The following is a 144,179-nucleotide window of genomic DNA, read 5'->3' as shown; positions in this document are numbered from 1 at the left end:
TTGTAGTACTGTGTGTTGGTAAAACACAAATACAATCCAAGCCAGATTATAGTCATTTGTTTCCTTTTGTGTGCTGTGCTTAGTCGCTCAGTCATGTCCAACTCCTTGTGACCCCCGTGGACTGTAGCCCACCAGGTTTCTCTGTCTATGGGGATCCTCCAGGCAAGCATACTGGAGTGGGTTGCCATGCCCTCCTCAGCTTTTAAAAGAAATTAAAGTATCTTCATGGACCTCTTAAACATGACCCCGAAGTATCAGGCCTGTCATGCCTGATGGATAAGTGGGTTCAGGGGGCTCCATCATGTTTGCTCTTCAAGTGTCTCAGAGGCTGTAAGGGTTGTGGTCATTCTTTTCGGAGGCTCCCCCATCCTCTTGTGTGTCCAGCATTCCTGCTCTCTCTGCACTGAGTGCCAAGCTTCAGTGTCAAGTTTTTTAGCAAGAGGGTGCCCTCTGGCCTCTCCCTTCAAGCCCCTGGACACCACGGAGATGCAGGCCTGGAAGTTCTGATGTGGGGTGGCAGGCAGAGATCAGCCTGGGCGACCAGAAGCTCCTGTAGGCCTCAGGGCGAAGGCAGGCAGCTTTGTTTTGGCTTTCTATTGGATCATGGCTGACCAACAATGTTGCGATAGTTTCAGGCGGACAGCAAAAGGCCTCAGCCGTACACATACGTGTCTTCGTCCTCCTCTGAACTCCCCTCCCGTCCAGGCTGCCACATAACAATGAGCAGAGTTTCCTGTGCTATACAGTAGGACCTTGTTGGTTATCCACTTAAATACAGCAGCGTGTACATGTCCGTCCCAAACTCCCCTTAACTCTGGGGAGAAGACCGCTTTGGTGGCTAGATGGCCACCAGGTCCTTTCACAGCAGGCCTCAGAGTAGTTGCAACAGTGCCCTCTAGTGGTCAAAATCTCTCCACACTGTGCCTGCCTCACCTGCCATCCGAAGGGGCTCCCAGGGTCCAGGATCTGAGGGTTGTGTTGATATTGCAGGTCTTCGTGTTTGTCTAACCCCCTCCCTCAATCCACACGAGACTTGAACCCAATAATATAAGCAAATCCACAACTATCTGTAGTGTGTTCATGTACACACAAAGCCAAGGTTAAGCTCTAGATCACTGCTGTCTCTAGAATTACACTGGGAGCCACAAGGGCAAGCCCCATATACAACTTTAAATGTCCTTAGAAAAAGAAAAGGAAAAAGATGGAATTAATTTAATATTATATTTTATTTTACCTAATACGTAAAAACACCATCCTTTCAACAGATCATTGATATAAAATTACTAATGAGATATTTTAGATTCTTTTCATTAGATGTCTTTGAAATCCAACATGTAATTTATACTTGCGGTACATCTCAATCGGAACACTGAATCTTCTTGAAAAAGAACAGACACATGTATAGTATATGTAAACTGAATCACTTTGCTGTACAGCTGCAACTAACACATTAATCAACTATACTCCAAAACAAAGTATTTTATGTACTTCATAAATTTTATAGCTGAAAAAGCAGATCCAACATGACCTGCATTTTTCCAGTCGTACTTAAAAGTTTTCCAATAACTGAATCAAGTAATTTGACATTTAAATGTAAATTAATTTAAAATTTTAAAATTCAGCTCAGACTATTCACATTGCAAGGACTCAACAAATGTTTGGTGGTTCCTGAATTGGGCAGTGTAGGCTAGATCATAAAAACAGTAGCAGGAAGAAAGCATGCCCTTGTGGAAACAAAGCATATCTCCCTGTAAAAGACAATTATTTATAAACTTACCAGGGTTTCCTGAAATTAGGAGGTGGAAACTTATGTGGGGGCATTTGTAAGGACTGAAGACACCCCACCTATGTCCACAGATTTTCTGTACTCTAGGGTTGGGGTTGCTGCTACTGCTAAGTTGCTTCAGTTGTGTCCAACTCTGTGCAACCCCATAGATGGCAGCCCATCAGGGTCCACCATTCCTGGGATTCTCCAGGCAAGAAAACTGGAGCGGGTTGCCATTTCCTTCTCCAATGCATGAAAGTGAAGTCGCTCAGTCGTGTCAGACTCTTAGCGACCCCATGGACTGCAGCCTACCAGGCGCCTCCGTCCATGGGATTTTCCAGGCAAGAGTACTGGAGTGGGGTGCCATGGGGGCTGGGAGTTTGCATTTTGGGGAAACCCAAGGACCACACTTTGAGAGTCATTACACAGTATCTGGTAGATGTGCAATCACAGGGGAGCTATGTCCCTGTTCCTGCCGGTTCCAGAATATACCAGGCACGGTGCTCAACCAGGACTACCAAAGACAGGCCCATAGGCAATCCATTGGAGAGGGGGAAGAAGAGTAAGTGCTGTTATTATTTCTTCATGTCTATTTTAGCACACAGTTTGTGTAGTTTATATACATATATATCTTTTTTTTTTTTTTTTTTTGGCCACACTATATGAACTTCCCCGACCAGGGATTGAACCTGCACCTCTGCATTAGAAGCATGGAGTCTTAACCACTGGACCAGGGAAATTATACATAGTTTAGTACACATATTTTGGGCTTCCCTAGTGGCTCAGATAGTAAGAATCCGCCTGCCAATGCAGGAGACACAGGTTCGATCCCTGGGCTGGGAAGATCCCTTGGAGAAGGAAATGGCAACCCAGTCCAGTATTCTTGTCTAGAGAATCCCCTGGACAGGAGGAGCCTGACAGGCTACAGTCCATGGGGTTGCAAAGAGTGGGACTCAACTTATCCACTAAACACAGCAACAAAGCCTCTGACAAGGCAGGCCAAGGCCTCTGATCTGGTTTGGGGACCAGATAAACTAAGACTCAAGCCAGACCTGTGCTAATGGAGTCAGCGGTCCCTACCTGCATAGGTTTATAGGGCCTGGGGTCCAAAATCTTAGAGTCAAGGTTGACCCTGAACTCGACTTCTTTTTTAAATTTTTATTTATGTATGTATGTATTTACTTATCCTTCGTTGCTTTGCTCGGGCCTTCTCTAGTTGCTACAAGCGGGGGCTCCTTTCCTTGTAGTCCACAGGCTTCTCACCGTGGTGATCTCTCTCGTGCAGCACGGGCTCCAGGCACCCAGGCTCAGGAGTTGTGGTACAGGGGCTTTGCTGCTCCCTGGCATGTGGGATCTTCCTGGACCAGGGATCAACCTTGTGTCCCCTGCACTGGCAGGCACGTTCTTATCCACTGAAATTTTCACAGGCAGCAGCAATGCTCCTGCACTGCCCAGCGGTGGGAGTGCACCCCCGCAACATCTGCAGGAGCCCTCCCCGCCTCCCAGGGGATCAGGTGCAACATCAGACAGCACAGAGCATCCTGGCAACAGAGCACGCCTGCTGGCTCCAGACCCCCACCCCTAGAGCAGCCCCCTGAGAACCTCCTGCACAGACCCTTAATGGGGAGAAGGTGCACTGGGCGGCTCACAGGGGACACCTCCCGGGGTCCGAGGCCTAAAGGAAGCCATCTCCAGCAGGGCTATGCCGGGAGATTCAGGAAGCGCCCCTGCCACTGCTGGCTCAGGTGCTCAATCGTGTCCCGGAGCATCCGTGTCCAGTCGTCGCCCTTCCGCATTGGGGTGCAGCGTGCCTCCTTGTGCTCCAGGGCAAGGATCTCGGCCGGGGTGTCCAGGGTCAGCCTGGCAGCCTGCACGGCCTCTGGGAACTTGGCTGCGGAGGCGGGAGCCAGACAACAGCGGGGAGGGCTGGGGAGAGAGGGGAGGTAAAAACAGGGGGTGGAAGACAATAGATAGTGGGGCAGGTACCGGAAGAAGGTGAGGCGGGAGAAGAAGGAACAGGGGAAGGTTAGAAGTAGGGTGGAGAGAGAGAGGAAAAAAAACAGGTTTGGTCCCTTGAATTCATCTCTGCAATGACCCTGCTAGCCAACTGCTCCTCCTTTTTGGAGTTCCAGCTCCCTCTTCTGGGACCACAGTCTCAGCACACACCTTCACTCAGCACCCACTATGCTCATAAAACCCATTTGTGGGACTTCCCTGGTGGACCAGTGGTTGAGACTGTGCTTCTACTGCAGAGGGCCCGGGTTCGATCCCTAGTCAGGGAACTAAGATCTCACACGCCATGTGGGGCACTCCCCCTCCCCTCCAAAAAGCAAGTTGCTCACATTCCTGTGCCCCTTGCTTGGGGAAGAGGATGGGCCCAGAGAGGTCCCAGGGGTCCCCCCTCCCCGACACTCAGGCGCCCACCACCAGTACCTGGGTTGCTGCCTGTCCACCTGCTGGTAATGGCAGCTCACGGCCACGGCCGAGTGAGGGCACAACAAGTACTGGTTCTCCTGCCAGCAGCGGCCCATCGTCTGGATGATGGCCTCGTCCGACACTGACTGAGAGGTTACTGCCTCCGAGAGCTGAGGGGAAGTGGGCAGGAGGTGACCAAAAACCCACCACCCAGTACAACCATCTGGATACACACCAGAAACTCAAATGAAATGTTCAGATGGAATGGCTCACACTCAGCTCAGAGAAAAAGCTAGTTTCCCATGTTTCCCAGTTTTAAACAGATTCACTCAAGTCAGAGGAAGCACACGTTTGGGTTTCAGGTCAATACATTTGGTTAGAATTTGGCTCTGAATCAGCAGGAAACACAGGCTAAGGGCACTCAAGCATTCCTAGAGCTTTGCTGTTAGTGCGCCCCCTCCCTGTAGGTGTGGGAATAGCTTCCCATCAGTTTCCACCCAGATCTCCAGCTTTCCTTTAGGAAAATTGCCCACTACCTCAGAAAAAGGAAGACTCCCTTTTCAGTGCTCCCTCAGTGTAGATCGTTTATTTGATCATTCTCTGAAAATGCACTGCTTGTGCCAGAAACCATGAATATAATCAACTTCAATCAATAAAGACCATGTTGCTGCTGTTTAGTTGCTAAGTCATGTCCGACTCTTCGTGACCCCATGGACTGTAGCCCGCCAGGCTCCTCAGTCCATGGGATTTCCCAGGCAAGAATCCTGGAGTGGGTTGCCATTCCCTTCTCCAGGGGATCTACCCAACCCAGGGAGCGAACCCATGCCTCCTGCATTGGCAGGTGGATTCTTTACCACTGTGCCACCTGGGAAGCCCAATAGAAACCACAGGTTATTATAAATTGTTTAGACATCTTCCTGACCCATTATGGTTCACAGCAGACAATGAGTGTTTTATTTATATTTGTATCTCTGGCACCAAGCACAGTTCCTGGCTCACGGTCGGTAAGTAATATCAATGAATGAATGAATGTTGTTTCAGCAGATGGAGTAACTTCTACATGTACAGCCAGGGAGAGAATGAAGGACCAGGGGATATGGTGTCTGTCTTCATGTAGCATCTCATTTACATGAGGAGAAGGAATATCAAAACAAACCATTAAATAAGCTGAACTTTAGTTGTGTTATGGTCTTCATAGTCGTGTTCCCACCAAATTTACCTGTTAAAGCCCTAACCCCAATATGACGGTATTGGTAGGTGAGGCTTTTGGGAAGTAATTAGCTCATGAGGGTGGAGCCTTCATGAATGGAATTAGTATCTTTATTAGTGTCTCATATTCCGCCATATGAGGATACAAGAAGGAGGCCTACTACCACCCAGAAGGGGCCCTCACCAGAATCCAACCTTGACCTTGATGCCTGCACCTTGGCCTCGGTCCTCCAGTCCCTGGGACTCTGAGAAATACATTTGTATTGTTTATGAGTCACCGGTCTGTGGTACTTTGTTACAGCAGTCCAAACTGATTAAAACAGGCTGCATCGAAGAAGCATAGGAAGACTCCCTGGTGGTCCAGTGGTTAAGACTCCTGGATTCCAGTGCAGTGTGGGGGCAGGGTTGATCGCCAGTGGGGAACCACAGGCCACGGCCAAAAAAAAGGAGAGGAAAAAAAGCACAGATTCCAGAAGACAAAGTCCACACCAGTCTGTATGACTGACTGAGTCCACAGAACTGTATCTAGTTCTGGGAACAACTCTTTAAGATGGACATTAACCACTCAAAATTACGCCATGCAATTTATGCCATGTAGCTAAAGGAACCAGGAAGGCTTAGCAGGTAAAGGAAGATTCTCTTCAAGTATGGGAAGCAGCTCACCAGTACACAAGCTAGAAGGAACAGATTCTGGCTTGACATAAAGAACTTTGTAATGACTACAGCTGATGTGAGGTAGTGAGGTCCTTGTTGTTGGAAGTATACACAGTCTGGATGACCAGTTGGTAGGATTGTGGTAGAGAAAATTATAGTCAAATTCAATATATGAAATCCTTCTTTGATATTAAATAAGTTTCCATCACCAGGTTACATTAAAATAAAAGCAATCCCTCCCTAGAGGGCTTCCTAGTAGTTCAGACGGTAAAGCATCCATGTGCAATGCAGGAGACCCAGGTTCGATCCCTGGGTCGGCAAGATCCCCTGGAGACAGAAATGGCAATCCACTCCAGTATTCTTGCCTGGAGAATCCCATGGATAGAGGAGCCTGGAAGGCTACAGTCCATGGGGTCACAAAGAGTCAGACACAACTGAGCAACTGAGCCCTAGACTCCTATCCATTTGGAGACAAAATTTTTCCTTATTCTTTATTTTTTGAATTTAATTTTTTGGCAGTGCTGTGACTTGCAGGATCTGAGTTCCCTGACCAGGGATCAAACTCAGGTCCCCTGAAGTGCAAGCACAGAGCCCCAACCACTGGACTGCCAAGAAACTCCCTCTCCTTTATTTTATTTTTTTTTAAAGTTAATTGAACAATAGTCTCTGCACATACTGGATAGAGAAAATGGCTTCCAGTTGTTATTATTGGAAATCAACAACAATAATGGATAAAATAATGATAGTTACTATATTAAGCCCTCGGAGAAGGAAATGGCAACCCTCTCCAGTATTCTTGCCTGGAGAATTTCAAGGACAGAGGAACCTGGCGGGCTACAGTCCATGGGGTCGCAAACAGTAGGACATGACTGAGCAACTAACACACACACACACACACACACACACACACACACACACACATCTTAAGCCCTATATTCCCAGGCACTATACAAAGCGCCTGATGGACTTAAATCTTCAACAATGCCATGAGGCAGGCATTCTCATGATTCCCGTTTTACAGATGAGGAGATTGAGGCACAGAGTTTAAGAAACGAGTCCAAGGTCTCATAACTCTAAACCAATAACCTCTAAACCAACCACCTCTCCCCATTCAAAAAATAAATCCTCATAAACTGCAGAAGTGTGAGGCTCATAGCAAGTACTCAAAAAAATACCCAAGCATCTCCTTTGCTTGAAAAGATTTTCAAACCCCGGGTCTGGTCTCGTGGCTGTGCCCTTTCCTTTCTCCACGGTGTGTGAGTGGTGACTGACCTCGCTGTGCAGCTCCTTGGGTAGACGCACACTTTTTGTCCCTTCAAACTGCTCCATGAGGGCTCTTGTCACCTGGCTGTCAGAGCCAGACAGCAGCCAGAAGATCCTCTCCATGTTGTAGGGAACCTGAGCAGACAGGCAAGGTCCCAGGGGTCACGCTGACCTCAGCCCTCGTCCACCTCCACCCAACCAACACCTGGGGCAGACCTGCACACACATCCCACCTGAATGTCCATGGCTGACGCCAAGGTTGGTTTGACCACTTCGGACAGAGAGAAGTCTCCCCATTGGATGGTCCTGTGGATGATGTCATTGCTGTTCACTGCCACAACCAGGTGAATGGGCAGCCCCATCTTCTGAGCGATGCACCCAGCTTATGAGAGGAGAACAATGGTTTCTTAGACATGACACCAAAATCAGATAACAAAAGAAAAAATAGATGAACTGAACATCATCAAAATTAAGAAGCTTTTGTGCTTTTTGAAGCTTTTGTGTTTCAAATGACACTATCAATATATCACTATCAATTTATCACTATAAAAAGGCTATCCACAGAATAGGAAAAACCATTTGCAAATCGTATATCTGATAAGAGACTTGAACCGAGAATATATAAAGAACTCTTACAACTCAACAATAAAAATACAAATAATCCAATTAAAAAATAGGCAAAGGACTTGTGTAGACATTTCTCCGAAAAAGATATACAAATAGCCAATGGACACATGAAAAGATACTCAACATCACCGTTGCTGTTGTTTAGTCACTAAGTGGTATCCAACTCATTTGCAACATTTGTAACCCACCAGGCTCCTCTGTCCATGGGATTTTTAGGTGAGAATACTGGAGGGGGGTGCCATTTCCTCCTCCAGGGATCTTTCTGACCCAGGGATTGGTAGGTAGATTCTTTACCACTGAGCCACCAGCGAAGCGCATTCAACATCTTTAGTCATCAGGAAAACACAAACCAAAATCACAATGATACACCACTTCATACCTACTAGGATGGTTAGAATCAAAAAGACAGATGATAACAAGTCTTGGTCAGGATGTGGAGAAATTGGAACCCCCATATACTGTTAGTAGGAATGTAAACTATTGCAGCCACTTTGGAAACCTGTCCAGCAGTTCCTCAAAAAGTTAAGCACAGAGTTCCAGTATGACCCAGAAACCCACTCCTTGTTTGTATATTCTCAAGATAACTGAGAACAGATTCACACAAACACATATACACAAATGTTCATAGCAGCATTATTCATAACCAAAAAACCGAAGCAAACCAAATGTCCATTAACTCTTAAATGTATAAACAAAATGTGATATATCTATGCAATAAAATAGTATTCAGCCATAAAAAGGAATAAAGTACTAACATGTGCTACAATCTGAATGAGCCTTGAAAATGTTATGCTAAGTGAAAAGAAGCTAGACATAAAAGGCCACATATTGAATGATTCTATTTACATAAAATGTCCAGAATAGGAAAATCTATGGAAGTGAAATAGATTAGTGACTGCCTAAAGCTGGGATAGATGAGGGAATGACTGCTTAATGGGAACAGGGCTTCCTCTTAGGGTGATGAAAATGCTCTAAAACATTATGGTGATGGCTGCACAAATCTGTGTGCACTAAAAATTATTAAGCTGAATACTTAAAATGGGTGAATTGTATGGTATGTGAATCATAGAGCAATAAAGCTGCTACCAAAACAAAAAAGGGAGGAAAGAGTAGGAGGGGGTTACTGTGCCCTGATGTTGTTCTCCATGCCAAACCCTGCCCCCACCAGGTACTGACACACACCATTTGCAGAAGAGAAAATGGAGGTTCTGAGAAGTTGAAATGACCCACCCAAAGCCTGCTTTGGGCTTCCCTGGTGGCTCAGATGGTAAAGAATCTGCCTATAATTTAAGAGACCCAGATTCAATCCCTGGGTCGGGAAGATCCCCTGGAGAAGGGAATGGAAACCCATTCCAGTATTCTTGCCTGGAGAATCCCACGGACAGAAGAGTCTGGCGGGCTACAGCCTATGGGGTCACAGAGTTGGACACGACTGAGCTACTAATACTTTCACTTTCAGAGCCTGCTAAGTGGCAGAGTGAGGATGTGAACTTAGAAGTCTGTCTAAGTCTGGAGCACACGCTGAGCCCTCAGACTAAGAACCAGTGCTTTCAGGCTGAGTCTCCTGGAAAGGGGTCAAGGGAGGATGGGGCAGCAGCCACTGTCCACCCTAACAGCAGCTCCTGTTTGCATGAAACAAAATGCCTCACCCCGAGAAATGGAGAGCCCAGAGGTATCGAGTTTAGGAAGGTTCCTATTCCCATGAATAGTTTGTCTCTATGAGTAAGTAAAAGGAGTTAGGGATGCCCACACCACCCAATGTCACCCAGGTTTGCAAAGCATGCTCACAGCCTTATTTTATGAGATCCTCAGGAAATGCCACGATATCCTGTATGACAGGGTAACAATGGAGGCTTAGGAGGTCTAGGGGCTCGAAGCCAAGCAGCTGGTTCCTGACAGAGCGGGGCTAGATCGGAGATCCCTCTGCAAACGTGGCTTTTGTACCAGGCACTGTGGCAGATACAGGGCACAGGCAGGTGGTACCATTTCCTGGGGGGTGATGTAAATGGGCAGTGTGGTGGGCTTCACTCCACGGACGGGGAAGAAGGCTGAACCGTCCTTGTCTAACAGCCTGCTCATTTTTTTCCATCCCTGTGTTAGCTGAAGTCAGAAAGACTCCTGAGCACTAAGATGCTTTCATGGGCTCACCTAAGCCAACCTGGGCACCCATCGGAAGCGATGCCACTAACAGAGCCATCAGAAAAAAGTCAGGTCCATCAAGAGGCAGCCTCATAAGTTCAAGAGGGCGAAGACTCTGAAGCCAGCTTGCCTGGGCTACCATCCTGGCCCTGGGACTGACCAGTGCATAAACAAGGACAGGCTGTCCAAGGACTTCTCTGTGCCACAGCCTCCTCATTGTAAAATGAAAGTAACAGTATCGTGCCCCTCATAGGCCCATGTGAGGATTAAATGAATTGATATGAGGGAAGCATTCAGAGCACTGCCTGACACGTAGTCAGTGCTTGATCAACGTTCTTATAAATTACAGGAAATGATTTTCATGCCACGCAGCTTTATAGCACTCAACCTTCACAAAGTTCACACACACAGAGAATCTAATTTGCGCCTCGTCCTGAGAGATATGATAAGCAGTCCAATCTCCCTTTGATGGCTGAGGAGCTGAGCCTAAGGGACAGCCTTTCAGCTAGTAAAGGGCAGACCTGGAGCCAGAAGCCCAAGTCCAGGACTCTTTCCACATCACACGGTCTCTGAGAACACGCTGTGCCAGATGAGCCCTTATCCTCAGAGCAGGGAGCTGGCCAGGGCTGGGAGGAAAGTCCACGTTCCTGGCAGAGGGCTCTGCCATCCAGGAACAGCAGCTGAACCTTCACCTCATCTCCCCACACTCTGCTGAGCGCCACATCAGATCAGGCGGCTGAGCACACTGGGGTTAACCTGTTAGTCTCCCCCTGTGGCAAAAGGCCAGGACATCCTCCCAGGAAGTCAGGGGGACATTTTCTGGAAGGTTCTTTTGTATAGTTCCCCATCACCTAGGACCCAACCTGGCCGTGGTGGCTCAGTGATAAAGAATCCACCTCCCAATGCAGGAAACCGAGCTTCAATCCCGGGATTGAGAAGAGCCCCTGGAGAAGGAAATGGCAACCCACTCCAGTATTCTTGCCTGGGAAATCCCATGGACAGAGGAGCCTGGTGGGCTACCGTCCTTGGGGTTGCAGAGCTGAACATGACTAAGCAACTAAACAACAAAAGACCCAACCTAGGTTATAGCCAAAGAGTGGCTGGGAGGACAAGGACCATGGGCATTTTTCTGGAAAGCCCATTTCTGTCCAGGGGTCTCCTCACCTGCAAGGTTACCAGCAGCCCCTGTTGGCACAACCACCTCCACAGGGGGCAGGGGGTGCATGTCTAAGGATGGCGCACACTGGAAATAAGCAAAGAAGTGGTGGGCTATTTGCACGAGGACCCGGGACCAGTTGATTGAATTCAGACTCATCAGGTTGTGCTTCTTGACAAAGGCCACGTCGGCAAACACCGTCTTGATGGGCTCATCCAGCTCATCGCTGTTACCCTCCACTGTCAGGGGAGAGAGAAGGAGCTGTCAGGAACATGGAGAACCCCCAGACGGTCAGCATGTGCCCCAAGGCCTTTCAGACTGAGCCCATCCCACTGGGACCTTCACTCAACACATGGCTCATATCCTTGTGGTCACATTTCCAGTGTTTCCACCATTATCTAAAATTAGATATTAAATATCAACCTTCTGGGACACCGGGGGAAGAATTCCTCTTTGTAGTCCATGCCCTCTTCCCCAGGCTCTGGGAACAAGGACAGGATAGTTTATTAGGTTGTAAGATGGTGATGAACAGGGAGGCCTGGCGTGCTGCGATTCATGGGGTCACAAAGAGTCAGACACGACTGAGCGACTCAACTGAACTGATGGTGACAGGCTGAGCTTTACTCCATGGTTCTCCATTAGGGGCTGAGGGGAAAGAGCTGCTCTTTCTGTGGGGTCTGCCCTTGTTCCCTCATTTAGATAAAAGGGTGGAGGTTCTGCCCTCAGCTCCTACGTGGCAGGGAATCTGGTATGGGCAGGATTTCTCCTTAAGCTGGATGTGGGTGCACTTTAATTCATGGATGAATTATTGGGTAATTGTTGGGCAAACTGACGCCTAGTCCAAGTTGCACCCCCTCAACCCAACCCAGCCAGCAATCAAGCCAACATTAATCTCTTATCTAGAACCTGGGTCTATTCCTCCATTGAATCCAAACTTGGAGGCCAGAGGGGGACAAGATTATTGGGGGTAAATGCCAGAGTAGGCGTGGAGGTTACCAGTCACTTCCCCTTTCATCAGGTAGTAGCACTGAGGCTGCAGGGCTCTCCAGATCAGTGTTACAAGGTGGGTATTTGCTGGGTTCAAGGAGAGATTCACTGCTTTCAAGAGACAGCCACAGGAAGAGAGACTTGGTTACCTTCAGTAACCATCATGAACCACAAAAACCTTGAGAACTGGGGAAGATGGAACCAAGAATACTTGGCTCCCAGAAGGCAGTGAAACAACCAGTCAGAAGCCTGTTCCATTTCTAGGCTTACGGGTACATGAGCTGGAAAATATTCCTGTTCAAGTCAGTCTGAGTTAGGTTTTCTGTTATTTCCAGGCAAAAACAACCCAAATAATATATAACTAGCATTGGCTGATTATCCTGTGCTTAAGAAGAATTGAGTATATAATGTACAATGGATATTAATGACTTCAGAAAACATTAGTATCTAAGACACGATAATCCAGGTGACCCATCTCTGCTCCCTGAGCTCCCGAGTCCAGGAGAAAACACACACCCACTGCTAGCTCCTGAACTAATGCATATCCTCCTGGAAACCAAGTCAGAAGATTCCAGAAAGGAAAGGAAGAACTTGAATGGTACTGTTTTGAAATACAAACTAATTTATGCACATTTATGACATACTGTATTTATCACCATCCACATGTCTGCCACATTTTCCTACTGTGCACTGTTCTCCGACTCATGATCAGGAATGATGCTTCTATACACGCCCTTAGATAAAAGCCTTCCAACATCTCTATACAAGGAGAGAAGGATGCAGATCCAGAACAGAGGCACAAAAAGCTATTCTCTGATCTGATTCTAGGCAAAGACAGTCGCAGATCCATAAACAGCAATTCTGGTGCTTAGGGTTTAGGAACCCTTAGGAACCTGAATCTTGTGCATTAAAATCTTGCCATGATGGCAGGAAAATGTAGTCAGATTCTCTGCTCAGTCACGTCCAACTCTTTTTCGACCCCATGGACTGCAGCCTGCCAGACTCCTCTATCTATGGAATTTTTCAGGCAAGAATGCTGGACTGGGATGCCGTTTCCTACTCCAGTGGATCTTCCCAACCCAGGGATCAAACCCGCATCTCTTGTATCTCTTGCACTGGCAGGTGGATTCTTTACCACTAGCAACAGCTGGGAAGCCCAATATGTGGCCAGATATGGGCAATGGATTACCCAGGTTAATTCTGCCAACGCTTGCCTTAGCTAAACAATACACTTTTCACTGGAATGTACATGGGTTTGCTAAAGGAAAGGGTAGAAGAGGCTTTTTGTTTGCTCTTGACAAATAGACAAAGAATACTCACACTACTCCCCTGGGTAGCAGTTGTTTTCACTGTGTTTTTGGTCCTTGACAAAACTGGTGTTATATGAAACATCATCTATGGGATTATAACAGGAGGCCAAGTCAGCTATAGAACGAGGGTTTTCTCTTACTACATTTGTTATCCTGCTAGGTGAGTGACCAAACCAAGTCAGGCTACCTAAACAGCTTGCTCCAGGCCACAGTGCATAAAACTTCACCAAGATCTCTATTGCTCATTTTCCTATCCCTTCCTCGGGGCTCTCTGGGGTGCAGTGGGGTGTGACAGGTAGAAATAAAAAAGTATACAAGTGTGTGTTAGTTGCTCAGTCAGATCCAGCTCTTTGCAATCCCATGGACTGTATGTAGCTGGCCAGGCTCCTCTGTACATGGAATTTTCCAGGCAAGAATACTGGAGTGGGTTGCCATTCCCTTCTCCAGGATATCTTCACGATCAAGGGATTGAACCCGGGTCTTCCACATGGCAGGCAGATTCTTAACTGTCTAAACCACTAAGGAAGCCCACAATAAAAAGTATGGCTCCACTCACACTCACCCTGCCTGCCTATACTCTTGGGCTTCATAATGATTAAATGCGCTCAGAATAGATGGCCAGACGTTAAGATTTTTTTTGCCTTTCTGCAAGCATAACATGCTGTGATTCATGATGTGGCTCAGGAAGTAGGAGTCACAAGCCATAGGTACCACTGAGTAGCTTCCTATTTTAAATACTTAGACCTGCTAACCAAATGCATTAGTTGATTCAACACTGCAAGGGAGGGTGTGAGCTGCCAACATGTAACAACACATTCTCTCAAAGGGCAATGTGTTTTTGCCCTCTGAACTTCAGTGCCCTGGAAAAAAATCCAAGTTATCTGGCTCAGGCTATGGCTCTGGGTGGCTGCCTTGCAGACATGGCACAAACAGGTTGAATATGCATGGAGGTAGCATTCTTTGGGGTATGGGTTTAAACCTGCACTTCCTTGGATGTACTATTTATTAGTAATGATTTATGCACCAGTCACCTCCAATAGTTTCTTAGACTGGGTAGCCACGAGCCTACTTAGGGCTAAGTCGGGGCATATACCAACCTCAAAATATGACTGATGAAGGAAGGGAAGGAGAGAGGAAGGAGAGGAAGCAGGATGCTCAGCTAGACAATTGATTACTTTGGTTCCAGTCCATCTCCCAACATAGAGCCACTCAAGGCAGGACCACGCTGTGCCTAGAACCTTAGTCCCAACACTCACCTCCGAACACGTGGACGTTCTCTCTTAGCACTGTTGTCATCTGGAGCTCCTGAATCTTTGTACAGTGACCCTTGGGCAGCAGAACAATGATGTCCACATTTTTTGCCCCCTGAACACTCTGAATGGCAGCACTTCCTGTGTCCCCAGAAGTTCCTGGATGGGAAGAAGGAGGAACCCTCCTCTTTAGACAAAGGGAGATGGAAAGAAATTGGCCCTTAAAAGCACAGTTGCCAAGTGAGGGGATACCCTGGGGGGTAGGAATCCAGTACTTAACCTGGGGTCCTTGAACCTCCAAGAGACCTATGGATACAAATCAAGGCACCTGTGAAGTTGACACCATATCATCTATATATTTTATTTTTTTATATTATTATTCTGAGAAGATTCCATAGCCTCCCATCAGTCTGTCAAAAGGGTCCATGGCACAAGAGAACGTTAAGAACCCTGCTCTACAAATTAGGGGGTTGGGATTAACATATATATACATATATTTAAAACAGGACTTCCCTGATGGCTCAGGGGGTAAAGAATCCACCTGCAATGCAAAAAAGGACAAGAGATACAGGTTTGATTGTTGGGTCGGGAAGATCTCCTGGAGAAGGGAATGGCAACCCACTGCAGTATTCTTGCCTGGAGAATCCCAGGGACGGGGGAGCCTGGTGGGCTGCCGTCTATGGGGTCACACAGAGTCGGACACGACTGAAGTGACTTAGCAGCAGCAGCAGCCAGTATTCTTGACTGGGAAATCCCATGGACAGAGGAGCCTGGTGGGCTACAGTCCACGGGGTCGCAAAGAGTCAGGCACAACTGAGCACTTCACATGTATAAAACAGATAACCAACAAGGACCTAGTGTATATCACAAGGAACTATACTCAACATTTTGTAACACTGAGAAATCCCACTGACAGAGGAGCCTGGTGGGCTAGATAGCGTCCATGGGGTCGCAGAAGAGTCAGACACAGCTTAGCGACTAAACAACAACAATAGATACATATAACTGGATCACTGTGCTGTCTACCTGAAACTCACATGGTATGATACATCAATTTGTTTTTTAAAGAAAGCCGCTCTAGAAGAATCAGTAATACACTCCCCAGGAGACATCGGTGGAGGGCACCCCCTAGGCGGACACCGGCCAGCTGGGGCGCTGTGGGCTCCGGGGCACACACCCACGATGCACACCTACAACCACGGTGATGTGCCTCTTCCTCTTCTCCAGGAAGTACTGCAGGAGCTGTGCTGTGCAGCACAGGGACAGGTCCTTAAATGCATAGGTGACCCCGTGCCACAGCTCCAGCACGTTCAGCCCGTTCCTCAGCCTGGACAGATGCACCACCTCTCTGCAGCGGAATCTGCTGAAGGCACGATCAATCAGATCTGCAAGGGGAAGGAAGGGAAATCGTACAGTGAAAACGGCATTCTCTAGTACTCCTCCAGGGCTTCCCAGGTGGCGCTAGTGGGAAAGAATCAGCCTGCAAAGGCAGGAGACTCAAGAGATGTGGGTTCAATTCCTGGGTTGGGAAGATCCCCTGGAGGAGGAGATGGCAACCCACTCCAGTATTCCTGCCTGAAAAATCACATGGACAGAGGAGCCTGATGGGCTACAGTCCATGGGGTCACAAACAGTCGGACACAACTAAGCGCGCACACATACACACACACTTGTCCTCCAAGTTCATTCTTAGTCTCTTTACACTTTTAAATTTGAATTTTCTATCTTGTTACCAGATAAAAAGACCTGACATTTTTATCGTAAAGGATACTGTGTATGAATACAATTGTATTGTCTTAGGGGGAAAAGTTTGGAAAGACATGAACCAAACTGTTCATGGATTCCTGACAGTGATTCTCCCAGACAGCAGAATTGATGCTGCCAGACTTTCATTTTTTACTTTATAGATTTCTTCACCATTTGGATTTCTTGTGTGCATGTATTCCAGTAGAGATTCAGTTAAACAGTCATGCCAGAAACAAATCAAGTATCTCATCTCTTCTAATTTTCCTCCCTAAAAATAGAGTTGTTTCTTTGTTTTTGCATTACTTAATCTCACACTTGTGATGCCAGTAACTTGGGATCCTACCTAAAGCTAAGCCCATCTAGAGTGGCATTTCTTAAACTTTAATTGGCAAACCAGTCACCTGGGATCTTAAAATGCAGGTTTTGGATCAGTAAGTCAGAGGAAGTAATGAGAATTCTAGCACATACCCAGGCAATGCCATCAGTGCTGGTCACTGAACTACATTTAGAATGTTTTTTTCAATTTATTTTTACTACACCCAGAGTAGCTGTGGGTGAGCTACTCTCTAGTTGGGGTGAGTGAGCTAGCCTCTCGTTGCACGAGCGAGCTTCTTATTGCAGTGGGCTCTCTTATTGCAGAGCACGAGCTCTAGGTGAGCCGGGTTTCAGTAGTTGGGGCACACATGCTTAGTTGCCCTGCAGCATGTGGAATCTTCCCAGACCAGGGATCGAACCTGTGTCCCCTGCACTAGCAGGCAGATTCTTTACCACCGGATCACCAGGGAAGTCCCAAACTACATTCTGAGTTCTTTTCAGTCTCAAACTCTCACCATTAGGTTATTGATTACATTATACAGTTGGTCCATGGACCAGCAGCACTAGCATCATCTGGACGCTTGATGCATGCATGCTCAGTTGCTCAGTCATATCTGACTCTTTGCAACCCTATGGGCTGTAACCCACCAGGCTCCTCTGTCCATGGAATTTTCCATGCAAGAATACTGGAGTGGGTTGCCATTTTCTCCTCCAGGGGATCTTCCCCACCCAGGAATCAAGAACCCACATCTCTTAAGCTTCCTGCATTGGCAGGCAGATTCTTTACCCCTGCACCACCAGGGAAACCTGGACGCTTGATAGGAATGCAGAATTCTCAGGCCTGCCCCAGATCTACTGAATCAGAATCTGCATTTTAACAAGATTCCCAGGGACAATCTGTAGGCACATAACAGTCTGAAATGAGCTGGTCCAGAACACTCTCAAAGTCCCTTCTGGAATTACCATTTGAGGAAATAAAGTAGCAATCTGTGGGTCTGGGTGCTTTATATACTGTGCTGTGTTATGTGTTATAAATGTGCTGTGTTATGCTGTGCTTAGTTGCTCAGTCGAGTCCGACTCTTTGCAACCCCATGGACTGTAGCCCACCAGGCTCCTCTGTCCGTGGGGATTCTCCAGGCAAGAATACTGGAGTGGGTTGCCATTCCCTCCTCCAGGGGATCTTCCCAATCCAGGGACTGAACCAAGGTTTCCCGAATTGCAGGCAGATTCTTTACCATCTAGCCACCAGGGAAGCCCAGGAATGCTGAAGTATATGCAAGAAGGAAATATTCAAATATTCAAGCATCTCATTCAAGGTCAATGGTGAAATCCCTAGTCTTGAAAAGGTTTTTTAAAAACAAATTCACTTTGGCATTCCCCACACTGGGGGTGGGAGTTGGAATGGATGAAACTCTTTGAGAATATTTTCAGTTCTGGGATTTCAGAGTCTGGGAAAAACTCCAAAGTTTGAAATATGACTGGGGACTTGTTAGTCATTTAGTTATGTCTGACTCTTTGTGACCCCGTGGACTGTAGCCCACCAGGCTCCTCAGGCAAGAATACTGGAGTGGGTAGCCAGTCCCTTCTCCAGGGGATCTTCCCAAACCAGGGATCAAACCTGGGTCTCCTACATTGCAGGCAGATTCTTTATCATTTGAGCCACCTGGGAAGCCAAACTTTGGGAAATATAGGGCTTTCCCAGGGGTTAAATGATGGCTTTGCAACTCTGGGGTCTGGGCTGGCAGAATAGTGAGGTGGGAGAGTAGAAAGGTAGAGGGGCACTCACCATTTAGGTCATCTCTAGGAATGAGCTCAGGTCCAATGAAAAGGCTGCACAGCTCCTTCACCAAGCTGGGGTAGGAGAGCGTGCTCCACTCATGCAGGGTCTCTCTGCCCAACTGTGGAAGCTCCTCAGGCATGTAGAGGCCCCCGTCTGGAGCATAGCCAGAGAAGAGCGCCCCCTCGAAGTCAATTCGTGGGGCCATCCCCCGAGTGCTGACATACCACATGATCCCGGGGCCTGCAGAGGGACCAGCCCCAGAGGCACTTAGTCTCCAAGCTCATTACCCCACGGAGCAAAGCCCAAGTACGCCCAGCTCCCTCAGCTAACCCTTGGGCCATCACTCATGCATGTGTGCTAAGTCACTTCAGTCGTGTCCAACTCTTTTGCGACCCTATGGACTATAGCCTGCCAGACTTCTCTATTCATGGCATTCTCCAGGCAAGTATATTGGAGTGGGTTGCCATGCCATCCTCCAAGGGATCTTCCCAACCCAAGGATGAAACTTTGAGTCTCTTATGAATCCTACATTGGCAGGCGTTCTTTACCCCTGGCGCTACCTAGAAAACTGAGAGTCAAAATTGTTGAGGGCAGGAGAAGGGGGTAGCAGATGATGAGCTGGTTGGATGGCATCACAGGTGCAATGGACATGAGTTTGAGCAAACTCTAGGAGATAAAGAAGGACAGAGGATCCTGGCCTTCTGCAGTCCATGGGGGTTGCAGAGAGTCTGAACAGCAACAACAAACCAGATAGAGAGGCCCAGAAGCAGAAGCAGCTGCCACAGGACGTGGTGAATTGGTGAAGTTAACCAAGAAAATCGAGCTCCTGGCTTGGACTAATGACCTCTGGCGCATGATTTTGTAATTTGCCCCTGTGACTCTGCTGGGCCCTATTCCAAGGTGGAGACGGGTCAGAAAATACCCGACCAATAATCTGGATGAAGGGCAAAGGAAACAAGAGATGGCCGCAAGGCAGGGAAACATCTTAAGAAGGGCTCCTCCTCCAGGCCAAGAGATTTTCTGAGCAAGGATGGGCGCAGGGCGGAGACTTAAACCCGGGCGGCCGAACCCTAGGTGGCTATCGCTGCGCCCCTGGGATGGTGGCCAAGGCAGGGCCATGGCAGGCGCCGCCAGCCTCTCCAAGTCACTGGCACCTCTGGCTGGCCTGGCCTTGGGCCAAGGTGTTTTTGATCAGGCCTGCGGAATAAAGTTCCACTCCCAGCTTAGGAAAACCCAACAGGCTTCTTAGTGTCGGGGCTCTCCGTGAATTGCAGAAATCCTGCAAAACTTTCGAAGCGTCGGGAACCCTAACCTTCCCAGGTTTCCTCCAAGTCGCAGCGCCCGAACTAGCGGCTGAAAAAAAAGGGGGGGCAGGGAGGCCGACCTAGCCACGCTGAAGACAGGGTTGAGCGAAATGGCGAGAAGTTTCGGTCTTGCTACAGATGAGCTCTGAGAGGGCGCCGCGATGGCCTGGGGGCGCGGGGCGGGGGCCGGGGCGGGGGTCGACGCGGGGAGGGGCCCCAGGGCCGGCGCGCCGGCGGGAGGCTCGGCGGCTGGGACGCCGGCTCGCGTGGGGCGGAACCCCAACCCCCACCCCGAAATCAGCCGGCTGGGCTGGATGGTGCGAGGGCTGCGGGGGCCGGGGCGGCGTGGTTACCCAGTCCCAGGCTCCGGAAGCGGCAGGGCTCGGCCGGAGGCGGATCGAGCGCAGTGGGAGTGCCAGGCTCCGGTCTTGAGGGCGGGAGTGGGCGGGCAGCATCCAGGTCGGAGGATAAGCAGGGCCTCATGGGTAGGAGGCCGAGGGCGGAATAAGTGGAGGAGGAAACGGGAGGGAATGAAAATGAGACGGAACCTGTATTCCACATTTGGCCTTTTACTCATTGGGAAAAACTGATGCTGGGAGGGATTGGGGGCAGGAGGAAAAGGGGACGACAGAGGATGAGATGGCTAGATGGCATCACCGACTCGATGGACGTTAAGTTTGAGTGAACTCCAGAAGTTGGTGATGGACAGGGAGGCCTGGCGTGCTGCGATTCATGGGGTCGCAAAGAGTCGGACACGACTGAGCAACTGAACTGAACTGAAAACCACTTTGCTAAACGTTTTATTCAGCCTCTTAATCGTCACTGCAGCCCTGGAAGTACCATATTGCCTCATGTTTCAGATTAGAAAACTGAGCGCCAGGTGGAAAGAAGAAAGGCCCCTAGCTTCGGAGGGCTTCATGCTTCCCACCTGCAAAAATCTCAAGGTTGACGAGCCCTGTGTTTCTCAGGAACTTCTCAGGAGTGCGTCAGGAATTCAGAATCCACGGGGATTCATGACATCGTTCTGTAGGAAAACACTTTTTATTAAGCATAGATCTATTCTAGGGGTTCCCCTATAGCTCAAGGGACTAGATCTGATAAAGTGCCTGATGAACTATGGAGGGAGGTTCGTGACATTGTACAGGAGACAGGGAGCAAGACCATCCCCAAGAAAAAGAAATGCAAAAAAGCAAAATGGCTGTGTGAGGAGGCCTTACAAATAGCTACGAAAAGAAGAGAGGCGAAAAGCAAAGGAGAGGAAAGATATACCCATTTGAATGCAGAGTTCCAAAGAGTAACAAGGAGAGATAAGAAAGCCTTCCTCAGTGATCAGTGGAAAGAAATAGAGGAAAACAATAGAATGGGAAAGACTAGAGATCTCTTCAAGAAAATTAGAGATACCGAGGGAACATTTCATGCAAAGATGGTCTCAATGAAGGACAGAAGTGGTATGGACCTAACAGAAGCAGAAGATATTAAGAAGAGATGACAAGAGTGCACAGAAGAACTGTACAAAAAAGATCTTCATGACCCAGATAATCACGATGATGTGATCACTCACCTAGAGCCAGACATCCTGGAATGTGAAGTCAAGTGGGCCTTAGGAAGCATCACTAGGAACAAAGCTAGTGGAGGTGATGGAATTCCAGTTGAGCTCTTTTAAAATCCTAAAAGATGATGCTGTGAAAGTGCTGCACTCAATATGCCAGCAAATTTGGAAAACTCAGCAGTGGAAAAGGTCAGTTTTCATTCCAATCCCAAAGAAAGGCAATGCCAAACAATGCTCAAACTACCGCACAGTTGCACTCATCTTGCACGCTAGTAAAGTAATGCTCAAAATTCTCCAAGCCAGGCTTCAACAGTACATGAACGGTGATCTTCCAGATGTTCAAGCTGGTTTTAAGAAAGGCAGAGGAACCAGAGATCAAATTGCCAACATCCACTGGATCATTGAAAAAGCAAGAGAGTTCCAGAAAAACATCTATTTCTGCTTGATTGACTATGCCAAAGCCTTTGACTGTGTGGATCACAATAAAATTCTGAAAGAGATGGGAATCCCAGACCACCTGACCTGCCTCCTGAGAAATCTGGATGCAGGTCAGGAAGCAACAGTTAGAACTGGACATGGAACAACAGACTGGTTCCAAATAGGGAAAGGGGTACGTCAAGGCTATATATTGTCACCCTGCTTATTTAACTTATATGTACACTACATCATGAGAAACTCTGGGCTGGATGAAGTACAAGCTGAAATCAAGACTGCCGGGAGAAATATCAATAACCTCAGATATGCAGATGACACCACCCTTATGGCAGAAAGTGAAGAAGAACTAAAGAGCCTCTTGATGAAAGTGAAAGAGAAGAGTGAAAAAGTTGGCTTAAAGTTCAGCATTCAGAAAACTAAGATCATGGCATCTGGTCCCATCACTTCATGGGAAATAGATGGGGAAACAGTGGAAACAGTGTCAGACTTTTTTTGGGGGGGTGGGCTCCAAAATCACTGCAGATGGTGATTGCAGCCATGAAATTAAAAGACGCTTACTCCTTAGAAGAAAAGTTATGACCAACCTAGACAGCATATTAAAAAGCAGAGACATTACTTTGCCAACAAAGGTCTGTCTAGTCAAGGCTATGGTTTTTCCAGTGGTCTTGTATTTATGTGAGAGTTGGACTGTGAAGAAAGCTGAGTGCCGAAGAATTGATGCTTTTGAACTGTGGTGTTGGAGAAGACTGTTGAGAGTCCCTTGGACTGCAAGGAGATCCAAACAGTCCATCCTAAAAGAAATCAGTCCTGAATATTCATTGAAAGGACTGATGCTGAAGCTGAAACTCCAATAGTTTGGCCACCTGATGCGAAGAACTGACTCATTTGAAAAGACCCTGATGCTGGGAAAGATTGAAGGCAGGAGAAGGGGGCAACAGAGTGAGATGGTTGAATGGCATCACCGACTCAATGGACATGAGTTTGAATAAACTCTGGGAGTTAGTGATGGACAGGGAGGCCTGGTGTGCTATCATGGCACAATGGAAATAAGCAAAAAGGCAGTAACGTATGTTAAAAGTGGTAAACCATCTCACTTTTTCCTTATATTTTTGTTTTTAGTGCATGCAGAGGAGTTTGTCCTAGGAATCATCCGCTTGGTGAGCTCGTTGGTCAGGGTGTGGGTCTCATGCCGCCATTGTTTTACTGTTTTAGGGTGTGTCTTATGGTTCTATTACATGGTTTTGTTGCTAAGCAAGCCTGCTTGGTTTTGTGGTTAAACAAATCTACTTTCTTTTTTTAAATTGGAGTATAATTGCTTTAGAATGTTGTGTTAGTTTCTGCTGTACAACAATGTGAACAAGCTCTAAGCATACACATATCTCTTCCCTCTTGTGCCTCCCTCCCAAATCTGCTTGCTTGAGTGATCATTAACTTATAGAGGTTCCCGTACTTTTTTCTTCACTTAAATCTTTCAGTGAGATGAACTATTTAATCACCTACTCTGTACCTTTTGGAGAAGGAAATGGCAACCCACTCCAGTACTGTTCCATGGACAGAGGAGCTATGGCTACAGTTCATGAGGTCACAAAGAGTCGGACACAACTGAGTGTCTGTCCCTATTCTACCCTACTTTACTCTTTTCCATAAACTTATCACCCCCAGACAATCTAGAGGGTCACTGGTTTCTCCTCACCATACTGGAAGATCCCTGGAAAGCATAGGATAGTTTTGTTCCATTCTCTGATTTATCCCCAGTGCTCAGAACAGTGTCTGTCATATAGTAACTGCTTGATAAAGTATTTGCTTAAAGAAGAAGGAAGACATTACTACTGTGATGGAGATGTTTGACACTGTCTCTACCCTGATACCTTCCCTTCCTCGTGGTGCCTCTTAGTCCCAAACTTCTTACCAGCACATGGCCAGGAATAAAAACAACCAGTTAACTCCTTTTAATGAGTAATGCTATTCTGAGTGAGGGTTTCCCTGATGACTCAGGAGTAAGGAATCTGCCTGACAATGTAGGAGATGCAGGTTCAATCCCTGGGTCGGGAAGATTCCCTCGAAAAGGAAATGGCAACCCATTCCAGTATTCTTGCCTGGGAAATCCCATGGACAGAGGAACATGGTGGTCTACAAAGCTGCAGTCAGAAATGGCTTAGCACCTAAACAATAACTCTGAGTGGTTATGTGTGGCTTTCAACAAATTTGAAGAGAGGCAAAATAGAGTAAGGTCAATATGTAATTTATTACTTCAGGTGAGTTAAGAAATAATAGATGACCATCAAGTCATTACAGGTATTGTACACACCATGTGGATGACACAGGTCAAGATCACAGAGAACAAGCCTGAGACAACATGGGACACGAGTCAGGCAGGACTGTCATAGATCAAGCTAGGCTGGGAGCAGATGTCAACTGTCTCAGAGAGGGGTCAGCAAACTATGACCCACGGGCCAAGTCTGGCCCACTGCCTGGTTTCATGGATACAGTTTTACAGGAACCCAGCTGTGCCCATTCGTCTGAGTACCTTCTATGGCAGCTTTTGCACAGAGTCTGCACCATAGACTCTGTGGCCCATGTCCATTGGGAAAAAAATGTACAAAAGCTGAGAATTATGCTTTGTTTGGCAGACTTACTGAGAAGTTAAGCCTGGGAGGCAGCCTCTCAGATAGCTCTGAAACACTGCTCCAAAGAGGTAAGAGAAGAGCTAGACAGAAACCAGGTAGTCAGAACATTAAGAGATGACTGTCAAAAAGGAAATCAGACATGTCAAGTTAATGAATTTAGCACTTATGTATAGGAAGATGTAAGAGTCTGGATTCACTGAAATCACTCCTTTGATATGCACCTTAGCTGTCTAGGGCCAGTATCTCGCTTTTCTCCAGTGTGAATCCCCTTGGGGTGTATAGTCTGATGCAGGCTGCAGTGGCTGAAGGTTTGATGGCTCCAATATCCTTTGTTTCCCAGTAAGACAGGTGACATTTTTCGTCCATACCTGCACAGCCTCATATGTTTATTCTCCGGCCCTTTACAGAAGGTGTTTGCCCACCCTGTTCTAGCAGCTTCTTCCTAAGTAGAATTGACAGGGAGAGAGTGAAGGTGGGAAGTATTTGTCTGAAAACTTTGAGGGAGATTCAGGACTTGTTGACCATCTATCTTGCAACGGGATGCCACAAGCAGCATCAATAAAACATCTGCCAAGGGAAGGAAGGCAGGCACCGAGGTCAGGAAACCATGTGAGTGACACAGGGGCACAGTGGCAAGGGGCACAGCTTAAAACACAGTTTTCTTTTTACTTGATTGATTGGTTGGTTGATCTTTTGGCTGTACCACACAGCATGTGGGATCTCAGGGGATCTTAGTTCCCAGACCAGCGTTCGAGCCCACTCCCCCCGAGTTGGCAGCAAAGAGTCTTAACCACTGGACTACCTGGGAAGTCCCTAGGTTACGGTTTTTAAATCTATGATGCTCAGCGGAGCTTCCTGAAAGGAAGGAGCAGGAGCACCGAAGGTGTATCCCAAGTAGTAGGAGGGGAGGGGAGAACAGTGTGTTTGCCTTGATGGCAGCCTCCAGTTTACGAGGTCACAAAGAGCTGGACATGACTGAGCACATACGAAGAATGGGGCAAGTTACCCTTGTTTGGGGAAGAAGGTCCCTGAGGCCAGACCTTGGAGACATCACAGTGTCTTCAGGAATCAGATATGATGCTATAAGTCACTCTGACATCTGTCAGTCATTGTACACGGCTGCCCTGGGGGAGGTATGACCTTGAATGAAGCCGATACAATCAGTGTCTACAATTGTCCCATCAACTGATAGAATCTCCAAAGAAGGCTATGGGTTGAAGATCTTCTCCCAGGGGTTCCTAGCTTCCTGGGTTGAAAGTCTTCTCCCAAGGGTTCCCAGCAGCTGAGGAAAATGCTCTTCCTTCCTGAAGTAGGGTGTGAGCAGAGCATTGCTACTGCTGCTGCTGCTGCTGCTAAGTCGCTTCAGTCATGTCCGACTCTGTGCAACCCTGTACCGCATCCTCCTCATTTAGAAAATGATTTCAGATGAATAGAACTCTCATTCTCTGGAGCTGACATTGTAAAGTGATAAACATTTACTCTGCCATTCATGCATTTTATTGCATAAATTATGTGTAATATATATGATGTATAATTAATCTATATGTATATGATGCATAGTTAAATATGTTATATATATATAGTGTCCATGGATTCTCCAGGGAAGAATACTGGAGTAGGTAACCATTCCCTTCTCCAGGAGATTTCCCAACCCAGGGATCAAACCTAGGTCTCCTGCACTGTAGGCAGATTCTTTTACCATCTGAGCCACCAGGGAAGCCCAATAATTAAATATTTTATATATATATATATGTATATATATATACATACACATATATATGTATGTATATATATATACACTGCACCTAACAAAGTACCAGGCACTGGGCCAGGCTCTGCACTTCCTGATCCCATAGTCTGCAGAGCAGAGGAACACAGTCCAACCGACAAGTGCTCCAAGGGAAGCGAGCACAGGCCTGGCTCACCGCATATATTTAGGGCTCAGGAGATGTAGCCAGAGTTTCGTGGAAGAGGTGGCCCCTGGTCCAGCCTGGGTGACTCGAGTTTGCAACTTTAGGTGGAGCAGAAGAGGGCGTCTTTTACACAGTCACACCATGCAGAAATTTAAGTGATAGGAGCCTTTGACTCCCTTCTCTCCTGTATGGTACACCAACCCTGAATTCCAACTCTTGGTTCCTGATTCCAGCATAAACCAGAGTGTTTACATTCATTGCCACTAGAGGGCAGTATTCAGTCAAGCGTGCTTGCTACAGTGGTTTTCAATTGAACTAGATTCAATTTTGGTTTAGTGGGGGAAGGGAGACAAAACCAGAAATCTTGTGGCAATAGGGTTTTCCATTTCTTTTACTTTACTTCATAAATTTATATATGACATTTATATCCACCACCCAAAATTACTGAAAAATTAGGCAAATACTAGAGTATGACTCTTCATGGTGTTTGGAAATTACTGCCTAATGTTTTCCTAGAAAATTGGTATAACTTCCCTGGTGGTCTAGTGGTTAAGAATCTGCCTTCTCATGCCAGAAGTGTGATCATTGGTCAGGGAACTAAGATCCCACAAGCTGCCTGCTGTGGCCAAGAAAAGAAAATTGGCAAAACTAGAGTTTTGCTGTGAGAATTTTCTTTTTGTGTGTGTTTATATATTTGTTTGTCTTCAGGGGTCTTAGTTGCAGCATGTGAGATCTTTGGTCTTCATTGCGGCATGCAGGATCTTTAGTGGCGGCATGTGATATCTTTTTGTTTCCTCACGCAGGGTTTTAGTTGCCATATGTGAACACTTTAGTTGCAACATGTGGAATCAAGTTCCTGATCAGGAGTCAAACCCGGACCTTCTGCACTGGAAGCTTAGACTCTTAGCCACTGGACCACCACCACTGAGAACTATCTTTTTTTACTACGCTCCCATCCCCATCTCCTGACCAGGGACCTGGTATATACACCGGTAATGTTATACATACTTTTTTTCATGGTCTCCAGTTGACACCATCTTCTGTTACTTGTGCATGTTCTGCCCACACTCCACAAGGTGAGGAGAGGTTGGACTTTCCGTGGCAGGTGCTAAGGGGCATGGCTGGGGCATCCTCTGATAGCAAGATGCAGAGGTGTGCCCAACTGAACACCTGAAAACCACCAAATAAGCCTCGTGATCCTAATCTTCCATGATAATGAGTCATTGATATCATTAGTATCTAAAGCCAGAAAAGAAATGAAAGGAGGAAAAGAAGAAGAAAAAGGAACAATCATAAAACGTGTTATTTAGAAATGTGTAGAAAAGTATCAGGAAAAAAAGAAAGCTAAAAGTTGAAAGTGGCTGTAATGATCTCATTACTTTTACCTTTTATTGGGTGTGTTGGTTTTTTTTTTAAAAAGACTTATTTATTTTATTTTTTGGCTGTGGTAGGTCTTCGTTGCTGTTCACGGGCTTTCTATAGTTGGTGTGAGTGGAGGCTACTCTTCATTTCAGTGTGAAGACCTCTTTGCGATGGCTTCTCTTGTGGAGGACAGACTCTAGGCACTCGCTCTAGGCTTCAGTTGTTCCGGCCTACAGGTTAGTAGTTGTGGCCCACAGGCTTAACTGCTCCACAGCAAGTGGGATCTTCCCCGATCAGTGTTCCTTGTGTCGCAAGGCAGATTCTTAACCACTGGACCATCAAGGTAGCCCTAGGTATGTTTTGATGTGCATTTTAAAATTCTAGGAAAGGTCCTAGATTTCAACTGTTTTGTGCCCCAAAACACAAGAGGAGATCTCAGGCTCCACCTTCAGAGATCCAACTGGTGGGTCTGCAGTGGATTCAGACATCTGGATATTGAACATGGTACAAAACCTCGGTGGACCACTTTGGGGGCTTCTATTCTAGGTTCCAAGCTGGGGGAGAGAGTGGGATGGAGCTGCCCCCCAAGTTCTATTCCAGCTCCACTCCTTCCTGGCTGTGGGACTTTGAGCCACTCAATTCACTTCTCTGTTTCCTAAAGTTAACAAAGGATCACTTCTTGCATGTTTTGAGAGGAGAAAGTTGAGAGTCAAAAGAGCATCTTTTTAGAAAAATGCAATATGATACTTTGTACACAATTTCAGAATGTTCCTAGACCCTTCTGGGTCCCCTAGATTCTTGGTTACAGTCTCTTGGAATGAATGTTTTCAAAGAATGTGTCCTTTGAATTTCTGATGTTCAAGGTTGATCTGGATTCTGGATGCTATGGGCAGGCTGGTTGGGGGAGAGGGCTGGATTCAACCTGGATATCAGCTTTAGAATCTCTGTCCATGAGGCTTTCCTGATATATGCTAAATGGGCACTTCATTCTGCTTTTTATGGAACTGAAGAGTTGGTCACTAAGTCACAAACAAGATAGAAATCTCCCCAGCCAAGACCTTAGTAGCTAAGCTTCCTGTGAGTCCCGAGGGACCAAGGATGCTTCCTGCTTTTCCTACTAAGCTATGAACTTTTCCTCAAAGACTACCACCTGCATCTTTCTATGCCCAGCACCTATAAAGGAATACTTGGCATATTTTTGTGTTAAGATTCACTGAACTCAAATGAAACAGACTGAAGCAAGTGAAGTTTATTGGCTAAAACCTACATCAACCATCACAGGTAAAAACATGAAAACTTTAAATTAGAAATCAGGCAAGATGACCTACTATTACCATTATTGTTATCACAGCTCTGGAGGTCCTGGCCAACTTTATAAGGCAATAAAAAGAAATAATAGGTATAAGAATTGGACGGGAAGAGATTAGATTGTCATTATTTGAAGATTATATGATTATCAGTAATTAAAAAGAGAGGGAACTTCCCTGATGGTCCAGTGGTTAAGAATCTGCCTTGCAATTCAGGGGGCAAGGATCTGATCCCTGGTTGGGGAACTAAGATCCCATATGGAGCAGGGAACCTAAGCCTGTGCACCACAACTACTGAGCCTGTACACCACACAAAAAGATTCTGCATGTCGCAACTAAGACAAGATGCAGCCAAGTAAATAAATATTTTTTAAAATTTTGTGTAAGTAGAAAGAGAGAAAATAAGAAAACAAACCCAAAACCAAAAAAACTTTTTTAAAGAGAGAAAGAGGGCTTCTGTTTCTGGCCACAATCAACCCTTCTGCCTAAAACAACCAAAAAAAAAAAAAAAAAAAAAAAAAACCTAACAAAATATGTGAAGCAACAGTTTTCAGAAGTCTGGGCAGCATACAGTGATAATCTTGCAGAGGCTGAAAGTAAATGATACAAGTCTTATGATTGTCCCAACTTACTGCCTTGAGTTCCTAGACGATGGCACAAGCAGAGGAAACCCAGGCTGACCTTGGTGAACCCCCTGAGTTGAGGAGACAAAACTGAACGTCCAGGAAGACTAAGTCAATGAAAGCTTGCGAAACAGAGGACTAGTGAGGAGAGAGCATCACAGGCAGAGAATCCCAGGGATCTTCAAGTGTTGCCAGAGAACTGATCAGCAAGGGAACTACTCCAAAGCCAAGGAAAGAACCAAGCCAGAGGATTAGAGGTAATAGTGCCTGCTCCTACAACATGAATCATGGGAACTGGATACTTACTTTTGAAAGAGCTAATCTCACTACTGGGGAATAATTATTCCTAGTCAGAGCACTGTTCCATCCTGCCTATCAAATCTTAAAGATCCAACAGAATCGAATTCTTTTGAAACCACATCCCAGAATGAAAGTTGAGAGTATTACTGGGAATATAAGAAAATTATAAGACACTAATGAAAGAAATCAAAGATGACATAAACAGATGGAGAGAGATTCCATGTTCCTGAGTAGGAAGAATCAATATGGTGAAAATGACTATACTACCAAATGCAGTCTACAGATTCAATGCAATTCCTATCAAATTACCAATGGCATTTTTCACAGAACTAGAACAAAAAATTTCACAATTTATATAGAAACACAAAAGATCCTGAATAGCCAAGCAGTCTTGAGAAAGAAGAATGGAGCTGGAGGAATCAACCTTCCTAACTTCAGATTATACTACAAAGCTACAGTCATCAAGACAGTATGGTACTGGCACAAAAATAGAAATATAGGCCAATGGAACAGGGTAGAAAGCCCAGAAATAAACCCATGCACGTATGGGTACCTTATTTTTGGCAAAGGAGACAAAAACATACAAAGGGGCAAAGACAGCCTCTTCAATAAATGGTCCTGGGAAAACTGGACAACTACATGTAAAAGAATGAAATTAGAACACTTCCTAACACCATACACAAAGATAAACTCAAAATGGATTAAAGATCTAAATGTAAAACCAGAAACTACAAAACTCTTAGAGGAAAACATAGGCAGAACACTCGATGACATAAATCAAAGCAAGATCCTCTATGACCCACCTCCTAGAGTAATGGAAATAAAAACAAAAGTAAACAAGTGAGACCTGATTACATTTAAAAGCTTTTGCACAGCAAAGGAAACTACAACCAAGGTGAAAAGACAGCCCTCAGAATGGGAGAAAATGATAGCAAATGAAACAACTGACAAAGGATTAATTTCCAAAATATACAAGCAGCTCATACAACTCAATGCCAGAAAAACAAACAACACAATCAAAAAGTGGGGGAAAGACCTAAACAGGCATTTCTCCAAAGAAGAAATACAGATGGCTAACAAACACATGAAAAGAGGCTCAATGCTGCCTATTATTAGAGAAATGCAAATCAAAACAACAATGAGAAATCACTTCACATCATGAAAAAGTCTACAAACAATAAATGCTGGAGAGGGTGTAGAGAAAAGGAAATGCTCTTGCACTGTTGGTGGGAATGTAAATTGATACAGCCACTATGAAAGATGGTATGGATATTCCTTTAAAAACTAGGAATAAAACCACCATATGACCAGCAATCCTACTCCTAGGCATATACCCTGAGGAAACAAAAATTGAAAAAGACACATGTATCCCATTGTTTACTGCAGCACTATTTACAATAGCTAGAACATGGAAGCAAACGAATGTCCATCGACAGATAAATGGATAAAGAAGTTGTTGTAGTACATAAACACAATGGAATATTGCTCAGCCATGAAAAGGAGTGCTTTTGAGTCATCTTTGATGAGGTGGATGAACCTATAACCTATTATACAGAGTGAAGTGAGTCAGAAAGAGAAAGATAAATATTGTATTCTAATGCATATATATGGAATCCAGAAAAAAGGTACTGAAGAATTTATTTACAGGGCAACAATGCAGAAACAGACAGAGAATAGACTTATGGACATGGGAAAAGGGGAGGAGAGGGTGAGATGTATGGGAAGAGCAACATGGAAATTTACATTACGATATGTAAAATAGATAGCCAATGGGAATTTGCTGTATGTCTCAGGAAACTCAATCAGGGGCTCTGTGTCAATCTAGAGGGGTGGGATGGGATGGGAGATGGGGGGGGGAGGTTGATAAGGGAGGGGATTTAAAAAAAAAAAGGAGGGGATATATGTATACCTATGGCTGATTCATGTTGAGGTTTGACAGAAAACAACAAAATTCTGTAGAGCAATTAGCCTTTAATTAAAAAATACAATAGAAAATATGATACATCTATAATATTAGCCTTGCTGGGAACATCCCATGGACAGAGGAGCCTCATGGGCTACAGTCCATGAGGTCACAAAGAGCTGGACATGACTAAGGGACTGAGCACAAAACATAATATTAGCAAAACCTCTAAAACATCGAGAAATTAACTTTATAAAACACATGACACTTCTGTGGGGAAATATATAAATATACATACAAGGTAAGAGAAACCCAAGTAAGATGGTAGGTGTTACAAGAGAGCATCAGAGGGCAGACACACTGAAACCATACTCACAGAAAACTAGTCAATCTAATCACACTAGGACCACAGCCTTGTCTAACTCAATGAAACCAAGCCATGCCTGCAGGGCAACCCAAGACGGGCGGGTCATGGTGGAGAGGTCTGACAGAGCGTGGTCCACTGGAGAAGGGAATGGCAAGCCACTTCAGTATTCTTGCCTTGAGAACCCTATGAGCAGTATGAAAAGGCAATATGATAGGATACCAAAAGGGGAACTCCCCAGGTCATTAGGTGCCCAATATGCTACTGGAGATCAGAGGAGAAATAACTACAGAAAGAACAAAGGGATGGAGCCAAAGCAAAAACAATACCCAGTTGTGGATGTGACTGGTGATAGAAGCAAGATCCGATGCTGTAAAGAGCAATATTGCATAGGAACCTGGAATGTCAGGTGCATGAATCAAGGCAAATTGGAGGTGGTCAAACAAGAGATGGCAAGGGTGAACGTCGACATTCTCAGAATCAGCAAACTTAAATGGACTGGAATGGGTGAATTTAACTCAGATGACCATTATATCTACTACTGCGGGCAGGACTCCCTCAGAAGAAATGGAGTAGCCATCATGGTCAACAAAAGAGTCCAAAATGCAGTACTTGGATGCAGTCTCAAAAATGACAGAATGATCTCTGTTCGTCTCCAAGGCAAACCGTTCAATATCGCAGTAATCCAAGTCTATGCCCCAACCAGTAACGCTGAAGAAGCTGAAGTTGAACGGTTTTATGAAGACCTACAAGACCTTTTAGAACTAACACCCAAAAAAGATGTCCTTTTCATTATAGAGGACTGGAATGCAAAAGTAGGAAGTCAAGAAACACCTGGAGTAACAGGCAAATTTGGCCTTGGAATATGGAATGGAGCAGGGCAAAGACTAATAGAGTTTTGTCAAGAAAATGCACTGGTCATAGCAAACACCCTCTTCCAACAACACAAGAGAAGACTCTACACATGGACATCACCAGATGGTCAACACTGAAATTAGATTGATTATATTCTATGCAGCCAAAGATGGAGAAGCTCTATACAGTCAACAAAACAAGACCAGGAGCTGACTGTGGCTCAGGTCATGAACTCCTTATTACCAAATTCAGACTTAAATTGAAGAAAGTAGGGAAAACCACTAGACCATTCAGGTATGACCTAAATCAAATCCCTGATGATTATACAGTGGAAGTGAGAAATAGATTTAAGGGCCTAGATCTGATAGAGTGCCTGATGAACTATGGAATGAAGTTCATGACATTGTACAGGAGACAGGGATCAAGACCATCCCCATGGAAAAGAAATGCAAAAAAGCAAAATGGCTGTCTGGGGAGGCCTTACAAATAGCTGTGAAGAGAAGAGAGGTGAAAAGCAAGGGAGAAAAGGAAAGATATAGGCATCTAAATGCAGAGTTCCAAAGAATAGCAAGAAGAGATAAGAAAGCCTTCTTCAGCGATCAGTGCAAAGAAATAGAGGAAAAGAACATACTGGGAAAGACTAGAGATCTCTTCAAGAAAATTAGAGATACCAAGGGAACATTTCATGCAAAGATAGGCTCGATAAAGGACAGAAATGGTATGGACCTAACAGAAGCAGAAGATATTAAGAAGAGGTGGCAAGAATACACAGAAGAACTGTACAAAAAGATCTTCATGACCCAGATAGTCATGATGATGTGGTCACTAATCTAGAACCAGACATCTTGGAATGTGAAGTCAAGTGGGCCTTAGAAAGCATCACTACGAACAAAGCTAGTGGAGGTGATGGAATTCCAATTGAGCTGTTTCAAATCCTGAAAGATGATGCTGTGAAAGTGCTGCACTCAATAAGCCAGCAAATTTGGAAAACTCAGCAGCGGCCACAGGACTGGAAAAGGTCAGTTTTCATTCCAATTCCAAAGAAAGGCAATGCCAAAGAATGCTCAAACTACCGCCCAATTGCACTCATCTCACATGCTAGTAAAGTAATGCTCAAAATTCTCCAAGCCAGGCTTCAGCAATATGTGAACCGTGAACTCCCTGACGTTCAAGCTGGTTTTAGAAAAGGCAGAGGAACCAGAGATCAAATTGCCAAGATCCGCTGGATCATGGAAAAAGCAAGAGAGTTCCAGAAATACATCTATTTCTGCTTTATTGACTATGCCAAAGCCTTTGACTGTGTGGATCTCAATCAACTGTGGAAAATTCTGAAAGAGATGGGAATACAGACCACCTGACCTGCCTCTTAAGAAATCTGTATGCAGGTCAGGAAGCAACAATTAGAACTGGACATGGAACAACAGACTGGTTCCAAATAGGAAAAGGAGTACATCAAGGCTGTATATTGTCACCCTGCTTATTTAACTTCTATGCAGAGTACATCATGAGAAACGCTGGACTGGAAGAAACACAAGCTGGAATCAAGATTGCCAGGAGAAATATCAATAACCTCAGATATGCAGATGACAGCACCCTTATGGCAGAAAGTGTAGAGGAACTAAAAAGCCTCTTGATGAAAATGAAAGAGGAGAGCGAAAAGTTGGCCTAAAGCTCAACATTCAGAAAACGAAGATTATGGCATCTGGTCCCATCACTTCATAGGAAATAGATGGGGAAACAGTGGAAACAGTGTCAGACTTTATTTTTTGGGCTCCAAAATCACTGCAGATGGTGACTGCAGCCATGAAATTAAAAGACGCTTACTCCTTGGAAGAAAAGTTATGACCAACTTAGATAGCATATTCAAAAGCAGAGACATTACTTTGCCGTCTAAGGTCCATCTAGTCAAGGCTATGGTTTTCCAGTAGTCATGTATGGATGTGAGAGTTGGACTGTGAAGAAGGCTGAGCCCTGAAGAATTGATGCTTTTGAACTGTGGTGTTGGAGAAGACTCTTGAGAGTCCCTTGGACTGCAAGGAGATCCAACCAGTCCATTCTGAAGGAGATCAACCCTGGGATTTCTTTGGAAGGAATGATGCTAAAGCTGAAACTCCAGTACTTTGGCCACCTCATGGGAAGAGTTGACTCATTGGAAAAAACTCTGATGCTGGGAGGGATTGGGGACAGGAGGAGAAGGGGACGACGGAGGATGAGATGGCTGGATGGCATCACGGACTCAATGGACGTGAGTCTGAGTGAACTCCGGGAGATGGTGATGAACAGGAAGGCCTGGAGTGCTGCGATTCATGGGGTCACAAAGAGTCAGACACGACTGAGCGACTGAACTGAACTGAACTGATGTGTGTGTGTGTGTGTGTGTGTGTGTGTGTGTGTGTGTGTGTGTGTGTATGCCATGGAGCTTGAAGGATCCTTGGCAGTGAAAGTGCAGAGTCCTTACAGCTAGACCATCAGCAAATTCCTGATTTGGGGAAATTTTTGAATCCTATTAAAGAAGGCTGAGTGCTGAAGAATTTATGCTTTCAAAGTATGGTGCTGGAGAAGACTCTTGAGAGTTCCTTGGATTGCAAGGAGATCAAACCTGTCAATCCTAAAGGAAATCAACTCTGAATATTCATTAAAAGGAATGATGCTGAAGCTGAAGCTCCAATAATTTGGCAACCTGATATGAAGAGCCAACTCATTGGAAAAGACCCTGATGCTGGGAAAGATTGAGGGCAAGAGAAAGGGGTGGCACAGGATGAGATGGTTGGGTGGCATCACTGACTCAATGGACATCAGTTTGAGCCAACTCCAGGAAACAGTGAAGGACAGGGAAGCCTGGCATGTTGCAGCTCATGGGGTGCAAAGAGTTAAACAGGACTTAGTGACTGAACAACAACAAAGAATATAAGAGGATATGCAGATATGCATTTGATGAGATGACAGTGTTATAAAGATAACGCTTCTCTTTAGATTGATATAGATATAGATACAGATACAAAAAGTACTTGATTTATCAGACATGCTCAGAGGTGCACAGTCTTACTTGCCCCAAGGCACACATGGACCTTCCCGGATCAGGGATCAAACCTGTGTCCCCTGCATTGGCGGGTGGATTCTTAACCACTGAACCACCAGGGAAGCCCCCAACTATTTCCAAAGGTTAGTGAGCTTTACAGTTTCTGTGAAATGCTTATAAGGATATTACTAAACAGACTCCAAGCCTCTCTCATATTCACTCAAGGCACAGGTAATTCCTTTATGCTGTGTAATTAAGGATTCATCAGGCTACAAATGCTAGAAAGAGCTGCCACTGGCAGGCAAAATTTTTAGCATTTGTTTTGTTCTTATCTGTCCACTCAGCCATTCAACAGGCGTGTCCTGAGTGGCTTCTACTCTCAGCAACTTTGTTAAGTTCCAAAGATGCGCATAAACATATACTCCTGGTCCTCAAGAAACTTACAAATAATAAATAAAAGAAAACAGAAATAGAAGTGTCATTACATACCCAAAAGTTTCATATCTGGTTTTATCATTGTACGTCTGATTTAATACTATGATTATTATTTCCTGAAAGTTGAAATCCTCCCAATCATAGTTCAACAGACTAAAAGTAAGAATTTTGCTTTTTGCAGAAACTTTATGGCTTAATCTAAAGTCCACAGTACTCAAAAAAATTTTTTTTCTCTTTCTCTCAGTTTTTTCTTTTAATTGAGGATAATTGCTTTACAATATTGTATTGGTTTCTGCTATTTTTCAACATGAATCACACACAAGTATACATATGTTCCCTCCCTCTTGATCCTCCCTCCTACCTCCCACTCCATCGCACCCCTCTAGGTTGTTATGAGCACTGGTTTGAGCTCCCTGAGTCATACACCAAATTCCCACTGTCTATCTATTTCACATATGGCACAATACTCAAAATTTTAATAACTCAACCAGAGTTTGAAGCATGAGGGGAGAGGTGATTATTGAAGGAGTTCAAAGATTTTCCCTTTAGCTTCAGACTGAATGGAATCTTTGGTATTCCCATGCCCATTGGTGGGTCTACAGAATAGCTCAGGGTTACTTTGATGCAAAGAGCTGACTCATTGGAAAAGACCCTGATGCTGGGAAAGATTGAGGGCAGGAGGAGAAGGGGACGACAGAGGATAAGATGGTTCGATGGCATCACCAACTCAATGGACATGGGTTTGGGTGAACTCCGGGAGTTGGTGATGGACAGGGAGGCCTGGCGTGTGGCGGTTCATGGGGTCGCAAAGAGTTGGACACGATTGAGGGACTGAACTGAACTGAACTTTTTGGAACTTACAGCTCTTTGAGATCTTTCTTGGCAGCCTCAAAAACACTACAGACCATTTAGTGAGATATCATTTATTGTGAAGCCATCCCAATTTTTGTACATTTGTGGGAAGCATAGTGAAGAAGGCATGACAGTGGTTCCTCCTAAGTGGAGTCAGTCCTAGGTCCAGTATCTATAAGGAGATTAGAATGGTTCTCACATTAATGAACCCATCTGCCCTGGTTTCTATACATGATTCCTATGCATTTGGTGAATATCAATCCCTGTGCTTCTTGATGCACCTGGGAAATCTGATGAAGTCTGGCTTCTCATCTTGAACTGATGTCATTGATAGGGATGGTCCAGACTCTTCCCTTGGCAGGGACGGATCCATGGTTTTGAATCCTGGCTTCTCTCTTTCTCACCTGGGAGAGCTTGAGTAAGTTTCTTTATTCCTCACAGTGCTCATCTCTAAAGTAGATTTTAACATATTGAATAAATGGGATAATTCGTATAAGTGAGCCAGTAATAGTGAATGTTCAGTGTTAGCCTTGTGTAGTGGATAGCTGTAAGAGTCAAGGGCATGCTAGAGGAGCAGGGTGGCCCTGCAATTCTGAGTCTAGCATGGGGGTCTAGATCTGGGAGTTGACTGGTCCCCAGCTGTTCTCATCACCACCGGAAGGAGCCAGGAAGTCCTTATTCAGCAGAAGGAGAGACTGCACTGAGTATTTCTCACGGAGCAATGACTGCCTCATCTTAATCAATTAATTAATTATTTATCAGACACTAAATACGTTGTGGGGAAAAAAATCAAATAAAAGCAAGTAAGCAGTACCTTCCCATTGTTCTCTTCACAGGTCACACCCGTGAACTATCCGGGATAAACACTTCCTTCCAGACTTTCTCCACACACACATGGATGTATGCACATCTATGATCATGGTTATTGGGTTTTAAAATTTTAAATGAAATCATATTATGCATTTTTTCTATAACTACCTTTTATTGGGGCTTCCCTGGTGGCTCAGTGGTAAAGAATCTGTCTGCAACGCATGACGCTCTGGTTCAACCCCTGTGTCAGGAAGATTCTCTCAGTCATGAAGATCCCCTGCAGGAGGACATGGCAACTCACCCTGGTATTCTTGTCTGGAAAATCCCTTGGGCAGAGGAGCCTAGCCGGCTATGGTCCATGGGTTCGCAAAAGAGTCGGACACAACTTAGTGACTAAACAACCACCTTTTATTACCTTAGTAATACATCTTTGGAAATATTTTCAAAACAGGATGCATTGATTCTTGTTCATGGACTATAGTCTATGTAAACAACCCTCTACTGGCGGATATTTTGCTTATCCTCTCCCCAACTCGTTTTGGGGGAAATTGTATTAAATAACACTACAAAGAGAATATCAATGCGGAGGATGTTCATTTATGAACAAAATAAGTTCAAGCTTTAGGGTTAAGGATATTCCAGGTCACAGACCCTTGAAATGAGTGGAGACTACATTTTAAAGTTTAATCAGAACTTGCTGAGCCCATGATACATATATGAAACCAGAGAATCCTATCAGGTAGGGGAGCCTGGCACAGGGGTCAAGTGACAAGGCAGCCTGAAGGAATTCTGCTAAACAACTTTCATCTGCTTTGACTGTTTCTGTTGAGCTGTTGACATAGATGCTGGATTTTGCCCTTGGTATTTTAAAGGCATCATGGACATGTGACTATGTACAAACAACCTACTAGGAACTGAAGATGAGTGGAGAGCAGAGAAGGGAGGGCTCCCAAGTACACAAATAGCTTCATTACATTATTACAGCCACTGCTATTTTCATCAAACATTTACTGATCCTGACTCTGTGCCAGAGACTATGAAAGCCCAGTAGCAGAGACAAGGATGAATGCTCGTACCCTATTACCAAGCACCGTGCATCAGAGGGAGGAGAAGACATAAAACCAGGAGAGGTTGTAAAATAGAGCTATATAAACAGTGAGAGACGTGCAGCAACTGGAGTCTAGAGTGAGGAGGAAATACTTCCAGCTAGGAGGAGCAAAAAGGGAAAAGGGGAGGAAGATTGTCTTCAGATGATTTTCTTTGGTGGAGGCAGTCCTGACGTGGGTTGGAAAAGAATTTCCAGACACAGAGCATTTCAGAAGGGAGTGAATTTATTAAGAACAAAGAGCAGTGATAATGTGAGCACTGCAAAGCAAACTTCTGACAGACCAGGGCGAGTCAATGGTTCTCATGGTTTAATAGCCAATTGTTATACCCTCAAGACAGAAAATTCCTGCTGGAAGGCTGGCATTAGGAGCATGGCTGGGGCTTCCCTGGTAGCTCAGGTGGTAAAGAATTTGCCTGAAGTGAGGGAGACCTAAGTTCAGCCCCTGGGTTGGGAAACCCCCCTGGAGAAGGGAATGGCCACCCTCTCCAGTATTCTTGCCTGGATAATCCCATGGACAGAGGAGCCTGGTGAGCTACAGTCAATAGAATTGCAAAGAGTCGGACATGACTGAGCGACTAAGACTAAGACACTATAGGATGATTACTGGAGTGGATATTTCTACCTAATTTGGGGTCAGGAAGCCTACTGGTGATGATCACGGGGGCTTTTGGAAATTTTACAAAGGGGTTCAGTCAACTTCAGAGGTGACCTTGGTTCTGGGCTCCACTTCTGTGGCATTGGTACAAGGCCTTGCACCTGTGGCCTTGAAGCAGGACTCAGCATCTTCTCCCTACATCTCCCACCTGAGCAGATGGATGGTGTTAACATCACCATGGTAACCCAGACTGGAGCTTTCAGGAGCATCTTCAATTCCTCCCATACCTTCCCAACCACCTACAAAAGTGAAAAAGCAAAAGTGTTAGTCGCTCAGTCGTGTCCAACTCTTTCTGACCTCATGGACTGTAGCCCACCAGGCTCCTCTGTCCATGGGATTTCTCAGGCAAGAATACTGGAGTGGGTAGCCATTTCCTTCTGCATGGGATCTTCCTGACCCAGGAATGGAACCCGGGTCTCCTGCATTGCAAGCAGCTTCTTTACCATCTGAGATGGATCCCCAAATGCTCTCAGTTACAGTCACACAATAGCTGCCAATTCACACCCACTCAACTCTTCCCACATTTAGATCTTCATCCTCTCCTGCCAGAATTTTCACAGGAGTTTCCTATCTACTTATCCACCTCAAGTTCTCTCTCCATCCAACCCATCTTTCATGCTATCTAAGAGTAATCTATCGAAATCACAAATCTGATTATCTTTCCTCTGCTTAAGAACTTTGGCTGACTTTCCATCACCTAGCACAGTAATATCCTAAATTTCTTTCACTAGCATATCAATTTCCCATCTTTTTGTCCCATCTCCCTATGTTCTTATGCCAGTTCTTTATTTGTGTCTCTCAGCCCCTTCCCCTCAATTCACCACTCTGCTCTGTGTTTTGGGGACTGGGATCTACAAATTATATTTTCTGAACGCCTTTGCCAGCTGCTTTTCTGTTAGGATGTAGGGTATGCCAATCACCCAACCAGAAGACAATTGGACGTCAGAAGGAAGAGGCAATCTTCCTCATTTGAAGTTCTCATGGCTGCTACTGTGGCAGTACGAGTACAGTGGCTCTAGATTCCAGCCGCCAGGTCAAGGTGGACCCAGTACTGAAGGTGCCTACAACCTCCAACACTGCAGAGGCAAGTCTAGGTCTCTGGGTTCCAGCCCAGGGGCATCACCAGCTTTGAATCCCCTTCTTCCTTTTGCTCTTACAGCTCCTCCAACACCTTGGTAACGAATAGCCTGTATTCAATTCCTGCATTTGAAATACCTAGGGTAATATCTGTTTTCCATACTGGACTCCTGTACTATTAGTTATATACTATTTTTCTCTAAGTGACCCCTTTTAAAAAAGAAGCCAATTGACCTTGTCCAAAGCAATAATATCCATGAGGTTGTACGTTGGTGTATGTTTGTCTAATACATGTTAGACTAAGTGCAGAACTATTCATATTTAAGTTGTTCATCTATCTCCCACATTTTTGGGGAAAAATTATTTGGTCAGTTACTTATGTTTTTAGCTGTTCTGGGTCTTCGTAGTTGCACGAGCTTTTCTCTAGTTGCGGTGAGTGGGGGCTACTCTTTAGTTACTATACTCAGTCTTCTCATTGCTGTCACTTCTCTGGTGTGGAGCACAGGCTCTAGGGTGCTCAGGCTTCAGTCGTTGCGGCTTCCAGGCTCTAGAGCACAGGTTCACTAGTTCTGGTACACGGGTTTAGCTGCTGTCTGCAGCAGGCGGGATCTTCCCCAAGCAGGGATCAAACCCATTATTTACCACTGAGCCCCTGGGAAAGCCCTGTCTCCCATCTTAAATCGTGTCTTGTGCTGATATACATCCCATTCTGGGAAACTATAGTCTAGAGGCTATAGTGCAACCTCCACATCACCGTCTGGTTGTGGCCTCCCTCCCCAGCTGTCTCTGGTTCTCCTACGGACACTTCCATCTCCTTCCTTCCGCAACAGCATCTTTTGTCACGTCTTTGCATGCTTTGTTCTGCATTCGTGAAACTATCTTGATTCCTTCCCTGACTAGAAAATCCCTTCTTACTCTTAATTTAATCATCCCCTACATTCTGAAGTATCATTTAAACTCCATGCTAGTCAAAGGGCATCTTTGGCCTCTTTCACACTCCCCTGCTCAGTGAATTCCTTTGTAGATTCAAAGTATAACCTGTGCGGGAACTTCATAGAGTAGGTCAGCGCGTCACTTGCTGGGTGAATAGTCAAGAAGTAGATGAGTTAGCTGATGCCTGTGGCTTCTGTGGGATCTGAGGCTGGGTAAAGTCCACCCTGGAGGAGGGAGCAGAGTGGTGCACACGATCACCACGGAGCACAAGATGAGCGCTTACAGAGTGGCCCAAGTGAAATATCCCAGTAAATCGAATACAGGAAGAGCAGCAGATCCTAACTTTAAAGAATTAAAATTCAATAAAATGTGTTTTGCAGGGCACCTCTGATGAACAAGGGCTCAGCAGTAACCTCAGGACCTTTCATTTCTTCAAAATCTTGCTTCATGCACATGGACTGTCTGGTTATTTGGTCTAGAGCAATAGGACATTTCTAAACCGACAGTAACCCAGCAATCAGTGACTCAAGAGGTCAATAGCACCTAGCTTGTTGTCTTATCAACATTTTCTAGACTCATGTTCCATGGAAAGTGCAATGATAATCTCTGGTTTAGAAGAATTTTGGAGGGATTAACCAAGATACTCCTTTTAAAATTACAGTGTTGGAGGGCGATTTGCGGGAGAATGGATACATGTATATGTAAGGCTGAGTCCCTTCACTGTGCATCTAAAAGTATCACAACATTGTCAGCTGGCTATACCCTAATACAAAATAAAGAGTTCAAAGAATTACAGTATGGAAAAAATAAAAGTCAAAAATAAGCTTTAGGGGTCCAACACATGGGGTTCATGCTGCTATTCGGCAGCTTCCTATTTGGGTAGCCATTACTAACCGCTTCTCACCTTAGTTCTCTCATCTGAAAAATGGGAATAATAATGCTTACCCTAGAGCATTGTTTTGAAGATACAGTAATAAATTTCATTTTTTAATTGGGATATAGTTGCTTTACAATGTTGTGTGAGTTTCTACTGTATTGCAAAGTGAATCAGCCATATTTAGAAACATATCTCCTCTCTTTTGGATTTCCTTCCCATTTGGGTCACCACAGAGCACTGTGCTGAGGCCCCTATACTGTACAGTAGGTTCTCATTAGTTATCCGTTTTATACACAGTAGAGTACGTATGTCAGTCCCAATCTCCCGTTTTATCCCACCTCTCCTTGGTGTCCACACATTTGTTCTCTATACCTGTGTCTCTGTTTCAGCTTTGCAAATAGGTCATCTGCACCATTTTTCTAGATTCCACATGCATGTGTTAATATACAATATTTGTTTTTCTCTTCCTGGCTTACTTCACTCAGTATGACAGGTTCCAGGTCCATTCACAGAGAAAGCATGTACTTAGTCAGTTAGTGGAAGGTGCATTTTATCACTGTTAATGTCATAGAATTCATGGAACTGAATAGAAATCACGAAAGAAGTTGTCGAGCTAGAGGAGATGAGCCCCCCAGGAGGGCTACAGGCAGAGGGACTGTAGAGTTGAGCCTTGAGCAATGTCAGCAGGGTGACCATTCTGACTCTAAATGACGGCTGATTCACGGCCCAAAGACACAGAGAATGCAGGGCTGAAGGGCGGGGGTGTTCAGTTGGTCAAGGGTTGCCTGAGGGGAGCTTTCTTTTTGAAGTGCCAGGCTGACTGACTTTGAAGCCAACTGGAAGCTTCCAACACTCAGAGGGCAAGGGACACAAGGACACAGGGACACAGGGCAAGCAAACACTATTAGCTTTTACAGCCTGCACAGGAGCTTTACAAACCAGCCTTGCAGATAAGTTTCGAGTTCTTCCTTGATTACCTTAGCCCTCACGTTAGTGCTACAGCCTCCCATGTAATTCACAAGATTTTCTGCTTTACTGTGTCACAGTAAACTCACTGTGGGCCCAAAGTGAATCACAGGAAGCACTCACTTTTTATCATAGGGATAGTCCAAAACGTTACTGTAGAAAAGGAAATTTTATTGAATACATTTTTTAGTATAGTCTGTGTAAGTGTGATTTCTCTTACAGGGCAAACTACCACCCACAATTTTTGTTTGTTTGTTTCTTTGTGCTCCCCTAGTGACTTCTTCAAGCAGGCAAGACATCTAAAAGGCCAAGGGTGTTGAGTGGTTCCCATTCTAGGTACTGGACAGTTGCTATAAGAGGGCGTTCTTTTTTTAACATTTATTTATGTTGCATGTCATTTATTGGACTGGATCAGGTCTTGGTTGTGGCATGTCGGATCTTGCATTGCAGCACACAGACTCTCTAGCTGTGGCTCACAGGCTCAGGAGTTGCAGCTCGTGGGCTCTCTAGTTGTGTCGTGCCAGCACTAAAGCATGTGGGTTTCAGTAACTGCAGCGCATGGGGTCTCTCTACTTGTGGTGCATGGGCTTAGTAGTTCCTCAGCATATGGGATCTTAGTTTCCCATCCAGGGATGGAATCCGCATCCCCTGAATTGCAAAGTGGATTCTTAACCACTGGACCACCAGGGAAGCTGTAGGATGAGATTCTTTAAGGAGTTTACAGCGATTGAAGAGACAGAATAGAATATGATCAGCAAGGCTTACGAAGGTGTTTTAAACACTTTTGTCGAAGGATGTACATCCTGAAATCCCACCCGAAGGATCTGAAAAGGCACATGACAGGAAGAAGAGACTTGCAGGAGCGATGACGTGGCCGACGAAGCTGATACGAGGTCTTCCCTCACGGTGAACCTGCTGCTTGAACCATAACAGTGTTTCCGACGTACAGCTGAGGTTGCAAGAAAAGAAAGAAAAATCCCTTGATGCCAGGACCTCCGTAGGAACTGAACGTTGGAGCAGTAAGCAGTGAGCTGAGCCTGGAGCACCTAGAGACATTACCCACTGGCCCAGGGAGATGGAAAGGAAGCTTGTCCTCAAGTTTTGCGTGTGTGTGTATGCTCAGTCACATCCAACTCTTTGCAACCCCATGGACTGTAGCCAGCCCACCAGGCTCCTCTGTCTATGGGATTTCCCAGGGAAGAATACTGGAGTGGATTGTCATGTCCTCCTCCAGGGGATCTTCCAGACCCAGGGACTGAACTTTCATCGTCTCCTGCATTGGCAGCTGGGATTCTTTAACACTGAACCACCTGGGAAGCCCTGTCCTCAAGTCAGATCAACACAAAAGTTGGTCTTGAGCTGAGATACCTCTGGACACCCAGCAGAAGCAGATGCAAAGCGCTGTGACCCCTGCCTCTGATAGGAGCTTCACATTCCTGAAGGTGACACAGGTTGACACCGTGTTTTCAGGAGGCAGAGACTGTCAGGATCATTCAACAGATAAGTAAGTGGAGCCCCAGAGAAGCTCGGTGCTTTTGTTCAGGGTCGCACATCTGTTAGCCAGGAGAGCTAGACTCAAACTCGAGTCCTTCCCCTCACACAGCCCTGCCTCTAAAGAAGTATGGCTCATGTGGCATCTCCCAAAACACCCAGGAAATTGGGCAAACTGGCGCTGCAGGCATCCTGGGGTCAAATCCAAGTGCAGAGGAGCTTGGCCTCAAATGAATGGCGGTCTTATTCTGGCTATCAAGAGGCTGTCCCTGCCCCCATGCCTCCACACTGCTCATCTAGTAGGGAAAGTAAGGAGAAAGAATGTCTGGTGGGGCTCGAAGGGGGCTGCAGTCTCTGAGTGGACAAAAATCAGAAGCTGAGCCTGTGAAATAGGAGTCATTTTTTTTTTCTTCTTGGAAGCCACTTGAACTTTGTCATCACAATTGGACTTATCTCCTTTTGTGTTTACTTAGCTCATGGGCGAGAAATGTCATTACCCTTTTTAATTTTATGGAAAACCATTTACAAGTGTTAAAATTTGCCACTAATCTCTGTGGCTTCAAGACACACACACACACACACACACACACACACACACACACACACACACAGAGTCTAGCCAAGAGCAGGCTATCAGGGGCGGCCTGAGAGGCTCCCTGTCTTGCATCTGGGGGAGGGCAGAAGTCCTTGGTTCATATCTGCAGTCTTAGTCCGCATGCTTCTGTCAGGCTGTCCCTTCGCATGGGGGCTGTAGGGTCTCCAGCAGCTAGGCCAGCCCCTTGCCCAGTTTCTGAGCCGGTCACACTCAGTGCTGCCTGGATGGGGAGGCAGGGAATGCAGGGCAGGTGGAAGGGTTGCAGGGAGTTGGTTCTTAGGCACTGCTCTCCCTCAGACACGAGAAAAGGTAGCCAATCCAGGCTTCCTGAGAAGTCTCTGGGACTGATACTGTCCTGCCTTATGAAGAAAATTTTATGATGTTCTGTCCCCCTCTCCACCTTGGGGCCCACTGAGCAGCGCTGTGGGTGTGGCATTTGACTTTCGTGGTTAAGGGGAGAGTCCAGAGGTGGAATTTATGTCAGGTATCCTTTTTCCCCGAGGAGGGGTGTTAGGCAGGCATGACTGCATACGAGAGTGTGGTGTGCCCAGGGCACTGCCAGTAGTCCTCCCGATAGAGCAGGGAGGGTTTTAAGGTGGGAGGAGGTCTCAGGTATAAATGAATTTAGCGCAAGGCTCAACCACCGCACAGTCATTAGACAGACACACGCCAGCTGTCAGCCTGTGGGCATTAGCCTACATGCGCTTCCCTGATGGCTCGGTGGTAAAGAATCTGCCTGCCAATGCAGGAGATTTGGGTTTGATCCCTGAGTTGGGAAGATCCCAGGGAGAAGGAAATGGCAGTCCAGTCCAGTACTCTTGCCTGGAGAATCCCATGAAGAAAGGAGTTTGGTGGGCTACAGTCCCCGGGGTTGCAGAGGGTCAGGTATGACGGAGCAGCTAAACAACAATAGCCTATGTAACCCAGATGCCAGCAGAGATTGGATGGTCCTCTGGGATTTGAACAAAATTAGCTTGAATTTCTCCTAAACCCAACCTAAGATCTTGGGAGATCCCTGAGGGATTGCATCCCTTGGCAACTGGTCTTCCTGGTACCGTTTTCAGTACCAGATGCTGTTCTCAGTATTTCTTGCTTTCAGTACCAGGTGCTGTTCTCAGTACTTCTGGTTTTCACTGTGCCGTCTCGGCTCCATTATATCAACCCAGAAGTGAAGCTCAGCCCCTCATCATTTTCCTCTTGCACATCTACTGATGCAAGAATTATACTTTACTGTAACATGGAGGTAGCTGGAGAGATAATTAAAGAAAGATGGATGGGGATTCACTTGGCAGCAAATAAGCAGCTTCAGATTCAACGTCAGTCCTCCTAGAAACCTCCCTGTGCCTGGGGGTGCCTTAGTGACCTGTCAGCCCATACCCTCTTGCTGGCCCCTCTCCTTTCTGCATGCTGCCCTGTTCTCTCCTCTCTCCAACCATCCAGGAGAGAGAAAGAAGATGCAACCAGTGTCTCTCTCTACATCTCCTGATCAGCACAGCCCTGCTTCATCATCTCTGCCTCACTGAACACCTCCCCAGCTCCCTCGCTCTCTCTCCCAAGCAGCTTATCTGATCATTTTCTCTGTCTTACACACACACACACACACACACACACACACACACACACACAGAGTTTCCTCTCTGAGACGAATTCTGATTCCAGTTCTTAAGATAATGGATTTTACTTCTTTGTGTGTGTGTGTGTTCAGTTGCTTCAGTCGTATCCAACTCTTTGAGACCCCATGAACTGTAGGACATCAGGCTCCTCTGTCCATGGGGTTCTCCAGGCAAGAATACTGGACTGGGTTGCCATGCCCTTCTCCATTTACTTCCTTACATATCCCACCCCCACCCCCCCTCAAAAACCATCGTCCCACCTGGTGGAGACCCTCAGTACAATGAGACATATTTAAAGGAACCTAAGGTTTCCCGGTGGCTAAGATGGTAAAGAATCTGCCTGTAGTGCAGGAGACCTGGGTTCAATCCCTGGGTCAGGTTGGGAGGATTCCCTTGAGGAAGGCATGGCAACCCACTCCAGTATTTTTTGCCTGGAGGATTCCATGAACAGAAGAGCCTGGTGAGCTATAGTCCATAGGGTGGCAAAGGGTTGGACACAACTAAGTGACTCACACAATTAAAGTTCAGAACAAGGCAAGCGGAGGCTGTGCCGTCATCCTCTCTGAGCCATTTTCCCCACTTCCACCCCAGTGCCAGGGCATTCATGGTGACTAAAAATGGCTCTGAGTTCTCAGCATACAAGTCTGCTGCTTAACGTTCTCCAGGGACCGTGCTGACTTGTGGCCTGGAAAGCACATTGTGTCCCAGGCACTGTCAGAGGGAGGGCAGAGCAGAGCCCGCCTCTGCACTTGAAGGAAAAGGTTTACTTGTGCCAGATCCTCGGGCACTTCAGCCACTACCGCCTGCCCACACTGCTCGGTAGGTAGTGATCTCCCCGTGGCAGGATGTATGCTAGGGCACCTGCCAGGAAAGCCAGGCTCTGGCATGAGCACGTGGATTTCTAAGGTGCTCTGCTGGATCAACAGGTCTGAACTCTGGGAAAGTATTGTGAGAGGGCTGGAGGTAAGGGAACGCACCGTTACCGTGGGCTGACACACCCTGTTAGTCTTGCTCTGCGGCACCGGTGTCCCCTGTCGTGAGTCCTCAGCTACTCACGGGTCCCCTACCTCATGCACAGTCAGAACCTGAGGGCTTCTAGGCTTGCAGAGCAGATGGCCCAGCAGCCCAGCAAGTTCTGGGGTGCAGAGTTCTGGTGGGGAGGGCTGCCAGTCTGGCAGATGAAAAAGTGAGCACTTTGGTGACTATGCTACAAGTAAGACCAGATAGGATCCCCCAGCAGGGGAGAGAACTATCCAGCAAACAGAGAGAGCTCTGCCTGAAATCTCCCACCATCCACTCAGACTCAAGCTGGAATGGCAGACCAGGACTGCAGAAAAGGGAGAGAGACCACAGGGGTGGGAAGACTGTCACTGGCCCTGACCTGGGGTCCACAGTACCAGCCCTATTCACATCCGCTCATGCTAAACTTTCAGCCAGGCACAAATCTGTTAGATACACACACACACACACACACACACACACCAATCTCCTGGCTGCCCAGCCCCAACGATTCAGTAGTTTGAGAGGGCGGACCAACCTGACTACTCTATCTCTTGTTTTTGTTTAACGAGAAACAAGGTGGCCTCATTGTCTGCTGACCGTTTCTATTTGCTGACTCATCATTCACTGGATGTTGACTATGTGCCTGTGTGTTGGGAATACCAAAGAAAAGGTACAGTGGAAAAGAAGACTTAGAGAAAAAAAATCCCAGTAGGATGAGAATATAGATATTTGCAACGTGCTCTCTGAGCCCAGAGGATTCACAGAGAAGATGACCAAGGGGAGAAGAAAAGTGAGGCAGAGGGAGCCCCGTGGAAGCCAACAGGGATGCATGGATACCCCAATAGGTTCAGTTGATCCAGGAGGTCCTACCCTCTTCTTTCTCCTAACTAGTCTCTGGCTAATTAAATGCATCTCAGTTTCCACATGTCTGATTTAAAGGTATCCTTTTGCACTTCTGAAAGGAGACTGTGCACCTGTGGGCATCAAGGAGGGATTCCCAGAATACAAAGCAGCTCTAGGGGCTGCTGACAGGTTTGTAAAAACTAAGTTTGTGTGAAGATAAAGATGGGGAGACTTCATGGACATAGTGGGGGAAGGAGAGTGGGGACAAACTGAGAGAGTAGCGTTGACATATATATACATCACCATGTGCAAAACAGACCGCGAATGGGAAGCTGCTGTATAGTACAGGAAGCTCAGCTCAGTGCTCTGTGATGACCTAGAGGGGTGGGCTTAAGAAAGAGGGGATATGTGTGTACTTACAGCTGATTCACGATGTTGTCCAGCAACATAGTGTACAGTATGTAAACTAACGTAATATTATAAAGCAATTATCCTCTAATAAATTAATTAAAAAAAATTTTTAAAGATGGGAAGAGATTGAAAGATTATGTAACTAAAGTGACATTTTGAGACTGAAGGGATTCTTTGGTATTTTTCTTGGAGCATCTAGATTTAGACCCCAACACACACACACACCCCTACATGTATACGTGTGTACATACATGTGAACATGAACACACATGCAGGTTTGTGTGTATAGGTATGTATGGGCTTCTCTGGTGGCTCAGTGGTAAAGAATCTGCCTGCCAATGCAGGAGACCAGGGTTTGATCCCTGGGTTGGGAAGATTGCCTGGAGAAGGAAATGGCAACCCACTTCAGGATTCTTACCTAGGAAATCCCATGGACAGAGGAAGCTGGTGGGCTACAGTCCATGGGGTCACAAAGAGTCGAAAACAACTGAGCGACTAAACAACAACAACAATAGGAATGTATGCACACGCACACACGCACGCACACACACACACACTTCACAGGAAAGTAGCACCTTAAAGGCTGCAGGGCTGTAGGGCTTTGCACCTGATTGACACTCACCAATGTTTGCTGAATTGGAGCAATCTGCTGCCAGGCCCACCCTGTTTTTTATCATTGACCATTGCTCTCAAGAGTTAATGTTTGACCCTGGCCATAAAGGAGACGACAGCTGATGACTTGTGACCGACTTTTGGAGAGGAAGGAGCCCCCTATAAATTAGCCCACACCGGCCCACACTGGCAGCCCTGCCAGAATAGCGTTCGATCAGCTGTGAAGAGAGCCTCACCGCCACCATGAACTTCTCCGGCAAATACCAAGTCCAGACCCAGGAGAACTACGAGGCCTTCATGAAGGCAGTCGGTGAGTGCTGGGCCAAGGCTGGGGATCATGGCCATGAAGTCTTGGCCCTGCAGGTGGTGGCCAGTCAGGGTCCTGAAGTCAGACAGGAGGAGCAGTTCAAGCTTCCTGCAGATTTGGAATCATGTTCTGCAGGTTCCCTGTGCAGTCTTGGGCTATTCCTTCCTGGACAAGACTGTGCCTTAGGAAAGTGGGAATGGCACTGAACTATGATCTGATCTAGACTGAAGCCGCCTCCACGGCCACCTCACTGAGTGACCGTGTTCATTCACTCACTCATTCCTTTCTCTATCCTTCTAACAAACTTTGATTCAAGGCCAACCACACGCTGAGCAGAGTGCTAAGCTGAGCAGAGTGCTACGCTAAGCAGAGTGCTACGCTAAGCAGAGTGCTGTGCTGAGCAGATACCACAAAGACATAACAATGAGCCACATTTCCAAGGTCACAATTTGGAGAAAGAAAAAAGAGAAGAAATGAATGCAACATAGCCTCTCCTAATGTGTCCTGAGTGTTGACTCAGCACCAGACCTCGTGCTAAAGCCCCAGACAGGCAACTTCCTGTTGTTAGCTTCCTCTCATTCAGTCGTGTCCAACTCTTTTCAACCCTGTGGACTGTGGCCTGCCAGGTTCCTCTGTCCATGGAATTCTCCAGGAAAGAATACTGGAGTGGGTTGCCATTCCCTTCTCCAGGGGATCTTCTGGACCCAGGGATAGAACCTAGGTCTCCCACATTGCAGGCTGATTCTTTACTGTATGAGCCACCAGGTTGAGTCCTCACCAAAAACTCTGAGCTCGGCACTATTATTTTTCCCATTTTACAGGCAAGGCAATGAAGGCCTTGAAAGAGCAACTAATGCCAACCGGGGTCACACAGATCATAATCCCAAACCGAGTTGACATATAAAGCTAGCACTAGTTCCCAGGGACCCCTCTTTAAATCCCTGTCACCCACCCACCCCACTGAGTCACTTACAGGAGGATGTGGCGGCCGTGGGAAGATGTCAGGGGAAGGCTTGGTAGGAGCGAAGGTGAGCCTTGGGCCTTGGGAGATGAGAAGATGACCCCTGGGGGCTGGAGGAGGAGATTGTGCTGCAGGGGGAGGAAGCAAATGGGGTGGGGAGACAAGGAAGAGCGCTGAGCAGGAGGCGGTGGGAAAGATAGCAAAGGCAGAGATAAGCCTTTTGGGGCGGCTGAGAGCTGGGATCTTCTCCTGTAGGACACAACACAACACCTCTTGTCCCTGCACCCCTCACCTGGCAACAGGAGCCTCCCCATCACTGTCAGTGCACCGGGTTTTCCTGAGCCTCAGTTCATATGACATCACAGACACTCTGATATTCACCACACTCTGGCCCCAGAGAAGGGACTCCTGGTCCATCTTCCTTAAAAGCCTTGATGGCAGAGGTGGAGGTAGGGATGGGGGGCATAGGCTTGCCAGGCACGATCCCGCTGTGATGCCTCTTGTCCATGAATAATTTTTTAATTAATTTTTTTTATTGGAGGATAATTGCTTTACAATGTAGTGCTGGTTTCTGTCATACATCAGCATGAATCAGCCATAAGTGCATGTATATCCCTTTCCCCTTGAATCTCCCTCCCATCCTGGCATAATTTTTAAGAGCTTCCCTTTCACTCTCAGGAGGGACCTGGCTTGGGGGACAAGCTGATGGTCACCCTGAGTGCGGAGGAAAAAAATACTTACTCTCAAAGAGCAAAGTCTCTGAGCTTTAAACAGGGAGGACGGAGGAAGGAGAGCGAGTAAGAAGCAGGTGCTCAGACGAGGAAAGCTTCTCCAGGGCAGAGAACTGACTTTTTCTTTTTTTTAACAAACCAAACTGGCAAGATAGTGGGCACCTGAGGTCAGGCCAAGTCAGGCCACTGACCTTCCCTTTCAGAGGTCGAAGCTCAGTTTGCTCACAGGGCTCCAGGAAGTGCCAAGGCCTCAGGGATCTCTCCTCCCCCTTCTCACCACGGGGTTTCTCTTGTGACCACCAGCTTGGAGGTCCCACCTCTGCTGTTTAGTGGTTCCACCCCCATGGACTGTAGGCCACCAGGCTCCTCTGTCCATGGGACTCTGCAGGCAAGAATACTGGGGTGGGTAACCATTTCCTTCTCCAGGTGATCTTCCCAGCCCAGGGATCCAACCTGGGTCTCCTGCACTGTAGGCAGATTCTCTACCGACTGAGCCACCAGGATGCCCCACTCCTACTTCTACCCACCTCTAAACCTTCAATGCTTCCCTCCAGGGATGCCCGATGACATCATCCAGAAGGGGAAGGATGTCAAGGGGGTGTCGGAAATCGTGCAGAATGGGAAGCACTTCAAGTTCATCATCACCGCTGGCTCCAAAGTCATCCAGAATGAGTTCACCTTGGGGGAGGAGTGTGAGATGGAGTTCATGACTGGGGAGAAGATCAAGGTAGGAGGCGCCCCCTCCAGCCACCCTCTGCTTCTAGAACTTTTCCTAGAGCCTGGCCCCAGGCTTCCTCCCTCAAGGCTCCCAGCTCATAATTCCTACTGCTGAGACCCTATCTCTGAACCCACAGCTGGGGTGGAAAGGCAGAGAGATAGCAGAAACCAAGACAATACTGTCTCCACATGGTTCAGTGGATAAAAAATCCACCTGCAATGCAGGGGACATAGGAGACGCAGGTTCGATCTCTGGGTCAGGGAGAAATGGCAACCCACTCCAGTATTCATGTCTGGGAAGTCCCATGGACAGAGGAGCCTGGCAGGCTACAGTCTATGGTGTTGCAGAGTCAGACGCGACTGAGCGACTGAACACACAAGCAAAAAACACAATGTTGCAAAGCAATTATCCTCCAATTAAAAATAAATAAATAAACCAGCTCTTAAGAAAGAAGCTCTTGGGGAAGGTGTCAGTTTCCTGGGACCTCCTGGAGAAACTCTGGCCTGAGAATCTGTTATTGCTGTTCAGTTGCTCGGTCACGTCCGACTCTTTGTGACCCCATGGACTTCAGCACACCTGGCTCCCCTGTCCTTCAGTATCTCCCTGAGTTTGTCCTTTGAAGTCAGTGATGCCATCCAACCATCTCATCTTCTGTTCCCCTTCTCCTCTTGCCTTCAGTCTTTCCCAGCATCAGGGTCTTTTCCCAAGAGTTGGCTCTTCACATCAGATGGCCAAAGTATTGGAGCTTCAGCTTCAGCATCGTCCTTCCAATGAATATTCAGGACTGATTTCCTTTAGGATGGACTGGTTTGATCTCTGTGCACTCTAAGGGACTCTCAAGAGTCTTCTCCAGCACTACAGTTCAAAAGCATCAATTTTTTGGCACTCAGCCTTCTTTATGGCCCAACTCTAATATCCATACATGACTACTGGAAAAACCATAGCTTTGACTAGAGGAGAATTTGAGCTCTCCCATGTGGAGGGTATGGGGGAACCAGGCCCGGAGCAGGAGTCTAAGATTCAGATTCTCCCAGGCCCAGAAACAAGCAAGTGGGAGTCAGTGCAAAACCTTAATAGAGCCCTCAGTTCATCCCTCAGCCTAAAGAAATGGCTTTGCCGAGCCTAGAGCTGGTGGTCATGGGGAGGGACTTCCTGAAGGAGGTGCTAGCTATACCAGAGAACCAAGGCCCCAGACAGGCCTTCAGATCAAGACTTGCAGGTTGGTCAGTGACTCCTGGTCTTCGCTACCTCATCTGTGAAATGGGCACAGTCACTTCCCAGAGCAAAGATAGTGGGTAAGCTAGCATCACCTCTACTGGGCTGTGGATAAGGTATGCAATTCAAGCTGGGGGTAGGATGTGTGAGTGGTGGGCAGGCGGTGGCAGGGAGATCCAGGCAAGGGGGTGCCCCTCACAAAGGGTCTCTATTCCTCCCTCCCAAACCCCACATGCCAATACTAGCATCACCAAGAAGAGATCCTCACTTCTCTCCCCCAGCATCCCCGACCCCAGAAAACTTTGTGCATCTATCTCAGCACAACCATTGGTCTTTTTTTTTTTTTTTTTAACCTTTTCTAGTGGCTCTTGACTTCTGCTTCCCCAGATAAAACATTACAGGTCAGGAAACCTATGATAAATTTTAGAAGGGAAACTCTCTTATCCGCCTACAGTAAGGGGCAAACTGTCAGGGCCCTTTCCAGCTGTCCATCTTGGAGGCAAATTTTAACCTTGGCCAGTATCTTCTGCTCCCTGCTGGGTTTCCCTGGATGTGTGAAAAGGAGACCACAAGAGGAAAGATGAAGGTGCTAGAAGGAATAACATAACGTAACACAAAACCAAGACAGGTGTTCTCCCAAACGGCCGGTGTTTTGAATCTTATTACTTTCTCCCTCCATTAACTTGGAGAATTGTTACTTGATTTTATTTTAGTGTTTGATTTGAGACCTCTTAGCCATCCTATGCTGACTCCTGGATCCCACCCCATAAATGAAAAGTCTGACAAAAGAAGCCCTGCCGTTTTCTTCAGTTCTTACATGACCTCACTTCTGTTCAGAGCCAGGGAAGGGGGTTTGGTTGCTGTAAGCAGAGTCCCATGCCGGGGAGCCAACCTCATTAGCGAGAGAGAGTTACTCCCTCTTGGACCCCTCCTCACAGGCTATTTCTTCTGTCCCCTACAGGCGGTGGTTCAGCAGGAAGGTGATAATAAACTGGTGACGACTTTCAAGGGCATCAAGTCTGTGACTGAATTCAGTGGTGACACTGTTACCAGTGTAAGTCTGCACTCTCAGCTTGGGGGTCCTAGTACTTGGGGCTGGGTGGGGAGGTGGGTAGTCGGGGGTCAGGGGAGACGTGAAGAGCAGTGACAGTTTCCTGGGCTCAGTCTCTGCTACTACTCCCTGAGCATCCTTTGTGCCCCAGGCAGTTTCACACATTCTCTCGAATCTTGCCACCAATGCTGAATTTCCTAAATGTGGAAACTGAGGCAGCATAGAGCCAGGAAATGGCAGGGCTAGGGTTCCTCTGAACTGGATCTGTCTCACGAGACTGATATCCATGGTGATACACTGCACAACCCTAGGAGGAGCCACTCTCATTACAGACGGAGGGGCTTTGTACATTTCTTACCATCTTGCAATGAATGCCAATAAGGCACCTGTGGGGAAGGAAATGGCAACCCACTCCAGTATTCTTGCCTGGAGGATCCTGTGGACAGAGGAGCCTGGCAGACTACAGTCCATGGGGTCGCAAAGAGTCAGACACAAGTTAGAGAATGAGCAAGAGCAAGAAGTGTTCAATGAAATGTTGAGAAATTGAATTGGATTGAACTGGTCTTGCTCTAAGTCATTGATGTAGAAAGGAATTCTGTAAAAGGCAGGACAGTTCTGCATGTGAGGAAGCGACAAAGACTTGGCATGGGATTTTAGAAAAGATTGCCGACCCTTCCTCCGGTCCTATCGAGAACAGAGGCATCTCTGAGTTGCTGTGTATATTAGCATACTGGGGGCTTAACTATCCTTTATAATTCTACATCAGATGAATATTTCATGATTTCTTTTCTGGCTTTCAGACCATGACGAAGGGCGACATTGTCTTCAAGAGAGTCAGCAAGAGAATTTAGACAAAGTCTGCATTTCATATTCTTTTAGTGTGTACAACTAATGTAATAAAGTGAACTTTGTTTTAAGAAAAAAAGTCTTCTTTTTGCTTAAAGGAGGAAGGGGATGGGGAGGTAAAGGAGAGAGACTGAGAGAGAAATGCACCTGGTGTTGCCTTTCTTTTTTTTTTTTTTTAAATATTTCTTTTTGTTTATTTGGCTTCACCAGCTTAGTTGTAGCATGCACGAATCGAACCCGGGCCCCCTGCATTGGGAGTCTTAGCCACTGGACCACCCAGGAAGTCCCCAAAATGTCCTTTCTTCTTGATGGCTTTTCCTTGATGGAGTTCTTGAACACTGATCACCTCTAGTTTCGTTAAATCTTGACCATCTACATGTTACATCCTGCGGGGTTAGGTCTGATTCTCACTCTGAAAGCAGACCCCAGGCTGTCCACTCAGGCAACCCTATAAGGAACACATGATGTGGCTGGATCTGTAGACCAGCCCTGGAATGACATGTCCCACTGGACAGCCACACAGCAAGGAGCTGGAGCATGAGGCTGTGTGGTGGACTAGGTCACTCCCACGTGGGCAGAGAGAGCAGGATCTCTGGACAGGCAAAGGGAAGCCATGCCCACACGTGTGGCCTTGGCAGCTCCACCAGCCCCACCCACCTGGGGGCATGAACAAAAGGAGCAGGCCCTGAACCACCCAATGGACAAGAAGTGGACAGAGAAACCTCTAGAAAGCCCTTCTGGGCTGTGGGCAAAGCAGATTAAGAGAGAAGAGAGGTGTTTCCCCAAACGGTACCTTGTACCAGGCTCTGGTAACCGTTATGAGTTGAGTTGCATCTCCCCAAAACTCACATGTCAGAGCCCTAACCCTCAGCCTCTGATTGTGACCTTTCTTGTTCAGCCATAGCCATTGCATATGTAACTGCTAAGTCACTTCAGTCGTGTCCGACTCAGTGCGACCCCACAGACGGCAGCCCATTAGGCGCCTCTGTCCCTGGGATTCTCCAGGCAAGAATACTGGAGTGGGTTGCCATTTCCTTTCTTGTTCAGCCATAGCCATTGCAGATGTAACTAGGTAAGTAAAATGAGGTCATGCTGGAGTACGGCAGGCCACTAATCCAATATGGCTGGTATTCTTATAAAACTGACAAATGTATGGGGACTTCGAGCTTCCCAGGTGACTCAATGGTAAAGAATCTGCCTGCCAATGCAGGAGACATGAGTTTGATCCCTGTGTTGGGAAGATCCCCTGGAGGAGGACATGGCAATGCACTCCACTATTCTTGCCTGGAGAATCCCATGGACAGAGGATTGTGGCAAGCTACCGTCCATGGACTTGTAAGGATTTGGACATGATTGAGTACAAGAAGAAGCAAGATGAGGGCTTCCCTGGTGATCTAGGGGTTAAGACCCTATGCTCCCAATGCAAGAGGCCTGGGTTCAATCCCTTGTCAGGGAACTAGATCTCATACACTACAGGTAAAGATCTTGCATGCATGCCACAACAAAGATTCCTCGTGCTAAGACCTAGCACAGTTAAATTTAAAAAAAAAAAAGCAGAAGTTTATGGAAATGGAAACATGCATGCAGGGAGTATGCCGTGTGGAGACTGGAGTTATGCAACCACAAGCTGAGGAACTAGCAGAAACCTGGAGAGAGACCGGGACAAGATCATTTCCTACCTCCCATGAAAGGAGCAGAGCCTTGTTCACCTTGATGTTCAAGTTCTGGACTCCAGAACTCTAAGATAACAAACGTCAGTTGTTTGAGCCAGCCAGAGAGCTGCCAAGCTCTGGAATTTCTATCTTACATCCCTCCGCTCTCAGAACTGCACCCAGCCCACAGAAATCTCTCAACAAATGTGCCTTGATGAGACTTAGAGAATAGACTTATGGTTGCCAGGAGGAAGAGTGGGGGGAAGGGATATTTAGGGAGTTTGGGAGGGACATGTACCCACTGCTGTATTTAAAATGGATAACTAACAAAGACCTACAGCACAGGGAACTCTGCTCAATGTTATGTGGAAGCCTGGATGGAGGGGAGTTCAGGGAGAAGGGATACATGTGTATGTATGGCTGAGTCCCTCTGCTGTTCACCTAAAACTATCACATTGTTAACCAGTCATACCCCAATACAAAATATAAAGTTTTTTTTTTTAATAATACATTTCCAGAAATTCACTTCTGAAAAAAAAATGTACCTTGATGAACAAATGATTCTGTCATCTTTCCCACCTTCTCTCCTTCCTTTTCTGGAGCTGAAGCCCAATTACTTTTTACTTGCATAGTATCACAGGCCACAATGGCAACTCCCTGCCTCTCTCTCTTACGTGTGAACCTTCATTCCACGAACTGTCATCTTCCCTAAACACAGCACTGGTCATAATGCATCCCAATTCACTGACTTATACACGAGAGTCAAACTCCATAAATGGCATTCAAGTCTCTATAACAGGGATCAGTAAACTTCTTTGGTAAAAAGCCAGAAAGTAAATATTTTCAATTTTGTGGGCCACCCAGAATCTGCCACAGCCCCCCAGTTCTGCTGCGGTTAACACTGAAGCAGCCCCAGATGATTCTCAAACAGGTAGGTGTGGCTGTGTCTTACTGAAACTTTATTTTTGAACACTGAAATGTGAATTTCATATCATTTTAATGTGTTCTTCTTTTGATTTTTTAAAACATTTTTTAAAATTAGTTTTTTATTTATTTTTAAATGTTGGTTGTGCTGAATCTTTGTTGCAGTGCACAGGCTTTCTCCAGCTGCGGGCTTAGTTGCCCTGAGGCATGTGGGATCTTAGATCCCAGACAAGGGATTGAATCCATGTTCCCTGCATTTCTTAACCACAAGATACCAGGGAAATCTCTGATTTTTTTTTTTCCAGCCTATTTAAACATGGAGAAATGTCCTTAACTCGCACACCACGTAGAAAAAGGTAGTAGCCAGATCTGAGTCATGGACCCTATGATTAAAGTGAAGACCTTGAAATGGGAAGATTATCCTGGATTATCCCACTGGGGCTAATGAAATCACAAGAGTTCTAAGTGAAAGAGGCAGGCAGGAGGATCAGAGAAGGAGTGATATCCTGCTGACTGGGGACCACAAACCAAGGAATGTGGGCATTCTAGAAGAAGCATTTAGAAGCTGGGAAAGACAAGACACAGGTTCTTCCCCAAGGATCTCCTTATTGACTTCTTTCTGCGTCCTTAAGAGAAGTACACCTGAGCCATCCAGGTTAAAGGTTATATCTGGCCTTTAATACATGCCTGTCAATTCACTTGTGGGGCAGTGGACAAGAGGCTTAGTATGAAGGGTAGTAATCAGAGGTCTTAAATTTGTTTGGTGTGGCACTGGATGACAGAGGTTTCAGAATGCAGAGTTCACCCTTGAATCTTTAATGATCTTTCTAACTATCTATTCTGCTGTATCTATGTAGCAAACTCCACTTTTATCGGTTGATAACACTACAAATTAATGTGTTCTTCTAAAGTTCAACCGATCACCATGACGTAAATATTCCCACCAAGGCCAATGGCAGGTTATCAGTGTGATGCTATGCAGAGGTGGGAAGAGGTGTGTGTGGCTGACTGCCTTGAGCTGGTCTATCACACCACTGCTTGTCTCTGTCCTTCAGCTCTACTTTCTTAGTAGGGGAAGGGACACCCCAACAGAAGCATGGGTGGAATGCTCATGGACCACTTAGGATGGGACAGGCTCAGTTCTAAGAGACATATATTTTTAAAAACATATCTCGGGGTACTCTTTCTACACCCTTCTGATGTCTATATCAGAAGCTTTCTCTATCTCCTTTATACTTTAATAAAATTTTATTACACGAAAGCTCTGAGCGATCAAGCCTAGTCTCTGGCCCCAGATTGAATTCTTCTCCTCTGGAGGCCAAGGATTCTGGCCTCTTTGCATGATTCAGCAACAACCTTTCATCTTGGGGGCTCATCTGGGATTCTTCAGGACAAGATGGGAGCTAACAATTCCAGTCTCACTTATTTGAACTGTATCCTGAAAAACTGGGATAGATTTGATGCCCAGGGCCTAAAGAAGACACACCTGGTCTTCCTATGTGATACTGCGTGGCCATGGTATCCATTGGAGGATGGTGAATGGTGGCTGGTTGGAGACACTGGAGACAACTTACTCCATGCTTATTGAAGCCCCTGGCCCACTTTCTTCCCGATCCGCTTCCGTAATGGGACTGTCTGGATGAGCCCAAAGCTTTTCAACAGGCATTAATGGACTCTGGGAGACGACTCCTGACCCAGCCTCTGAGTCAAGCAAGCCTCTATTTGAGCCAGGAACCGAGCTGTCAAAGTGCCAGGAATTGATTCGTGGGTACATCACACTCGAGTTAAGAGGTGGCACCCTGACTGGAGCTAAGTGACTTCATTTTATGTCTTTACTTTCTATGCTCTGACTTTAGACCTCTCAGGTGGGCCTGATAATCTATCTGAGCCTACTTCTGCTGACTCCAAAAATCTTGAGTCTGCCGTTTGATCTTCAAGACAATGCATTCCTGTCCTGGGCTCACTCCTAAGCAGCATTTCATAATCGGTCTAACTGCTGGGTCTATGGAGCACTCCCCTCTTCATCAATGGAAGGCTTCCCGTGGTGGACATCTCCACTTCAAGGAAAAGACTTTTAGACAACAATCATATGTGATGCCTCTTCTTAAACTGATGACATCTAACAACCCTAAAATGGACTGGTGCAACACTTTGTACTTTAACTATGGACATAACGTGACTTTTAATTTTGATTATACATTGTCTCGGTTTAATGACTATTTCGCTACACATAAGGCAAATAGGTCTAGATCTAATGGTTTTTTCCCTGACGTTTATCAAATATGAGATGAGGTTACATGGTTAACTCCTAAAAAAGGATGTCTAATATCTACTACCCCTATATGCTGGGAACAAACAGAGTCATCCCCAAAAGTTAGCCAACAACTTAATTGCAATGATTGGAAACAATTGGGATTTTTGCCTCAGGAAATATGCAATGTAATCATTCCCGTGTTTTCCAACCCCAGTTCAGGTGCTCCCTTTGTGTGGCCAGGCACTAATTGGGACTGGATATCTCAGTCATGCTGGCTTGCTCCAAATGGAACCTACTGGATATGTGGCTCTTACTGATGGGCATGGCTTCCCCATGGTTGGATAGGGAGATGTACCCTAGGCCTAGCCTTTACTCATGGCTTTATATTTTCAGAGCTTTCAGAAAAGTCTGCTAATTTACCCCCACCTTAAAACTCGGTGGGCAAGGTCCATATTTCACTGGGATGATTATTTGGCTGCAGTGTTTGTTCCCTCTTTGGGAACTACAGATTATGCTATGAGTAGATACTTTGACTAATTTTACTCAACAGGCATTGCAAGATTCTCAAAAAGCTATTTCAGCTCTTAATGCTGAACAAGCACAAATTAGAAAGATGGTTTTACAAAACAGATTTGGCTTTAGATATTTTGACAGCTGCATGAGGAGGAACTTGTGCCATTATTCATACCCAATGCTGTACATATATACCTGATATGAGCACGAATGTTACTATTTTTCTAAACACATGGACAAGATGATTGGGGCTATGGATACTCCTGAAGCCTCAATTGCCTCAATCTGGGGGACATTAACTAGTTCCCCATGGTGGACAACTATCTTAATTACAATAATTCAGATTGTTGTAAAGAAAAATTTAAAAATAAATAAAAAATAAAAATGCATCTCTTATAGTAACACTCCATGGTATGTAGAAATAATGAAACTGAAGCATGGATGAAATAACCAGTCCAAGATCATCTAGCTAATATCAGGACCACTGATATGAAATTAATTTGTGTCAGTGTACATGATCTTAAAAACTACACTGAAGAATTCTCTAGAACTGCACTAATACAGTAGACACCAGCCACATTGGCTATTTTCATTGAAATATAATAGTTAAAAGTTTAGTTCTTCACTCATACTAGATGCATTTCAGGTTCTCAGTTGTCCCATGTTGCTAGTGGCTACCGTACTAGACACCGATAAAACACATTTCCATCATGACAGAGAGGTCTATTAACACTGCTCTAAACAGACTGTCAGAAAGAAAGAAGCTGCACACATTTGTTGGAAACATGGAAATTTAATAGCCTCTGTGGACTGCTATAATAAAAACTCAAGATACACAGTTCTATGTCTCTTGTGCTCGGATCTAAGCAAATTCATTCACTTAATCATTCATTCAATACATATTAACTAAGCACCTACTATTTCCTGGGACCTGTGCTAGGTTCTGGGGATAGAAAGATGAATAAAGGGACAAAGCTCCTGCCCTCCAGAGGCTTACAATCTGATGGAGGAGGCAGACAAGTAAAAAGGTGATATAAGGTCGTGAGGAGAATGTTATGATGGGAGATTCAAGGGTAATATGGCAGACTCAGACAGGCAGCCAGCTGAATCTAAAGCTTTCAGGAAGGGGTTTGCAGAAGGGGTGATTTCCAAAGTGGGTGCTGAAAGATGAACAGGAGTGATAGGTTTTACATATTTTAGACACAATGTTTCAAAACTCAGAGAGGCACAGGAGGACATGGGTCACCCAAGGACCCATGGCTAAATCCCAGATGAAGTAGATACTCAGGAAGTAACTAGACCAGTAGTCAGATGTTCTCCGTGGGGGCAATGGGTGTTGAGGAGGAACAGGTGCAGGAGTGGGGAGAAAGGAAAGAGAAAGAGTTTCCTTTTGGACATGCTGAGTTTGAGGGGCAGATCGTTTGACAGGATATGTGGGGCTCATGTTCAAGAACAAGGTTAGAGGGTACAGACTTAAGGATATCAGCCTCAAAAGTATGAAAGTGTTAGTCACTCAGTAGTGCTGACTCTTTGCAAGTCTGTGAACTTCAGCTTACCAGGCTCCTCTGTCCATAAGATTCTCCAGGCAAGAATACTGGAGTGAGTTGCCATTCCTTTCTCCAGGGGATCTTCCCAACCCAGGGATCGAACTGGGGTCTCCATCATTGCGGGCAGATTCTTTACCATCTGGGCCATCAGGGAAGCCCTGAGGCAGTGAGGAAACAAAGAGCCTGGCTGAGCTCCTGGGGGGAGGTATGCAGCGGGAGATGAGTGACCAGAATGAACAAAACCAGCTCGAAATACCAGCCTGTCAAGGGCAGGAGAGAAATCTCAACAGAGAATCATTACAAGGATGTGGTGCCCAGAAATCAAGGGCTGTGATGCCAACTGAATCAGAGAAGCCAAATAATACAAAGTTCATGTCCCACCATGAGTCGACCTTGGAAAGAGCCATGCTCATTCTGCAGTGGGTTCAGGAAGAAACGGAAAGTGAAGAAAGCTAAATTTCAGTATACAGTAGGTGCAGACAAATACTGTCTGATTCCACTTATACAAGGTACCCAGAACAGTCAAATTCATAGGGCCAGAAAGTACATTGGTAGATGCAGGGTGGGGCAGGGAGGGGAGTTAGTATTTAACGGGGACAGAGCTTCGGTTTAGGAAGGTGAAAAATTTGGGAGATGGACAATGGTGAGACTAGCACAACAATGGGAATGTACTTAGTGCCACTGAAACATACAGTTAAATACGGTTAGAATAGTATGCTTCATATTATGTAACTGTTACCACAATTAAAAAAGCATTTTTTTATAAGAGGGACTTCCCTGGTGGTCCAGTGGCTAAGACTCCATGCTCCCAATGCAGGGGGCCTGAGTTCGATCCCTGGTCAGGGAAATATATCCCATGTGCTCAAGTAAGAGTTTATGTGCCACAACCAAAAAAAAAAAAAAGCCCAATGCAGCCAAAATCAATAAATTTTTTTTTAGAGTTGTTAATAAACATGGGAGACAAAGCCTTTTAGAAAATAGTTAACCGTAAAGATTATGAGTCCCCCACCTGTCAATTAACTGCTTTAAATAAGCCAGAAATGTGAAGAATCCAAGATGAGAGAGAATATAGGGGAAGTGAGTTTCAAAGACCCAGGAGGGGACAGGAGTCCCAGGCACAGGTGGAGAGTTTGGCTTTGGAGGAGAAGGGGGTGTGAGGAGGCGGGGACGGGAAGCACAAGCACAGATGCGACATGTGTGAACCCACGTGGGAAGAGGAAACAGGAAATCCCATCTCCTGGCCCCTCCATGAAGCAGACACTGAGGGCCTGCTGAAAGCAGAGAACTCAAGAACAGGAGTGAAGGCCTGAAATAACCACTGGGCAAAGGGGGAGCCAGTGAGGGGCACAGGAGCACGTCTGGGCTGCACCCCAAGGCCAGCCGAGGTTGGAGAGAAGTCTATGGAGGAACCTGTGATGAAAGGTGCCATTTTCCTGGCTGGGCACAGACCTCCAGGTACAACGGAGGGAAAATAAGACAGCTGAATTAATCTAGGTCAGAACTCTGCTGGAAGAGGGCATGGGCCAAAAGGAAGACAGACACCTAATTTGAGGAAGAGGGGATGGGAAACAGACCAGGAATATTGGGGAATGACCGGCAGTGTGGCAGATGAGAGCGACAAAGAAGGAAAGAGATTTTGAGGAAGGTTTTAGATGAGGGTAAGTCACTTCAGTCATGTCCAACTCTTTGTGGCCTCACGGACTGTAGCCCACCAGGTTCCTCCGTCTGTGAAATTTCCCAGGCAAGACTACCAGAGTGGGTTTCCATTTCCTATTCCAGGGGATCTTCCCAACCCAGGGATCAAACCAGGGTCTCCTGCGTTGGCAGGCCAGTTTTTACCACTAGGGCCACCTAGGAAGACTAGAAGAGGGACGGACCATTTGAACTGGCACAGTTGGCTCCCTGGGAGAGGGCTGGTTCCATCCTTTGCCATGTAGTATGTGGGCTTAGAAGAACTGTCCCTCTCCCAGTGAAAGTTCTAAAGAAGCAGGTGTCCTCAATAAAGAGCCAAGTGCCAGGTACAAGTATCCTGCAAAGAGTTGGCATCTTTGCAGAACTTTTTGGACAAAGATTTTGGCACATTGGCAGGGCTGTTGGGTTCCAAGGGAGGTAGTGGATTGTTCTGAGGATGAAGGGGTGTAAGGATGGAAGAAGTGACTGTTTAGACACAGGTGACAAATAAAGGTCCCAGGGGGATCATGTGACTTCAGGATGTTAGTCAGAGCTCTGGGGTCAAGGGTGGCTCCAAAGGATATAGAACACTTGGTGACACTCCCAAAAAGAGGGTTTTGGTCCAGGATCCCCCAAAACACTAGTGAGAAGTTTGGGCTCCCAGAAGATACAAGAGCACAATTAGGACAACTGTCCCAGGCCAATGGGACAGCTGGATTGGTTGATTCCCAAGACCCTCACTCTTGAGTGAAAAATCAAGAGCAGCTCCCCAGGAGATGAGAGCAAGTTGATCATACCCCAAAGAGGTCCCAACCTAAGTGTGAAGTGTCTCTGGTAAGAAAAGCAGAGAACTCAGAGTATGGACAATGAAAGAAATTAACCCAAAGAAGTCATAATTATTCATAACTAAAAATAGAGATTTCCTGGGCATCACTGATGAAGTCTAAGCTGATATAGACCACCCAGGCACATGTAACCAAATCAAATATCCAATTCTGCTGGACCCATGATTATCAGGTAGGTGGATTTCCAAATTTTTCCCTCAGCTTCACCCTTGAGACTTGGGCCAGAGAAATCTCAGCTAACATCCAACTACTCCCAGAGCATGGGAATCACAGGGCTTGACATAAAGGGTGGAGAAGGGAGCCACTCCCTCTCTGTTCTAAAAGTAGTTTCAGAATAATCCTGGGAACACAGACTTTAAACTGAGGCCTCAAGTGGCTTGAGCAAACCTCCATCTCCTTCTGCATAGTACCCTTATTAAAGAGGTTCTAGTTCTCTGAGTAGGACCCACATGGCCCAAACACAGTCCCTTCCTTCATAACTCCACAGTCACCTGTGGAAACTGGAAACACCCATTCCAGTCAGCAAATCCTGAATATCCCTGAGACACCTGCACAGATAGGTAAGCAAACAACGGAGACTCCAGGTACCTGCAAGTCTCAGCTCAGAGGTCATCTCCTCCATGGACACCCACCCCCACCCCCGACGACAACACACACACCCTAGACACATACCCTCTCTCCATAGAGCTTACCACTGCATTTATTGTCATGCTGTGTCTTGTTTATGTTTCCTCTCCCCAGTTACCTTGGGGACCTCTTTATACCTAAGGTCTAGCACCCAATAAACATTTGTAGGATGAGTTAGACTGGGCTGGGCTGGGATAGAGTTAAACTGAATTGGACTCAGTTGAAGTTAAAGAAAATGACACCAGGGATCACAGAGCAGTACGTTCCCATGGCAACAAAGTTGCCCTTTACCCTGATTTCCTCATCAAGGGTCTCCCCAGAAACCCACCACCTCCAGGATGTCTCCCCAGTCCCCCAGCCACGGCGCCCCTCCCCCACCACGCAGGTCCTCATTGCTTCTTGTGGAACAAAGCTGGCGCCGGCTCGTTGCTGGGCTCGGCCATGACCTGCATGGGTTGGTTGTTCAGGGCGGCCTCGCGCATCTTGTGGTACATGAATTCATTCTGGCGGAACATGCGCAGTTCCATCTCCGTCTGCATCCGCATGGCCTGTGGGACGCGGATACATCAAAAACTGTGATGGCAAAGCCCCAGGACATGTCGGTCTCTGACTTAGGTTGGCCCTCCTGGAGAGGACACACGCACACCCTGCACACACATGCACGCATGTACACTCACACTCATCCACTGGGGGCCGAATGTCCTGACAGTGGGCTCCATTTGTTAGGAAGAGGCAGTCACACGAACCACTGAGAGAGTAGCTTGAGGGACTGTTCTCAGCAGAGATTATTCTTAGGAAGTGCCAGGTGGGGACCTTGGTTTGAACCTTGGCTCCTGCACTGAAGTCCCATCTAACATTGTGGGACTTAATCCCTTCAGCCCTCAAGTTGTTCATACATGAAACGGGTGAGATGCCCTTGTACTTTATAATGTGCCAGGAAGACTACAGCCTGTGACACATAGCAAAACCCTCACCCTCGTAATGTTAATTCAAGAAATATTTATCAAGGGCCATGCTTCGCTGCAGGGCTAAGGTCAGAGCAGTGAATATGGTGACAATGACTTATTTGACAAGCTTAATATACTGACATAAAGTTAGTCTTCTCCTACATTCTATGATGCCAGAGTCTGTCCTCTTTCCCTATACCGCTGCCTGAGGACAGTCTTTTGGACTCTGTTACTTTCAAATAAATCAGTCTTCAAAACACAAAGGAAACCAGTAGCTATGAAGAGCATGCCATTCACATACCAACTCATCAAACCCTTGTGCCAACCCTGTCTTTTTCCTCCATTTCACTGATGAGGAGACTGAGGCCCATACATTCAGTATTAGCAGCCACACAGCTGGAAAGTGGTAAAGCAGGAATTGGATCCCAGCAGTCTGATTCTAAAGCCTGTGCTCTCTGACTCTACTCCATGTAGCAGGTTTTCTAATGTACGTGTTACACACACATGCACACCATTAGGTTTTCTCAGTCCAGACTTGGAGCATCTTAGGGTTCAAGTCTGAGCTCTTAGGGTTCAAGTCTGAGCTTTGCCATCCACTTGCTTTGTGACTAAGGACAGGTTATTCTCCTTCCCTGGGCCTCAGTTTTTTCAGGTATAAAATGAGAGGAAAGACTAAGCATGTCTGAATTCCCTCCTGGTCTAGCAGGCAACTAGGGTCTTTGCAAAAGCAGAATCTAGTACTCAGCTTTCATCTTCAGAGAGCCCAGCCCAGCCCCATGATGCCACTTGCCTCTAAGTCCTTGGTGATGGGATGAGAGGGTCCATGTGTGACCAGGAGGATGGCATAAGCTTTGCAGATCATGCCATGCCCCACCTCAATGTTGCCAGCATGCCAGTTGGTCAGCCCTGCCCGCATGATGGCCATGCCCAGCTGGGCATTGTTGGGGTGGTACAGCTTCCTGTAAGGACATAGCAAGTAATCATAACCCATATTCCCAACCTGCCTTGCATCTGCGCAGCATTTGACAGCTAACAAGGGACCATGGGACCTTCCTGGTGGTCCAGTGGTTAACAATCCTCCTTCCAATGCAGGGGACACAGGTTCAATCTCTCGTCGGGGAATTAAGATCCCACTTCCTGTGGGGCAACTAGAGAGCCTGGGTGCCACAACTAGAGAGAAGCCTTGGCACACTGCAATGAAGACCCAGGGCAGCCAAAATTAAATAAATAAATAAAACAAAGTGACCTCACTGATTAAGTCCATTTGCTTTCCCATCAGCCCTGGGAGGTATCCACCATCAAAGACAGATTGAGGCACACAGAGCCGCAGTCAGATACCAAACACCCACGTGGTGAGGCTGTGAGATGGAGACTCTGACCTGGGCCACTGAGCCAAATCCTCACAGGGAAACGGGGTCAGGATTGTACTTGGAACTTGAGTACTGGGAGCTGGCAGCCTTTAGGAGCACCCAACCTCTCCTTGGGAAAAAGCTAAGAAGTTTAGGGGAAAAAATAATTTGAATGTTCTTCATGGGACAAAGTAGTATTCTTACTTCCCTGGTACCCTCCTTTTGTACCCTCCATGGATTGAAGAGGGTACCCTCCATTCAAAAAAATACAACTTTCTTATGCAAAAGTATTCATTTGTCCAGAAATACAAATTCACACATCAATGTGGACACATACTGCAAGAGATGACATTAGCAGAGGAAAGGCAAGGAAGTTGCCTTTTACAGTTTATAAGCAAGGATGGCCCACACCTCTTTTATTTTCTCTCTTTTTTTCCCTTCTCTCTCTCTGTTTCTTGTTTGCTTGTTTGTTGTTTTTTATCACACTGTGGGGCTTGCAGAATCTTAGTTTCCAAATCAGGGATTGAAATCTCACCCCCTGCAGTAGAAGCACAGAGTCTTAACCACTGGACTATCAGGGAAGTCCCTCTCTTTTTCCTTTTGATAAACTCTAAAGCTGCAAGATTGCCTCTGTTGATTGGTTGATTGGTTGGGGGTGGGGGGAACCTTTCTAGGCACTTAAAAATCAAGCCAGATTTAGCCTTAAGGAAACCAAAGGCAGAAGATGCCACCCAAATAATAAACAACCTGGAGGTGGGAAAGACAAAGGTTGACACACAGATTTCATCTCAAGTATCAGATCTGATTATGTGGACATTATTGCTGGGTACACCATGATAAAGAGGTTCAGTCATAAAGAGGATGGTGATCGATTACTAATGCCTGCTGTGGGTGCCAGAAGGAGGGATATAGTGATATGCCTGCCATCTTCTTGCCATCCCTGAAATAGACACATTTCTGGAGACTACCTGAGCCCCAGGATCGTCACCTACATGTAGCCATCCACCATCCTCCTGGCGTAGTGTGAGGCCTCCTCAAAGGCCTGCAGGTAGGAGAGGACCTCGGAAACAATGCTCAGCAGCCGCAGCGTGTAGATGTTGGTGTCGGCAAACACTGGCTCCTGCTTCTGCAGGCACTCCCGGCATAACTTCACAACCTAGGAGACACAAGCCCTGTCCGTACTCACTGCACCAGAGCACAAGCTTAATTCACATACGGGAGCATCATGATGCCGCTGGACACTCATGCTTCGAAGACTGAGGAAACTGCTAACAGAGATGGGAAAGCACCAGCTTGTGATTTGAAGAGAAAAATGGTTCCCATTTGGCTAAGATGTAGGCATGGAAAGGGTAACAGTGGGACACAGCACTGACACGGCAGGATGAGGAGTTACCATAGAAGTTCGTATGGAGTCTGTTAACAGATGAATGGTACATATATACAAGGGAATTCTACTCAGCCATAAAAAGGAAATGAATTTGAGTCAGTTGTAGTGAGATGGATGACCCTAGAGCCTGTTATACAGAATGATGTAAGTCAGAAAGACAAAAACAAATATTGCATATTAATGCATATATATGGAATCTAGAATATTCGTTAGAAGGACTAATGCTGAAGCTGAAGCTCCGATACTTTGACCACCTGATGCGAAGGGCTGACTCATTGGAAAAGACCCTGACCTTGGGAAAGATTGAGGGTGGGAGGAGAAGGGGATGACAGAGGATGAGATGGTTGGATAGCATCATTGACTCAATGGACACAAGTCTGAACAAACTCTGGGAGGACAGGGAAGTGAAGGACAGGGAAGCCTGGAGTGCTGCAGTCCATGGGGTTGCAAAGAGTCGGACACGACTGAGGGACTGAACTGAACTGAACAACAACAAATGGAATCTAGAAAAACAGTACTGATGAACCTATTCGCAGAGAAGGGATGGAGATACAGACATCTTTCTCTGTGTCCGTACCTCTGCCATATGAGGATGAGGTGAGATGATATGCATGGAAGGTGGCCAGACAAATATGAGCTAAGTTTCCTATCTGCTGTATGTATGTGTACTAGTCAGGAGTTTCCTTAGCAATTGACAGAAACCTAAATAAAACTGGTTAAGAATAATGGAATCACACAATAGTATATTAAAAGGAACTCAGCCATTAAAAGGAACAAAACTGGGTCATTTGTAGATGTGGATGGACCTAGAGCTGTCATACAGAGTGAAATGAAGTAAGTCAAAAAGAGAAAATTAAATATCATATATTAATGCATATATGTGGAATATGAAAAGTGGTATTGATGAACCTATTTTCAGGGAAGGGATGGAGACACAGATATAAAGGATGGACACATAGGGGAAAGAGAGGGAAGGATGAACTGAGAAGGTAGCATTGACATATATACACCATCATGTGTAAAATAGATAAGTAGCGGGAAGCTGCTATATAACACAGGGAGTCCAGCCTGGCACTCCATGGCAACCTAGAAGGGTGGAATGTGTCAGGGAGGGAGGCTCAAGGGGGAAGAGATACATATATAATTATGACTGATTGGCATTGATGTATGTCAGAGACCTCCACAACATTGTAATTATCCTCCAATTAAAAAAGAAATCAGTAGGGAGTTATAAAAGCTATATTCACACATTACTTCCTCTCCCAACAGCATGATGAGAGAGGTGCTGCTAATATCCTCATTTTCCCAGATGAGGAAACAGAAGCACAAAGAGGGTAAGTGCTTTGCTGAAGTTACACAGAGACTGAGTGATGGAGTGAAGATTCAAACCAAACAATGAAGCTTTATCTTAACCATCATGTCCATGATTCTCCATCGTGGCTGTGCTTTGGAATCATCTGGAGAGATTTTTTTTTTTTTTTTACACCTGGAACAAGTAAAATTTCTAGTTCTTAACTATGCTTCAATAAAGCTGGAAAAACATAAAGAGGATACCACATGCTGGAGGATATAGCCCCTTCTCATGAAGTATTGCTTATAAAGCTGTGATTCACCTGAGCCTTTGACAGCATTATAAAACATTTTATTAGGCTAGGAGGATATGTGTGGTATGGTAGGTGATGTAACCAGTAGAATCTAAGCTATGGTTCCATTTCCACACTTCTATGGCTATAAAATGCATCATTTGGACTAGTGATACCAGTGTGCACTCAGGTACCCCTGGGACAAACTCTCTGTAAGTCCCTGGAGAGCTTTTTAAAATCCCAGTGCCTGAGTCCTACCCCAGACCAAAAAAATTAAATATCTAGGGGAGGGACCCTAGCATCTGTAGCTCGTATTTGCCCCCGGGTGGCCCTTATGCACAGTGACATTGGACAGTCATGACCTGCTAGAGGTGTACAGGATGGATTGGCAGAGAGAGGGTCCAGGAGACTGACTAGAAGGAGGCCACACTGGTCCTGGTGAGGAAGAAGATGGGCTCAATCCCAAGGGACTTGGAGGCAGGCTTTCCTGACTAACTCACGTGTAGACATAGCTTCAGGGATGCCCTACAAAGTCAGATGGTTTCTAGATTTTAGTGGTTCATAGCTCTCTTCTTTTTCCCTTGCTAATCTCATGGAAGAAACGTCACACAATTCTTTCCATTTCTAATGAGTGGAAATTCGTTTTCTCTGAGATTCTCCCAGAGGCCCCTGGGGCAACTGGGTGGGTAGAGGGGAGTGATGGAGTGTGAGCTAACAAACAATCCATCCTGAAAACAATCATGAGCTCATAGGCAGTGTCCAGCCCTACATCTGGCCCTGCCCAGCTTGAGCACAGAAGACGACAAATGAGGAAGAAGAGGGGACAGAGGAATGGAACCAGGAGCTGAAGCTCTTACCTCAAACCTCTAGATTTTCTATATTGTACAGTAACACTTTGTTTGTGGGACTCTCCCTGAGACTTGACAGACTCCTGGGAGGCAAGCAGCATGTCCTGTGTTGGTCACCTCAATAAGGGCTCAAAAATGGGCAGTGAATGAGTGAGGAAAGAAGAATGAAGACAACGGAAAAGCTGACAGAAATGAACAGAAATGAATCTCCCACACTGCCACACCCTGCTAAGTCACTTCAGTTGTGTCCAACTCTGCAACCCCATAGACGGCAGCCCACCAGGCTCCCCCATCCCTGGGATTCTCCAGGCAAGAACACTGGAGTGGGTTGCCATTTCCTTCTCAGTGCATGAAAGTGAAAAGTGAAAGTGAAGTCGCTCAGTTGTGTCCAAGTCTTTGTGACCCCATGGACTGCAGCCTACCAGGCTCCTCCATCCATGGGATTTTCCAGGCAAGAGTACTGGAGTGGGGTGCCATTGCCTTCTCTTAGTGGCATCCAAACCCAGCCACACAAGTTGTTTAAAGAGCTTGGAGGGGAAAAAAAAAAATACTGTGATGATCCCTGTGTTCTGTTGCAGACTGGGTGAATCACATCTCAGAGGGTGAGACACAGGAATCTGTATTTCCAACAAACTGCCTGAGTGAATTCAGTGCAAGTAAGTGCTCTGCAGGTCAGTGCTGGTGGTGGGTCTCAACTTTAGGTGAACATTGAAATCACGTGGGAGCTTTAAAAATCTTGATGTCTGGGTTCCACTCCAAGAGATTCTGGAAGGACTGTCCTGAGCATCAGTATTTTTCAGTGATTCTAGTGTAGAGCTTGGCTCTAGTGTAGAGCCAGGGTTGAATGCACAGTTAGAAGAGCCCGGAAACTGTAGGCAGGACACACGTTCAGTTACCAGAAAGCAAGCCATCCACTGCCATTTCCATTCCTCCGTCCCTGATGCCAACCTAAAATATTATAGACCATCCCCCAAACCCCAGGGACATTTGTCAGGCTGCCTGTGCTTTCCTCAAACTCTAAAAGAGGCTGCATGGCTTAAGGGCAAGAAGAGTCATGGTCTCAATCATGGGACATCTTCCAGAAAAAAATCCTGCTTGGTAGCCTCCCCATCTTGACTGCCCCCCCACCATTTCCCTCCTTTACTAGAGAACCCTTCTGCCCTCTTCCCCACCCCTATCCCCTATAAAAATGAATTTTTACCTCGTGGTACAAACCCTCAGAGCGAGCCTTGTCGATTTTTTCCAGTGTATCCTTGGAGAATTGTATCATCTCCTTCACCACCTCCTGAGAGGGCTGGGAAAGGGAGGGACACTGAGTTGGAGGCCCCTTCGTGAGACAACCCACCACATCTCTGAACAGCCAACATTTTTTTTAATTGGAGTATAACTGCTTTACAATGTTGTGTTAGCTTCTGCTGTTCACCGAAGTGAATCAGCCATAAGTGTACACATATCCGCCTTCCTCTGGGACCTCCCTCGCACCCACCCCCCCATCCCAGAGAACCGAAGTGAACTCCCTGTGCTCTAGAGGAGGCTTCCACTGGTTCTCTTTTTATGCATGGCAGAGTATACATGTCAATCTCCCAATTTGTCCCACCCTCCCATTCCCCCCAACCATGTCTACATATTAGTTCTCTATGTCAGCATCTCTTTCCTGCCCTGCAAATAGGTTCAGTTGCTCTTGTTGACATTTAGTAGTAGTACAAGATTAATGCCTTCCTCCTTGTGAAAGCTTCATTTCTGTAAATGCTGCTCAGGATCCGTATAGTTTTTCCAACTCCCTCATTACGCTTCTGATGCACATTGCATTTTCCATTGACCAAGTCCCAGAGCCTTGCTGCTGGGTCACATTCCCCAGCCCAGCTCATGCCTGGGTTTATAGACCCCAATGAAGAATCTGACATTAATCCCTGTTGTGTTTTCCCTGGCATTTTGGATTCTTACTGTATTCTATCACTCAAAATGTTTGCCATTCTTCCTCTTGACTTCAAATCAACCACATATTCTATAGGTATGACCTTGAATTTTTGTTTTCACCCAAATACTGGCCAGCACAGGTCTGAGGACAGAGGCTGAGGGTTTGACAAAAAAAAAAAAAAAAAAAAATCCTACTCCAGTTTGCCACTGAAACTCATTAAACAGGGCCCTGTGGCTATGGGCTGTCAACCCTTTCATGTGTCTCTGCATCCAGCTCATACTTCCTAGGATGATCAAAAGGACATCATGGAACATCCTTGGTGATCTGGTGGTTAAGAATCCACCTTACAAAGCAGGGACACAGGTTCGATCCCTGGTCAGGGAAATAAGATCCCACATGCCCAGGAGCAACCAAATCTGCATGATGCAACTAGTGAGACACAAGTGCCACAACTATAGTCAGTGCACTGCAACAAAAGGCCCAGTGTGCCTCAGTGAAGACCTGACACCACAAAGTAAATGAATGCATGATTTTAAAAAAACGGCTTTCATGAAGAACTTGTTAGCTGTGAAATCTAGACCAATTAGGCTTCCTGTGTTTGCCTAAGCAGTCTAGCAATCTTGAAAAACAAAAATGAGGTTTTGATATTAGAGGTTTTAATATTGGAATATTTGATATTTGATGTAATTAAGAAACCAGTTCCCATGAAAGCATAATTTTGAAGAAAAAGTGCCAGATTTCCCAAAGACCAAAGAAAGAGTTTGCCTGCAATGCTTACCAATATCAGAAGCTCTTTTCTGGGGAAAAAAAATAGTTTTTTGCGTAGGCAAATCTGATATAATTTTTTGCAAAATAAAAATATCTTTATTATTTATTCTGACTGTAAAATTAATATATGCAAACTGTAAAAAAAATAAATAAAACATATGAAAAAATATGGAGAAAAAAAGCGGAAATCTCCAAACTCACCCAAAGATGGACATAGTATGTTGAGGAGTATTTTCTAATACATATACACAGGAATAATATTTTAAATATTTAACAACTAGTATAGGGAAAGCACTGATAGATCAAAGGCACAGACACATCAATAGTATGTGTATGTGACCATATCAGCTTACACTGGCTGAACTTTGGTCCTGCATGTTCACACATGCATGAGTGTGTCTACGTCAATAGCATCATATTCTTCTAACTGGTATAGTAACATATTTCTCTCTATTGCCTGTTTTTTTTTCACTCATTATGGTCAAAGCTATGGTTTTTCCAGTAGACATGTATGGATGTTAGAGTTGGACCATAAAGAAGGCTGAATGCCGAAGAATTGATGCTTTTGAACTATGGTGCTGAAGCACACTCTTGAGAGTCCCTTGGAGTGCAAGGAGATCAACCAGTCAATCCTAAAGGAAATCAGTCCTGAATATTCATTGGTAGGACTGATGCCGAAACTGAAGCTCCAGTACTTTGGCCATCTGATGCAGAGAGCCGACTCATTGGAAAAGACCCTGGTGCTGGGAAATATTGAAGCAAAAGGAGAAGCAGGTGGCAGAGGATGAGATGGTTAGATAGCATTATTGACTCCATTGGCAGGAATCTGAGCAAACTCAGGGAGACAGTGAAGGACAGGGGGTCCTGGAAAGCTGCAGTCCATGGGTTTGCACAGAGTTGGACACGACTTAGTGACTGAACAGTAGATATTTTCCCATATAAATATGAAAGCAAAGCTGCCAAGCATTTTAAAGAACTTCACAGATATTATCCTGCTGCCCACATGAAGAGCTCATTCATTCTGTGTTCTAAGCATAACAGTCTGGAGGGAAAGGAGCATGAGACCAATTTTCTAAGGAAAATGGTCTATCCCAGGCAAAAAAAAGCCCGTAACTGCTTTCTAAAATAAAACCAAACACCGATATTGCCTTTTTAATTACTAGAATTTTCTACTGTATGAAGCTAGACTAATTTATTTAATCAGATCTCCAAGTATCCAATTTTTTTTTTTAACCATAAGGAATTGGGGTCAACAACTCTGTTTAGATTTTCTGCTTAAATTGTTTTGTGGAGTCACCTTCCCTAAACTATCAAAAACTAAGAGAATGGGCATCCGTTCCCTTAAAAACAACCCTCCTCCATAAATGGAGATCAGGGTCTTCTCTCAGGCGCCCAGCTGCCTTGAGCCAGCTCTGCTGTGTTCACCTTGCAGTAGGAGAGCTGCCAACCAAGAAAAGCTTGCTTCAACATCAGGATCACTTAAAGAAGTGGGATTATGTTTCTTTTTCTCCCCTCCCCTCCACTTATTTTGACTCCTGCAGAATTCTTCATTATCCCTACAATTCTAACTACCTTCATTTCCATATCCTTCTGTACCTGAAAAGTGAAAATGTCAGTCATTTGGTCATGACTGACTCTTTGTGACTCCATAGACTGTAGTAGTTTGCCAGGCTCCTCTGTCCATGGAATGCTCCAGGCAAGAATATTGGAGGGGGTTGCCATTCTTTTCTCCAAGGGATCTTCCCAACCCAGGGATAGAACTCAGGCCTGCTGCATTGCAGGAAGATTGTTTATTGTCTGAGCTACCAGGGAAGCCTGGGCTTCCCCACAATTCTGTGTTTGTTTCTGTACTTGCCTCACAGCCTGACAGTTGATGCATACGTCAGTGCTCTGCCTTCCACTGGGTCTCACTCCTGGTTTAACCTTCAGCTTGACCTTTGATTTGGCTGAGATTTCTGGCTGCCTTCCTGCTTGACGACCCAAATGTTGACTTCCCACCTGAGTGCTACTCAGCCCCGTTAGTTAACTGGTCATGTCTTGGTCCCAGACCACATCATTTCAGCGTGTGTCTGCTTCCTTACGGAGAAGGCAATGGCGACCCACTCCAGTGCTCTTGCCTGGAAAATCCCATGGACGGAGGAGCCTGGTAGGCTGCAGTCCATGGGGTCGCTAAGAGTCGGACACGACTGAGTGACTTCACTTTCAGTTTTCACTTTCCACTTTCCTACATCGGAGAAGAAAATGGCAACCCACTCCAGTGTTCTTGCCTGGAGAATCCCAGGGATGGGAGAGCCTGGTGGGCTGCCATCTATGGGGTCACACAGAGAAGCGACTTAGCAGCAGCAGCTGCTTCCCTAAGCCCATTTGAATCAACTTTAGTGAGAGGAGTCCAGGTCTTGCCTAGTGTGCAGAGTCCTGTAAGTAGGGTCCAGAGGTGTATCGTATCATCCATCCATCAAACCTACATCTTCAGTTTCACCTATCATTTGTTGCCCAAGTGTTGGCTCATAAAATCCCATCTAGTTGATGACTACTAGTCTCCAAGTTACTGTAAGTTCCATCATATTCAAAATTCTTAGTGAATCTTCTCAAGTAATCAATAACTTGCAGGATAGGCTCAGAGAATACCAAGCTGTTAGATGTTAAGAAAAATGGTACTGATGAACCTATCTGCAGGGCAGGAATAGAGATGCAGACACAGAGAACAGACCTTGGACACAGAGGGGGCAAGACAGGGTGGCACGAATGGAGAGAGTAGCAATGAAATATATATATTACCATATGGAAAATAGGTAGCTAATGGGAAGTTGCTGTATAGTACAGGGAGGTCAACACGGTGCTCTGTGACAACTTAGAGGGGTGGGATGGGGAGATGAGGGGAGATTCAAGAGGGAGGGACATCTGCATACTTATGGCTGATTCACATTGTTGTATGGCAGAAGCCATCGTAATGTCGTAAAGCAATTATCCTCCAATTAAAAACAAATTAAAAAAATAAAGTGCATCTCATAGAAAGAATTTTTTTTTAATCTTCTTCAATTTGATGCTGTAAGAAAAAGTGCTACTTAAGCTCTTGAAGGGAGTTAAATTTTTTCAAGGAGGCAACTGCCAAGGTTCTCAAAACAACCTGGCTGAAAGGTTGTTAACTGACCCATGCAACATGTGATAAAGCTATTCTGAGAAGGGAAATGGGCTGTTCCACTTGGCTCTCTTTTCAGAGTAAAGGCAGGAAAACTTGATCTGATTTAAGGAACTCCACAGAGAGAGGTTCCACTCTCCTGGAGCACCAAGATTAATAGAAAATAGGGAGGAAGAGAAAGGAGTCAGAGAAGAAGAGGGAGGAGCTAGTGGTGAAGGGGGTCGGGGGGTGGGCACCAGAGGAGGAACCAAAAGAAGAGGAGGGGAGGGAAAGAGGGACAGTGGCTCCCCAAACTTGAAAAACTGAAATATTCCTATTGTGAAAACCATAGGTGAAGGCTGGAGACAGAGGAAAAAAATAAAAAATTTAAAAAACAGCAGCTTAAACAAGGAGGGTACAAAGCTACAACTGAGGGAAATTGGTGTTATTTTCTATTTTAAAAATATTTGGTTTTTATTTTTATCCAGCTCTATGTGTATATAATACATTATATATATATAACATATATATATATATATATATATATATATATATATATATATATATAAAAATGAGTCAGAAACTATTTGATGCCAGCTGAAGGTTTGAAGTTGAGTCACAAAGGCTGGTGTACAGAGAGGAGCTTATCAGGCTGTGATAAAGCATATTTAAATAAATAAAAGCAATTGTGATGACATCATAGAAAAGCCTGAAGGAACTGTTAATAAGATAGTCCAATGCCCTACTTCACAGATGAGGAAACTGAAACCCACAAGGAAGAACCTTGCCCAAGCTTAGACATTCAGGGTCACAGCCAGAATGAGAACACAGGCCTCCTAATTTTTTTCTCCAGTGTCCTTTCCACTACAATATTGGGGGGTCGGGGGGAGTGAAAGTGTTAGTCACTCAGTAGTGTCTGACTCTGTGACCCCATGGACTGCAGCCTGCCAGGCTCCTCTGTCCACAGAATTCTCCAGGCAAGAGTACTGGAGTGGGGTGCCATTGCCTTCTCCGTTATATGAGCATAGATGCGTCCTTTCAGGATAAGTAAATGGGAAATAAATTAATTAGTACTAAGGAACTCAAAGAGGCTTCCCAGGTGACACTAGTGGTAAAGAGTCAGCCTGCCAATACAGAAGACATAAAGAGACACAGGTTTGATCCTTGGGTCGTGGAGACTCCCTAAAGGAGGGCATGGCAACCTACTCCAGTATTCTTGCCTGGGAAATCCCATGGACAGTGGAGCCTGGCAGGCTACAGTTCACAGGGTCACAAAGAGTCAGACACAACTGAAGCAACTTAGCACACATGCAAGAACGCAAAATAAATTAGATAAGAAACAGATATTCCATGACATAATAAGTAATTTAGTTTCTTATCTAATTTATTTTGAGTTCATTTGTACTAAATTTATAATTAAACTAATACCTTAACTTGGTTTCTATAAAAAGAAACTTCAAAAGATTCAAAGAAATAACTACAGTTATTTCATTTAATTTCTGAAGGGAGAAAAGATCTTGCGTCTTAAAAATTAGGTAGTGGTAGAAGTAAGTTATGAAAAAATTACTCAGGTCCAGGCAGCAGGTGGGAAGGCTGGCTGGCTTGCAGATAAGATACACATTAACCTGCAGGTTCTAGAAGGTCAGGGTAAGGGTGGGCACAGTAGCTTATTCCTTTCTGTTCCTCCTGTGGTACTGAGCTCAGTGCCCCACACATACAAGCCAAAACACGTTACCTGGAATACAGAACCTTTGATTCTGTGAAAATGGGGTTGTTCCTATAAAGAACACATTCCTGGGATTTATCCCTGGTGGTGCAGTGGATAAGAGTTTGCCTGCCAATGTAGGGGACATGGGTTCAGTCCCTGGTCTTGGAAGATTCCACATGTCACTGAGCAACTAAGCCTGTGCACCACAACTACTGAGTCTTCGTGCTGCAACTACTGACACCCGAGTGCTCTAGAGCCAGTGCACTGCAACGAAGAATAGCCCCCACTCACTGCAACTCAACGAGAGAAAGCCCACATGCAGCAATGAAGACCCAGCATAATCAAAAATAAATTAATAAGTAAACAATTTTTTAAAAAGAACACATTCCTGAGTGTTTCGTATCCTGCCTGTGTCAGGACTGACTTCTGCTTGTACACACATGGGTAACGTGTGTCTGTGTGAGTGCATGTGTCACCTCTAATTTTAAGAATTAAATAAATTTAATTTTAATTTGCATACAGTGTTACATTCCCCTCCCAAATTCAATCCATATGTTTCAGTTCTAACCCCTAGTACCTCAAAACATGACCTTTTTTAGAAATAGGGTCCGTGCAGGTGTAATTAACTAAGATGGGGTCATACTTAATTAAGGGTGGCCCCTTCATCCAGTGGTACTGGTGTTCTCATAAACAGAATGCCAGGTAAAGAGAAAGATACATGCATGAGGGGAAGACCATGGAAAGAGGCCCAGGGCCATCTACTATCTAAGGAAAGAGGCCTAGAGCAGATACTCCTTTCATAGCCCTCAATAGGAACCAGTCCAGCCAAGACCTCAATTTCAAATTGTAGTCTCCAGAACTGGGAAACAATACATTTCTATTGTAAGTCACCCTGTATGGGGTCCTGGGTGTTATGGCAGCCCTAGGAAACAAACTCATATGTCAATGTTTGGCCCCTTAACTCTTTTCCCTTAAGAAAGAGAGCTCAGACTTCCCTGGTGGCACAGTGGATAAGAATCCACCTGCCAATGCAGGGGACACGGGTTTGATCCCTGGTCCGAGAAGATTCCACATGCCACACAGCAGCTAAAGCCCATGTGCCACAACTACTAAGCCTGCACTCTAGAGTGCACAAGCCACAACTACCGAGCCTGTGTGCCACAACCAGAGAAGCATCTACAGCATGTGCTCTGAAACGAGAGAAGCCACCACGACGAGAAGCCTGAGCACTGCAACGAAGGGTTGCCCTGCTTACCACAGCTAGAGAATGCCTGTGCGCTGCAAGGAAGACCCAGCCCAACCAAACATAAATAAAGAAATGCTTCTAAAAAAAGGGATAGAGCTCAGCTAATCACAGCAGCTAAGATGCAGAAACAACCTAAATGTCCTTCAACAGACGAATGAATAAAGAAGATGTGGTGCCTATATACAATGAAATATTACTCAGAGATTTTAAAAGCCATGTGCCGCTCCATGGATGGACCTAGAGATTATCATACTAAAGTGAAGTAGGCCAGAAAGAGAAAGACAAACACTATATGGTACCTCTTACATGTGGAATCTAAAATATGAGATGAATGAACTTGTCTACAAAATAGAAACAGACTCACAGACACAGAGAAGAGAGTTATGGTTGCCAAGGGGGCAGGGAGGGAAGGATTGGGAGTTTGAGGCTGGCAGATGCAAACTATTGTTTATAGAATGAATAAACAACAAAGTCCTCCTACATAGCACAGGAAACTATATTCAGTATCCCATGATAAACCATAATGGGAAAAAACAGGAAAAAGAATTATGTGTGTGTGTGTGTAGGCTTCCCAGGTGGCACTAGCGGTAAAGAACCTGCCTGCCAGTCCAGGAGACATAAGAGACACAGGATCTCAGGAAGATCCCCTAGAGGAGAGCATGGCAACCCACTCCAGTACTCTTGCCTGGAAAGTGCTATGGACAGAGAAGTTTGGCAGGCAGCAGTCCAGAGGGTCACACAGAGTTGGACACGACTGAAGCGACTTAGCATGTACACACACATGTATAACTGAATCATTTTGCTGTATACCAGAGACTAACACAACACTGTAAATCAATTATACTTCAATTAAAAAATAATAAATGAAAAAAAAAGAAATAGAGCTCCTTTCATATTTGTACATAAAGATATACCTCATGAGTTTTAGTGACTTTGAAGTATTGCCTTAACTTAAATATTTCCCTATTGGTGGTTATTTAGATATCATGCAATATTTTGTTGTTCCCAACAATGCCACAGTGTCCTATCTCTTTACACATATACCCATGCATGTATGCAAGTATATCTGCAGGGTAATTCTTAGAACAGCTTGGTCAAAGGGTAAAAAAATATTACCTATTAAAAATGAAAATAAGTTAGTGGCAAAAAAAAAAATTGTCTAGAATAGCCTGGGGATGAGAGAAATGAGTGGGGGAGAGTAGCACTGATGCCATAAGTAATTGAGTGGGTCCCACCCTCTGAACCTAGAAGTCAGTTTTGTTTGTAGCCTTTGCTCTAACCAGAGACAAGTGTCTGCCAGCACACAGGGTGCAGCGTATGTGTGCGTGCAGTCACTTCAGTCGTGTCCGACTCTTTGCGACCCTATGGACTATGGTCCCCCAGGCTCCTCTGTCCAGGGGGTTCTCCAGGCAAGAATACTGGAGTGGGCTGCCATGCTCTCCTCCAACCCAGGGATCAAACCCGAGTCCCTTATGTCTCCTGCTTTGGCAGGTGCATTTGTTACACTAGTGCAACCTGGGAAGCCCAATAGAATACAGAAGTTAAGTTAATTCACAAGTATACTTGTGTCTTCAAATGCACTGATGGACTGTGCATTATACAGAAATACTGAGTTAGTTTCTCCAAGGAGTCTGGCACCCAGTTAAAAACCTATATGTGCTTTTTCAAATCTGACTATAAGCTGTACCTGGCAGGCCACACAGGTAGGAGGGAAAGCTGCCCTCCCCACAAAAGACTTGGTGCAAGGCCAGTGCACCGCAGTCTCTGAAGGGAGGTGCAGCCAAGGGCTCGGGCCCATCCTGGCAGGTCACACTCTTCACATATGGGCATTCCTGACCCAGGTGCCTTCATTCTTAAGTCTCTCTCTCTCTCTTTTTAATTGAAGTACAGTTGATTAACTGAGGTCTTGAGGTCTTCTTCAGGAGCCTCTACTGAGGCCTGCTTATTGTAAAAGTGGAGTTGGGGGAGATTTTCTTTTCTTTTTTAGTATTTTCTTGGCTGCACAACATAGCATGTAGGATCTTAGCTCCCAGACTGAGGATGGAACCCATACCCCATGCATTGGAAGCATGGAGTCTTAACCACAGGACCACAAGGGAAGTCTTTGGGGGATTTTAAGACATGCTTCCTCATTCTGACTCCGTATCCAGGACTTTTCCACTCCTAACTCTTCCCGCACCTCCCAGCCCCTCACTCACATGCCTCAGGGTCCATAAAACTGCAGAGCCTTCAGTTCTGTGTCCCTCAGCAATGAGCCAACCCTCACATCTGTGCTGATCGACCTGACCCTCCACCTGCATGCCTTCCCATGGTGGGGGGGGGGGGTGGGAATGGACTGGGGGAATCGGTGCCCACTATAGTCTCAGCCTCATGCTTTAACATTATAGGAAGCTATAAAAGGCTTGCTGCTTTAATTGGCTCTTCTGACACCTAGCAGCCTAGCTCTTCCAATTCAGCAAGCCCCTGACCTCCTCATTGATAAGACTTTCCATGCTCAGTGGTCTCACCATTGATGAGGAAAGAGCTACTCAGGAGGTAAACGTTTTAGCTAATCTCAATATCACCTAGTCTGCACATTGCCCATGTCCATAAGACTAGGAACATATTTGTGATAATCTGACAACAAATCTCTTTGCCCATCTGGTCTCTCTATGAGAAACTCTCTGCATCACTTAATGTGCAAGGGGCCAAGAAGAACTTAAATTTACTAAGTTTCTACTCTCTATGCCATTTCTTTTACATAGATCATCCTGTTTAATCCTCATAACAGCCCCTCACAGTGGATGTCATATTCCTATTTTACAACTGAGAAAACAGAGTTACTTCCCCAGACTCAAAAACTTGGAAAGCAGTGGCACCAAGACACCAGCTAGGACCCATCTGTGATGCTCTGTCCACCAATCAGCAAGGCAAGGGCATCTTAGTTAGCTGGGGAATCCACCCTTGTCCAGCTCTTGAGGAAGATGCTCAAAAGCACCCCAGTAGTGGGGCTGCATGTACCTTCGGGTCGTCTTTCACCCCCAGGAAGAGGTCATCCTTCAGCCCCTTCTGGCAATGCTCACATGTGCAGTCAAAGTAGTACTGTCTCTTCAGCTGCTTCTTGCGTTCTTCACTGATGTTAAGGAAGTCGATATAGGACACCGTCAGCTCCTCTCCTTCTGAGATTTTGCCCAGGGCTCGGAGCTCAATTCTGGACCAAGGTAAAGGAGAAGAGTCAATCAAATCCAGGGTGGGATATATGCTCTTCAAGGTTTCAAGGAGTTGAACCTCAAGGACAACTTCCACTAACAGTCTGAGAAAACATTCCTCCAAAAGGGGGAATTGTGACATAAAGGACAGTTTTCTGAATAGGTCTGTTCTGCTTGTCATAACAAACAAATCTGCTCCATTCAGTCTGTTGCTCTGAAATCAGCTCAAATAGACTCCCAGTAGAGAGCTGGGCTTGGTCATAAAAGCATATGAAGCTTCCATGTCTGCAATTATCCCTGTGCATTTAGCCACTGATTGTAACAAAGGAAGGGAGAAATAATAAGGTACAAACTTCAAACAAGAGAAGACTTAATAGTCATGTCTGGTTAGCCAGGAATTGCTTCTCTCAGAAACATGCATATTCAGTTACCCACAATCTTAGCCCATTTTGTGTCTAATTATAAGCCCTGGCCTATCTAAACTTTTGGTCCAATGGTTCAGGCCAACATTAAATGGGGAGAGTTATGCTTGGAGATCTCTGAAGGCAACTAAAGGCTGGTTCTTTAGTAGCCCACTGCGTTTTTCACTTTTTTGTTTACTTGGAGACATGGATTTGGGGTTGAAGGGGGATTAGAGAAAGCAGATGACATTTCAACCACCTTCCAGCCTAGACCTGAGCCTCCAGTTACCTACAGCACTACACACCTCACCAGGTAATAGAGACAGAATGTGCTGAAGACAAAAGGCCGCTGCACAACTGACACCCAGCTAAGCCAAACCAGCAGAGACCAGCCCGTGGGCCTCTCAGCCATGCATCTTCTACCCACAAGGCCAGAAGCTATAGAAAGAGTAGTAAGCCCAGCAAACTGTGCTTCTGTATCTAAGCTGTGCTCCTGTAGCTCCCCAAGATCCTGGCACCTTCCTTCCCAGAGAGAACCCATCACCTAGAGAGTGAGTGGCAGAATGCGGAGGGCTAGGAAAGCATCTGCAGAGAGGTCCACGGTCATTCCCTTCACCTCCCAGAGAGGCTGAGTCAGATGCCATGTGAAAGGCAGGGGATGGTCTCAGTCAGAGGCAACCCCTGTCACATGTTCTGAGGTGACAGCCCAGCAAGGAACAGCTGAATCACAGGGATGCGTGTGTCCAGGTATCTGAGGTGACCCCTTCTCTCACAGCGGGGTACACTGCCATGCCCAATAAATGTGACCATACACACACACACACACACACACACACACACACACACACACACACACAACTTATATGGAGACCGGCAAAACTGTCATCTTTAGTCCCTTGTTCCCTTTCATCTCCACCCTAATTTTTGACTGTTACTGAAGGAACGAAAAGCAAAAGGAGAGAAGGGCAAGATGACCTACTCACACAGCTCTGCTTAGAATCCTAATATATCCCAGCTACAGGGCATTGACCTCCTCATTTCACAGATGAGGATGCTGATACCCAGAGAGGTGAAGTAACTTCCCTGAAGGTCCCACAGCACTTTGGCAATGGGGCCAAGATTTTGAACTCAAGAGCTTTATTATATCACACTGGCCATTAATTCATATTTGGCCCAGAAGCCATAAAGAGAATACATGAATAAATACTTACCAAAAACATCACAATTACAGATACCATTTTTAGAACTAGTCTGAGTGAGAAATTGGAGGTCATGAACAAACACAGAGTCCTTTAGTAGGTCAGTAATATCAACAGTCCTCATTTCATGGTAAACAGGGTTTAGAGGAATCATGTGTATTTTTCTAAGAAGACGTGGCCCAGAAGGGACTGGCATACTTTGGAGTTGGAGGAGAGAAAGAAATGAGGAGTAAAAGAGAAGGAAGAAAGGGAGCAAAAGCAAGCACAGCACAGAAGGTAGTGGTGGGTGAGGAACAAGATGATTAACACAGATGCATTAAACATACAGCATTCAGCAAAGATGAGATTTGGGGGAGCAGACAGGCATTACAGATAGCAACCAAGGGGTCTCAGGAAGGGGCAGTCCCAGCAAATCAGGCATGTGAGGGAGATGGGTCAGAGGAACAGGGAGGTTTTCAAAGACTGACCCACCTCATCTGGGTATGAAACATGGATTTCACTGCCTCATGACTGAAAAACAAAACAGACACCCAAGTGGAAATCATTACCATCGGCTCATCCTGTACAGCTAGCAATAGTGCACAGCATTCCAGGTTATGCCGTCAAAGCTTTGGCCAGCACAACCACCTCTCTCCCAACCCCTTCCAGCTGAGCTCCCTTGCCAAGATATAGCCTGGTATAATGGAAAGTACATTTGATATGGAATGAGAGGTTCTGGGTTCAAAAGGACTCAGCCTTGGGCAAGGTACTTCCCTTCCCTGGGCCTTGGTATTTTCATCTGTAAGCTGGCAATGAGACTGTCATAAGACAATGAATTCAAAAGTAGAGGGCTACCATATTTTTCCACAGCAGGGCAAAAAAAATAAAAAAAGCATATGAACCATTCATGAAAGATGCTCCTGGTTGCCCAGTCAAGTTTGAATGCCAAATCATGGGCAAATTGGGCTTGGAGTAGCCCTTCAGAGACTTAGGGTCTTCTGAGTGGTTCACCAATAGGGCTTCAACTTCAAGTCACCAGGTGCATTGCCACCAAGAAGCAGAATCAAACAATCCTTGGATGGTTTACTATGGCTAATTTCTCTTTAAATTGAAAATTGAAGGCAAGAGGAGAAGGGGGCAACAGAGAATGAGATGGTTGGATGGCATTATTGACTCAATGGACATGAGTTTGAGCAAACTCCAGGAGATAGCAAAGGACAGGGAAACCTAGCGTGCTGCAGTCCATGGTGTCACAAAGAGTTGGACACGACTAAGTGACTGAACAACATCAATTTCTCTTTAATGAAATAAATATTTCTGCAGGCATTCTTCCATAAATAAGTAAGGTAGAGTGCTAAAAAACCATATGGGAAGCTACATATTATTATCTCTCTAAACAAGCATCTTGGGCATAAGGGTGGCCTCTTTTGATGTCTGTCTTGGGAAGAGTTTGAATGTGTCTGGAGACCAGTCACACAGGTAGTATGCAAAAATTGCTGGGATTAGAATTGAACTCTTAACACCACAACCAGTATTCTTTCCACTATGGCAGGCACCTAGACTGTTACTGCAAAGGCACCTTCTCTCATACAACAGCCAAGAAGCTCAGGTACCACATGCCTGCTCAAAATTAGTGGATGCTTCAAAGCCAGAGCAGACACCGGTGATGATCTGAAGAAAGGGCCCCCAGGTTTCTGTGGCTGTGACAAGAAGGGCATTGGGTCACCACCACTTATGGGAGGGGTACACAGAAAGACCAGTCCCACTTGTGAATTTGATCCTCTCTACCTACCAGGGTAACTCCAGACACCAGTCCTTCTGGGGAGGATTCCATGAAGTCCAGGCCAGGGACCCCAAGAGGTTTAAGAAGGGAAACACAAATATACTGGGAAAAGATTGTCATCTAGGTCCAAAATAAACTTTCCTGTCTTGAGTGACTTTCTCAAGTGCTCAAAAGCCTAATGTCATGCATGCCCTTGCTTTCAGAATTAGGAAGGAAAAGGAAATCAGAGTCCAGGCTCCACTGGAGCATAAGCTTGTTTCTTGGCTGAGAACCAGAAACCATTATCTTTGGGGGGAAACCTGCTCACTGTTGATGGCTTATAGTCAACTTGCATCATCATAAGAGCTCGTCTCTAACAGTAAAAGAAATATTTCTTAGGCCTTATATCCCCGGTAGCTCAGACAGTAAAGGATCTGCCTACAATGCAGGAGACCCGGGTTCCATCCCTGGGTCAGGAAGATCCCCTGGAGAAAAGAATGGCTACCCACTCCAATATTCTTGCCTGGAGAATCTCATGGATAGAGAAGCCTGGTGAGCTACAGCCCACAAGGTCACAAAGAGTCAGACACCAACTGAGTGACTAACACTTTTCTTCACAACCCCAAGGCTCCCCCAGTCTGAACCATGGACAACCTGGGTTCATCATGTTTTCTGACTCTTCTCCATTTGCACCCCACCCCAAGTTCTATTCTCTGCCTTTCAGTCCCCTGATCTGTGCCTTCCAGGGGGCGAGGCTGACCTCTGAAGTTTTCATCACCAGATTCTTTGGTCGTCTGGCTTCTGGTTTAGCCAATGGAAGGAGATCAGAAGGTGGGAGGAGAGAGAAATTGGGGTATTTAGTCTCTTGGCTCCCTCTCTGCCTGACTGCGGTTCCAGCTGTGGCTGGTTTCTCTACAGGCACAGCTGAGCTGTTGGGCTGGGGGACAAAGGGCCCCCTCCCATGGCTACAGCTCTCATCAGCCACAGGAACAGCACTTCCTGCATCACCCCTCTAGCTCTAGAGGAGGTCATGATTTCATGTTGCTGCCCAGACCCTGGACACCTCACCATTCTTTTGTCAGTTTCTTCAGCTTTACCCACACTTCTATCAATTGCCCTTTTATTAAATTCTCTTAGGGTAACCCTTGAGTGTGCCTTCTGATTTCTGCTGGTAACTTGACTAACACATGCTCCTGACAGGTGCCTTCTCAGCCAATGATGCTTTGCAATGACCCCTAGATAGAAAATCTCAGGCATCAAGTTCGAAATTACACAGTAGCTAGAGGCTTATTTAACATATCTCAGCAACCTCAAGAAACATACAAAGACTCAGAAATCACTTTGCTACCTTCCTCATTACTTTGTCTTCTCTACACTTATTCTGGAATAAAATTTCAATTTTCTATCCAGATGAAATCCATGCTAGTTCAGGTCCAACAGTTTACTTTTGGTTTAAGTCAAATGTAGAGATGATACCCTACTGTCTCCCCATCCCCAGCACACCAACCCAAGTTAAAGACATACTCACTTGCCATTGTTAAATATGACAGTGCAGTTGGGCCAACAGTCATGGTTCACCAGGGCCAGGTTGGGGAAGACGCCCACGCCTACAGCCTGCAGGCCTCGCTGGTCACTGAGTGTGAAACCATTGCAGTTAATCTGCCCAGAAGAAAAGATGAGAGTCAGCTAACAGACCAGACTTAGTGCAGAACACTAACCAGCTGTTGAAAGTTTTTTTAAAAATAGAAAACCTGGTCTCATTCTGGAAATGCTTAGAGAGTTTGGAAACAAAACAGTTAGTCTCCTGATCTCTATGTGATTCCAAACGGCCCTCAAGATTAGTACCATGAGAGAGTCTCAATTTACACCATTACCTTGAAAGTCTGGGGTAGCTGTATTCTTAAAAAGTCCAAGACGGGAATTCTCCTGTGGCCCAGTGATTAAGACTCATTGCTTTCACTGCCATGGGCAGGGGTTCAGTCCCTGGTTAGGGATATAGGATCTCACAAGCTACACAGCAGCACCAGAAAAAGCCCCGAACTTCCTCTTATGTTGCAGAGATTGTGTACAATAATAAAATAATATCTGGGACACTGGGATGGTTAATTTTATGTCAATTTGGCTGGGCTGTGGTGGCCAGATTTGGTTAAACATGATTCCATATGTTTCTAAAAGGCGTTCTTTGGATGAGGTGAACATTTAAATCGGGAGGCTTAGAATAAAGGTGGTTAGCCTGCACAATGGAGGTGGGCCTCATATAATCAGTCAAAGACCTTCATAGAGCCAGACTGGTTCCCCAAGGAAGAAGGAATTCTTTCAGCAGACTGCCTTTGTACTTGAAACACAATTCTCCTTTTTGGGTTTTCAGCCTGCTGGCCTAACCAGCAGCCCCTACAATCACAAGAGGCAGTTCATTAAATCTCTTTCTCATTGGCTCTCTCTCTTTCTACACACACACACCCTTGTGGTTCTGTTTCTCTGGAAAACTCTATTACAGAAGCTCTGGCACATGGGGAGGACTCAGAGGTGCTGAGCATGATCATACTATTTTATTACAAGAATTCCCTCCTCAGCCCACTCACCAGCAGCCCAGAAGGCACTCAGCCTGCCAGATGAGAGACAAGTTTCCATAGCCCACAGCCTGAGTCTGCTGACCCACTGGGCTCCCATCCCCTCCTCCCTCATGACTTCAGGAGGCCTGGATTTGTGGCTCAAGACAGCGCTCTCCAGAAAGCCCCTACTCTCCTCTCCCTGGGTCCCCAAGATCAGCCCATTAGATCTGGAAAAAGAAAGAATCTTATTTCCAAAGTGCCTGGTCAGCAAAAAGAAATAGTGATTGGATCTTCATTTTATTTTCTTTCAAGATGGGGGGTGGTGGTGGTGGACCATGTTTAGTCTTTATTGAATTTATTACAATATTGCATCTGTTGTTCTGGGTTTTTTGGCCATGAGGCATGTGGGGGTCTTAGCTCCCTGACCATGGATGGAACCCATGCCCCCTGCATTGAAAGACAAAGTCTCAAGCACTGGACCACCAGGGAAGTCCCCCTGGGTCTTCATTTTCAATGTGGAGTAGAGAAAGTATAGGAAATGCAGATGAACAAGAGAGTAAATCACCATCCAAACATGCGATGGGAGATAAAGAGTAGTTTTCAGGTGGGATGTTGATTTCAGACGCCACAGGAATGACCTCATAGTAAAGCAAGACCAGAAAGAGAACTGGGTGAGAGCTCCTCATCTAAGGCCTCCTTCACCCTCCAGAGCTATTCTTGGCCTCCCCAGTCACACTTTCTCTTCTGATGCAGATCATGTTTAAAGTGTTTATTGAATTTGCTACAACATTGCCTGTTTTGTTTGGGGGTTGGTTTTTTGTGTTTTTTTTGATCAGTGTGATCTTAGCTCCACAACCAGGGATTGAACCTGCATCCCCTGCTTCGGAAGGGGAAGTAGTGACCACTGGACCACGAGGGAAGTGCCTCCCCTTCCTCTCTGACCTGGCAGCGCTGGGGTCGCTGCCCACCTCCACCCCACGCCACCGCCCACGTTGAGCGAACTCTTACGCACCACGCCGAAGATATGGGAGATGTACTGCATGCTGAACTGCTGGCTCTGCGGCGGCCAGTACTGCAGGAACGTGTCCACGTCCAGCCGCAGCTCCTTCTGCTCCTCCTCCCCGAAGTGCTCCACGTGGTTCTGCAGGTCGTCCACGGAGACCAGGCACCCCTCAGTGAGCCCGCTACCTTCTCTCTCCACCCGCCACATGATGCGTGCCGCAAGCCTGTGCAGAAGGGTGGAGTGAGTGAGGCCTTGCTGCGATCATTCTTTCCACAACCACTTGCTGAGTGCCTCCTGCTGCCTGGCGCGGTGTCGGGCTCAAGGTAACAGTTCTGAACTAGATGGATGGAATTTCTTGTGTCGTGAAGCGTCTTAGAGTGGTGGTTGGTGGTTTAATCACTAAGTCCTGTCTGACTCTTGCAATTCCATGGACTGTAGCCCGCCAGACTCCTCTGTCCATGGGATTTCCCAGGAAAGAATACTGGAGCGGATTGCCATTTCCTTCTCCAGGGGATCTAACACACCCAGGGATCAAACTCTTGTCTCCTGCATTGCAGGTGGATTCTTTACTGACTGAACTACTAGGGAAGCCCTCTTAGAGTCGGGGAGACCTAAGCTGAAAAGATAATCTAAACTGGTGCCAAGTGCTGTGCCCAAAATCAAACAGGGTGACCTGAGCGGGAGGGGGAGGGGAAGCCAAGGTGCTCAGCGGAGGCTGGAGGAGGCGCAAGGGGCTGCCAGTGGAGTGAACAGGAGCCAATTCTGTGCAGATGGGGAAAGAGCAGCAAATACAATGGCCCTAAAGAGAGGGAGAGCGCTTGGCATGATTAGAAGCAGCAAAGTGGGGACTTCCCTAGTGGTCCAGTGGTTAAGACTCTGAACTTCCACAACAGGGGACATGGGTTTAGTCCCTGGTTGCGGAGCTAAGATCCCACATGCTGCAGGGTCCAGTGAAAAGAAACAGGGGGAAAAAGAAACAGCAAGGTGCTGGGGCTAGGGAGCAAGGAGAAGAAAGCGAATAAAGGTGAAGACGGAAGCGGAAGCCATATTGTATGGTCTAGGAAACCATGAGAGGGGTCTGCGGACAGAGTGAGGTCCAGTTACCTGTTGTGGGGCCCTCAATGGGAAACCTTAAAAAGAAGGGCTAGCTTTTTGGTTTAGAGCTAAGATGGTGCCTGGTGGAAGAGAGGAGGGCCCGGCTTAAGTTGTTTGTCAAAATTTTTGATTGGCTCTCTTGATTTCCGTGCACATGGACAACGCATGATCACCATAGACCCCTGTCATGATGTAAGCACGTGGTAATCTGACCTTTAACTTGATTGGTAGAACTATGGAAAGTCCCTCGCAAAACGCCCCTGCTTGCCTATGTAAACCAGGAGCTTACGACAATAAAGCGGAACTGCTTAGACAGAACCCCTGTCGCGTCTGATTGTCTCTCGCTCGCGGAGGGGCTGGGTTGGCGGACAGCAGGCTCACTTTTCCTTGGGACCCCTCAGCTCTGCTGAGGGAAGTTCCACTGCCTCTCTCTTTCTGCGGAGCGCCCCCTGCAACCTGTGTCTCTCCTGACCCTGCAGCTGAGATGAGCACTGGAGAAGTTTGATGACTCCACTTCTTACTGTGTGACTCTGGGCAAGTTGCTTGCCCTCTCTGAACCTCTCCAATGGCGAGTAAAGTGCGGGTAATACACATTCCCTGCCATGCTAACCTCCAGAGTGCTGGTTCTCATACTGCTCTCCCTTTACAGAAGGCAGGAAGAGACCAAAGAAAGAGGCCCACCACTCCAGATTGGTGGTGGCATTCTGAACCTGCAGGGCACTCACTTAGAAAGCTTGTCTTGGGTGACCACAGATAAATAGATCTTTCACGATATACATGTATAGCAAATCAACACAATGTACAATACATTTAAAATATCAATATCTTATGACTTAATTACACCTCAATAAGAGGGAAATTTATAAATAAATAAAATTTCACATGAAATTACAAAAAGAAGGAGTAGGGGAAAAGAAGAAGTAAGATTTCAACAGATGGAACTAGGGAACAGGGGATGGGGAAGCTAACTAAGCAATATCATTTGGCAGTTTCCCATAAGTTACTCTGGGCTTTAACTTCACAGTTAAAATGCTCAGTTCAAATGCTCCAGCATCACCATCCCCATCTCCTCCACTCTCCATTGCCAGCTTCATAAGCACCTACCTGCAATCTAGCATCAGGTCCTACCCTGCTGGAGCCTCCTGCACTTGGTAGCTCTGGAATTAAGGTATTGGCGCAGAGATTTTTACAAATGCAAATGCCTTTCAGGTGTAGAGTCCAGAGAGCTAGTGTACAACCATGGGGATTAGTGGAGCTGTGATAATTTGAAAAGTTCTGTTTTTTTTTTTAAAGAGGTTAGTTGCTATTGAGCTTTCATTTTGCCAAGTCTTCACGTTTTTTCAAGAGAAGCCAGAAATCTTAATTTTTTTAATGTGTAACTTCCTAATTTTTTGACAAGCAGGTCAGTTTTTAATTGATTTTTGTTAGAGTGTACTTGATTTACAGCATTGTGTTAGTTTCAGTTGCTAACCATAAGTTTGTTTTCTACATCTGTGACTCAATTTCTATTTGGTAAATATATTTGGACCTTTTTTTTTTTAGATTCCTCATATAAGCCATATTATATGATAGGTCAGTTTTTTAAAATTAAACATTGAGGAGCCACATAGAACAAGTCTGCAGCCAGCTCCACCCAGTGGAAATTCCCTCATAAATGGGCTTCCCAGACCAAGTGGGGCGGGGCTTCCCTGATGGCTCAGATGGTAAAGAATCCACTCACAATGCGGTATACCTGGGTTCGATCCCTGGGTTGGGAAGAGTCCCTGGAGGAGGGCATGGCAACCCATGTCAGTATTCTCATCTGGAGAATCCCTGTGGACAGAGAAGCTTGGCAGGCTATAGTCCACGGAGTCGCAAAGTGTCGGACACAATTGAGTGACTAAGCACAGCCCAGACCAAGGGAGAGCACAGAAGCAGCACTCATAGTCTCTTTGGGGCTTTCTCCTGACTTGCTCTCAGCCCAGCTTGCTTGGACCGAGGCGTGGTGCCCCCGCTGCCGCCTCGCTCCTCACCTGACATTTGGGAATCCAAAGCACCCCCCCCCAGTGCCCAGCTCTCACCTGATGTTCTCGTTGGGCACCTTGCCATATCTCTTGATGGCCGAACATTCGTTCTTGTGGTTCAACCAAGCATCCTTCTGGCAGGTGCGGTCACAGTAGTGGGCAAACTTGCACTGCCCACATCGATGGAGCTTCTCCTGCCTCTTGAAGCAGGTGTGGCACACAACATTCACCAGGCTGGAAATAGAGGGAGAAAACTGTGACCTTGGGGCACCACACCAGCTGTTGGGAGACTGGCATTGGAGTATGGGCTCAGTGGGCTGCCCTTGTCTTTCTCAGCTTCAGAGTCCCACCTTTCAAAATGAGGGGCTTGGGTTTCCAAAGGTCCCTTCCAGCTGTAATCATTCTTTTTTATAATTCTGTTTATTTATTTTTGGCCCTTCTGGCTCTTCACTGCTGCGAGGGCTTTCTCTAGTTGCAGCAAGCAGGGGCTACTCGTTAGTTGCAGTCCCAGGGCTTCTCATTGTGGTGGCTTCTCTTGTTGCAGAGCGCAGGCTCTAGGGCTGCAGTAGCTGTGGGACTCAGACTCTAGAGCACAGACCCAGTAGTTGTGGCCCAAGGGATTGGTTGCTCCACAGCATGAGGGATCTTCCCAGATCAGGGATTGAACCCATGTCTCCTGTATTGGCAGGTGGATTCTTTATCACTGAGCCACCAAGGAAGCCCTGTAACTATTCTTTTGGCAGATATTTTTCAGTGAAACTAATGAAGGGAATGCTGTTGAACTCTGCATATAAACCCTTCAGTTTAATTCAGTAAGTATAGATTTATGACCTGTATGTGTTAGGCCCTGGGACTATCACAAGTTCTGGAGGAACAATTGAACCTGGGGTCACCAGGCAGCCTGAGCAGCACTATAAGAGGAGACACAGGGTGTTCCTGGGTCACAACATAGGAGTTCCCCTTTAGGAACCGGGGACTTTGTCTTCTAAGCCAAGGGAGTGGGTGGAAATTCCTCATAGTGCTCTTGCTGAGAGTCACAGGTCATTAGCACCATGGCATGGGAGAGAGCATTCTGTGTCACGTGTCCTTCTCGTTGTTGAAATAGACTGTCCTTTTCTCCAAAGAATAAAAAAGTCATAATTATCTACAGTATAATGGGACATGACCTGTTTTACCCAAAATGACATCTACACATTTATGTCATAATTCTGTGCATTTGGCAAGAGTAAGGATGACAGAGTTGCTGATGTCACCAGTGTTATGTGATGTGTTCTCTTGGCTCAGAAAGAAAGCGGAAGTGATAGGTGACCAACTCCACAAACTGCTGTGAGGTGCAATGCCAGTAGTTAATCATAAAGTGCTCAAGGGTTTGAAAGGTTAGTGCCTACTTACAGGTTAGGTTATTCCCATAGTAATGTCTTCCTCACTCCCTTGTATTCCCTGAAGACTTCGCAGCGAGAGAGGAAGAGTAGAATTACTTACAATTGCGCAGAATTGCAGCCCATTAATTACTTGAACAAGGAGTAGGCTAGGGACAGAGCCCCAAGATACTACAGTATAGACCTCACCCCATACCGGGTGATGGAGAGACCTTTACAACAATGTATACAATCCCTTATCAGGCCTTGACTTGATTCAGCCACCAGTTCAACAATGTCTTGCCTTCATTTTGTCTCATCAGAGTCTTTACAATCACTTTGTTATAATAAATGTTTAATTACAGTTCATAAGAAGAAAACGTGATCAATCTGAAATGATCTTTCTCCTAGTGAACTCATGGTGGGTCCCAAATGTTAACCATCAAATCATTGTCTACAGGCTCCCAATCTGTTTTAGATTCCATTTTACAATTTTTAAAGTTTGGGGAAAAAAAGCTACAAGGATATACTGTACAACACAGGGAATATAGCCAATATTTTGTCATAGCTATAAATGGAGTATAACCTTTAAAATTTGTGAATCACTGCATTGTACACATGTGACATATAATATCATACATCAACTATACTTTAATTAAATAAATAAAGTTCTAATACCACTTTCTAACTTATTTATTTTAAAGGAGTATAGTTGATTTACAATGTTTCAGGTATACAGTAATGTGATTCAGTTATACATATATATATATATATCCTTTTTCAGATTCTTTTCCATTATAGGTTATTACAACATATTGAATATAGTTCCCTGTGCTGTATAGTAGGTCCTTGTTGTTTATCTGTTTTCTATATAGTAGTGTGTATCTGTTAATCCCACATTCCCAATTTATCCTTCCCCACTTAAAACCACATCTTAGATTCCAGGAGAAAGACTGCTTCTGCCAGCCAGCTTAGCTGATGACCTTCACCAAGCCACATTTCTCCTCCTTAGTCTCATTTTTTCAGTCCCCACAAGAGTCCCACTTACACAGTGCTTTGCAATTTTCAGAGATATTTTTAAGCAATTCTCTTTTGTTAAACTGTCACAGCAACCCTTCAGTGTATGGGTCATCACTGTCTTCCCAGGGATATTATTCTCATAGGGGTCCCTGCTGCCTGACACTGTTCCCGGCACAGAAGGCAGAGGAAGCTCCCAAACCTACCTGCTTTGTGTACAGCCCTGAGTGTGCCCTGCCCCAGCCAGCGGGTCCCTGCTCACTCTTTCCTCTGCAGTCCTGGGTTGTATCATCTGTCAGAGTCAAGAGGGATGGAAAGGCAGCTGCTGCTCAGCTCCTTGTATGGAAATAACTGGTTCCTGGTCAGATAAATGCAAATAGAAGGCGCCTGCAAGGTGAACGAGCCCTCTGAAAACACAGCCAGAGAGGACTGGGCCAACTGTTCTGGCTTCCTGGGCTACCTAAAAACTTGTAGCCTGAGAGGAGGTCTCCCCTTAAAAATTTCAGGGGAGAGCATCTGTCTTAAAGAAATCACATCCAGGAGAGGGGTTCAGGATGGGAGGACACATGTATACCTATGGGCAATTCATGTTGTTGTATAGCAAAAACCATCACAATATTGTAAAATAATTATCCTCCAATTAAAATAATTAATTTTAAAAAAGAACATCACATCCCTCAAGTACCTGGATAACTTTACAATATTTTAAATTCCTTCTTCCTTCCTTGTTCCTCCCCATCTTTCTTTTTCACAATTTTTTATTGGGCATCATTTGCAACAGTGTGGATGGACCTGGAGGGCATTATGCTTAGTGAAATAAGTCAGAAAGAGAAAGATAAGTAATGTTTGTTATCACGTATCTGTGAAATCTAAAAAATAAAATCAACAGATGAGTATAACAAAAACAGAAACAGACTCACAGATGTAGAGAACAAACTAGTGGTTACTAGTGGGAAGAGGAAAGGTGGAAGGGTCGTGATAGGGATATGGGATTAAGAGACACAAACTACTGGGACTTCCCTCGCAGTCACATGATTAAGACTCAGCGCTTCCAATGCTGGGGGATGCAGTTTCAATCCCTGGTTGGGGAACTAAGATCCCACATGCTGTAATGCAGCCAAAAGATAAAAAAAAAAAATAAAAAATTTAAAACGAAGGTATAAAAAAAAAGTCTCATCGTAGTTGATAATGATTCCATGATCCTACCACCTCCTTCTGTAAAGACATTTTTTTTAAAAAAGAAATACAAACTACTATGGATAAAATAAATAAGCTGTAAGGAAATAAGCTATAAGGATACAACACAGGGAAATACAGCAAGTGTTTTGTAATAACTTTAGATGGAATATAATCTATAAAAATATTGAATCAGTGTGTCATACAGTTGAAACTAATATGATATTGTAAATTAACTATACTTAATTTTTGAATTTTTTGTTTTCTTTATATTTTTTACTATATTTCCATTTTTAAAAGTAAATTAAAAGTTCTAAGTTTATTAAAAAGCATTTATTGAGCATCTATTATGTGTCTTGCCTTGAGCTAGCTGACAGAGATAAAGAAGATACAGACTTTGCCTTCAAGCAGTCCCCAGTTTGGGCTGAAGCATAAACACATATAAGGAAGGTGAGGCATGCCCCCCAGGAATCCTGCTGCAGGATTCATGGTCAGGGAAGGAGGAATCTGGGAAGGCCATCACCGAGGAGGCTGGGAGGCACGGTTCTGACTGTCTGAAGATGAGCCGAGTTATACATAGAAGGTCAAGTGCTCTGCCACGGAGAGGCACCGGCATGAGTCAAGGGCTTCCATGGGGGAAGCAGTCAGGGCAGGTGTATCTAGCGGACAGGAGGAACTGTTTGACAAGATCACATTATCGGGAAATAATGTTGGAAAAATGACTGGACTGTGGGGGACCTAGAATGCATCTTTCAGTAATAAGACCTTATTCTACCGGCAGCGGGGCTGGGGTGGAGGGGACAGAAGGGGTCCAGTGGAGGCTTCTGCAGAGAGGAGAGACGTGGCCAGAGCTGGGACACTCAGTTTCTTTTTGCTGCTGCATACACCTGGTGTCATTTTCTAAAATTGTGTTTGTTTGTTTTTGGCTTTGCTGGGTCTTCGTTGCTGCTCGGGCTTTCTCTAGTTGTGACGGGGGCACTCTCCAGTTGCAGTGTTTGGCCTTCCCACTGCAGTGCCTTCTCTTGCTGCAGAGCGTGGGCTCTCGGCGAGTGGGCGTCAGCAGTGCTGTGTGTAGGCTCTAGAGCTCAGTGCTTGTGGCATTTGGGCTCTGTTGCTCCACAGCATGTGGGATCTTCCCGGATCAGGGATCAAACCCGGTATCTCCTGCATTGGCAGGTGGATTCTTCCCCACTGAGCCACCAGGGAAGCCCCCCAGTCTTGTTTTTAAATGGCCCATGTCAATCCTTAAGGGATTCACATTTGCACAATTATTTACCTTAGCGGAAGTTAGGTGGTGCTACATCCCTAGACCAGACCTAGAGATTTTTAACACTTCTTTGATTAAAATAGCAACTTTCAAGATTTTCTCTGCCACAGCTCCCAGGACAAGGCTCACACACCTCACTCAGACCTGGATGCACCTCCCACACTCTACCAAACCCCTCTTCCCAGACTCAGAACACATCTTCAGATGCAAATAAGAGAAGGTGACATTGTTTGGGGGACAACTTGGCATTTGACTTAATCTTTGCTTAAAAAGCTATTATCCCCAAACTTCTGCATGTAAGGATTAGTTAATAAAGTTTAGCAACACGGCTCACTATGGGTCATGCGACATATCAACATGTCTGACCTCTGCAGATGAATTAAAGTGCCAAATTAAAGATACATGTCTAAATCTACTCTGTGGTTATCCTTAACACCAAATGCAAATGTTGAAGACTGTAACCCGAATACTTTCACAGTTACTCATTCATTTTCTGAACTATCTGCTCAGGAACTTCTCTAATCCCTTTATTAAACTATTTCCATTTATAGCATCATTTATATCCCACCACTTACCCACCAGCTGTTACCAGATTAAGGTCACACATGTATTTGTGCATATGCCATGGTTAATTCTGGTGTTCCCATGGGTCCACATAGAATTACATGGGCTGCAAGCCCAGCTGTCTCTATTGGACCTGAAGAAGCTCATAGCTGGCTTAATTTTCAAAAAAGCCCAGCTGACAGTAATTTGTTCTAAACTATCTTTCTTGTGAAATTCTCAGAGAATGAACTTCTGTTGTCGGGGGAAAGGATGAGGAGAAGGGACAGTTAGGGAGCTTGGGATGGACATGTACACACTGCTCTATTTAAAATGGATAACCCACAAGGACCTACTGAATAGCACAGGGAGCTCTGCTCAGTGTTACATGCAGCCTGGATGGGAGGGAGTTTGAGGGAGAATGGATCCATGTGTGTGTATGGCTGAGTCCCTTCACTGTTCACCTGAAACTGTCACAACTTTGCTTGTTAATTGACTATAATACAAAATAAAAAGTTTTTTAAAAATCTTTATTTTTCTCATATTTTCATCTTTGATTTTCCCTGCTCAGATGGATAGATAGGTTCTCTTGGGCACTTCCAACTCTTTAAACAGAATTATTTAGGAGTTGGTCAAGAACTTTAAAATAAAAAATTCACTGTCCTTTTCACTTCTTAACATCATGTGTGAAAAACTGGATTAATAGGAAGTGCATATTATTGGTTGAAGTAAGCTGAAAAATAGCCCCCCAAAATGTCAATGTCCTACTCCTGGAAACTACATGAATTACCTTACATAGCAAAAGGGACTTGCGGATGAAGTTAAGATTAAGAACCTTGAGACGGGAAGGTAAAACTGAATCATCTGGGTGAGTGTAACGTAATCACTAGGGTCCTATGAAGGATGCAGGAGGTCAGAGGAGAAGATGCTATACAACTGCTTTAAAGCCCAGAGATGCAGGCAGCCTATAGAAGCTAAAAAAAAATCTTGGAAACATAGTCCTGTTTTATTTCAGCTAATAAATTTGTGTTGTTTAAACCACTAAATTTGTGATAATATTTTATACCAAGAGTAGAAAACTAATTGGGGCTTTCCAGGTGGCTCAGTGGTAAAGAATCCACCTGCTGATGCAGGAGACATCAGTTTGTTCCCTGCGTTAGGAAGATCCCCTGGAGAAGGAAATGGCAACCCACTCCAGTATTCTTGCCTGGGAAATTCCATGGATAGAGGAACCTGGCAGTCTACAGTCCATGAAGTTGCAAGAGTCAGACACAGCTTAGTAACTAAACAACAACAAAGGAAACTAATACATTGGTTTATTATTAGAAACATTTTTTTCCTGTATCAAAGTGAAAGTGTTAGCCACTCAGTCGTGTCCAACTCTTTGCAACCCTGTTGACAGTAGCCCTCCAGGCTCCTCCGTCCATGAATTTCCTCAGGCAAGAATAATGGAGTGGGTTGCCATTTCCTTCTCCAGGGGATCTTCCCAACTCTGGGATTTAACCCAGGTTTTCTGCGTTGCTGGCAAATTCTTTACCATCTGAGCCACCAGGGAAGCCCCTTTCCCTGTATAGTCACATGTATATTTCTGTTTCTTACCTACAAGTCTCTGGATCTAACCTTTCTCAGGCCCCAGAACCAGATCTTGATTCTGCTGCAATTAATAGATGTATATTCTTTCTTTTATTACGACTAAATATTAATAATTGAATTGACAAGAACAAAAGAAAATTAGGTAGGCAGTAGTAGGCCCACTTGTAGGGGTTGGGTGGTTGGGGAGGATAGTGAAAAGCGATGACAGACAATACCCTGGGAGACTCAACCCCTGCCCTGGCCTGTGTGACCCGGGAAAGCCTCACTAAGCCTCAGTTTCCCCATCTGTAAGAAAGAGGACTTGAATGAATTTGATGGGTCTCAACCTTCTTCTAGGTTGAGGACCATTTTGAAAGTAATAACTTTCTCCCCAGAAATAAAAAGCATGCATGCACATCCACGTACATTTTGATCCTCTCATTACAGGTGCTTCCCTAGCTAAGGATCCAAGGACCCAGTCAGGAACCCATAGACTACAGATTCTCTAAATGTAAGACATCTGGGACTTTATCAAATAAAAAGAAGAAAAAATTGAATAGTATTTCTGGCTTCTAGAACTGCCCACGAACACTTTCCTTATAAAAAGTACATTTGTTGTATTTGATGCTAAATTAAATCAAAACAAGCTTTATTCCTATATTAGCCTAACACCCCTGTCTTGCCACACTGTAGTCCCTTGCATGTACTGAAAAAAATGGTATAACTCAGAAAATCTCAGGTTGGAAGAGATCTTCAGTGTCCTATGATCCAATTCCCCTCGATGGCCCGACACGTACTCTACATCATCTGTGTTGTCATCGAGAAATACACACTTTTCACTTCCAGACTGCCAACAACCCTTTTCTACCTAGAAGGTAATAGAACTCAGTGTCAGGGGCTCAAAAGCTTACAGATGCTCCAGGGAAAGCTTTGGAACTAATAACATCTTTTTTGTTGTTCAGTCCCTCAGTCATGTCCGACTCTTTGTGACCCCATTGACTATAGCATGCCAGGCTTCCCTGTACTTCACAGGGAAGCCCTGTAGTAATAAACAAACGAGCTACAATATAATTTTTAAGTGAGGGCATCAACAGAAAATAGACAAATTGCAGAAGAAGAAACGTAATGACCAATAGGCATATTTAAAAGACCTTTCACCCCCTTAATAATAATAATAAATTCAAACAAAATAATGCTGGGCTTTCCTGGTGGCTCAGTGGTAAAGAATCCACCTGTCAATGCAGAGGACATAGGTTCAATCCTGGTCTGAGAGGATCCCACACGCAGCAGAGCAGCTAAGCCCTTGGGTCACCACTATTGAGCCTGCGCTCTAGAGCCTGGGAACTGTAACTACTGAGCCTATATGCCCTCAAGCCTATACTCTACAACAAGAGAAGCCACCAAAATGAGAAGCCTGAGTACCACAACTCGAGAGTAGCCCCTGCTCGCCCCAGCTAGAGAAAAGCCCACAACAAAAATCCAACACAGCCAAAATAAATAAATAAAATTATATTAAAAAATAATAATAATTCTAAAACAAGTTTTAAAGGTTAGTGTTAGTCACTCAGTCGTGTCCGACTCTTTGTGACCCAGTGGACTGTAGTCCACCAGGCTCCTCTGTCCATGGAATTCTCCAGGCAAGAATACTAGAGTGGGTTGCCATTTGCTTCTTCAAGGGATCTTCTCCCAGGGATCAAACCAGGGTCTCCTACATTGCAGGCAGATTCTTTACCATCCAAGCCAGCAGGGAAGCTCCTAAGAATGAATGTCTGCCATTACAGGAAGACGCAGGTTCAATCCCTGGTCTGGTAAGACTCCCACATGCCTCGGACAACTAAGCCTATATAAAATTAAGTACAGAGCAAAAGGAGAAGAGAGAAACATTAAACAACTCAAGCTTATCCACCATGCTTGGGGGCTCACCCACTTTCAAAGACCAAATCCATGAAAGATGACTCCTTGGTAAATTGACCTTATCCACCTACTTTGCCTTCATCCCCTTCCAGCATGAAACTCAGAATCCCCCAAAAGCATGACACACAGGCTCCCTTCTAAACGTCAGTTTTGGTTGATTCACAGTGGCTGCTGCTAGAAAGAACAGTGAGGCCAAGTTGGAGTTCAGGAAGAAGGTGTTGCCTGATTGATTAGCCATGTCTCCCAGGGATCCTGGTGCCCAAGTGCTGCTCATTTGCCAGGTCTCAATGGATTATCTCTGTTTTATTCTTGGCCTTTTATGTTTAAGCAGATGACCTGTTTTTCCAACCAACCAAATTAAAGCGATTTTAACCAGACCTAAGGGCTATATAACAAAGGCCTGAAGAGCTGCTCTGAATGCTAAGCCCAGTCTATTCTAACAAAGACACAATTCGACTTGCAAGTCAACATGACACAGTGCAGCATTATATTTTAAAGCTAAATATATCATGCATTATGAACCAGAAATTCCACTCCTAGGATACACATCCCATGTATCTGTTGACCAAGAGATAGAAACAAACATGTCCCATAGCAACTACTTGCAGGAGGATGGAAACATAAGTTGTGGTACATACACATACAGAGCTTACCCATTTTGTTAGTTACACAAAACCATATGGATAAATAATAGAAGAACACTTGAACGAAAGAAGCAAGAGCATAAAACCACCTATAGCTGTACACCTCGGCATGTTGATGTATGGCAAAACCAATACAATATTGGAAAGTAAAAAAAAATAAATAAATAAACAATAAAATTTTAAAAAAGATGAAAAACAAGCTATAAAAGCTAAATTATTTGTTGTTTAGGAATATGTACATATATGGCAAAACTATCATTGAAAACACAGGGGAATAAGTAACACAAAATTCAGACTACTACTGTAGTTACCTTTGGGGCAAGTATGGGACAGGATAGGGAAAGATAGGCAAGATGAATGTGATAGAATGTTCTAGTTAAGTAGGATGGTGGTTTCACAGGGGTTCATTTATTGTAATGCTTCATGTATGTTTGTGTGTGTACTCAATCACTCAGTCGTGTCTGACTCTTTACAATCCCATGGACTTTAGCTGGCCAGACTCCTCTGTCCATGGAATTTTCTAAGCAAGAATACTGGAATGGGTTGCCATTTCCTACTCCAGGGGATCTTCTCAACACAGGGATTGAACCCTCGTCTGTTGCATCTCCTGCATTAGCAGGCAGATTCTTTACCACTGTGCCACCTGGGAAGTCCTGTAATGATTCACAGAATATATACATATACATACATATATATTTCATGTATTGTTTGCAAGAAGAGATTTTCATTTAATGCACTACTCAACTAAAGATAAAATCTTCATTTTGGAAGGTAATGCAGATAGTCTGGTTTGCAGTAACACAGTGTTAGAAAATGCTTCTTTCATAGGGTGACTTTTGTGGGTCACCTGGTCTACCTCCCCAGTCAGGTTTCTCCCTTACAGTGGCTGAATCTCACCAAGGCCCTAAAATTGGAGTGAAGATAGGATGAGCAAAGCTTTCCTCTGATGCTTCTCTAGGCTGTCTCAGGTACACCCGAGCAGTTCCCTCATCTCTGCAGTGATGAGTTTGGTTATATCTCTTATTTTTTAATTATGAATCAGTCATTTCAATTTCTATGTTTCTTTCTTTTTTATTGAAATATAGTTGACTTGAAATGTTGTATTAGTTTCAGGTGTACTAGGTAAATCACTTTTAAAAATAATCTTTTCAATTTTTTAAATCATTTTAAAGATCATTTACTCTAATCATCCTAATCTTTATTATTATTATAACAATAAGATTTTATTAGCATTTTATCTGCAACATGCACTAAAGTTGTTTTTATATAGTTATTATTTCAAATGAATGATGAATTTTTTGTAATAAGAAAAACATGCAAACAATCTGAATGTCCATTTATACAGGAATGGTCAGAAAGTATGCAGTCTTAAACTCTACAAAGAGAGTATAGTAACACAGAAGATACCTAAATCATTATATGAAAATCTTCCCAGGTTGGGAAGTGGTAAAAAAAAATCTGCCTGCCAGCTCAAAAGACACAAGAGGGGGAGGTTTGATCCCTGGGCCAGGAAGATCCCCTGGAGTTAGAAATGGCAACTCACTCCAGTATTCTTGTCTGGAAGATTCTACAGACAGTAGCCTCATGGGCTATAGTCCATGGGGTCCCAAAGAGTCAGACATGACTGGGCATGCTCGACGTTTAGATAAGATCCCAACTAATAGTACAAATAAATGAAACCTATGTTTTAAAATGGGTTTCCCTGGTGACTGAGTGGTAAAGAATCTGCCTGCCAATGCAGGAGACTCAGGTTCAATCCTTAGCTTGGGAAGATCCCTTGGAGAAGGGAATGGCAACACACTCCAGTATTCTTGCCTGGGAAATCCCATGGATAGAGGAGCCTGTGGGGTCACAAAGAGTCGGACATGACTTAGTGAATAAACAACAACAACGTTTTAAAATAAGCTGGAAGGAAATAGACAACCATGTCAATGTTAGCTTCGTGTGAACATACATTTTTTTCTTCCTAAGTTTTACTCTTGTAATAGAAAGAAAATCCACTCAACTTCAGACACTTTTGAAAGGGAAACTGATTGGCAATGTTGGTTTTTAGGGAGTTGAAGACACCCATGGATGTTCTATAAAAGGCAAGATGGTGACTCAGTAGTAGTACTAAGATCGTTGTTCAGAGTTCTTGTGTTTCTAGCTTTTTCTGTCTTAATTCTGAATCCAATTGATTCCTCAACTGCTCCCAACACACCCACACAAGTAAATAAAGTAAGATACACTCCCCCTGAAGAAGTATTACTGTCATCTCAGCCTTTCTAAATTCCTCAGCTGTAGCTAGCCATATACTCCATTCTCAGCCTTTTCCCTGAAGGTCTTGGTGGGCAGGAAGAAATGAGAATTTGAATGCTACTTAAATTATCTCTGAAAAGCTGTGCCTATTCTCAGGATGGTCATACAGTGAGTCAACCACCAAATCGAGGTTATCAGAGGCCTTCTTAATTTAGACCGCATCAGTGTCAGTCAGGTCACCCCAATTTGGGGGCTCAGAGAACACTGTCATAACGTTATCACAATGGAGGGTTTTTTAAAAATAAAGATTATTACTACTGGTTCGGGAAGATCCACTGAAGGAGGGTATGGCGACCCACTCCAGTGTTCTTTCCTGGAGAATCCCATGGACAGAGGAGCCTGACGAGCTACAGACCATGGGGTCACAAAGAGTCGGACACGACTAAAGCGACTGAGCACGCACACATGCAAAAGTGTGGTGGGCAAGTACGGACGGGACTGTAGGGGGAATGGGAAGGTAAATTTAATAGATCCTCTTTGCAGGGCCTATTAAAATGGAAAACTGCGCACTCCAAGGCACAGTGATTTCTCTCCTAGCCAGTTCTCCTAGAAAATAATCACACATGCATGCAAGTGGACGTGGTCAAGGATTTCAATCACAGAAACATTTGTTTGTATGAAAAATTGGAAACCACCAAATGTCTCTCAACGGGACAATAGATTTTCAAAAGTTCATATATTCATACGGTAAAATACCCACAGCAGTTAAAATTGGTGGTCCATAGCATATGGATCAACATGGATAGATATACATGTGGGCAAAAAAAAAAAACCCGCAGATCTTTGAGGATTTAAAAGAAGTGGCTATAGACTTAATGGTTTCCATGAGGATAAATATCAAGACATGTTGTTTAGTGAAAGGAGCAAGTTCAAGGATAACGTCGAAAGTATGATATTATTGGGAGTTCCCTAGTGACCTAGTAGTTTGGATTCTGTGCTTTCAGTGCCATGTCCCAGGTTCAATCCCAGGTCAGGGAACTGAGATTTCCCCAAACCACACAGTGTGGCCTGGAAAAAAAAAAAAATATATATATATATATATATATATATATAGTGCCATTTCTGTTAAAAAGAAAAAACAAACTACAGCTACGCATTTTGATAAGTACAGATATATATATATATATACACACACACACATATATATATACACACATGTAGAGAGATGTAATAGTACAAGAACATTCTAGAAGGAAACATATTAAAGTCAAAACAAGGATTACCTCAGAGGAAAGACAGAGGAAACTGGGACCTGGGGTGGGAAACATGAAACAGGGTTATAGGTCATTGGTGATATTCTACTTTTCAAAGGTAAATGGATTCCAGTGTTACTTGTGTGTTTGTAATTACTTTTTAAAAGTCTCAGAAATTACGTAATCTTCTAATATATTTATTACACCTCCAAGCAAAAAATATGGAGCGTTCCATAGAAGAATGTCTCCTGGACACCACACCCCCTTTTCATTCCCTTTCCCTCCGCCATCTGCACACACAGCACTCCCACTCAGGCAAGTTCACTTATGTTCTGAGTGCTTGTGTTGTGCTTAGTCGCTCAGTAATGTCCAACTCTTTGCGACCCCATGGACTGTAGCCCGAGAGGCTCCTCTGTCCATGGGATTCTCCAGGGAGGAAAACTGGAGTGGGTAACCATTTCCCTCTCCAAGTGATCCTCCCCACCCAGGGATTGAACCCAGGTCTCCTGCATTGCAGGCAGATTCTTTACTGTCTGAGCCACCAGGGAAGCCCAGTATCCTGAGAGTATGCCCTACAGCCTTCAATCACCTTTGCAACCCTCCTAGGCACCAGAGCAAATCCCATTGACCATGACCCTTTGCAGAAAAAGTATTGTCAGCAAACAGCTGTGCATGTACTCTTCATTATCAATAGCCACATGAATTGTATCCCTTTCCATGACCAGTTTCTTATTAATTGGAGGATAATTGCTTTACAATGTTGCGTTAGCTTCCGCTGTACAACAATGTGCATCAGCTATATGTATACCTATACCCTCTCCCTCTTGAGTCTCCCTCCCACCCCAACCCTATCCCACCCCTCTAGGTCATCATATCACCAGGCTGAGCTCCCTGTGTTTACAGCAGCTTCCCACCACCTACCTATTTACACACAGTAGTGTATATATGTCAGTGCTACTCTCCCTCAATTTTGAGAGCAAAGAATTTGAGAGTGTGGCACTGGCCAAATCACCAGGAGGAAAGAAGGCAACAACCCACATTCCATACCTGTCAAAAACCACAGCGGAATAAGCCCGCTCGGCGAAGATGATGTCGGCAGCACAGAACTCCTTCGTGGCCTTCAGACCTCTGCCTTTGCCCTCAGCAGTGAAGACCTCCACATTCTCCATTTCCCCTATTGTCATCTCAGAGTCTTCGGGCAGCTCGGCAGATATTTAAAACTGAGCCAAGTCCCTTGTCCTCGCAGCTATTTCAGCACCTTCAGCATCCCAAAGAGCAAGTCTATAAATGGATAAGCACCTCCCCTTCCCTACCCCCTCCAGCCCCTGGGCCCTCTCTCACTCCCCCTTCTGCTTCTTTTCCTGGAGACCGGGATAGGGCAGGCCAGAGGACAGTGACCCAGGAAGGATCCCCTCCACCTCCCAGCCAAGCTGACGAAGTAGAAAAAGACCATGGGCTGGTGTGCTTCTCAAATTGGGCCTGAAAATTTTGGAAAAGTTCCTTTGCAAGGAGTAGCTAAGTCCTGGATTGCAGTCGTGCTCAGCTTTAGTTGGAATGGGCAGCACTTGGTCAGTAGGGTATTTTTAGCAACCAGATGCCTCTGTCAATCCAAAGCAGAGACAGCTGAAGTGGTCCAAGAGAAGAGACGAGGTGATGCTTGCTGCTCTGGGACCCTTCAGCTGTCAGGCTTGGACTTTCTTAAGTGAGATGGGCCCCTTGTTTTCTCCATGGGTAGACTATTGGCAGAAAGTAACAGATGCTAATCTGACCCTTTGCCATATATATAACCTCTCTTCCCTGGTGGCTAAGACAGTAAAGACTCTGCCTGCAATGCAGGAGAGTCGGGTTCAATCCCTGGCTCAGGAAGATCCCATGGAGTAGGGAATGGCAACCCATCCCAGTATTCTTGCCTGGAGAATCCCGTGGACAGAGGAGCCCAGCAGGTTACAGTCCATGGGGTCGCAAAGAGTCGGACATGACTGAGCAACTAAGTACTCTCTAGGTTCCAAGGGGCCTCCCTCTTCTCTAATATTCCTTGGCTCTCCCACAGTGCCCCACCCAGGGCACGGAGGTCTGAGCATTCTCTGATGAATGTAGCTATGTTGGACCACAGGATGTGTTATGAAAGGAAGGCAGCTTTGAAGATGAAAGCCCTCATGTCAATCATTCTGTCAAATCTCCCTTAAACATCATGTCTGCTACCAGAAAAGTACCAATACCTTCTTTACCAGGAATGAGGACATTGGAAGGATTAGTCTAAAATCTCAGCTATTGAACTGGATGCCGCTCATCTTGCTCACCAGACAGCTCTCACTGAGGTTGAAAAGAAAGACACTTGCAGATCTGGAGCTATGGTTTATCTTTTTAGGTAATATTTTTAGTTTCTGGGATGCATCTGTTTACGGATTTCTGTGCTCTGGGTTTCTGTAAGTGTACTAGTTTACAAGCACTGGCTTCTGAGTTAGACAGGTCTGCATTTGAATTTTGAGCCTTCTAGGACCATGGGCTTCCCAGGTGGCACTAGTGGTAAAGAACCTGCCTGCCAGTGCAGGAGACATAAGAGACCCCGATTCAATCCCTGGGTGGGGAAGATCCCCTGGAGAAGGGAATGGCAACCGACTCTAGTATTCTTGCCTAGAGAATCCAATGGACAGAAGAGCCTGGCAGGCCACAGTCCATAGGATCACAAAGAGTCGGAGATGACTGAAGCAACTTAGCGGGACAACTTTGAGATAGTACCTGTAAAACAAGGGTGATAATTTCTATCTCACTGGTAAATGAGATAATAGGTACGGTGGACATGACATAGCATTTGGCTGTGTTCATACCGAACTTACTAAATGATAGCAAATTTATTTATTCTGTCCATTTTCTTCCTCAAAACCATCAAGATACATTCAAAATTCTAATGTGTCTTCAACCTAATTGTATCTCCTGACGCTTCTTTGCTCTTGTAAGCAGCTGGAGAATTGTCTGCCAGACCTTGCATGCATGCTACGTCACTTTAGTCGTGTCCGACTCTTTGCGACCCCATGGATGGTAGCTCGCTAAGCTCCTCTGTCCGTGAGATTCTCCAGGCAAGGATACTAGAGTGGGTGGCCATGCCCTCCTCCAGGGGATCTTCCAGGGATCGAACCCAATTCTCTTGTGTCTCGTGCATTGTCAGGTAGCTAGCACCACCTGGGAAGCCATCTCCATGTATCCCAGGTTTTAGGTCATAACACATAGTGCCTGGAACTAGAGAATAATTCAGTGAACTCTGATCTATTCCGAAGGGCAAAACACATTAAGACATTTAAAACTGGGTGCCCCCAAAAATAAACATCACCTGCTCTCCGGGAAAAACAAAAGCGATTAAATAGGAGTTCTTCAGGTTAGTCTCAAATGAATGTCTATACCCACGTTGCCTGGCAACAGCCAGGGTCCACCCTTGGGAGCCAGCAGCTCTGCCTGGTAGAGATAACTTTGTTCTTCTTTAGACACAGGTTCAGCCCAACCCAGGGTCAAGGAAGACATCTATCTGCCCGAAGTCAGAAAGAGAGATGGAGCATCAAGCTTGGTTCTTTAGTTTCAGTGAGTCTCAACCTTTTCAGAACAACAAGATTATATTATTAAAACATGGTAGAGGGTGGTGCAGTGGATGAGAATGCAGGGGACATAAGTTCAGTCCCTGGTTCGGGAATATTCCATATCCCATGGAGCAACTAAATCCGTATGCTATAACTACTGAGCCTCAGAGCTGCAACTACTGAAGCAGACATACCTTTGGCCTGTGGTCTGCAATAAGAGAAACCACCACAACGAGAAGCCAGTACGCCACAACTAGAGAAAGCCCACACAAACCAACAAAGACCCAGTGCAGCCTAAATAAAGAAATAAATAATTTTTAAAACATGGTAGACAGAATAATGGTTCCCCAAAGATACTTAGGTCCTGCTCCACAACCCTGTGAATATATTATCTTACATGACAAAAGGGACTTTGCAAGTGTGATTAAATTAAACCTCTTGAGAGAGGAAGGTTATCCCTGGATTGTCCAGTTGGCCCAGTGAAATCATAAGAATCCTTATAAGAGGGAGTTGGGGGATGGTCAATGTCAGGTGGAAATGTAACAATGGAAGCAAGAAGATCAGAGTCAGAGAGACGTTTGAAGACGCTATATGATCGGCTTTGAAGACGGAGGAAGGAGCTATGAGCAAAGAAATGTAGGTGCCCTCTATAAACTGGAAAAGGCAGGGGTATAGCTGCTCCTCCAAGAGCCCCCAGGAGGAGCATGGCCCTGATGACACTTTGATTTAAACCCAGTGAACCCTCTGTTTCTGGCTTCTGACAACTGAATTCTAATATGATAAGTTTATGTTATTTTAAATCACTAAGTAATTTGTTACTTGAACTTCCAGATGTTCAAGCTGGTTTTAGAAAAGGCAGAGGAACCAGAGATCAAATTGCCAACATCTGCTGGATCATGGAAAAGCAAGAGAGTTCCAGAATACATCTATTTCTGCTTTATTGACTATGCCAAACCCTTTGACTGTGTGGATCACAATCAACTATGGAAAATTCTGAAAGAGATGGGAATACCAGACCACCGGACCTGCCTCTTGAGAAACCTATATGCAGGTCAGGAAGCAACAGTTAGAACTGGACATGGAACAACAGACTGGTTCCAAATAGGAAAAGGAGTACGTCAAGGCTGTATACTGTCACCCTGCTTATTTAACTTATATGCAGAGTACATCATGAGAAACGCTGGACTGGAAGAAGCACAAGCTGGAATCAAGATTGCTGGGAGAAATAGCAATAACCTCAGATATGCAGATGACACCACCCTTATGGCAGAAAGTGAAGAGGAACTAAAAAGCCTCTTGATGAAAGTGAAAGAGGAGAGTGAACAAGTTGGCTTAAAGCTCAACATTCAGAAAACGAAGATCATGGCATCTGGTCCCATCACTTCATGGGAAGTAGATGGGGAAACAGTGGAAACAATGTCAGACTTTATTTCCTTGGGCTCCAAAATCACTGCAGATGGTGACTGCAGCCATGAAATTAAAAGACGCTTACTCCTTGAAAGGAAAGTTATGACCAACCTAGATAGCATATTGAAAAGCAGGGACATTACTTTTCCAACAAAGGTCTTTCTAGTCAAGGCTATGGTGTTTTCAGTGGTCATGTATGGATGTGAGAGTTGGACTGTGAAGAAAGCTGACTGCTGAAGAATTGATGCTTTTGAACTGTGGTGTTGGAGAAGACTCTTGAGAGTCCGTTTCACTACAAGGAGATCCAACCAGTCCATTCTGAAGGAGATCAACCCTGGGATTTCTTTGGAAGGAATGATGCTAAAGCTGAAACTCCAGTACTTTGGCCACCTCATGCGAAGAGTTGACTCATTGGAAGAGACTCTGATGCTGGGAGGGATTGTGGGCAGGAGGAGAAGGGGACGACAGAAGATGAGATGGCTGGATGGCATCGCCGACTCGATGGACATGGGTTTGGGTGGACTCTGGGAGTTGGTGATGGACAGGGAGGCCTGGCGTGCTGCGATTCATGGGGTTGCAAAGAGTCGGACACGACTGAGCGACTGAACTGAACTGAATTTGTTAAAAAGCAGCAATAGGAAACTAACACATACAGTATTATACTTTGTTTTACATTACAGTAAATATTATATAAAATCCTTTTTGATGTATGAAATTAAATTTATAGAGAATATAATGTGTTAGTTCTTGAACCTAAAAAACATAGATTACTAACTCCTCTGGGGCTTCCCTGGTGGCTCAGATAATAAAGAATCTGCCTGCAGGGCAGGAGACCCAGGTTCAATCCCTGGGTCAGGAAAATCCCCTAGAGAAGGGTATGGCAACCCACTCCAGTATTGTTGCCTGGAGAATTCCATGGACAGAGAAGCCTGGCAGGCTACAGTCCATGGGGTCAAAAGAGTCAGAAACGACTGAGCAAAATTCAGTCAAAATGACTGAATGGCTGCGATCTAAAAGTCTACAAGCAATAAATGCTAGAGAGGGTGTGGAGAAAAGGGAACCCTCCTACACTGTTGGTGGGAATGCAAACTAGTACAGCCACTATGGAGAACAGTGTGGAGATTCCTTAAAAAATTGCAAATAGAACTGCTTTATGACCCAGCAATCCCACTGCTGGGCATACACACCGAGGAAACCAGAATTGAAAGAGACACATGTACCCCAATGTTCATCGCAGCACTGTTTATAATAGCCAGGACATGGAAACAACCTAGATGTCCATCAGCAGACGAATGGATAAGAAAACTGTGGTACATATACACAATGGAATATTACTCAGCCATTAAAAAGAATAAATTTGAATCAGTTCTAATGAGATGGATGAAACTGGAGCCGATTATACAGAGTGAAGTAAGTCAGAAAGAAAAACATCAATACAGTATACAGACACATATGTATGGAATTTAGAAAGATGGTAATGATGACCCTGTATGCGAGACAGCAAAAGAGACACAGATGTATAGAACGGACTTTTGGACTCTGAGGGAGAGAGAGAGGGTGGGAGGATTTGGGAGAATGGCATTGAAACATGTATACTATCATGTAAGAAACGAATCACCAGTCTATGTTCGACACAAGATACAGGATGCTTGGGGCTGGTGCACAGGGATGATCCAGAGAGATGATATGGGGTGGGAGGTGAGAGGGGGATTCAGGATTGGGAGCTGGTATACACCCGTGGCGGATTCATGTCAATGTATTGCAAAACCAATACAGTATTGAAAGTAAAATAAAGTAAAAATAAAATTAAAAAAAAAAAGAAATGACTGAGCGACTAACAGGTTCGCTTCACAAAGTCTAAATATTTGTCCCCTCTACCTCCAAATTCATAAGTAGAAATCCTCACCCTCAAAGGTGATGGTATTAATCTGTGGGGGCTTGGGTAGATCCTTAAATCATGAAGGTGAAACCCTCAGGAATGAGATTCATGCCTTATATATAGAAGAGGCTCCAGAGATTGCCTCGGCCCTTCTCTTCTGCCATGTGAGGATACAAGGAGAATTCTGTGACTTGAAAAGGAGACTTCATCCGAACATGCTGGCACCCTGATCTAGGACTTCAAGCTTCCATAACCGTAAGAAATAAATTTCTGGTGTTTATAAACTACCCAGGCTTTGGTATTTTGTTATTGCAACTCAAATGGACTAAGACTCTGATCTAACCTAGTAAGGGAAAAGGGAAAATGACAGTTAAATTATAATAAAATAACATATATTCATTGTAAACTCCAGGAGATATTGAAGGACAGGGAACTCTGGCATGCTGCAGTCCATGGGGTCTCCAAGAGTTGGACACAACTTGGCAACTGAACAACAACATTAAAAAAAAAAAAAACACCTAGCTTATATAATGTTACTACTATTTAAAAAATAAAAGGACCCAGCTTTTTAAAAAAATTTACAGAAACCGATCTATGATTACATAAGACAGTGTTCTAGACTCAGATAATTATAAATACGATTTTACATAAGTGAAATGAATATCCAGATATTTGAAGTACAAGGCTGTTGCTTACTTCCCGGGACACCCGGCATCTCTGGCCAGGACCATGAGACAGGGGATGTTGACTCTAGTTATCAGGCTGGTGATGGAGAAGGGAGCACAGAGCCCTGTGGCATCAAACACCAACACAAATCTTATGCAAAGGCTTTTTGCCCATCTGCCCACTTCCAGTTCAATTTTTTCTCACTGGGATCCCAACCTTTCTTGCTGGCCCTAGCCCTGCTTCTGCCCACAGTATGCCAGTGCTTGCATGTGCGTGCTCAGTTGTGTGACTCTTTGCTACCCCATGGACTGTAGTCTGCCAGCCTCCTCTGCCCATGGGATTTAACAGGCAAGAATACTGGATCGAGCTGCCATTTCTTCCTCCAGAGGATTTTCCCAACCCGGGAATCAAACCCATGTCTCCTGCCTTGGCAAGTGGATTTTTTACCACTGCACCACCTGGGAAGCCCACATTATGTCAGTTGCACTCCACAATCATCATAACAACCAAAACACCCCTCCACATACACATTTCTATGATGGCCCCTAACTAGTGGAACTGCCTCCGTTGAAAAGTGCTGGTCTTCATCATCAGAAAAAGCACATCTAGAGTTTTTAGTGGATTCCTTATCGCTCTACTGGAGATGTTTAGCCAGAAGAGATTCAAGAAGGACATGAGAGCTTTCTTCAGTGTCATTCATCAAAGCATGGAAGAAGCAGTAGATTCATTCCACATTTCTTAAGAGAGCAAACGAGGGTCCAGAGTGGGCATAACCATTTGGCGATGTGGTATCGAGGTTAAGATGCTAAACTTGAGCTTCACAGACCCTCACAATCCTATCTCTCTTGAGCACTTTTCTGCTCCAAGAAGATGGAAACGTTCCCATTGTTAATGATTTTAAAAGCCATCCAGTCTCTTTCTTTGATGTATCTATTAACAGATAAAGAAGGGTGGTAAGAAAGAAAGAAAAATGAGACTGTGCAAGTCAAAGGACCCCTGGTCCCGCGAGTACCGGCTGAGTTAGGAGATTGCAGACAAGGGGATGATGAGAATGACTACAGTGGTTCTGTAACTGAAAGTGGGCTCCAGCTGCTCGCCACTCGAAAACCATTAAAGAGGCCAGGCTGGTGGAAAGAAAAGTTTGCGTTATTTTGGTTGCTGGCAACCAGGGGTCAGGAAGGCAGATGCTTGTCCAAAGCATCAACTACTCCCCAGCCCATGACAATTAGGGCACAAGAGCTTGTATAGACAGAGAGAGGGGCTGCATGCAGAAACAACAGAAACAGCAGTCAGTTCTGACGGTCATCTTGAACTCAGTCATCGGTGATCTGACCAGCGTCATCTTGATTAAGTACAGTTACTCTTCAGTTCCAGGGTGGGTTTATTCCCATTTCCTTGAGGCCAGTTCTTGGAATTGTGGCAGCTGATGTCATGGCTACAGTCTGATCATCATATAGTTAAATTCTCCCCCTGGTCGGGGCTTTGGTATCTGTTAGAGAGCTCACAGGATATGGCTCAGATTTTTATCTATGGCTCTGGAGAAGGAACTAAAGGTCCTTAGCTGTGCTTAATGACTACATTATTATTATTTGGTCTCCTTTGACTGGTTTTCTTTGTTTCTGCATTTTCTTACTTCTCTGACTAGATTTATTGTTTTTTCAGAAAAAGTATCTTTTCATTTATTTATTTTTGGCTGCATTGATCCTCCTTGCTGCACTCAGGCTTTTTTCTTTGGTTGAGGAGAGCTGGGCTACTCTCTAATAGCGGTGCACAGACTTATCTTTGCAGCGGCTTCTCGCTGCATGGACTCCAAGGCGAGAGGGCTTCAGTAGTTGCGGCATGTGGGCTTATTTGCCCATGGCATGTGGAATCTTCCCAGACCAGAAATTGTCCCTTGCGTTGATGGGCGGATTCTTAACCAATAGACCTCCAGGGAAGCCCCTGGATGTATTATTTGGCTGAAGTTTTTCCACAGACAAAAGGTCAGCAGAGAACATGGGTGGGATGATGGAGGGGAAGAAGGTGGTAAGGACCATAGGGTCCTGCTCCATTTCGGTTCCATTTACCTAGGTTTTAGCTGAACTCCCCTCCCCACTCAGGCCATACACATATACCAAGGACATTACTATGGCTATTGAGTACCCAGTACCCTAAAGAAGTAAGGGCAACCATTGCTGGGTCCCCAGTCTTGCACCTCAATGGTAGAAGAAGCTAACATGAAGTGGCCAAGACTGGGGCCTATTTTGGAAAGAATTCAAATACAAGCCTAAACATGGGCTTCAAGTAACCATTACTATAAGCTCCACTGGCTAACTTTTTTTTTTTTAATTTATGTATTTTTGGTGGGGGGGCTTCCCTGGTGGCTCAGATGGTAAATAATCCACTTGCAATGTGGGAGACCCAGGTTCAATCCACGGGTTGGGAACATCTCCTGGAGAAGAGAATGGCTTCCCACTCCAATATTCTTGAGACTTTCTCTTTTTTTTTCCCCCTAATTTATGTATGTATTTATTTATTTATGGTATAGAGTCTCAGATTCTTATTTTATTCAATAAGTTGTAAGACGTTGTTATTGTTTTTTCTTTTTCATTTTTTATTTACCCCTGTATTTTACTTTATTTTTTTCAGCTTTATTGAGATATAATGACATATAACATTGCATAAGTTTAAGGTGTGCCATATGATAATTTGCCACTGGTTAACTTTCATCTCGGATAGAATCTGTTCCCAGATTCCACATAGCAGCCCCCAAATCTTTTTTTTTCAGCCCCAAAATCTTTAACCATATTCTGTTTTCATATTATTATCCTGAATTTTTGATCAAATAATCTCAGAGGCCTTGAGAGGGTGACTGCATTCCCTTCAGTTGGGTAAGCTGCAATTCAAGGAATATGTAGAAATAAGTGTGCAGGTGGAGATGTCAGTGAAACCCAGAGTAACGATTTTGAACCACTGAGACAGTTTGTGTGCCAGAGTTAATATCACGGTAGCTGATCGACCACACTCAATCCTTCCTTTTGGTGAGATTCAGTCACACACCTGCAGGGACCACCACCTAGTGGCAAATCAAGAGAGCTGCAAGATTTTAAATCTTTTTTGAAGACCTTTTTTTTTTCCAGGCAAGGCAAAGGGCGGAACAAGAATAAACAACAGGTTCCCTTGCTTGCTTGCTCCCCTAGGGAGGGGACAAGCTTGTTCCTTATTTGGGGTGAGGGTAAGGATGTGTCCAAAGGTTGGCTGGAGGGGTGGCTTAGGTGATTTGCCCAGAAGTTGGGCTAGAGGGATGGCTTAGGTGTTGTGGGCAGAGGGCATGCTCTGTACCCTGCTTTTGTTCCTGACACCCAGTTTTTGTTCCTGGCTCTTCAAAAGTGGCAGCTGGGTTTTTTGGTCTCTCTATATCTTTTGTCCAGGGTTCACCACAACTGCGCATGCAGGCAGTTAATTTTAGTCCTATATAGTTTCTTTGTATTTTGCTGTTCGGAGGAAAGGTGTGTCCAGGCACAAGCATTTTAGCAAAGGTTCTCTGGTCTCCCAACCTGTCTCATTCCCCACTGTGAAATTCTGTGCTCAGTCGCTCAGTCATATCTGACTCCTTGCGACCCCATGGACTGTACCCTACCAGGCTCCTCTGTCCATGGGATTTTTCAGGCAAGAGTACTGGAGTGGGTTGCATCTCCTACTCCAGGGGAGAAACTCTACACCCTTATTATTTTAGTAAAAGTACAGCACTTTATCATTGGATTTGACCTTCCTTTGTACCCAGAGCTAAGATTCATTAGGCCAGGGGTTGAAAATGTTCCTTTAGGCCTGTGAATTAAGAACAGTTTGTACATCCTTTAATGACTGGCACTGGGGTAGAGTGGGGGAAATCAAAAGAAGAATATTTTGTGACACTTGAAAATTATTTGAAATTCAAATTTCAGTAACGATAAATCAAATTAAAGAAACAGCCATACTCATATGTTTACATATTTTCTACGGCTTCTTCCACACTATAGCCCCAGAGTTGAATATCTGCAACAAAGACCACATGGCCCACAAAGTCATAAATATTTACTGTCTGGCCTTTTACAGAAAATGTTTGCCAATCCTGCTTTAGATGAATAGTAGCTAACGCCTAGCAGTGTTAAATAAGCCAGGGGTTGCTCACTGTTTTCAAGTGCATTCACTGGCTGATTCATTATCATTTCATAATCACAGGATCAGAGAGGTTTGTGGACACACCTAGCCCTCACCTTCCAGAATGAGAGGAGCAGGTTCCCTCCTGAATAGTCCATTATATCCTGTGTAATCGGGGTTCCCAGGTGGCACACTGGTAAAAAATACAGGAGACCCAGGAGACATCGGTTGGATCTCTGGGCTGGGAGGATCCCCTGGGGAAGGAAATGGCAACCCACTCCAGTGTTCTTGCCTGGGGAAGCCTATGGACAGAGGAGCCTGGCGGGCTACAGTCCATGGGGTTCCAATAGAGGGCTACAGTCCATGGGGTTCCACTCGGACATGACCGAGTGACTATACAACAACAACAACAATCCTATAAAATTACGTCACTGACAAAACTTCACACTCTCTCTGGTCCCTGCATTCTTACTAAAGTAGCACTCCTGCATCCATCTTTCTTCCTTCAGCTCCTAAAATTCTCAGCTCAAATTGCTTTCCTCTCAAGAGTTCTGAAGGCACTCATTCCACATGCATTCATCAGCACTTTTACCAGGCACTATACTCAGTGCCCCCATACAAAGATGATTAAAATGTAGGCCCTTAGGATATATAAAATAGATAACTAATGAGAACCCACTGTGTTTCACAGGGAACTCTACTCAATGCTTTCTGGTGATCTAAATGGGAAGGAAATACAAAATACAGTGGATATATGTATGCATGCTAAATCACTTCAGTCATGTCCGACTCTTTGTGATCCCATGGACTGTAGCCCACCAGGATCCTCTGTCCATGGAATTCTCCAGGCAAGAATACTAATGTGGGTTGCTGTGCCCTCCTGCAGGGGATCTTCCCCACCCAGGGATCCAACCCGAGTCTCATATCTAACCTGCATTAGCAAGCAGTTCTTTACCACTAGCGCCACCTGAGAAGCCTAGATGGAGAAGCTCTATACAGTCAACAAAAACAAGACCAGGAGCTGACTGTGGCTCAGATCATGAACTCCTTATTGCCAAATTCAGACTTAAATTGAAGAAAGTAGGGAAAACCGCTAGACCATTCAGGTATGACCTAAATCAAATCCCTTATGATTATACAGTGGAAGTGAGAAATAGATTTAAGGGCCTAGATCTGATAGATAGAGTGCCTGATGAACTATGGAATGAGGTTCGTGACATTGTACAGGAGACAGGGGTCAAGACCATCCCCATGGAAAAGAAATGCAAAAAAGCAAAATGGCTGTCTGGGGAGGCCTTACAAATAGCTGTGAAAAGAAGAGAAGCGAAAAGCAAAGGAGAAAAGGAAGGATATAAGCATCTGAATGCAGAGTTCCAAAGAATAGCAAGAAGAGATAAGAAAGCCTTCTTGAGCGATCAGTGCAAAGAAATAGAGGAAAAGAACAGATTGGGAAAAACAAGAGCTCTCTTCAAGAAAATTAGAGATACCAAGGGAACATTTCATGCAAAGATGGGCTCGATAAAGGACCCTGTTAGGTATGGACCTAACAGAAGCAGAAGATATTAAGAAGAGGTGACAAGAATACACAGAAGAACTATACAAAAAAGATCTTCATGACCCAGATAATCACGATGGTGTGATCACTCATCTAGAGCCAGACATCCTGGAATGTGAATTCAAGTGGGTCTTAGAAAGCATCACTATGAATAAAGCTAGTGGAGGTGATGGCATTCCAGTTGAGCTGTTTCAAATCCTGAAAGATGATGCTGTGAAAGTGCTGCACTCAATATGCCAGCAAATTTGGAAAACTCAGCAGTGGCCATAGGACTGGAAAAGGTCAGTTTTCATTCCAATCCCAAAGAAAGGCAATGCCAAAGAATGCTCAAACTACCGCAAAATTGTACTCATCTCACATGCTAGTAAAGTAATGCTCAAAATTCTCCAAGCCAGGCTTCAGCAATATGTGAACCGTGAACTTCCTAATGTTCAAGCTGGTTTTAGAAAAGGCAGAGGAACCAGAGATCAATTTGCCAACATCTGGTGGATCATGGAAAAAGCAAGAGAGTTCCAGAAATACATCTATTTCTGCTTTATTGACTATGCCAAAGCCTTTGACTGTGTGGATCTCAATCAACTGTGGAAAATTCTGAAAGAGATGGGAATACCAGACCATCTGACCTGCCTCTTGAGAAATTTGGATGCAGGTCAGGAAGCAACAGTTAGAACTGGACATGGAACAACAGACTGGTTCCAAATAGGAAAAGGAGGCTGTATATTGTCACCCTGCTTATTTAACTTCTATGCAGAGTACATCATGAGAAACGCTGGACTGGAAGAAGCACAAGCTGGAATCAAGATTGCCGGGAGAAATATCAATAACCTCAGAGATGCAGATGACACCACCCTTATGGCAGAAAGTGAAGAAGAACTAAAAAGCCTCTTGATGAGAGTGAAAGAGGAGAGTGAAAATGTTGGCTTAAAGCTCAACATTCAGAAAACTAAGATCATGGCATCCGGTCCCATCACTTCATGGGAAATAGATGGGGAAACAGTGGAAACCGTGTCAGACTTTATTTGGGGGGGCTCCAAAATCACTGTAGATGGTGACTGCAGCCATGAAATCAAAAGATGCTTACTCCTTGGAAGAAAAGTTATGACCAACCTAGATAGCATATTCAAAAGCAGAGACATTACTTTGCCGACTAAGTTCCATCTAGTCAAGGCTATGGTGTTTCCAGTAGTCATGTATGGATGTGAGAGTTGGACTGTGAAGAAAGCTGAGTGCTGAAGAATTGATGTTTTTGAACTGTGGTGTTGGAGATGACTCTTGAGAGTCCGTTTCACTACAAGGAGATCCAACCAGTCCATTCTGAAGGAGATCAGCCCTGGGATTTCTTGGAAGGAATGATGCTAAAGCTGAAACTCCAGTACTTTGGCCACTTCACGTGAAGAGTTGACTCATTGGAAAAGACTTTGATACTGGGAGGGATGGGGGGCAGGAGGAGAAGGGGACGACAGAGGATGAGATGGCTGGATGGCATCACTGACTCGATGGACGTGAATCTGAGTGAACTCTGCGTTTTGGTGATGGACAGGGAGGCCTGGTGTGCTGCGATTCATGGGGTCGCAAAGAGTCGGGCACGACTGAGCGACTGAACTGAACTGAACTGATAGCTGTTTCACTTTGCTGTACAGTGGAAACTAATGCAAAATTGTAAAGCAACTCTACTCCAACAAAAACTTTTTGAAATACAGGCCTGGTATCTAAGACATTGACCATTTAGGGAGCATTATAGGAAATGGCAGCTTCCCTGGTTGCTCAGTGATAAAGAATCTGCCTGAAATTCAGGAACCAAAGGAGTCAAGGGCTCAATCCCTGGGTTGGGAAGATCCACTGGAGCAGGGCATGGCAACCCACTCCAGTATTCTTGCCTGGAGAATCCCATGGACAGAAGAGCCTGGCAGGCTACAGTACATGGAGTTGCAAAGAGTCAGACACTGAAATGACTTAGCACACACGTATCCATATAGAGATGTACAAGGCAAAGGGGAAAGGGTAGTAATGGCAGCCTAGGAAATTAGGGAAGGCTTCAGAGAAGTAGCAGACAAAGATAAGTGTGGGGGGGGGGGGCAGGGAACCATTTCAGGCCCAAGAACAGAGCAGTATGAGCAGAGATATGGAGGTAAAGAAACAACATGATATTGTATAGACAACCAGTTGGTATTCTGGGAGCTAAAGAAGCACACATATTACACTTCACTTTATCCTCTGTCACCAGACTATGTCTCCCTTTATGTCCCAGTGTTTCATATACAGCAAAAATAAGTGTTTGAATGCTTGAAACTGTGCTTTATTTGCATTACTTCATATTGCTTTCACAACATCCTTTGAGGTGGGTATTACTGAGACTTCCTAGTTAGAAAGTAGATCCCTCTCCTAAGTATAACCCCCCAGAGAAACTCTCACATGTGTGCATAAGGAGACTGAACAAGAAAGATAAAGCAGCATCGTCTATAAAATTAGAAATGGGAAATAAGCCCAAAGTCTTAAGACAGGAGAATGGATAGCTCATGTGTATTCATACAATGGATGTTATAGAGCTATGAAAGGGAATCAGTTATAACCTCACAACTCAACAGAGGTTAATATAAAAAAATAGTATAGTAGGCAAAATAACATTTATGTAAAGTTTTAAATTATGCAAAGTAATATGTCATGTTACTTAGGGATACATATCTATGTAGTAAAAATTTAAAGAACCAGGCTACCTCTCCCCTTGCTGGTATTCAAAAAAAAGAAAACTTTCCTTTCCACCAACCTGGCCTCTTTATTGACTTTTGAGCATGAGAATAAGAAATGCTGAATTCAGGATAGTGTTTATTTCTGAGGAAAAGAGGAATTCATTCGGAAGTAGGGAGAGGGTGTTCAGGAAGAAGGGGCAGATGCAATAAGCTGAGTTATGCGTGGTGTTTATGGGAATCGGTAAAGGTTTAATGTTGCTGAATCATAAAGCGAGAGCAGGGTGGGGAGGTGAGAACAGCGGGAAGATAATGAGATCAGCGAGGTGCACAGGAGCCCAGTACTACAGTATTCATGTTTGACTGGATGAAGAGCCAGTAATGACTTCCAGGTAGTACCCTTTGGCAGTACCGAGAGTAGGCTGGAGGGTGAAATTGAAATGTAGCAGTACCTTATGGTCCTTCCCATCCCCCACCCCACTATGTCCTCAGCCTGCCTTTGTCTGTGGAATAGCTCTTTTTCTTCAGCCACTCAGTCCTATCCAACTCTTTTTGACTCCATGGACTGCAGCACACCAGGCTTCCCTGTCCTTCACTATGTCCTGGAGTTTGCTCAAACTCATGTCCATTGAGTCAGTGATGCCACCCAACCATCTCGTCCTGTCGTCCCCTTCTCCTCCTGGCTTCAATCTTCCCCAGCAGGGTCTTTTCCAATGAGTTGGCTCTTCGCATTAGGTGGCCAAAGTACTAGTTTCAGCTTCAGCATCAGTCCTTCCAAAGAATATTCAGAATTAATTTCCTTTAGGATTGACTGGTTTGATCTTCTTGCAATCCAAGGGACTCTCAAGAGTCTTCTTCAGCACCAAAGTTCAAAAGCATCAATTCTTCTTTGAAAGAAAGCACTCAGCTTTCTTTATGATCCAGCTCTCACATCCATACATGACTACTGGAAAAACCATAGCTTTAACTACATGGACCTTTGTGGGCAAAATAATGGAACAACTTTAGCCGAAGAATAAATTTAATCAGAGAAGTGAAAAAATGCATAAACAAAGGAAAACAGTCAAAGGAGAAATGATAATAATGCAGTCATTAAGCAAAGTCACGGGCCTTTAGTTCCTCCCCAAGAGGTATAGATAATATTCTGAGCTGTATCCTATGAGCTGTCTTATAGATATTTCTCCCCACAGATGAAGTTAACCACATGATGACCAGACTGTAGGCCATGACATAAGCTGCCCCAGTTCCAAGAACTGGCCTCAAGGAAATGGGAATAAACCGACCCTGAAGATTAACTGTACCTAAAACAATCAGGGGCTTCCCTGGTAGCTCAGCTGGTAAAGAATCTGCCTACAATGCAGGAAACCCTGGTTCAATTCCTGGATCAGAAAGATCCCCTGCAGAAGAAGTAGGTTACCCACTCTAATATTCATGGGCTTCCCTGGTGGCTCAGATGGTAAAGAATCCACCTGCAAAGTGGGAGACCTGGGTTCGATCCTTGGGTTGGGAAGATCCCCTGGAGAAGGGCATGGCAATGCACTCCAGTATTTCTGCCTAGAGAATCCCCATGGACAGAGGAGCCTGGCTACAGTCCATGGGATCGCAAAGAGTCAGACATGACTGAGCAAGCAAACCACAGCACACAAAACAATCAAGATGACACTGGTCAGACCACTGATGACCAATTTCAAGGTGACTGTCAGAGCTGACTGTGCTGTTTCTGCATGGAGCCACTCCCTCTGTCTATAAAAGCTCTTGTCCACTGATTGTCAAGGGTAGGAGTTAGTCTTTCCACAGATTCCACCCTATCTCCCCCTTGCTGGCATCTGAAATAAAGAAAACTTTCCTTCCCACTAAACTGGACTTTTTATTGACTTTTGAGCACCGAGCAGCCCAGAACCCACTTTCAGTAACAAAATCAGGAATGATGATAAGTAAGGCAGATATTGCCCTGGCTCTAACAAAAGATAATGAGAACTTGAAATTAGGCAATGCTAGTTTGACAGGAAAGGAGAACATACAGAAGAGAAACTTTTGCACAGTGCACCAGGGGGCGTGCCCATCAACTGGGAGATGGGTGGAATATTGTACAGCAACGAAACGAGGAAATTACACGTATATGCAACAGCTTGGATGTACCTTAAAACAGCAAGTGAAACAAGTCCTAGAATACTGCTAGAGAAAGACGTAAATCTTATGAAATTCAAAAATAATTGAAACTTTTTTCCCCAGTCACACATATATTCCTTTCAAATGAGTATATCTTTATCACATGATCACATGAATATATATTATATTCATATGAAAGGAAATGACCACAAACAGGGTATTAATTTCCTTGGGAGACAGGGAATTAGAGGATGAAATGAACCGGTGTGTATGTATACTTGCATACACTGAGGGTGTCAGGAGAGAGAAAGAAGTCATTTACGGAGCAATGATGACAGCATATCAAGACCAAGGATTTCTCACCCTGTATTAAAGGCTCTAACAAAGAAAACCAGCAAGGGAGGAAGGCATGTATTTTTCTGATTTTTTAAAAATTTTATTCATTTGGCTATGTCTGGTCTTAGTTGCAGCACTCAGGGTCTGTGTTGTGTCATGCAGGATCTTTCCTTGTTGCACATGGACTCTCTGCAACAAGGGCAGGCTTAGTTGCTCCTCAGCATGTGGGATCTTAGATTGAACCCAAGTCCCCTGCTTTGCAAAGTGGGTTCTTAACTACAGAACCAGGAAAATTCTAGGGTTTTTTGTGGGGTTTTTTTTTTTCCATTAATTGGAAGATAATTACAATATTGTGATGGTTTTTGCCATACAGCAACATGAATCGGCCACAAGTATACGTGCCCCCCCCCCCCACACACACACACACACACACATCCTAAATCTTCCTCGCACCTCCTTCCTCACCCTATCCCTCTGGGCTGTCCCAGAGCACCAGCTTTGGGTGCCCTGACTCATGTATTGAACTTGCACTGGTACAAGAGCATATGGTAATGCACATGATTACCACATGGTAATGCACATGTTTTAGGGCTATTCTCTCAAAACCTCGCCTTCTCCTACTGAGTCCAAAAGTCTGTTCTTTACATCTGTGTCTCCTTTGCTGCCCTGAATGTAGGATCGTCGGGTACCGGCTTCCTAATTGGTTTCAGACTCTCCCAAAGTGAGCTGCCCCAGGAGTTTTTCCTCTCTTCCAATGGTGGGTGCGTGCTAAGTCGCTTCAGTCCTGTCCGACTCTTTGTGACTCCATGGACTGTAGCCCACCAGGCTCCTCGGTCCATGGGATTCTCCAGGAAAGAATACTAGAGTGGGTTGCCATTGCCTCCTCCAGGGGATCTTCCTGACCCAGGGATCGAACTCAGGTCTCCCAAATTGCAGGCAGACTCTCTACCGACTGAGCCACCAGGGAAATCACCAAAGAACAGCAAAAGACCAAGTAACAGCAAGGAACACCAAGGTACACCAAGCAACAGCAAAAGAAAGGCTAATGCAAGCCAGGGTAGAAGAGAACTCGCGAAGGGGCGCACTGAGCGGGTAGGGCAACCGGGAGGGCGGGGCTTTCGTAGAGGCGGCAGACTGCGCAAGCGCGGTAGTGCGCCTCGCCGCCATGGTCCCCGGTTCCGTCCAGTCAGCCGCTGGTGGTGGCGGCGACTTCCCCTCAGGAAGTCCGGTCTCCGCCTCCTCCTCCTCCTCTTACCCCGCCTGTTCGGCAGCGGCGGAGGCGGCGGTGCGGCAGCGGTTGTCCCTGCCTCTCCGCCACCTCCACCTCGGCCTATCCCCGGGCTGGCGGCGCTGGCGGGGAGGGGGACAGTAGTTGTAGACGCTGCCCCTGCCTCAGAGAAGGTGAGTTCCCGCCCCGGCGGCGGGGGCGGCCCGGGCCTTCAGCCCCTCCATCCTGCGACCCGGTAAAGGCCCGGCGCGCCCGGAGAGTGCGAAATGGCGGACCGGACAGGACCTGAGGCTCTCCGCTCCCCTCCCCACCCGTCACCCCTGGGAAACGGGCGCCGGGCTCCCACGTGGATCGCGGAGGGAGAAAGGGACGTCTCCGCTGCCGGGGGCGCTGAGGTTGGAGCGGGAGAGAGGCGACCCGGCCGAGGCTGTAGACAGTGTCAGGGCGAGGGAAGGGGAGGATGTGATGGGGCCAGAGGCAAGGAGAGAAAAGGCCCCAGACGCGGAAGGGCGTAGACCTGCGCTGGGTGAAAGTCAACATCCCGGAAAGTAGCGACCTCATTCTCAACGTAGGAAGAAGTGGAGTCGGAGTTTGGGGAGAATAGGAAGTAAACACGCGAGCCCAAGGTTCCTGGGGCCCTGGAGGAAGAGAAGAGGGGGTGAAGTTTTTGAGGGATCACTTCGCAGAGTTTCTCCGGGTTTTTTGAGGATAACACCCTTTAAAACAAGCCTCCAAGATGTACAAGCTCATCTTGTTAGTGGTGTGGGTTTTAATAGGTACCACCTGCCAGTGTCAAAGCAGGACTTCAGTTAGGGCGGCGAAAACAACTTTTATTCAGTAACTACTGATAGTAGGAAAAATACTGAGCTCCATTCCGACTTTTCGCAGAAGTGACTGGGGGTCTTAAGGAATGGGGAAGGGTGGGATTCAAGTAGAGTCGGGGAAGTGCAGAATTACAAAGGGTTGGGCAGTGTCAGCTTGCTGGCAATTATGGAAGAGAGAATTCTGTTTTCCCACAGGAACTGGGAGACAGGCTCTGAAAGTACATGATCATCACATTTCAAAGGAATGACTTTTCGATCCGTGAGACTCAGACACTCCCGAGCTGTAGGAGACACAAATACATTTCAGAGACTGAGGGAGAGTTCGCAATTGTAAACCCTTTAGTAAGAACTATGAAAGAGAGGCCAGGATCCTCATCAGATGTTGGCTAGAACAAACAGTAAATATTTGACAGCCGTGAGCGTTTCCAGACCTGAGCTCAACGATGGGGCTGGTTCATTCAAACTTGACCATGTTAAAATCTGGTCAGGTCTCTGCAAAAGTTTGAAAGGAGTATACCTGCCTAGAGTTTTTACAGTTTTCACCAATTCATTTTCCCTAAAACAAAGAGCTACTTCTTGACCATTTCGATCTAAGAGGTGTTTGGATTCTTACAAGTACTATAAGAACTTACAAACAAACTGCTGGTTCCAAACTGAGTTTAGGCTTTAAGGCAGTTTTGAAATGATTTTGCATGGTGGCGCTTGATCCCACTGCAGAAGATTCTAGTAGAACATTCAGCCATCTTCAGTTTCATAGTTAATTTTTAGTAATTGCAGTGTTGCCTCGTGTTGCTTTTTGTCTCCAGAAAGACAAAATGAGAACATTATTTTTGGTGGAAGGCAGAACATTGTTGGGTAATTTTCTTTTTTCCTGAGGGACTGCAGTAAATATAACTTCATTAAAATAATTTTTATTTTCATCTTCCACAGTATACTCTATTTTTGTGTACTCTTAGATAATCTTTTATACCTTTCACTTGAAGGAATGACAAAACAGTAAAATATTATAAATTTCTTAGAACATTTTGTAAGTATTTTATATAAATTCCATTCACTAAAAATGGAAATCAGAATCTGCAAGCAAATGATGTTTCATTAAGTACCTTAGTGATAAACTTTTAGAAGACTAGGTTTAGTGTCTTCAATCAGCCTGGGTTAGTATTACTGTTCTGAGATTAAAAAAATAAAATCTGAATTTTCTGCTTTCATACCAAACTTCCTGCCTTTCACTAACAAGCCTGAGCTATTATGATGTCAAGACTACAATTCAGTTTAGCTTCCATAGCCACATAACAGAAATTTGGAAACAGTTTCTCATGGGGGGGGGGGGGGGAGGCTTTTTGCCAGAGTGGGTTTTTTTGTTTTGTTTTTTGCAGTGACTTGGAATATGTGCAGTTACTAAAGACTAAACAAAATCAGTTCAAAACAAAGTGTTGGCAGGCAATTACCTTTCTGTACTGCTTCAAGGTGGTTATGAGGGCATAGGAGTCTTTGACTAAATAGATTCTAGTGCTAATTTCTCAACTAGCTTTATGACACTAAGTCCCAAACTTTCTGAACTTGTTTTGTCATCTGTGGGGAGGGGAGTTGGACTAGCCCAATTGAGTGACTTTCACAAACAGATGCTTTTGCCCCACCCCTACCTTAGAGGACAGTTGGCAACGTTTGGAGACTTTTTTTCTTAGTTTTTGCCACTGGACAAGGAACGGCTTGGTGAGCACAGGTACTACTGGTATCTGCTAGATGCCAGAGATGCCACACACAACATGAAAAGCACAGGGCACCAACATAGACATACCACAGCCTCCACAAAGGATTATCCTACATGAGATGTTAGTGTCAAGATTGAGGAAGTCTGCACTAACCAAATAGAGGACCTCACCAACTTTAAAATTACGAACTGGTTTGGCTTGGCTGTGTACTAGAACAGCAATTTATAAAATGTGAAACTTTGACTTACAATGGCTGTCAAGTGACATTCAAAGAGTAGTGAAATATTTTGAATTACAGCTGAGATTTTGTTAGGATTTGGAAAATAGAATTTACTACCTAAAAATTACCTCTTGTCACTTTTAAGTAAATATATTTATTAATTGTTCAGTTAACTGCTACTTAACAAATGGTAAATATATTCTATTTAAAATATTCCTAGGACCCAGTATATTTTTAGTTTAGATATTTATAAAAGCCTAATGTAATTTCTAATTGTACATGAGCCAGAAGAGAAAAGAAATTTATCTAGTACTTAGCCAATATCTTTTTTTCTTAAGATTCCTCCAAAAGGTGTCAAAGAATTGTCATCCTTTCAATTATTAAATTCCTCTCTCCTTTTCAAGATCCTGAAAGGACTATTAAAACTCCTGATCCATTTTCATCTATAGCTGTAATACTTAATGAAGGAGCTTCTCTTAAACTAGACTTGATAATAAAGGTCAGTAAGGATTAAGAATTTGCAAGCAAGGAACATATAGAAGGTATAAATTACAAATAGGAAGTTGAGAAATTAGACTCAATCACAAAAACTCAAATACCACATGACCAGACTTACATGAAAAGAAATATACATCACATTTATGGTGAAAGTGTAGTAAGATTTTCCAGGACACTTTGTAATTCATTAAAAGAAGTTTCTCAAATATTTTTGACAGTTAAAAACTTTTTTCAGAACAATAATATCCCTAAGAAATCAATAGAAACAAAACCACAGCAAACAGTTCTTTCTTATTTGGCTTTTTAAAAGAAAAGAAAATTAGACTCATTTTGAGAATGAAGAACATTTCCAACTGCTTATTGAATCTAACCCATTTACATAGCAATTGTTGAAGTGTTCCTTTGTTTTTTCGCAGAGATTCGAGACAGATGACAGAAAATCAAGCTAATAAGCCCTTATAGTTATTCAGAAACCATTTAGAGCCCCTCCCATGAACCAGGTTCTTATGTTAGGACATGATCACTCTTACTGACCTATTCACATTTACTGACCTTTGGCAAGGACTGGCACATATTTGATGACATTCTGATTCAGAATGTCTGCCTTGGCCCAAGTAAAGCTAATTTGTTAGTTGATCTAGTCAAGATCTTTGAGCTAGCTAGCCATAGATTACTTACAGTGATTGATATTCAAAACATTTGTGTATGCGCAGTCACTCAGTCATGTCCAACTCTTTGTGACCCCATGGACTGTAGCCCACCAGGCTCTTCTGTCCATGAAAATTTCCATGCAAGAATACTGGAGTGGGTTGCCATTTCCATCTCCAGGGGTCTTCCCAACCCATGAGTCGAGTCCAGGTCTCCTGAACTGCAGGTGGATTCTTTACCAAAGGCTTAGTTTAAGTAAAGACAGGAAATTCCCTGACGGTCTAATGCTTAGGAATCAGCGCTTTTCCTGCTGGAGTCTAGGTTAGGGAACTAAGATCCCGAAAGCTATACAGCACAACCAATATAAATAGACATAAATTTTATATTACATCTGTAATCAGTAATCCCAAGTAATGATTTTGTTAATTCCTTTATGTTTTGTCATTGGAAATGTGACATAGCAAATCCTGTTACTTTTGTGATTTTATTAGTGTAAAATATGTCATCCAGTTCTATGGCAAACTCAGGTCACATACTAATTTCATTTCCTGAAAAGGCAAGGTTAATAACTAACTCAGTTAAGAATATTCATAATGCTAGAACGTATGCACTGCATCTCTCAAAACTTCTTAAATGAAATTTGACCTTCTGGTAAAAAGGAATAAAGCAGCATATTTTGGTTAAGAGAATGGAATCGGTTACCTAGTCTAAAATAGCTTTCCCCAACAGTTTTGGCGCCAGGGACCAGTTCCGTGGAAGACAATTTTTACACGGACTGGGGAATGCAAGTGATGATCAGGTATAAATACAGATGAAGCTTTGCTTGGTCGCCGGCCGCTTATCTTCCACTTTGCAGCCCTGTTCCTAAGAGGCCGAGACAGTTAACTGTCCGTGGCCCAGGGGTTGGGAACCCCTTTCCTGATACATAATGTGCTCTAGTCTTCCTTAAGGTTATAATGGTATTAAAAGATTGCCAATCTCAAGAGCCAGGAGCAAGGCAGGGATGTCAATTCTCACCAGTTCTTTTTGGTATTGTCCTGGACGTCCTAACCAGTATAGTCAGGAAAGGAAAAAAGGTTTGCAGATTGGAGAGGAAGAAATCACACTTTGTTTGCTGATACTAATGATCTGATCATCTATGGGCTCCCTGGTGGCTCGGTGGTAAAGAATGCCTGCAGTGCTGGAGAATAAAGTTCAGTCCCTGGGTTGGGAAGATCCCCTGGAGAAGGAAGAGGCAAACCCACTCCAGTGTGAAATTTCATGGACAGAGGAGCCTGGCAGTTCACAGTCCACGGGGTCACAAAACAGTCAGACACGTCTTAGCAACTAAACAACAATAAATGATCATCTATGTAGAAAACCCCAAGGAATTTTGGAAAAGCTACTAGAATAAGTGAGTTTAGCAAGGACACAAAGTACAAGGTTAATATACAAAACCAATACTATCTGTAAATGTTAGTAACAATTAGACATTGAGATTTTTTAAAAATACTATTAACTATTGCATTAAAAAAACAATACTTTTGGATAACTTTAACAAAGTACAGTGAATAGTACATAACATTGCTGAGAGAAGATGCAAATGGTGGGGAAAATGTCCTTTAATGCTTCTTAGTGAACTCGATGTAAAAGTGTAGTACCGTGTCATTAATTTGATATATTTAAAGAAGAATTTATTAAAGGGAAACTACACCTAAAACTTGCCAAATTAACATTCTAATTTTGCTCAGTTTTTCTTCAGTGATTAAAGATATTTAATAAGTATTTTTAAAAACAATGTCATGTCACAACACAAATCAGGTAGTGTCTTGTGGACATGAACATTTTTAGTAAATTTTTCACTCAGATTGAGTTGATTTACTCATCAAACCTACTAAACCTATTGTGGCATATTAAAAACATATATCATACATTGCAAAAGTTAAATTCAGGTTTTGAGATTTCTAAAAGGGTGATTGTATGCTTGCTTAGTGGTGTCCAACTCTGACCCGATGGACTGTAGCCTCCCAGGCTTCTCTGTCCATGGAATTCTCCAAGCGAAAATACTGACGTAGGTAACCATTCCCTTCTTCAGGAGATCTTCCCCACCCAGGGATCAAACCTGGTCTCCTGCATTGCAGGCAGATTATTTTCCATCTGAGCTGCCAGGGAAGCCCCTGAATTGGGGTGTAACAAATTTTCTGACAAGACTAGAATTAGGAAAAGTGGAGTGGTTCTTAGTATTTTATTAAATACTAAGTCTTTTTAGACAGTTTGAATTGCAAGTAATTCATACTTTTCATTTTTCATATTTGACTCAGTAGTTCATGTGCAGTGTTTTTATTACTTTAGCTTTTGCAATGGCTTTACCTGTTAATACTGAAATAAGACCAAGCCTTGTAGAGATATTGAATAACAAGGTGCAGTTTCATTTCTCCAAATAAAAGATTACATTTTCTTTCTATTTGCACTGTATCTTTCCTGGAAGTGAATGGCATTGTAGATAGTCATCTATAACTAGACTTGTGATGTACAAATAGGAACATCAAGTTTTCAGAATTTTGCTAGATTTTTTACAAAAATTAACCCCAATCTGAGAAAAATACTCCAAATGAGTTTCAGAAGAAACAAACTATTTCTTGCTTGAGACCTATCAACTTGTAAATAGATTGGGTACTTCTGCTTAACATTCGATTATTCTTTTAGACATCAAAGTACATATAGCAAACATTAACACAGGACATAAACTGAAATCTTATAAGAGTTGGTTTAAAATCAGCAATCAGAAAAGATAGTAAGAATCAAGTTGAAATTTGACCTTTCATTTAAGAAAAAAAAAGGTTAGCTTGAAATGCAAATAATTAGGTACTCCTGTCAGGTGCTCCTGACCTGTATAACCATAATCTTTTCTTCATTTGGCTTTCTGTAGTTACTGGAATGGGCTTTTAGATGGCTCAGTGGGTAAAGAATCTGTCTGCAATGCAGGAGACAAGGAGACGAAGGCTCCATCCTTAGGTGGGAAGACCCCTGGAGGGCATGTCAACCCACTCCAGTATTCTTGGCTGGAGAGTCCCATGGACAAAGGAGCCTAGCAGGCTACAGTCCTTAGGGTCCCAAATGGTCAGACACAACAAGCAGCTGACCACACAGTTACTGGAATAATTGGTTGGGAAAACATTTCAGTTAAATGGATGAAATCCCGAATAACAATAAAAACAGCCCAATTGTACAGCATTTACTATGTGCCATATAGTCTTCTAAGTACGTTACATTTGTTAATTTCCTTAAGATCCAGAATACCTGAAAAACTTAACCAAGTCTATATAATAAGTGCCAGTACTGACTCCAGAGTCCCTATGTCTAGCTCTAGAAGCAGTGAGAAAATTAACATTATGTGGCAACCAGTAGTTCTGCATAGTTGGCTTAAGCTATGTTAGGTGGATGATCTTCCTGGAAACAAAGCCAACATTTAAAGATCAAGTTTAGGGACTTCCCTAAAGTTCAGTGGTTAAGACTGTGCTTCTGGTGCAGGGGACCCAGGTGGGTTCCATCCCTGGTCGGGGAGCTAAGATCCCACTTGTTGCTTGGCCAAATATCTGTGTGTGTATATATGTATATGGTGGCTCAGATGGTAAACTGCCTGCAATGCAGGAGACCTGGGTTCACTCATTGGGTCCGAGAGATTCCCTGGAGAAGGGAATGGTAACCCACTCTAGTATTTTTGCCTGGATAATTCCACAGACAGAGGAGCCTGTCAGGCTGCAGTCCATGGGATCATAAAGAGTCAAACACAGCTGAGCGACTAATACACAGTTATGTATCCAGTTTAAATTACGGTAGAATTTTTTCCCAAAACATTCAGGTTAGATCTTTAAGCTCCTGTCATACACTTTACTGAGGTTTACTTTACTTATAGTAAACAGCACTCATTAAAAGTGTACAGTGAATTTTTGGCAGGTATTTGACATGAAACTACTTTCATAAACAAAATGCCAGGTATTTCCACCAGCTTGAACACTTTCCTCCTGCTCCTTTACAGTTTATCCCTCCCTCCATCCTTGTGCTTGGAAACCACTAATCTGCTTTCTATCACTATAGATTAATTTGTGTTTCTAGAACTTTTATAAGTAGACTCATAGTAGGTACTCATGCCTTTTACTCAGCATGATTATTTTGTGATTCATCCATGTTGTATGTATTGCTATTTTGTTCCTTTTCACCGCTGAATAATTCTGTTGTATGGATATACCACACTTTGCTTACCCATTCCCCTGCTGATGGAGTTGTTTCTGTTTTTGGCTATAAGAAATAAAGCTGCTATGAATATTCATGTACAGGTCTTTGCATGGACATGTTTTCATGTCTTTTGGGCAAATACATACAAGTGTAATGACTGGGTCCTATAGTAGGTGTTTAACTTTTAAAAGAAATTATTGTTCAAAACTGTGTACCATTTTAGATTATAACTAGTATTGTAGCAAATGCCAAGATTAAAAGAATCTGAATTTTAAAGATCGTCAGAGATGAGAATGGTGGCCTAAACCTTTAACAGGGTAAAGTGTAAAGTCCTGCATTTAGAAAAGTAAATCAATTACATTAAGTCCCAGATGGGAGAAGTTAGCCAACATGGGGAGAGAGATGCTACCACTGGGATTTTAACAATTACAAAGATCAGAAATCAGAAACATGTCTGCTCTAAGACACAAAGTACTAAGGCTGAATGCCCCAAATCGTTTCCCTCAAGTCCAGAGTCCTACTGCAATGTGCCCCAGTAACTTCTCCTTCAGAGCAGTATTTTCTGAACTAAAAAATACATTCTTGTTGTTGTTCAGTAACTAAGTCATATCCAACTCTTTGTGACCCCATGAACTGCAGCACGCCAGGCTTCCCTGCCCTTCACTGTCTCCTGGAGTTTGCTCAAGCTCATATGCAATATCAGAGGCTTACTAAATGTTTTCATATTGAAATTGCCATTCCAGTGAGCAAAAAGCTAGTACTTTAGCCTTATAAGCAGTCTTAACTTGAGAAGTTAAGATTTGATATGGTATATGAAATGATACAGGGTTGAAGACTGAAAATATTATCGTAAATGTCTTACCTGCCCTTATTTTATTCATAGATACCACGTTGAGTGAGCAAAGACTGAACATTTTACAGATACCTTTTGTAGAAGGCTTATAAGAACTAGTGCCATAATTTGAATCACAATGGATTTCACATTATGAGGTAGGTTGAAAATAAAGGACATCTCAATTTTTAGCATTATTTATACTGAAGCATTATACATATTTATACTGAATTATTTATATATGTTATACTAATACTTTGACTTGAAAGCAAGTGAAAGTATAACACTCTTAGTTCAGACTAAATATAGTAAAATTCCTGAGTAAATAATCTAAAACTCACAAGTGCTGTTTTCAAATTCAGAGGTGTAAATTTTGGATCACTTGAACGCATGTAAGAATTAAAGATTTTAAAATTAAAAAAAAAAAATTTGTATAGAGAAGGGGGAAAAAAATAAAATAAAAATTTAAAAAAAAAAATAAAATAACCCAATTTAAAAAAAATAAATAAAATAAACAATATTATTTTTCAAGGATAAAATACACACTGGGCTTCCCTCTTGGCTCAAACAGTAAAGAATCCACCTGCAATGCGGGAGACCTGGGTTCGATCCCTGGATTGGGAAGATCCCTTGGAGGAAGGCATGGCAACCCACTCCAATATTCTTGCCTGGAGAATCCCATAGACAGAGGAGCCTGGGCAGGCTCCAATCCATGGGGTCGCACAGAGTCAGACATGACTGAATGATTAAGCATAGCACAAAACACACACTCAAAAAGTTGGCTTTACTTTCAGATTTACAGGAAACAAAATAAGAAATTGAAGATGCATTTTGTGAGTTTTCAGATGGTTGATCTATGTTGATGTAATTCTAAACTTTGAATTATTTAATCATTATAACAAGATTGTGCTTGCAACATTATAGAGCAATTAACCTTCAATAACTTCAAACCTCAAAATAAAGCAAGTTTAATTTTTTTTTTAGAAGAAAAGATTGCTTGGTTTCAGGTGAAAGGAAGTGGAATATTGGGCAAAAATAGATTTTTTTAATCTCTGCTATCATGGTTTTTAGCTCCTCGGTTGTTGCACAGTCTCGCTGTTTGGAGAAAGTTCATGCTAAAAAACGGAAGCAATTAATGAGTGAATATGATCAGATTTCTCCACCAAGGTCTCAGTCTGATAAGGGTAAGGTTCAGTTCACCTCTTCATTGATCTCTGCACCATCTGTAATCTTTTGGGGTTGGCTTTTTTCGCTCTACATGTCTTCAAGTTTCATCCATGTTATACCATTTTGTAGTACCTCATTTCTTTATATTGCTGAATAACGTTCCATTGTGTGAATTGCCACATTATGTTTATCCATTCATCAGCTAATGAACATTGATTGTTTCTCATTTTAGCTGTCAGTAATAGTGCTGCTGTGAACATTTTTGTACAAGTTTTTGTGTCGACATAGATTTTAATTTCTCTTGGGTATATATTTAGGAGTGAAATTGCTAGGGTTGTGTGGTGACTCTGTGTTTGACATTTTGAAGAACTGCCAAACTGTTCTCTAAAGTTGCTGTACCATTTTACATTCCCACCAGGAATGAATGAGGTTTCTGGTTTTTCCTCCTCTTTGCCAACAGATTATTTATTATCTATCTTTTTGATTATAGCCATCCTGTTAGTATGAAGTAAAATCTCTTTATTATAAAACATTTTTAAACATAAAAATAGAGAAAACAGTATTATGACACCTTCTGTACTTATCATCCAGTTTTGACAATTGTCAACATCTTTTTAATCTTATTAGTGACTTTTTAAAAGCAGCTTTATTGAGGTATAAAAGGTACAGGAAACTGTACATATTCCAGGTATATAATTTGATAGGTTTAAAACATGTATTGATGAAATGATCACCACAGTTAAGATAGTAAACATATCCATGCCCCCAGAAATGCCCCTTAAAATGCTGTGCTGAGTCGCTCAGTCATGTCCAACTCTGTGCAACCCCATGGACTGTAGCCAGCCAGGCTCCTCTGTCCATGGGGATTCTTCAGGCAAGAATACTGGAGTGGGTTGTCATGCCCTCCTCCAGAGGATCTCCCCAACCTGGGGATCAAACACAGATCTCCCACATTACAGGTGGATTCTTTACTGTCTGAGCCACCAGGGAAGCCCAAGAATACTGGCATGGGTTGCCATTCCCTTCTCCGTTAGATCTTCCTGACCCAGGAATGGAACCAGGGTGTCCAGCATTGAGGGCAGATCCTTTACCAGCTGAGCTTCCTCCTACTTTTTCCCAGGCAACCACTGTATCACTATAGGTTAGTTTTCCTATTTGAAGAGCTTTATGGACATGGAATCATGTATTATGTACTCTTTTCTCAGGCTTCTTTGAGTCACCTTGATTATTTTGAGAGTCATCCATTTTGTCAAGTGTATCAATAGTCTGATCCTTTTTATCATTGATTCCATTATATGGATATACCACTGTTTGATTTATGCATTTATCTGTTGATCAATATTTGGGCTTTTTTTGTTTTCCTTTCTGGGGCTATTACACATAAAACTGCTGTGAATATTCATGTATAAGTCTTTATGTGGACATATACTTCCTTCTCTTTAGGATAAATATCTAGGAGTGGAATAACTGGATCATATGGTAGGTGTATGTCTAACTTCCTTAGAAACTACCAGACTATTTTCCAAGTAGTCATACCATTTTACATCCTACCAGCAGCATTTGAGAATTCCAGTTATTCTACATCCTCACCAATCTCTTTAATTTCAATCATTCTAGTAAGTACATGGTGGTATTGCTTTGTGGTTTTAATTAACATCTACTTGATGATGAATAATATTGAGCATCTTTCATGTGCTTATTGTCCATTTGTGTATATTCTTTTCTGAAGTGTCTGGTCAAATTTTTTTGCCCGTGTTTAATAATTATATTACATTTTTCTCTAGTCAAATTTTTCTGCTATTTAAGTTGAATAGGAACTAAATTTTCTGGCTCACCACATTAGGCTTCATTTAAACTTCCTTTTTAATCTCAAATTGCCAGTAAAACTAGCTGATCGTTGATGACTCTAGATTGCTGTCAGACTTGTTTCTGTTAAAGGAAGGAACTACATGGGTTATACTGCCTCATAATTTTTGGAAATAAAGCAGATCACCAAAAATATTATCTTCTCATACTAAGTACATTTTCTGCTATATTTGTAATGCAGGATTTGAGGTGGGGGACAGAAAGAGAAATAGTAGTTGTACTGTCCCATCCCCCAAAAAGCAAGCAAAGATTAGCATATCTGCTTGAAATTTCTCCTGAAACTTTTCTCTAAGCTTTCACCTCCATTTCCCTCTTAACCCTCCCACCAGTTCTTTAATAGAGAACAAACCAGAAGGCATTCTAGAATGTCTTTTTCACCAATCAGAAGTAACGGAATGAAATCCAATTCCCTATGCAGAAGATACAGAACTCCGTTCCCTCATCTTTTCTCATGCCCTATAGCTAAGAGTAGTTTTGTCTCATACCTGGATTTCTAATTTCTAGCATTCCCAAACCATTTTACAATTTTATTGTTAAGTCTTACAATACTGTTGTCTGGTGAGTATGTATGTTTATTTTAATTTGAGTGAACAGAAGATTTTAAAAATTACCTCTCTATGGTTTGTTACTTTTCTTAGACAACAGTGTTTAAGAATCTGAACTTTAGAAATTATTTAAACACTCAGATCAGGCCACTCATCATGGATGTGTAAGTCCTTCTATCCATACATCCCTACAAGCCTTACATTTTTAGCCCTACGAAAGAATTATACATGTCAGCTCCTTTCTGCCTCCTTCATCTCACTTCTGAGAAGGATGAAATTACTTGTGAGTGGCGTAGGCAATATTTGACTTCCTTATGCTCCTTTTTGGCATATAATGTCATGATATTTAACTTTTATACCAAAGTAGATTTTAATTTTGGGATGGGGAAGGGGCTTCTTTGTCTTTTGAGACTCTTCAAGAGTAAAGGAAATATTTAGAATTAAATAATAAGAAGAATTTCCTCTCATTTTTTCTACCTACAGAGAATCCCTTGTCAAGCTAATGAAGCATTCAAAGAAGACGTACGACTCTTTTCAAGATGAACTTGAAGATTATATCAAAGTGCAGAAAGCCAGAGGCTTAGAGCCGAAGACTTGTTTCAGGAAGATGAGAGAGGATTATTTGGAAACCTATGGGTACAAAGAAGAGGTCGACTCTAGACCCAGGTGTAGAATGTTTGAGCAAAGACTCCCATATGGAACCGTCCAAACCTACCCAAGATCATGCAGTATTTCACAAAGAGTGGAAAAGCAATTACCTCAGTGGCTACCAGCTCATGACAGCAGGCTGGGACTAGACTCCCTGAGCTACTCTCAGTTCACCAGGGACTGTTTCTCAGGAAAACCTGTACCCCCGAACCTTAGTCAGCACGAGTCTAACTGTAGCTCATACAGTGTAGAATCTAGAGTTTACAGGCACCTCTCCCCAGAAAATAGTACCAGTGCCCATCAGGCTAGTTATAAACACATACATCAGAAGAGGAAAAGGCACACAGAGGAAGGCAGAGAAAAGCCAGAGGAGGAGCGGCCCAAGCATAAGAGGGAAAAAGCTTGTGAGGAAATAGATTTAGACAAATACAAGAGCATCCAAACCAGCAAAACGGAGGCAGAAACAGTCAGTGTCAGTACAGAAAGGCTTAAGAACCGGAAGGAGAAAAAAAGCCGAGATGTAGCCTCTAAGAAAGAGGAACGTAAGCGCAGAAAAGAGAAAAAGGAACAAGGCCAAGAAAGGACAGAGGAGGAAATGCTTTGGGACCAGTCTATCCTTGGATTTTGAAGCTCTTGCATTGGTTCTCCCAGGGTTAAACTGATAGTTGAGAAGCTTGGTTTTACAGTGTTCATGTTCAAATCCCTCTTCTCACATGAGCAGGTACAAAGGCTAAGAGAACAGGAAACAGAGTACGCTTGCTATCCAACATGGAAATATTTTTCCTTATTTTCTAAAATCATTACAACATTTTTCTTTTCCATAATGTAATTTCCCTTAACAAGAGTGGCTCTGCTTTTATTCATCTGGTTGCTGTGATGGTGGAAGTATTTTTCCCTTGGGAGGTCATTTATATTTAAGTAGGATTAATAGGAATAACAGAATCTATTTCTTGATTGGGTTTTAGTTTGGGGTGGGTATTTTTATATTCATTAGTTTTCTCTGTGAAGCAATTTAGATAGATATTTTTCCTGTTAGATCTAACTTGCAGTATATTTTCTAGATTGAAAAGTGGAAAATGACATACATTATAATAAGCTTAAGTTACATACAGTTTTTAAAAAGTCAATACAAAATCAGTTTATATTCTGGAAATGTTTATAATATAATAAAGTTCTAATTTCTACTTTTTGTTTTGTTTTGTTTTGTGTCAATGATCTGCTCCTATTCGATGAATATTTTCTTCTGGAAGAGCAATAGCCAAGTAAATTTAAACCCACTTTTTGGATAGAAATCTGTGAATGACCACAGTTTTTCCAAATAGTTGAAATTAATAGTTGAAATTAAATGGCATTAGATTATTCTTTCCTGACCAGTATTTTCCATTCTGATAATCCCCTTTTTTATGATAAAGATATCAAGTATTCAAGCACTGCTCTTTTGTTGTAGAGAGTAGTGACCTGGAGATCTGATCCCAGAATTCTAGTCTCAGCTATGCCTTCAAGTTGTTACGTGACTTTGGGGAAGTCTCTCAACTTTATTTTCCTCACTACTAAATATAACTAGAAGCACTGGCCTCTAAAATGCCTTGGATAACAAGATGCCATGATATGAAAACTCTTTGCATTCTACAATGTTGTGCATATATATTATAATATTAACTTTAACGTTATTTTGTTAATATGATTTTTTATTTTATATTTTATTATATATTCCCTTGGGACTTTCTGGTGGCTCAGACAGTAAAGAATCTGCTTGCAGTACAAGAGACCCAGGTTCAATCCCTGCATTAGAAATACCCCCTGGAGAAGGGAATGGCAACCCCCTCCAGTATTCTTGCCTGGAGAATTCCAAGGATAGAGAAGCACAGCAGGCCACAATCCATGAGGTCACAATGAGGCACAACTGAGTGACTAAGCGCGCGCGTGCATGCACACACACACACACACACACACACACACACATTCCCTTCTGCTCAACCCTCTGCATGTAACCAGTCTCCCCACCCTGCTAGGCCGCTGCCTTACTCAGCCCTGAACCCTCTCTGGGTCCCTACCTTGCCTAGCCTCCTACCTCAGTGGGCCTCAAATAGCGAAGAAGAAGGAAGTGGAGGAGGGAAAGGGCATAGGTGACCCATTTTATTTTAAACTAATGACCGCAACCTCCAGTCCATCCGGTTTCCCTAGTGAATTTCCCACCCTCAGAGATGTCTTTTATACTCTCCGCTCTCTTCTCAAAACTTTTCCTCCCTGGTGCCTCCCATACAGGCCCCCTTTCTCTCAGCTGATGGACCGCAAGTACTTATTTAAAAAAGAAAAGATCAGAGCTAGCTGAGCTACCCAGTCTATGATAATGTATTTAAAACAACCCAAACTGACAGAGACAGTGACCTCTAAATTTCTGTTTCTAGACTAGGTTTCTCCGTGAGTTCTGGACTCATAACCAATGGCATTTGTTGCTGTTTCCAACTAGAACACCAAAAGGGCACACACTTCTCAGCAATCATCCTTCTCAGTCTTCCCCCATCTCCGCACACAATAACACCATCTTAATTGTTCAAGCCAAAAAATCACTAAAATCACACTTAACTCTCTTCTACATCAGAGCCATCAGTGATTCTTCATGGTTTTACCCCCAAATTATCTCTCCTATTGTCCAATTCTATCTTCGCTCTCACCACCCTGAGCCAAACTAACCCTGGTATTGTTTTGGGTTTCTTTGAACCAAACAGGATTAACAGGTCTGAGAAGAGCTGAAAACTGGGAGAAGTCATCACAGGCTCTGAGTTAATGAGTTTAAAACCAGCAACAGGTGTAGCAAGAGATCAAATAATGTCATGGCCATCTAGCACTGTGGACTTCAGAAACGCCCAGCAAATATTTTCTTCCAGAAAGACAAAATCTTACCTGAAAAGAAAGCTGCTAGGTTGAAAAACCAAATTGGGCAGGGAAGTAGCACTGGGGGTAAGGCAAATAAAAGGTTCTAAGAGTAGAGAGCAGGGGAAGGTACCAGATGAAGAACTCAGAAAATTCAGCAACAGCAAAATACAACATCTGAGGTGAGAATACCACCTTGCCAGGCAAGCCCCACTGGCCTGTAAGAAACAACAGAAAAACTTTTCTGAACTAAGCTCCACTCCGAATGGCAGAGAAATAACCATATCTTGAGCCCTTCACTGTAACAAGAGGAATCCCTCAAGCCATGAAGCCGGAAAAAGTACCCAGGGCATTCCTTCTCCACAGAAATGTCCTCACAGTAGTCCAGGTCAACACATTCCATTTAAATTTTGGAAAGGAGGAGGAGAATATGATCTAGCCGTACAGAGTGTTACAAGAGAAAAATGAGCTAAAATACTTTGACAAGACACCAAAAAAAAAAAAAAAAGCAAACACAAAGCAGATTAAAAACTCTAATGTAATACTTTGAACAAGGCTGAAAGAGATTAAGAAAGCAGTTAAAACTTTAAGAGAAGTTAGAATGGACTTCCCTGGAGGTCCAGCGGCCAAGACTCCCTGCTCATGATGCAGGGAGCCTGGATTCAATCCCAGGTCAGGGAACTATCCCCACATGCCACAATTAAGACCCTGCACAGTCAAATTAGTTTTTTTTAAAAAAGAAAAAGCAAAAAGGGCACAAAACAGAAAAAGAACTCTGGAATAAAATGGCCAATTATGCAACTGAAAAAGACAGTAGTCAATTTCAAGAAAAATAAAATATAATGCAGTAATGAAAAGGCAATTCTAATTGTTAGTCAGAAACATTCATTGAGCATTCACTGAGCATCACATTAGAGCCAGACATGGTTACTAAATAATAACCTTGACAGATAATGGGGCGGGGGGTGGGTGGGGGGCGGGAAATAGTAAAAGAAAACAAAATCAAGTCCTTAAAAGGAATACAAGAGAATATAGGCACCATAGAAAGCACAGGGTAGGAAGGAGAATAATGAAGATATTTCAACAAAAGTGAATTTACGCCTTGCAAGAAGGTGATAAAAGATGAGCAAAGATGATCCAAATATGAAGCAGGGGACTTCCCTGGTGGTCCAGCTGTTAAGAATCTTCCTTCCAAACCAGGAGATGTAGGCTCCATCCTTGGTTAG

General features: G+C 44.4%; 4 protein-coding genes across 11 annotated transcripts; 2 read left to right on the top strand and 2 right to left on the bottom strand.

Annotated features, from left to right (window-relative positions):
- Positions 1-1,207: 1,207 nt before the first annotated feature.
- Positions 1,208-20,426, bottom strand: THNSL2 (threonine synthase like 2). Of its 4 annotated transcripts, none has more exons than XM_027966757.2 (9): positions 20,274-20,362; positions 18,623-18,856; positions 15,966-16,160; positions 14,782-14,934; positions 11,237-11,467; positions 7,540-7,688; positions 7,316-7,441; positions 4,199-4,350; positions 1,208-3,691 (listed from the first exon to the last, which is right to left on the bottom strand). In XM_027966757.2, the coding sequence occupies exons 2-9, from the start codon at positions 18,843-18,845 to the stop codon at positions 3,466-3,468; spliced, it is 1,455 nt and encodes a 484-aa protein (XP_027822558.1). In that variant the 5' UTR covers positions 18,846-18,856; positions 20,274-20,362; the 3' UTR covers positions 1,208-3,465. The 4 variants fall into 4 exon arrangements, with proteins under 4 accessions (XP_027822558.1, XP_027822559.1, XP_060269851.1 ...); XM_027966758.3 differs by lacking the exon at positions 20,274-20,362 and adding an exon at positions 20,001-20,173; XM_060413868.1 differs by lacking the exon at positions 18,623-18,856 and having other exon boundaries at positions 20,274-20,426.
- Positions 20,427-50,648: 30,222 nt separating this feature from the next.
- FABP1 (fatty acid binding protein 1) lies at positions 50,649-56,365 on the top strand. 2 transcript variants are annotated; one of them, XM_004005898.5, is made up of 4 exons: positions 50,649-50,767; positions 53,011-53,183; positions 55,351-55,443; positions 56,241-56,365. In XM_004005898.5, exons 1-4 carry the CDS (start codon positions 50,701-50,703, stop codon positions 56,289-56,291), a joined length of 384 nt encoding a protein of 127 aa, XP_004005947.1. In that variant the 5' UTR covers positions 50,649-50,700; the 3' UTR covers positions 56,292-56,365. The 2 variants fall into 2 exon arrangements, with proteins under 2 accessions (XP_004005947.1, XP_060268099.1); XM_060412116.1 differs by having other exon boundaries at positions 55,351-56,365.
- A 6,037-nt stretch (positions 56,366-62,402) lies between these two features.
- SMYD1 (SET and MYND domain containing 1) lies at positions 62,403-108,574 on the bottom strand. Of its 2 annotated transcripts, XM_004005897.6 has the most exons (10): positions 108,400-108,574; positions 94,431-94,607; positions 91,285-91,498; positions 89,249-89,379; positions 86,451-86,489; positions 84,192-84,381; positions 73,635-73,727; positions 69,608-69,771; positions 68,057-68,225; positions 62,403-66,867 (listed from the first exon to the last, which is right to left on the bottom strand). In XM_004005897.6, exons 1-10 carry the CDS (start codon positions 108,534-108,536, stop codon positions 66,709-66,711), a joined length of 1,473 nt encoding a protein of 490 aa, XP_004005946.1. In that variant the 5' UTR covers positions 108,537-108,574; the 3' UTR covers positions 62,403-66,708. The 2 variants fall into 2 exon arrangements, with proteins under 2 accessions (XP_004005946.1, XP_012025155.1); XM_012169765.5 differs by lacking the exon at positions 86,451-86,489.
- Positions 108,575-126,924: 18,350 nt separating this feature from the next.
- On the top strand, positions 126,925-141,263 carry KRCC1 (lysine rich coiled-coil 1). 3 transcript variants are annotated; one of them, XM_027966756.2, is made up of 4 exons: positions 126,925-127,077; positions 135,905-136,011; positions 136,925-137,037; positions 139,915-141,263. In XM_027966756.2, exon 4 carries the CDS (start codon positions 139,934-139,936, stop codon positions 140,705-140,707), a length of 774 nt encoding a protein of 257 aa, XP_027822557.1. In that variant the 5' UTR covers positions 126,925-127,077; positions 135,905-136,011; positions 136,925-137,037; positions 139,915-139,933; the 3' UTR covers positions 140,708-141,263. The 3 variants fall into 3 exon arrangements, with proteins under 3 accessions (XP_027822557.1, XP_042102006.1, XP_027822556.1); XM_042246072.1 differs by lacking the exon at positions 135,905-136,011; XM_027966755.2 differs by lacking the exon at positions 136,925-137,037.
- The last annotated feature ends 2,916 nt before the right edge of the window (positions 141,264-144,179 follow it).

Source organism: Ovis aries, chromosome 3 (assembly GCF_016772045.2).
Source record: "Ovis aries strain OAR_USU_Benz2616 breed Rambouillet chromosome 3, ARS-UI_Ramb_v3.0, whole genome shotgun sequence".
Lineage (NCBI taxonomy): Eukaryota > Metazoa > Chordata > Mammalia > Artiodactyla > Bovidae > Ovis > Ovis aries.
Note: the sequence above shows the minus strand (reverse complement) of the source record. Positions and strands in the feature narration are given on the sequence as shown.

Coding starts and splice junctions, on each gene's coding strand:
- THNSL2 (XM_027966757.2), bottom strand. CDS start 18,845: ATGTGGTATGTCAGCACTCGGGGGATGGCCCCACGAATTGACTTCGAG. Junction 7,442..7,539: donor CGTCAGCCATGGACATTCAG/GTGGGATGTGTG, acceptor CTGTCTGCTCAG/GTTCCCTACAACATGGAGAG. Junction 3,692..4,198: donor GTGGACAGGCAGCAACCCAG/GTACTGGTGGTG, acceptor CTCTCTCCCCAG/CCCTCCCCGCTGTTGTCTGG.
- FABP1 (XM_060412116.1), top strand. CDS start 50,701: ATGAACTTCTCCGGCAAATACCAAGTCCAGACCCAGGAGAACTACGAG. Junction 50,768..53,010: donor GGCCTTCATGAAGGCAGTCG/GTGAGTGCTGGG, acceptor GCTTCCCTCCAG/GGATGCCCGATGACATCATC. Junction 53,184..55,350: donor TGACTGGGGAGAAGATCAAG/GTAGGAGGCGCC, acceptor TGTCCCCTACAG/GCGGTGGTTCAGCAGGAAGG.
- SMYD1 (XM_004005897.6), bottom strand. CDS start 108,536: ATGACAATAGGGGAAATGGAGAATGTGGAGGTCTTCACTGCTGAGGGC. Junction 91,499..94,430: donor GTGCCCAACGAGAACATCAG/GTGAGAGCTGGG, acceptor CCTTCTGCACAG/GCTTGCGGCACGCATCATGT. Junction 66,868..68,056: donor CCATCACCAAGGACTTAGAG/GCAAGTGGCATC, acceptor CGCGTCCCACAG/GCCATGCGGATGCAGACGGA.